At 42.0% G+C, this 144,179-nt stretch overlaps 2 protein-coding genes and 1 pseudogene across 6 annotated transcripts in view; 2 read left to right on the top strand and 1 right to left on the bottom strand.

Moving 5' to 3' along the window:
* The first annotated feature begins 36,407 nt into the window (after positions 1-36,407).
* EGFLAM (EGF like, fibronectin type III and laminin G domains) lies at positions 36,408-112,698 on the top strand. 2 transcript variants are annotated; one of them, XM_030237431.2, is made up of 23 exons: positions 36,408-36,546; positions 52,899-53,008; positions 54,946-55,029; positions 56,136-56,162; positions 60,546-60,663; positions 60,909-61,044; positions 67,417-67,583; positions 80,710-80,825; positions 81,064-81,382; positions 83,873-83,973; positions 85,198-85,298; positions 86,354-86,498; positions 88,323-88,512; positions 92,128-92,253; positions 92,996-93,239; positions 97,577-97,688; positions 99,214-99,330; positions 101,482-101,662; positions 106,099-106,177; positions 107,047-107,190; positions 109,683-109,766; positions 111,033-111,136; positions 111,617-112,698. In XM_030237431.2, exons 1-23 carry the CDS (start codon positions 36,438-36,440, stop codon positions 111,769-111,771), a joined length of 3,069 nt encoding a protein of 1,022 aa, XP_030093291.2. In that variant the 5' UTR covers positions 36,408-36,437; the 3' UTR covers positions 111,772-112,698. The 2 variants fall into 2 exon arrangements, with proteins under 2 accessions (XP_030093291.2, XP_030093290.2); XM_030237430.2 differs by having other exon boundaries at positions 36,424-36,546; positions 52,896-53,008.
* Positions 76,426-77,236, top strand: LOC108962857 (40S ribosomal protein S6-like; annotated as a pseudogene).
* A 5,254-nt stretch (positions 112,699-117,952) lies between the features above and the next one.
* The window catches only part of LIFR (LIF receptor subunit alpha), an 86,965-nt gene continuing 60,738 nt past the window's right edge, over positions 117,953-144,179 (bottom strand). For all 4 annotated transcript variants that reach the window (XM_030236778.2, XM_030236777.2, XM_030236776.2 and 1 more), the window contains 13 exons: positions 142,497-142,626; positions 140,535-140,698; positions 138,746-138,891; positions 136,286-136,451; positions 136,063-136,133; positions 135,409-135,622; positions 131,962-132,141; positions 130,268-130,369; positions 128,559-128,726; positions 127,768-127,929; positions 126,647-126,740; positions 126,028-126,106; positions 117,953-125,358 (listed from right to left, as the gene is read on the bottom strand). In XM_030236778.2, the coding sequence (XP_030092638.1) occupies positions 124,720-125,358; positions 126,028-126,106; positions 126,647-126,740; positions 127,768-127,929; positions 128,559-128,726; positions 130,268-130,369; positions 131,962-132,141; positions 135,409-135,622; positions 136,063-136,133; positions 136,286-136,451; positions 138,746-138,891; positions 140,535-140,698; positions 142,497-142,626 (2,315 nt within the window). In that variant the 3' untranslated portion in view covers positions 117,953-124,719. The remainder of the gene's footprint in view (positions 125,359-126,027; positions 126,107-126,646; positions 126,741-127,767; positions 127,930-128,558; positions 128,727-130,267; positions 130,370-131,961; positions 132,142-135,408; positions 135,623-136,062; positions 136,134-136,285; positions 136,452-138,745; positions 138,892-140,534; positions 140,699-142,496; positions 142,627-144,179) is intronic.

The raw sequence follows: 144,179 nt of genomic DNA, 5'->3' as shown, positions 1-144,179 counted from the left end.
GACAAACTTTGCCCTTTTAACTCTTGTTTTTCTTTTCAAGCTGTGTTTAAATACTTTGGGCCCATGTAGTTTTTATTACAAGGAAAACATACTTGCTCTGCGCCTCCTCGTGTCACTATTTTGACATACCAACCCCTTCTTTTCTCTCCAGGCAGTCTCTGGAGAGCCTGGATGAGTGTAACAGCTCATTGACTTGCAATGTGATTAATCCCTGGATTAGTAAAAATATGATGCAAACAGATCCTGACCCAGTGCTGAATGCTCTTCTTGCCTGTGCATGCAGTGTTAGGTACCTTACAACTGTCTCGAATTGATCAGGACATCCGGATTTTGTAACTTCATTTTATAACTGTTCCTCTCTCTCAAATTCCATCCTGTGAAGTTCTGAGGATATGTAACAAGAAGCCACCCAGTTACTATTCCTTGCAGCTATCTGCCAGTGTCACCTGCTTCTTTGGCATCATCATGCAAGCATGCACTGTCACACTCCCCACTGGAATCTCAGCTCGCGAGTTGAGATTCACACCATCATTCAGCCTGACAAGAGTGTTGACTCCTGGAGCCAGAGCTGTGCTTGGGAGCACATAAAAGCACCAGAGTCCCCTACAACTTGGCAGGACTTCAAGGACTATCCCAACGAAGAGATCTTGACAGCATAGTTGTAAACTCCACAGGCCCCAAGGGCTCAAGCACCATGATATTTATGCTGCAGACTGGATTGCCAAGATAGTATCACTGTTATGCAGACATCAGTCCCTGGGTAAGAAGTAGCATTTCTCACACCTGTTAATTGGCATTTGAAAAAATTGAAGCTGACTGGAGTGGGCAGTACAGCTGAGGAAGACAATGCATGCAAAGGCTGTGTCCAATGTTTCTTCTGTTCAAGAAGACTTCAGCTGCATGGGTACCACAAATAATTGCAAAAGCCAGTATTAACTGCAAGAATTGCATGCTGAATTATTGACATTCCTGGTATATTTAAGACAGTTGTTTTACAGCCTTTCCAGTTCTTGTTACAACTTCAGTCTCTGCAAAAATGTAAGAAGTCCAGAGCTGTTAAATCCAAAACATACTTAGGAAGCATCTAATAGTATGACCAACTACCTTAAGATTACATGCAGGCTTTCAAATAAAGCATGATCTTCATACTTTGCTCAGGTCTATCCCTGATGAAAATACTGTATCTAAAGTAGATAGATAGACAATTTCAAAAGTTTCACTTGACTGGTGTGACTGTAGAAGTATGTCCAGGCATTTTTGTATTAGTAGGTAGTAATTAGAACCTTAAAGAGGAGAGATAAAGCTGCAGACCTTTGGCAGGTAGTGTTTCTGGCACTTAAGGCAGTGTAAATGCAGAAGCCCTAAAGTAAGTTCATGAAGTCAAGTATTTACAGCAGATTTCAGACTCTACCTGTTAAAGTAAATAGGGCAGTTAATACCTTTGAAACTGGTTTTTATGTTTGTTGTGGGGGAAAAAACCTTGACAAATTCCAAATACGTAGCTGCATTACTCAGCTCTGATCCTTGGATTTTTTTTCCCTGAGAATTGCAAGACTTATATATTAGCATAATATTTAAAAAGAAATTGGACCACAAAAAGCATAATTATGTGATTCAGACAGATTGCTCAATAAGCAAAACAATGGAACAAATATTAAAAATTCTGCTAATAACTATGAACTCTATTTTTTTTAATCTAAAGACAAAGTTTCTGAACAAACTAATTTTAACTTGGAACAATTCCATTCATTTCCAAGAACTTATAATGAAAATAAGGCTCATCTCAGAAATATGAGAATCTCAATCATGGGAAGTCAAACCCCAAACCATATTGAAATTATTCAGCCTCATGTAAAATATCTGGAAAGTGCTCCCATCTAGTAGCAGCAATTAATCAGATTCTTAGGAAAAACCTCTCCTCAATGAATGTAAGAAAAATGAGAGCAAATGGTAAAATTTTTATGAGTAGCTGAAAATACGCATCCTAAAACTTAACTTAGAATCAGAGCATGGCTTGGGTTGAAAGGGATCTTAAAGGGATGGGGCACTCACAGCTTCTCTGTTCCAGTGCCTCATCGCCCTCTGAGTATCAGTTTACTCCTAATATCTAATCCAAATCTCTCCTCTTTTTCTTTGACCATTGCCCCTTGTCCTATCTGCTGTAAAAAGTCACTCCCCATCATTTTGATAATCTCCGTTTAGATACAAAAAGGCCTCCATAAGGTGTCTCTGGAACCTCGCCTGCCTCAGACTGAATATCCCCAATATCCCTCTCAGTCTGCCCTCATAGCAGAGGTCCTCCAGCCCCCTGATCAGCTTCGTGGCCTCCTCTGGATCCTCTTCAACAAGTTCATGTCTTTTTCATGCTAGAGACCCAGGAGCTGGAGGCAGCTCCCCTCCAGGTGGGGTCTCACAAGGACGGAGTAGAGGGGCAGAATCACCTCCCTTGACCTGCTTGTCTCATCCGCAAAAAGTCCATAGTAATATTCCTGCTCAGATTTTCTCCTAGTTGTTTCTCTATTTCTAACAAGAGTAGAGAAAACAACACTCTATGCCGGCTGCTGTAGTGCATTTTTCACTTCCTCCTTCTCGCCTCACCCCCCATTCTTTCCATGCCCTCGGACTTGTTGCTCTTTGCAACTGTTTTTGGTTTTTTTTCCAGGCGTCAACCTTTGTACTTTTCTCCTATTGAATCTTATTGTTTTCTTTTTAGGCTTTTTTTGGGGGGTTTTGTTTTTAAAATGGCTTTCCCACCAGTCTTCCGAAGGAACATCTCTGGCACTTGAAAGCGGAGCAAACAGATCGTCCCTGCGAGGCTGAAGCGGGCAGGCAAGGGACAAGCGCCGGGAATGAGACGAGAGAAGGGCGGAGAGAGGTCCGGCGGGGCCCAGGGTCCCCCTGGCGGCCACCAGCCCCTGGCCCCTCTGTCGCCAGGCCGGTGCCCGCCCGCCTCGCCCCGGGGCTGGTCACTCCGTGCTTTAAACCTGTTTGCCAGTCTCTTTTTACTTCTTCAAGTAGCAATTTTCAGCTGTCAAACTCATTCTCCTTTCCTTTGCTAAGTCCGGTGCTTAACCTGCATTATATAAGTGGCTTGAAAAAATGTTGGCTGTGTCAACTGCCAAAAGCTTGACATCAGAATTTAAAGTGCAAAAACGTTTACATGATGCTAGCCTACTATTTCAGCTGATGCTATTTTAAACTTACAAATCCCCATTTATTGACTGAATATTCTTGTCACAGCATACTTGTGTAGACTTTTGCAGAGAGGGGAAGCACCAAGAGAATCCCTGGCCAGAGTTGCATGCTGTGCAAATCAAATTCTGAATACTGCCATGAATTTTTTCAAATGGCAGCTTGTATCTTTAGAACTTACTGCAAGTTTTTGTAAAACTTTGGATGCTGAACACTAAAAACACTGATTTTGTCCTTCATTTTTGTTCCTGGGATGCTTTGTCTCGTGACGTTAACATGGGGGTTTCAGCTTTTTCTGACAAGTAGAACCTCTCACTTTCAACTTAAACCCACCAGCAGGAAGCCTGTTTTCCTTAGTGGTCTTCCAATGAGCTGAAAGTTTGAACTCCTGAACTTGCTGTTTGTTTGATTGAATGATCATATTATGTTGATTCTCCCCCATATCATGTATATTGTGAGTCTACAAGTTTTGATACTGTAGTACTGCATAAAATGGTTTCATTTTTCTTCCAAAGCATTGTAAGAGAGCTCTTACTTTCCTTTCTTGATTAAGCTTTATTAGTGAAAAGAGTCCTCTACCTTAGTCCAGGACCTTAGACAAGCACCTCACCATATTTATTTGAATTCATTTCAGGGCTGAACACAAAATACTAGGAGAGATTCCTTTAGCAGTGTTGAAATAGCATAAGCGAGCATATCTGATGCTGACCATGCATATGATATTCCCAGCAACTGACTGACATGCCTCCAAAAGATCAAATTCAGCCTTCCTTGCATGATGTAAGATAAAAATCTGGCCTAGGATTTAACTGTACCTGGTAATTAAGTTTAAAGAACAATAAGGCCTCACAAACCTCTCCAGGCCTACAGTAAGCATGCTGGAATCTTGGTTGCCATTTCTGCAAACTGTTTACAATTCACATACCTCTGCAAATCCAATCCTGATCTCAAATTGCTGCTCATAAACAACATAGCAGAGATTTAATGTATGAGGACATGCTCTGAATATCCCTTTGCTGGCAGTAGCATGGCTAAATTCTAGCATTAAAAATGCCTTTTATTACAAGCAATGTTCAATTAACTACCTGCATATATCTTTTAGCCAATTTTTATTTTTATGACTAGTGGCAAAAAGGCAGATACAACATGCTTTATTCTCTTCTTCTTTTGCTACCTGCCTGTAAATGAGTATTTTTCACAACTGGGGTCATGGCAGCCTCTTTAAACCACCCCAGAATTTCTGCAGCAGTCTTTTAAAGCCAGATGTTGTCACCTTCAAAGCACAATGAAAAGCTGATCTTTTAGGCAGTGTTCTTCCTTAATCTTAACACATCAGTGATTATTAGTGAACCTTGCTAGTGCAGTGATTGTGAAAAATGAGGTAAACTCTCCTGCTTCATGAACTGTATTTCATGAGGAAAGAAAGGTCTTTGCAGGATATATTGTTCCAATAAGAAAGAGAGAAATTACACACCTACATTTATTTGACTTTACAATATAAAAAAATGCAAGGGCTCTGTCTCCAATATTAGCAGTTTCATGAAGACAGGCAAGCATCCCAACATATATGTTACTCTGAGGAACTTGAAAAACTGTGCAGAAGTGAAGCTTGATCTGGTTCTAAAAGAATTGTGTTTGAAGAGAAGTTTGAGGGCAGGAGGACAGAGACAGGAGAACTGGGATATACAAGACTGAAAGGAGAATTGACCAAGGTCAGGAACAGGAGCAGCTCTCACTCAGTTTATGTTGCTCTTCTTTACCTGTGTTTAACAAGTAAAGATTATGTTTTATGAGCTCACTTAAATTAGGGAAAAATGTCACATGCTGAGCTGGGATTATTCCCAGTGGTCATTGGTATAATGGTAAACGATTTCTAAGAGAAAAAGGATGGGGATCCTAAAAGAACCAGAGACACCAAATATGCATTCAGACGCGTATACCCCCCGTCCTGGTCTCAGGATGTATAAGTTGGTTGCAACTGAGATTCTATCCTTGCAGTGTTATGGGTTTGCTCTTGCCTGGGGCAGTCAGTGGTTGTGAGGGATGATACAAAAGAGTGTGACAAAAAAGACAGCCTAGAAAAACTCACTTCAGGCTCCATGGCACCACTGCAAATTAGATTTAGTAGAGACATGAATTGACATGCCGTAGTGGAAAAGGATTGGGTGTGACTTTACAGGAAGAAAGTAGCACCTCAGGATTGTGTTGGGTCTCTTCAGTGAACCTCTTGGTTATGTGAGCATGTGCTTATCTCCAGGACACTTTCGACAATGAGTCAAAAAAGGTGTCAAAAACCCCTGCTAATCTAGAAAAGAATGAGACTAAAAGTTCCTCTGAGATTGATAACTAGTTACAGGTAGAAATGTGGAGTAGGACTAAAATTGTTTTCTCAGTCCTCTGGGGATCCTAGGACCAGTTCTATATGACATATTCATAAATGATGTAGGAAAAGGGAGAAGAAGATGGCAAATTTTGCATGCAATAATAAACCACTCAGGACAAGAAAGACAAGAAAGAGCTGTACAGGAGAATGTGCCCAGCAGAAAGAGTTCTTGCTATCGGTACGTTAGAGGATAAAATACCTGGTAAAATCCAATGCTACCAAACATGCAGAAATGCATTTGAAAAGAAAAAAAAAACAAAAACCACAGGTACTGTGAGAGATCCAGCACTAATTACTGTCTCTGAGTAAAGAGACATATTTCTGTGAAAGCGCCTGCTCACTTTGCAGTGACAGTTAAGCACACAATAGAAAGAATTACTGGGAAGGGAAAAGTAAGTAAAAAGGACATAGCACTGTACAGAAATCATGGTGTGAGTGTATCCTGGCAACTGTTTTCAGCTCAGAACTGCTGTCATTGAGAGGACATACCAGAAATAATAAAAAAAAAAGAAAAAGTTTCGAGGGGTGGCAAAGATGAACGTAGATTTGCAGCAGCATCAGTTGAGAGGTCAACAGAGCAAAGATTCTGCTACCTACAAAGAAAGGCATGTTAGAGAGAGAAAAAGAAGAGAAGTCTAAACAGAGCAACACAGAGAAGGTATTTGGAAAAAGAGTCTAATCTTCGGGGATAAATTGTCTTTTGCATTAGGACTACAGGTAGTGGGGTTTCACTACAGAGGGTCTATTTAGATTAGACACAAGCAAGAAAGGTTTTTTTTACAAGGAAGCTGTGAGGCACTGAAATAGGATATGTTGGATGTCCCACCTCTGGAAACATTCAAGATCAGGTTGGATGGGACTCTGAGCAACCTGACATAGTGGAGGATGTCTCAGCTGATTGCAGGAGGGTTGGACAAGATGACCTTTAAATGTACCCTCCAACTCAAACTGCTGAATGATTCTATGATTCTCTTTCATGATGATATAGACCGGAGAGATGTCAAGTGAAACAAGGTAGTGCCAGACTTAGCATCAAAATGAAATGTTTTATAGTGAAACATGAAAAACACTAGCAGAAGTTTGTGAATGAGAGTTTGGTTAAAAGATAGGATTTGTTCCTTGAATGTAAAAATTCTGTTTGACACAAAGAGAAAGCTCAGAATAGTTCCTGTGCCAGTAATGTCTGGAGGCAGGAAAGGTACACTGAGACCTGTGGCTCTTCAGGTTCTGTTTTGGGAGAGGAATGCTGAATTGGGTAAACCTGTGGGGTGACCCCCTACAGCTTACTGACTTACGGCTGGCAGAAATAGCAATGGGAGCCTACAGGCTCTTCAGGATTCTGGAAACTCGCTGCAGCTGCCGGCCCGTGCTGGTATCTTGGCTGCTCGACCTCCATCGCTGTTTTTACCACGTTACCACCTGCAAGATCACAGCCAGCAGGAGGGAGTGCCCTCTTGGTGTGCCTGCGCTGCCAGGCTGCCGTGGAAGAGCACAAAGCGCTCTTGCTCTGGGAGACGGGCTCAGTGTAGCGGATGTAGAGCAGCAGAGGACATTCCTCCCAGGCGATCAGTGTGCCCTTATGTTCCTCACAATTCTGCTTAGTGCTGTCGAGCTTGCAGGGTTATCTTCCTCCTTGAACGGCGTGTCTGGGAAACTGCACAGCCATGACAGTAACCTTATTTTCCCGCTAGATGTCCCACAAACCCAGCGATTGCAGTCATTCTGCTTAACTGGCCCTTCTTTCCGCCGCCAAAGTTTATAATCTCTAAAATAAAAAGGTTCTGCTAAAGATAAATTCTTTATTCATCTGTATGCTGATGCTTGAAAAATACTGGTGAAGAAGCTTAATATTCAAAACCCACATTGATTAAACTAGATTTCTGTGGGAATTAATTGTTAGAAGCTGGGCTTCATTCAAGGATTCAAGTCGAGCAAGTTGTGAAAGTCTAATTGGACCACAGGCGATAAGCCTGAACAAACCAGTTTAGGACCTGGGTTGTAATGCTATTCACAGCTCACAGACAAGGGTTCTTTACAAACCTGGTCCTAACTTGTTATTAATAATGTTTGGGACTTTTTGTTTCTTTTGTGGTACTGTCAAGAGCTGCTGCTCCTGCTTTTAGGGTGAGAACACTGGATTTGTGTGCTAAAAGGTAAAATTTGCTGCAATTATTGACTCTACATCTATCACAGTGCCCTGGAATTTAATTTCCTGTAGGCAGCTGGATTTGGGATACCCTGTTCTAAATGCTGCTGAACTACATTTACAGTGAAAAGCTATTTTTTTTTTTCCTTTTGCAATAGAAATACTACTCAAAAATGTCTTAATGGGCTGTGATTGCTTTTTTTAAATTGTATTTTATAAATGAGAAGAATTATAAGAACTTTTTTTCTGACATGCTTTTAGTACAGAGACCAGAGATACTGGCCATACAGTTGCTAATGCCAGTAATTAAAAAGGTTTCAACAGCTGAGGTGTTTGCCAAGAGTAACACAGCTTCTAGAAAGATACCTAAACTGCAAGGAAGACTGCAAAATCCACTGTGATCCCAGCTGCGTTGTTCTGGTAACTAGTTGCTCTCATTACTTAAAAGGTGTAGATTTCTCCACATGGAATTTTCCCACCTTTACTCCAGCCTTGGACCTGATTATGCCTTTCTGAATTAGGCTAAAAACTACCAGAGCCAATACTGAGGCCTCTATCTGTTCTAATTTACATTTGTTCTGATGAAACACTTTAAGACCCATCAGGGCAAGGTATGGTACCAGTTTGAAAGAGATGAAGAGTTCACAGAAACCAGATTTAGATTACTAGGAGGAATCTTAGGTCTTGACTACTACATCACTTGCAATGGTTCTCCCTTCAAGTACCTGCTCAGTTAGAGACTGAGAAAATAATATAAAAAATATTTAGTGTGGTATGTTTTAGTGGGAAGCAAAACCTTTGTGTTTCCACAGCCCTGCCTGGTAGAGCCTTTGGTAAAGTCCAAATGAAGATGGAGGGTTTTCTTCTCTAGTTAATGTTTCTTAAAAATCACAGTGTCTTTTTGGGAAGTGGGTGTCTTTGTAAACCCAGATAACCAGATAAACTAAGATAGTCAGAAATAACACGGCTTAGGACTTTCATGGCTATTTCAGTGTTAAAATAAAACAGATTAACAAAGCTTGTCTTCTTTGTTGGCAAAGAGATTTTTAGTGCTTCCTTTTCTTTTCTATTTTTTTTCTCTTCTTCTCAAGCCTATCACAAAATGGTATTCCCTTTGGAGAACGAAAATATTTTCATATTTTCAGCGTGTTCTCAGCAGTTGTTGCCAAAATCTGGGGCTCTTTGACTTCATATTTCTACTTATGACATTTCTCAGGGGAGGCTTTCTAGCAGGTCTGGGGTGAAAAAGGCACCGGAGACTCTGGCTGTACAATGCGTACTGAGGGGAAATTTGCTGTGTGGTGATAAGAGAGCAGTTGAGGAAACAGTTCAGATACTGACCTTCAAGGGTGCTCCCTTAGAAGGGAGCAAAATCCAGGGCAGCAGAAGGAAATCTAGTAATTTGAAAGAAACAAAGAGCTTGTGAAAGATGTTTGAGAAAAGAATGGAAAGAAGACTCTCTTGAAGCTGGGAAGGTTTTAAATAGACTTAAGCTTTTCAAAAGCTGGGTTCAGCAGTATTTTGGGAAGGTGAAACAATAGTGGGAATAGAGGTTCATGAGCTGTAAGTTTGGGTTTCTGTGGGACACTACCTCATCTAGTCAAACTACCTGTGGAAACATCTTTATTCTTGCCCCACGATTGGTCCTGTCAGAGGATTTACTCAGACATTTACTCATTTGATGATTACTAATGTTCCGATTCTCAGATTAAATGTGGTCCAACACAGTTTGCCATTTTTTTATGTCATAGAATCATAGGATATCCTGAGTTGGAAGGAACCCACAAGAGTCATCAAAGTCAAACTCCTGCCACTTCACAGGACAGTCCCAAGAGTCACACCATGTTCCTGAGAGCATTGCCTAAACAATTATTGAATTCTTTCAGGCTTGATGTGGTGACCAGTTTACCGAGGAGCCTGTTCCAGTGCCCAGCCACCCTCTGGGTGAAGAACCTTTCCTAATATCCAACCTGAACCTCTCCTGACACAGCTTCAGGCCATTCCCTTGGGTCCTGCCACAGAGAAGAGATCAGTGTCTGCCCCTCCTCTTCCCCTCATGGGGAAGTTGTAACTGCAATGAGGTTTCCAGACTGAACAGATAAAATTACCTCAACCACACCTCAATGACCCTTTACCTTCCTTGTGGCCCTTCTTTGGACACTCTCTAACAGTTTAATATCTCTTTTGTGTTGTGGCACCCAAAAATGCCCCCAGCACTCCAGGTGAGGCTGCCCCAGTGCAGAGCAGAGCAGGACAATCCCCTCCCTTGCCCAGCTGTTGATGCTGTGCCGGATGCCCCCAGGACAGGGTTGGCCCTCCTGGCTGCCAGGGCACTGCTGGCTCATGTTCAACTCACCACTGACCAGGAGCCCCAGGTCCCTTTCCATGGCACTGCTCTCCAGCATCTCCTTCCCCAGGCTGTCAGTACACCCAGGGTTCCCCTGGCCCAGATGCAGAATCCAGCACTTGTCTTAGTTAAATGGTTGGTGATTGCCCATCTCTGATTTGTCAAAGTCTCCCTGAAGGTGCTGTCTGCTCTTGCAGTTGTCAATAGTTCCTCTCAATTTAGTGTCTTCAGTAAACTTGCTCAGTGTCCTTTCCAGTCCTGTTTCCAAATAATTTTTAAAGATGTTGAGGAACACAGGCAGAGGATGGAGCCCTGTGGAACTCCACTGGTGACAGGTCACCAGCCTGATGTCACCCCAGTCACTGTAACCCTTTGTGCCACACCCATGAGCCAGAGGCTCACACATCACAGGATGTGTTTATCCAGCTCTGGGCTGGACATTTTGTCCAGAAAGGCACTGGAAGACACTGTGTCAAAAGATCTACCAGAATGCAAAAAAATTCCATCAATTGGATTCCTTTTATCAGCTGGGTGGGTTACCTTGCCATAAAGGAGATCAGGTTTGATAAGTAGGACTTTCTCCTCATGAAACTATGCTGGCTGTGACTGATGATTTTGTTGTTCTTCAGCTGTTTTTCAATATTTCCCAGAATAATTTTCTCTATAACTTTATCAGGAACTGAAGTGAGGCTGACAGATCTGTTGTTTCTAGGGTCCTCCTTCTCGCCTTTCTTGAAAACAAGGACAACTTCCAGTCAAATGGGACCTCTCTAGATTCCCAAGACTGCTCAAAAGTCATCAAGAGAGGCCTTGTGATGACATCAGCCAGCTCTTTGAGTACTCTTACATGAATCCCATCAGGCCCCATAGATTTTTAAGGGTTCATCTGGAGTAGCTGATCCCACACTACTTCATGGTCATCTGAGAACTGGTCACTCTCACAGCCATGTTCCTCCAGCTCAGAGCCCTGGATGTCCTCAGTCCATCATCTGTACTGAAGACAGAGGCAAAGAAAGCATTAAGCACATCTTCCTTGCCTCTGTCCTGGTCTGTGAAGTGACCATCCTCATCCTGTAACAGGCTGATGTTTTTTCTGCACTGACTTCTGCCAACACTGAATTTGAATCTCATTTTGTTTCCCCCCACATTTCTGTCCAGCTTTTACTCCAACTGAGCTTTGGCCACATGAATTTTCTCTCTGCTGTAGTATATTTCTCCCACACCACCTAACTTGCTTTCACTGGGAATACACTTTTCTTTTTGCCTTAGCTCCTTATGCCCATTCCTTATCTCAGTGCTGCCCTTTATTTTAAATACCTTTTAATTTCCCTCATTTTTACCTTTAGAATATAATAATAGAAATCATTGTCTCAGACATGATTTTTTGGAGTACTTAATCTACTCCAGTAGCATAGAATCTCTCTCTTTTTTATATTAGAAGATGTGTGTTATTTGCACATCTTATGTTTAAATCTGGTACATTCAAAAATGTTTGAAACCCATTATTGATTATCTGTGAAATCAGCATAAAATGTTTAAAAAATAAATGAGACTACATTACCGTAATTTTTTTAAGTACCTGTAAATATAATTGTTTTGCCAGATTGAAAACTGAGTCTGTCCTGAGCCTTTGTAAAAGAGATTTTGAAGCTGAAACATGTTAGTTTAAGGACAGTATTTTTAACACTTATTTTGCTCAGGTCTCTGTCTTTGCAAATATTTTGTTTGTTGTTTTTCACTTTAATTGATTGAAAACTTAAGTTTTCATATTAGAAAATATTTCCCTGATTGAAGTAATATTTCAATTAGCCAACTACCTCAGGTACTGCATTTTGCATTTCAGAAAAACATAACACTTTCCTTTTTTCACCCCACTAAGCTTATTTTGCCGCTTGAAAATACATTTTCTTCCAAGTATCTTGTGAAATGACACCCGAGTAAAAAGTGCCAGAAAGACATCAAGTTTGCAGAGTTAAAAGAGTTTTTATCTTCCTTTGGTAATTTGTTGCCATTCTTGAAAAAGTCCTTTTGGAGTTTTGTTCTTTTGATGTAGAGATCTAGATTAAAAAAAAAAAAAAAAAAGAAAGAAGAGAGAGATGTGTATTATTGGCTTAATGTGTACACTCAAGCCTGATCCAATAGACAGAGAAAGGAAAAGCCTTCCATTAGCTTTTATGGGCCCTTTAAACATCAGCATATCCTCCAGTGCAGCTGCTGATAAATTGTTGCTGATTGTGGCTTTTGAAAATTAACCATGCTGGGTTTTTTACCACTTCCAACAGGATCCCACCAGGTAATCATTATGTACAAAGCTAAGTAAGAGAAACATTTCCTCTGTAGCATATTATTTATGTTTCTCCCCTTGTCTCACAGTATCTCTTTCATTACACTCCTCTTTCCTATTTGCTATATCTGTAATCAGATTCTTTCAGTATGCCTAATTTGTTGGAATGTAGTTGGTATGAAAGGCACCATAGGAAATAAGGTTTTATTTCATAAAGAATTGTTTTCAATGTTGGGCATATTGGGCATTGATTTAGTTTTTATTGCGTTATGAAATCATAAGCCACTTGAACACTTGAACTCTTATATCCTTCACAGCAAATAAGCAATGAAGTAATGAATAATGCATTTTTTATTTATGTTGCTTCCTGCAAGTTCCATCTAAGGCTATTGGGTGAAGATTTAATTTTCATTGCTAGCTGTGTAGCTAGCTGTTGTGCATCCATAATCTATCACAAAATAAATATCTGTATTGCTGCATTTAAAAACAAAAGGAAAAACTTGGTGGGGGGGACTGTGCTCCTGTTGAATAAGGCCTTTCCTTTTGTTTTTGACACCAATTTTTACCTGGAGATCCTGCAATGGACAGGTCTGGTGAGTTTCCTGTTTATGTTTTATGTGAAGGTGGGTGAAAATAAACTGTATTTAGGAAAAGGTTGTGGATAGGCAAACTGTTAGCTTAGGTATCCAAGTTAACATTACTTTGGCAATGAGGGTTGATGTGCCTGCTTTGCAGATGACACACAAGTGTTAGAGCAGCCTCTTGATTATTCCTACCTCAGACATTAGACATATCCAACACATGGGAGCCTCAGGAATTCAAGTGTCTTGCCAACACTCAGATGGTATCTTAATGTTTGCAAAATGAAGTGTCATTCCCCAGCACCCTCCCTTTCCCATCCATCCTTCTCTTCCATGGCTCATTTCCTTCATTCTTGCTAGCAAAATGACCTGGGGTTAATCTGAGCTATTTTTGTTTTGTTTTATTTTGTTTCAACAGACAGAGTCTTATCCAGCCTTTTTTGAAAATCAGATTTGAGAGGTTATTATCAAAATAACGATACAGTCAGTTCTAAAGGAATAAGAAGGCAGGAAAAGGCACATGCATAGGATCAGTAAAACTAACCAAAGCACAGATGTCACAGTTTTTCAGGTACTGGAATCTTTCCACTAAGCTACAGGCAAATGCTTGTTTTAACCCAAATGCTTACTTTCAAACTTTCCAGTGCCTGTTTTGCCTTTATATCTCCTCTCTTAAGGATGAGGAACTCTTTGTAACACAAGAGACTATCAGAGGTGGCCTTTGTGATGATTTAAATCACTCCAGTGGCACAGATGGAACAGAAGCACCCTCCAGTCCAAGAATGACTTCAGAAATTTGGACTCCACTGAGTAGTTCTGACCCTACCAAGGCTGAGAGGCCTCCAGAAGGTCCCTTCTCCACAGCTCAGTTCCCTCACCAGCTAGGAGGGTGCAATCCCCTTCCTAGCAAAACACATTCAGGCTCACCAGTGGTGATCTAAGAGCTGGGGACTGTCAAACTGTAATGCAGCATGACAGTGTGCCCACCATACTCCAGTGACATTGCAGGTAGGCATTGAACACAATACAACAGCCCTGTGAAGATAGTCAGAGACCCTCACTAAATCACTCATGAAACTGATCTGAGGGAGTTTTCTTCTACTGCCAAATCAGAGCAAGTAGAAATGTTCTCCTAACCATAATATAATGCGTATAACAATTCCCTTTCTTTCACGGAACTGACCTTATAACTATAATCTCTGATGCTGTTAGGCAGAGCTAGGCTCTTGGTAGCCTGTTCTTGCTGGTACCCAAAGAACATTGGTGTCATCACATTGAAGTTTTCTTCCGTGATTGCCTTTAATACCCAGAAGAGTGATGCAGAAGGCACCTCTCAGTCCTGCAAGCCTGTGCTGGGGGCCCTTTTGAACTTTTTGTCCTACAACAGCATGGGTGGTTTCCCTGAGACACACAGTGGGCTGAAGTCGGACTGTCACCAAAATAAAGGGGTAGCTCTTAAGCTTCATTACCACATATTCCAGCTGCTTGTGTCAGTTATGCTCATGTTTATAAGCTTTCCTTCTAGCTGCAATGGCTAGGATCTTACTTATTTTCAATGGAAGCTGCACTACTGAATTGATCTTATGCCTCTGGAGCATGGGGCTCTCAGTATGGTATGGTAATATTTGCAACATGGGTTGAACCTCCTAAAGAAAAAAATATCAGATAAATTGTTAGTTTATCTGGGGGTAAGAACTCGCAGTGAATTCCAGATTTAGTAGTATAGATCATCCACTTGTGGTAATTTGTTGCTAAGCCTAATCCCTCTTCCAAAGGTTTCTTCTTGTACATCATTATTTTCAGTTTTAAATACCTAACCTCTACTTTGAAATAAGCTCAAAGCTCAGATCACACTTCACAGCTTCTCTATCTTTGTACTTCTTTTGGCCTCTCACTGCCTTTCTCACCCCATTGCTGTCATCAGCTGCTGTCTTTTTCTCATCTCCCACTGAAGACTGACTTCGACAGGCTCAATTAGCATTGAAGTGCATTAGGTGAGTGCTTCCTCAGCACCTGACATGATGTTCACAGAAAAGGAAATTAAAACTCCCAGTTTTTCTAAATATTCCTGTGTGTCTTCTCCTTTGAAGGGGGTGAATTTTGCATCTTGTACATCTTAATTCTGTTGCTTACCAGCTCTTGCACCATCGAGGGTTTATTGCCCAGGATCCCTCGCTGACATTCACATTTTCCTTGAATATTGTAGCAGAAGTTAGGATGCAGCTCTGCTGATTAAGCAGTGGTATTGAGCAACAATAGCTCTATACATGATCAGAAGTATTTTTCCAACCAGCAGCTTTTGGCAGCACAAAGCCCCCTCTCATCAGGCAATGCCTATGGATATGTGGAATACAAAGTCAGGCTGTGTGCAGCAGCTATTTAACAGAACAGCACCGTGCACTTTACTAGCCATAGGCAACAGTGGAAAGGGAACCAGGGCATGGAAACTCAGACCAAGAACAAAACTTAGCCCTTGGACACAGGGACCAAATCTGGTAACAGCTAAGCTTGTCATGCAAAGGCCTGTTCAGTACAGCAGTCCCCCTGAAAACATATCACTGGGAGTGTTCTGCCACAGAAAGGACATGTCTGTCCTATTCACTACATGGTAAACTGGATACAGCACAGCTTTCCCTCCTCCCACTGTAGGGAGGCCCTGTTCTGTAGGAGAAAGGGTAATCCAGGAACATTTGTGCAGAAATTTCTGAGAAATCAGCTCTGGAGTGATGGAGGTTATAGGGCTACTCAGAAGTACCTTTCACAAAGAAAAAAGATCCATGGGATGTGCCGGGTATACTGTAATGCCCATATCTAACAACAGCAAGTTTCCTCACATACACCACAGAAATATCTTTTGCCTCTACACCACTGCTATATAAATATAAGAAAGGAGATGGGAGTCTCCTTGTTCTTTTTTTTTCTTTTAATCTGAATCTGGGCATAAGTCTGAGACAGAGGACTTCAGAGTTACCTTCAGAGCAAACGCTACTAAATACCTTGTATAAATTGATGGTCACTTTCCACATAAGAATGAGTCATGCTTCATTTTCTTCTGCCAAAGCTGGATTAGGGGGCTGGGTGGGAGGCTGTGAGATGTCTCCTGATTATGGCCTCAGCACATCCAGCTGAGTGCCACAGGGTTTCTTTGAGGTTACATTGCAGCGACGAGGGGATAACCTGCCAATGTGTTCTGTTTCCTCCACAGGGAGTAAATGAGATGAGCACTCACAGGGGAATTAACATGAGATAACCAAAATACTGCAATTCCCTTGCCAGTCAGTGACCGTCCTGGCAGATAAGCCTTCTTCACACCATGATCTTAAACCAGTGCAGAGAAATGTGTGCTTTGCATTGCTTTGCTGTAAACTGTCTGCTGTCCCAGTAAATGTTTTAACTGCTGGTGTCAAATATGCCTATCCTTGGCCAAAATACCAGCATTCACAGAGAATGCTTGAGAGAATTTGCACAAGCTTGGCTGAAGAGCATCTGGGTGTGGAGAAGTCAGGGCAGCAGGACGTCTTTGGAGCCCTAGCACAGAGTGGCCGTGCAGTGTCTTTGCTCATCAGTAACAGCTGGGCTCCTCTAGGCTAAACAGAAAAAAGCCATTTTCTGTGTGCCCAAAGCCCCATCTGCACTCCTGACCTGTGACAGAAACGTCCATTTCTGTATGCAGGGTTTTACACTCAGATTTTTCTTTGCTGCTGATCATTGCAGCACAGAAACAGCTGCACACAGCAACACATTCATGATCCAGCATCTGTGTACAGAAGGACAGGAACCTTCTGCTGCAGCACAGGCATGCAGCCCCAGACCCGTGTCTGGCTTCTTTAGGAGAGCAGCAGGTAGAGAAGAGAGTGGAGACTTTTCCCCGGAGTACTGAAGCTTTTTTCCCACACATTTTCCATCAATGACATTACCTTCTAGCATAGCGTACTTAAATTACTAGAAATGTAGAGAATATTACACTGATTCACTGACAAAGACACTGACCAATGATAGGGTCAGTCAGGTGAGCCAGCACAGCTAATGCAAGAAAGTACTTTTCTCTTTTATTGCTATTGTGTGTTGTTTGTATTTGAGAGAGAGAGAGAGAGAGAGAGAGAGAGAGAGAGTCTGTGTGTGTGTGTGTGTGTTTTTATTAGCTTGGGTGTAGAATAAAAGTAACTTCATTCCCTTGACAAAAAATATTAAACATCTGACAAAAAGTGTATGTTCAGCAATTGCATTTCACATCTATTTTTTTTGCCTTTTAAATTATTTATACAGTTACAACCCCCCATAGCTTCACAGTGCTTTGCACTCAATGAAAAAGTTTCTCTGTGGAGAGGATCCACTCTTTTTTTTGTCTTACCTGCTATGAGGCAAATAGAATACAATGCAATAACAAAGAAATGGCAACAGATTACATGAAAAAAATTAGATTTTTATTACATGAATACCTCAAAGACAAAAAGAAAAGAGTTTATTTCTGCAAAGGGAAAACAGAGAACAATAATATAAATTCTGTAGCAAAACAAATAAATAGATCATATTCCTAGGCTTGCTGTTCTGATTAATTTCTAATAAAATACACAGATTTTTCTGGATTTAATTCCAGACACAACATAAGTGGCTTTTCACTGATGAAGTCACAGTCTGATGGCCTGAATTTAAGAGAATGGTGGATTCTGCATATCCAGCATCAGCTTGTGAATCAGGTTATATGCAGTGAGATGAAACACACTGGTAACATAAAATTATAGAGACAGTGAACCCAAGGCTGCACCTTGTCCTTATCAAAGCTGATGGCAAATTTCCAACTGGCTTTAGTCTGAATCTCTGCTTGTTTAAGAGGTTGGATAAATTATATTAACTTGAAGCTATGTCACAGAAATGTTAACAAGGCAAAAAGAAATAACAAGGACACAAATTTTAGCAGGAAAACTAATCATTATATATTCCATAGAAAATAATTTATGTTCTTGAACTGTAAATTATCCTAGGAGTTAACTCTTTTGCTAATTTCTCTAAAATCAAACATCAAGAAAAGATTTACAATTTCTCTCTAGGAACTTCCTTGTTGCATTAGAGAAAATAAAGTTTGACTTAAAACAGAAATTTGAAACTAAGCACTGACATTTTGAAATGTTGTTTTGAAAAGTGGAAATATTTTCTCAAAATTGGTATTTTCCCAGGGGTGGATGGGACTCTTTAAATTAGGAAATGCAGGAAACTTTTCTCCTCCACTAATTCATCTACTTGACTTTGGAATTTGAGAATGAAGCTGAGGCAGTTCTTTGAAGGAAAACTGAGTGTCTATAAAGAAGAATACACTCCAGTGTATCTCTCCATCTGCACAATATTATATCATGTCATGCATTTTCTGTATTTTGCAAAGCAGGAACAGAAACGGATTATACATCTGTGCTGTGCTTAACCTAAAAATATCCTGATTTTTGCCACAGTGCTAACAAGAACCAAAATGGATTTGTCCAGTTCATGGTAATGTTTAATAAGCCAATGAACAGAACTTCTGCATATCCTGGGGAGGTAGATTAAAACACTCACTCTACCATTGTTGTTTTTTTTTTTTTCCTAAATATTCCTCAGGAAAGTACCAGGACCTTCTGCTGCTCTTCAGCATATTTCAGGCTTCCTCAGTTGTAGCTGCGTCACTCACATGTTTCAGAGCTCTGATGCCTAACACATATCTGTGTTAAAAGCTTCTAGCTGCTTCAAGGCCATCACTTCCCTGCACTAAGTCTGATTTTCTGCAGATTTTCCTGAGGTGAAAAGAATCCATGCTCCAGACAAACTCAGTCCCCTTGTGCTGGGTACAGAGATGATGCTAATCTTGCTAAGCCCAGAAGCTCAGCTCTATGTCCAATACGGTAAGTCGGTCTCATCCTGTTCCAGTTTCATAGCTGAAGATTTGCAATTTGACCTTACATGATGGTTTTCATCCAGAGGAGCCACTTGTTTCAGCTGGGTACACTAAGGACATGCCTCAGAAGACCAAAAGCAGCCAGACAAGATTGGTGATAACTGCCAGAGATGTGCTATGCTTACACTCACTGTCCCAACCTCAGCATGGGCAGACACTCAGTGCAGACACTGAGATTGCCAGTGGGATCATTTTATTTATATATATATATATATATATATATATATATTTAAAAAGAAATGGCTAGCTAACTCTGTCCTTCACAAACTACACTGTTCTGTGTTTCACCTCTTCCTAGTTTTTCTCTAGCAAAGAGATAAAATAGCCATCAATCCTGGCTTTCCAGCCTGCTCCAGCGTCGTCCCCACCATGCTGTGCCAGGGTCTGCACCAGGCTTAGGTCACAGCACAAAGGATATGTGCTCGTGCACATTTCTCTGCTCTTTAATTCCCTGCCCCCTGAACTTGAACTTGCTGATAGAAAATCACAGTCTGTCTCCATATGTTCCACCCAGCTGTGCTTTCCACTCCACTACAGCCAAGAAGTCAGTACTGATTCTCTGGTGCACAGAAGAATCCAGATTTCCCCTGGGATGACATGTCACTTCCTTTCAGGTACTAGCTTGCAAGCTTTGCACTGTCACAGAATGAAATCACAAGCCTGGACCTTATTTTGATTTTTTATTAGCAGCTGATTGACACTGGCTGCCAAGTAGAAAATAGACTGATATCCTAGAATACAGTGAAAAGCAAATGGAGTTGACAGTTGCTGAGGATACCCCAGGTTATCTTCTCATTTCCTCACAGAATGGGAGAAGGTTCATTTTTCAGGGCTTTGCTGTCATTTGGCCATGTGAGCAAAAGCAGAGTCAGTGCAGCCACATCTGGCTGTACGGGTGCCAGACAGAGCATTCCAGCCCCAGGGCCACCTTGGCTGAGCAGCCGTAGGGCACCCTGTTTCTTCATCATTCATTCTCTTTTTTGGACTGTTTTATCTATTATTGGAGGTACAAACACCTCCTTGTGAAGACATAAGGCCCCTTGCTGTTAAGGACTAAGTTGTACTGGATAAGGGAAATCCCAACACTTGCACAACCCTTCATTTCACATTCTCCTACTTCAAAGGCATGCGAGGGAGTGTGGTTGTGTGTGTTCTGTTATAGCATCCCCTCTCCTCAAACACAAAAGGATATTCCTGAGACAACCCCAGGAATATAGGTTTGTACATGGATATCTTTGAAGAGGTTTTTTTTTCTGGACTGCCTGTAGAGATAGGAGAAGAGGTAATGTTTTTAAAGTGAAAGAGAGTCTATTCAGACTAGGTATAAGGAGGAATTTTTTTATGCTGAGGGTGGTGAAACACTGAAACAGGTGATCTAGAGTAGCTGTGGGTGCCCTATCAATGGAAACAATCAAGGTCTGGTTTGATGGGGCACTGAGCAAAATGGTCCAGTTGAAAATCTCCCTGCTTATGGAGGCTGGACTAGACAATCTTTAAAGGTCCTTTACAACCCAAAACATTCAGTTATTTGGTGATTTTTTTCAAGATAATGCTTGTAAAATATGTATTTTCTGGTTCCAGTGTAAAGCATCCTAACACCTATGTCAGGCAAGTAGTCATCACTGGGCTGTGAGGGGGTATGAAAAGGACTGGAGAGGCTACTCCTGGCTCCCCTAACTTCTGTCCTCAAAGTAGGACTGGGGAATAGGTAAGAATGTGAATGTTCAGAAATAACATTATTTGCTTTGAAATAATGTAAAATTACCCAGATGAATAAATTTACTTCCCACAGATTGCCTTTTGCCACTGGATTTTTTTAAGATTTATGCAGAACACTTCTTTTTTCCTCCAATTTAAACTACAACAACTGAGTTTTAAAATTAAATCCTTAATTCTCTATATGATCATGTAATTCCCACAGCTCAAATTGTCACCCCAACTGTTTCCTTAAAAAATTGAGGGATTTAGAGCTCCTATAGAGCTTTTCAATAGAGCTGCACTTCTGAGCTGGTTCCTTTATCTTCATCTTTGACTTGCTATCTTTAGCACTCTCCCTAGACTTATTTCATGTCTCTGATCTTACATACCCTGCACGCTTACATACTTGGCTCTAGTTTTTTTCCCCTGGAGTTTGCTCTTCACTGGTTCTTCTCTCTGGCACCCACTTTCTCTATCAAGATACATCCTCTTTTGGAGAGTACATCTCAAATCTCCCTGTTTTTTCGTTATGCTAAACACATTTCAGGCCTGTATCCATGTACTTTTATCTTTGCCTTGCAAACAAAGTAGATTTTATGTTCTCTTTTACCTGCTTTTTAATTTTCTTTTATCTTCTGTATTTGTACAGTTTATCTGTTTAGAGTCAAGGCTGTGCTAAACATTCTTGCACTCACCTCTGATGAAGAATTTTTTGACTCTGGTCAAAAAAAAAGTACCCCTTTCTTGCATGCAATCACCACTAGTAATTTCTTGGTTGTTGTTCCTTCCTTGTAGTGATTTATGTTAGGTATTCCATTACCTTGATTATGCATGGATGTCATTTACACACACAATTTAGGCAACTGGACCATATTAATCTTGCTTTGAAATGATGACTCTCACTCTTTCACAGATTACCTCATTGCAAAAAAAAAAAAATCCTGTCATTCACTTATAAGAAGTTAGGCACTTCACTTCTCCAGCAATTAGAAATACATCCATTTTACCAAAGAGTAGTTACTGAGCTACACAGACTTCCAAGGGCATTTTTGATGAGGCCAAGGGCATCTTATAGACCTAACATCCAATTAGCAAGGAAAAGTTTGCAAGAGTCTGTGTCTTGTCGAAGTTGTCATTCTCCTTTGTTCATGGAGAAAGGGAGGAACAACACAGCCACTGCTGGTATAGAGCCCTCTCTCCTTATCATTTTGTTCATTCCAAAAGGGAAAAGTTTAGCTGTCCTACCTCATCTTTGGCCATCCTTTCTCTGTCCAGTTGCATGGGAGGAAGAGCAACCATCACAAAAGTAGTTTTGTACCTCAGACTGGGCTGCTGCACTGCAGTGTGAGGCCATGAAGGACAGCTTCAGCTGTACCTACCAGATCATGTCAGGCATGGAGAATACTTATACAAATAGCAGTCAGTTGAAGGTTTCATTTCCTTTGTTTCCAAGAAGTGCTCTGGAAAAGAAATGTCCCAGTTACTTGCAGCTGTCCTTAAATTTTCTAATGATCCACTCATTTTCCCTTTTTGTTCAAGTTTTTTTCTGGAACTTATTTCACCAATGTTTTCCTTTGTAAAAGCTTTTGGATCCTGTCTAACATCTTCCAAGGTAGATCCTCACTCACAAAATCATAAAATTGCTGAAGTTGGAAAAGATCTCCAAGATCAAGGCCAATCTAGCACCACCACCATGTTCACCACTAACCCTGTCCTCAAGTGCATAGTCACATGTTTCTTGGAGACCTTCAGGGATGGTGACTCCACCACCACCCTGAGCAGCCCGTTCCAATGCTTAATACTGTTTCAGTGATTCAATTCTTCCTGATGTCTGACCTGAACATCCTCTGGCACAGCTTGAGGCCATTTCCTCTTCTCCTGTCACTGGTTGCCTGGAAGAAGAGGCTGATCCCCACCTGGCTACAACCCCCTTCCAGGCAGCTGTAGAGAGTGATAAGGTTTCCCCTTTTCTCCAGAACAAACACACTCAGCTCCCTCAGTTGCTTCTCAAAAGACTCGTGCTCCAGACCCTTCTCCAGCCCCACTGCCCTTCTCTGGACCCTCTCCAGCACTTCAACGCCTTTCTTGTACAGAGGGGCCCAGAACTGGATAGAGGACATGAGTTGTGGCCTTCACCAGTGCCCAGTACAGGAGAACAATCCCTGCCCTGCTCCTGCTGGCCACCCTGGTGCTGATGCTGGCCAGGGAGTCCTTGTCCTTCTCGCCCACCTGGCACACACTGGCTCATGTTCAGCTGCTGCTGACCAGCACTCCTGGTCCTTTTCCACCCAGCAGCTTTCCAGCCACTCTTACCCCAGCCTGCAGCACTGCCTGGGGCTGTTGTCACCCAAGGGCAGGACCTGGTTTACTGAACCTCCTACAACTGCCCTCGGGCCATGGCCCTCGCCTGCCCAGATCCCAACTGACCCACCAGGTCTTAGACAAGAGAGCAGTCCCTTAGGGCTGCACGGTGAATCTCCAGTCTAAACTGAGATGGATGAGAGGAGCAGCATCACTTTGTGTAGGGATCAAAGTGTAGACTTTATCCTTACCTCTCCCTCCCTCATTTGTTTTGGAAAAGTGATATCACTAGCCTACAGAATTGCACCACACTGTTCCCTGCTCTTTTACTGTCAGCTCCCAACAGTGGCTGGCTTCCACAAGAATGGGAGGCACAAATTTTTCTCTGTTCTACTGCTATCCTCTTCCTAGGTCACCACTTTGCTTCTTGTAGTGTGGGGAGAATGAAGGTCTTTTTATTTTCTTCACCCACTAAGTTGGAGCAGTGTCAATTTAGTTCTCAGACAGCAGGTCACCCCAGCCAGTAAACAAACCCCAATGATCCCCTACAGCTTTCACAGGCCTGCACTTTGACATTTGATTTCTGAGACTCCCATTGCAGCTGAAAAGGTCTGTTCACATTTTGTTTCTAAGAGCTCTGGATGACATTCAAACTATCTTGTGTACATACAACATGGGCGAGGAATTTAATTGTTTACAACACGGCTAGGTATTCAGAAGGGTTTAAAGTGGCCCTAGACCAAGCCCCCAGAAATGCATGGTTGCATTTCTAAGTCCTATTTGTCTTTAAAATCCTTCTTTTTCATTTGAAGAAAACTAAGCACTGTTTTTTAGCACCTAAACCAATTTTTATTTTTGTTTTTCCAGAGTTTATGAACAATGGGTTTGCAAATAGCAAGAGAAATGGTTGCAACATATGATTATAACCAGCAGCTGAGCAAGTCTGGATGGTTTGTCACAATCATTGTGACACCAACTTGTACTGCCCTCCAAGGTGACCGATAGGCCAGCAGGGTTCAGATGTCTGTGCTGTTACAGACATCTGAAGTGCTTCAAATTCAGGGGCCAACAGAACAGTTTGCTATATTTTGGTGTTGCAGAATAGTTTGTTATATTTTGGTGCTGGTTCTGGACCCTGGTAGTGAGTAGAGCTGCAGTGCAGCTGAGAGCCACAGCCTTAAGGCCAGAGCATTCTGGTGAGATCAGAGACAGAACACTGCAGACTGTCTTCCTGATGTAGCTGTGCTGAACAGAAAAAATAGTAGCTATTTAAGAAGTAAATTCTGCATAAAGTCAGCATTAGATTAGCAGTGAGAGCGAAGGTTACAGTATTGTTTTCAGCAATATGTATCTACAAAAATGAAGATATAAAACATTTTATGTTCTTAATTACATGCCACATGCACATAACACCATAGATTTGGTTAACTGAGATCTTGACAAATTTACAGGTTACAGAAGATGAAAATATATAGAGTCTATTGGTCAGAGAAAATTAAAGAATGAGCCTCTTTAATAAATGCCATTATACGGCATGTGAAGAAGACAACAGATGGATCCAAGTGGTGTTTTCTTAACAGAAAATAGCATGGCTTACCTCTGTGATTGGTGCAGTAATAGAAATAAATCAAAGAAAAATTACTCTAGGAAGATAGAGAATGGTATCCTTGAGGAAAGATGTCTAAATGTGACTCCAACAAAGCAGCATTCAATACATTTTAAATTGGCTTAATCCAAGAGACAGTGTGATGCCTCATAGATATGATACACGTGATGCAAGCTTCTATTATTTCTTTAACAAAGTGCATCTGGAAGGTCCTAAAGATCTGAGAAATTTTTATGGGCATAACTTGTTTCCTTCTTTCTTTTGAAAATATTTTTTCCTGACGGTAGACAAAGGGAGAACAAACAAACCTGTACTTTCACCATGTAAAATAAAAAGTAAAAATAGTTTGTAGTGGTAAATACAATGTTAGAATGCTTTTAATTAATAGGAAGGCTCAGTCATGGATGAGTGAGAAAAAGAAAGTCTTGATGACTTCAAAGTAGGGTTTGGAAAACACAATCTACATAAACACTGGAATCTTATTTCATGAGCAAGCTGTGCTTTCTCCCCATACTGCCATAAGGTAATGTGCTTGGGGCAGACCTTGGTCACTGTGAGAGGCAGTGGTTTTCTGAAGCTGATGGAGCAGCCTAGGAGCTGTCCTGACTCAAATCTACAAAGGACCTGACCTAGTATATTACAAAATTTAATATGGCTGATGCAAAGGGGACATACATTGACATCTTTAATAGTCATCTGTGTGTTTGGCAGATGCAAAGTGACCTCAGGAAACACGGCTGCAAAACAAAGATACAGGTGGCATTTGTTGCTATGTCAGTTTCAGACAAAAGAATGAGTTTAGAGTTACACAGCAGAAAATTACTTGGTATCTCCTCAAAAAAATCCCTGGACTTCCTGCACCCAGTATCTATGAGATTTTTCTCTTTTATATATGGAGGGTCCTTTAGTAATTAAAATAGAGAAATACAGCCTGGTTCATTCCACTTAATCTGAAGTTATGTATGTGCCCTTTATCACTGCTCTGTCTTGAGCCTGCCCTAAAAAATGGTCCTGAACTGAAAAATGGTACTATAAATCCAGAGTAGCTCCATAGATATGGGTTGAGATGGACAGATTACTCTGAATATAAGCTGTTGTATTTTCACTTTCAAATTGTGTAAAAGTCAGTATTTACGTCCTTCTACAAAGAAGGTAGTTTGTCTAATATTTGATAGAGCTCATTCCTTACTAGAATTTAAACATGAAAGAGGCACTATCTAATGTAGTTAGAGCAACCATTTTTCTGGCTATTCTTGTTCTGTCTGGAAATTTTATCTGGACAGAATGTAAGAACTTTGGCACATTTTTATGATCCCTTGGAATCAGGCCTCAGAAGACCTGATGACACTCATTAAGAATCCATATCCCACCCAGTACACATGCTCTTTATACCAGCAGAGTAGGCACTAGACCATGCACACAGAGATGTGTTTCTGAAGGCAAACCTGGTCAAAGCCACAGTAGTACCACTGAAATTATAATATTTGAGAGTACTGCAATTCAAAACAATTTTAAAAACATGTGGCATATAGTAAGGAAGTATCTCAAAAATGTGAAGTTATCAATTCTATAGAAGAATATTAAAAAAAAAACAAAAAAACAAGCCAAACAAACATTTTACTTTTCCCTTTATCTCTTTATTTTCAATATTACAGCTGTTTTAGTTCAGCCTTAGGTTTACTCTCCTTGTTACAGCATATGTGTGCAGATATTAAGATTGTTTAGAAAACCCTAATAATCTGAAGCATGTGCACCTGAAGAAATAGGGCAGTTTTTAGGGGCCTGGGTCAATGGCTTCCTCTCCTCTGTCTTGTAAGCCAAAACATAATTTGTTGCCTCTTAACTTTTTGTTAAAAAGTAAATTTGATGGGTTCTTACAGAGTCCACACCAGGTTTCTCTTCTCACTAAGAATACACGAGAGTTTTGCTCTTCCACAAGAGCAGTGCAGCTCAGAGTTTGGTACACTCACACTTCAAACTGCTTGGAAGCTGGATACAAAGTCCTACATATATGCATAAATCAGAATACAAAGTGGTGTTTCCCAACGACTGCCCTTTTTTGCCTAGAGTAGGAGCAGCATGGTTGCAGCTTCATGTATCCCCAACGTAGAGGTATTAAAAATCATGCCTGAACACCTCAACATTCATCTGACAAATGCAAAACCCACTGAAGTCACTAAATGGTTTTCAGTTGACTTTACCAGCTTTGGTTCCAGTCCAGTAAGGCAATTGCATTAATAAGTTTTCCAGAACCATGTGGTCTAAGTTACAAACAAAGTATCTTATTTGTATTAGATCCATAGTAAAAAATGCTAAATCAGACAGAGAACTCATATTAGAATTACAAGCTGAATATGCCATTCTGTTCCCCGTCTCTGAGAGAAAATAAATTGGTATGTCCATTGGCAAGGGGACAGCTGGCCAACTTAATGCATAACTTCCAGCCCAAAACCACTCACAGTGACCTTGCCTCTGCACTTGGGTTGCCATAGGTCTCAGCAGTGGGTACCAGAGAAGCAAATGGCAAAGTGGTCAGCATTGAAACTGGGGTGGTAATTTTAGGAAAACAAGCTCAAGATGGACATTGGGACAGGAACACAGTATCCTACACCTCACCCACTCTGCAGAACAACAGAAATGTTGGGTGGAGATGCATGTTAAAACTGCCTTGGCATTAAAACACTGTGCTGGAACAATCTGGCCTTGAATTTCAAATCAAAGGAAAGGGAGATGCATGAACAGGCCAGAAGGCAGCACAACTGACCCCAACTTGAGACAGTTTTACACACACTAGCATGGCTGTCACGAGTGATGTGAGTGCACAGCTGCTCTGCACAGAGACCATCAGACACCTTCAGAGTTATGTTGGAACAATGGAATAGTTCCCTCATCTCCTGCATTACAGATCAGCCCCATTTCCCTTGTACTTTGCAACCCACCAAGACACTTGGAACCTGAAATATGGATCCCCAACATAGTCATTATGAACACAAATAAGATGAATGATGACATTTCCTAGTCCATAAAATCTGTTTCATTTGGTCATGAGCTCTTGGGGAAACAAAGAATCTCCCAGATCCCTCAGTTAACAGTCTGAGCAGTTCTTGAGCTAGTGACTGCCACCAGCCAGGAGCCACAGTTGAACTTGTCCCTCTAGAACTTTGTGGAACCTAGATATTACCCTATGCAGGTTAACAAAAGAAAATTGCTGTCTTGTTTAAAACATCTTTCAACCTAAAAATAAGAATCATGATTTCAAGATGAGTACTTCAGTAACCCACTGTTTTCATATTTGAACAAGCAGGGGGCTTTTATAATGACAAGAAAGATGTAAGATCACATTGAGTTAAGCTTGTGAAATAAATAACACATCTTGTGAAATAAATAACACATCTCTTGTTTTTTATTATTATTTTCTAAGTCAAAAAATTAAAAAGTTAAAAGGTTTCACAACTTATTCACCTTCTAACCCTACCCTGGTGCCTTTGGTGTCTTTATGGTTTATTGGCTGGACCTTGTACCAGCTATTTTTATATAAACATTACTACTCTGCTAGGGCAAACAATAAAACTGGTTTTAAAGATATCTTTAAAAAATTATGGTTTTAAAAAGCCTCCTTAGAGGCTTGTCAAGCTGCAAGACAGCTGGAGTTAATCTCTGTAGTATTTTCTCTGTGTTTCAAGACAGTGAATAATGTCTTGAAGTTTTCAGTGATCTTTGGAAAGAGACAGAGGAGGAAGATCTTAGATCAATCAATGATCAAAATTAGCTAGAGATCTCTTATTTTTTATATTGATGTAAACTGAGAGACCATGTGATATCTACAAGAGGGTTTTTAATGTCAAGTTCAAGAGGTAAACTAGTAGATGATGTTATATCTATGGCAATGTGTTAGAACACTCAAGACCATGAGTGGGCTCCTACAAGGTACATGGCACTTACTCAGCAGTTTTCTCCTTGACTTAGAAAGAAAAATTCATCTTATTAAAACTTCTGCTTTCAAGTGCTTGCATTTCCCTGTGGAAGGAGGAGAAGAGAATGACTGAGTGAAAGTGAGCTAGCAGATCTTGTGGTCTTCCATTTCTTCAATGACCTTCCCAGAAATATCATTCCTTCTGCAAATTCATCTTTTAGTGCTCTCTTTGGCAAGTAAGAATAGAGGAGTGGATGAGAGCCCAGAGTGCTGCACAGCCCTTCAGAAGAGCCTCGACAGGTAGGAAAGATGGATGGATGAGAACAGTTTGAAATTCTTCGATGCCAAATGCAGGGTCCTGCACCTGGGGAGGAACAGCCCTGGGTACCAGCACAGGCTGGGCCCAACCTGCTGGGGAGCAGCTCTGTGGGCAGGACCTGGGGCTCCTGGTGGACACCAAACTGTGCATGAGCCAGCTGTGCCGTGGTCTGGGATGCCTTTGGAAGAGCACTGCCAGCAATTCAAAGGAGGTGATCCTGCCCTGCCACTCAGCTCTAGCGAGGTCTCACCTGGAGTCTGTGCTCACTGCTGGTCTCTGGAGCACAACAGAGACATGGAGCTCCTGGAGTGGGTCCAGCAGAGAGCTACAAAGGTGATCAAGGGACTGGAGCATCTCTCTTATGAGGAAAGGCTGAGAGAATTGATCCTGTTCAGCCTCAGGAAGAGACAACTGAGAGGGGCCCCCATCAGTGTCTGTCAGTGTCTGCAGGGAGGGGTCAGAGCAGGGACCGGGCTCTGCTCGCTGCTGCCGAGCAATGGGACAGGAGCAATGGGCAGTGAGGGGTGCACAGGAAATTCCATGTGAACATGAGGAGGAGCTTTTTTACTGTGCAGTGGCCAAGCACTAGAACAGGTTGCCCATAGGGGCTGTGGAGTCTCCCTCTCTGGAGATATCCCATTTTTTTGGATGCAATCCTGTGCCATGTGCTCTGGGATGGTCCTGCCTGGGCAGGGATTTGGAACAGAGGAGCCACAGTAGTCCTTCCTACCTGATCCATCCTGTGATTCTGAAATTCTCATCACAAATGTGGGAAAAATATCCTGGGAAATTATATGTTAAGCAGGAGTTATACACCAGTCTGTGAAGTTAACAGATGAGAAGGTGGGGAGATTATACATATGATATTAAACAGAAAAACAATGAAAGACAATCTTTCAAGTTACTTTTTTTTGAGCAGAAGGACTGAAACGGGAAAAAAAAGAAGATGGTACCCTGAGCTCCTCAAAGCATTGTGGATCATTCATTTTTCATTATATAGCTATAACAAACAGAAAAGATGAAACCCCATTTTTTTTCCAACACCTCCCACACTTACAAAAAATAAGTATTTAATATTCACTGTATGTAAACTTTATGAGTGTCTAACACAATATCAAGTTTGTAAAAGACCACATCTCTTCCTTCTGCTGCTTTTCATTGCATTTACCATAGGTCCAAAGAACTGACTTGGCAAGAGGAGAACTTGTTTTGCTGAATCACCAGGAATAAATCTGGGAATTATTGACTTATCTGAGATGAAAGGGTGGGAGAGATGTATAAAAATATGCTTATATTCTTAAGTGAGATTTTTTTTTGTATTTTGGTCTTTGTGTTTCTGGTTGCTTCTTTATGAGTTGAATAAAGGACACTGTAAAGAGAGAGTTCAAAACAATGCATTTCCCACCTTACCAAAACACAGCCAAGGAAGAAGAAAGGAGAAGGAAAGAAAGGTTATTAAACCAGGAACCTACAAATCCACAAACAAGTCTGACAGAAAGAATAACTAAATAGCTTTCTCATAAATAACAAGTGTCAGGTTTGGCTCTCACAAGCTACCACACATGTTGCTGGGCCCCATTTCCACATGGCTCCCTTGCTTAAGAATCTTCCAGTCTTGTAGTTAAATTTATTTAGATTGAACGGTCTTTGGAGCTTACTGTGGACATCTGTAGCATATTGAAACCCTAATCTATGACCAGAGATCTGTCATAGGCTTTGCTACAGGAGTCAGAAAAAGCAACATTTACCAAAAGAAACTACAGGATTACATTTTAGGATTAGAACACATAGACTACAACATCCATTTTGGAGTGCTGGCACAAATGAATGATTGTGCTCACTCTTAATCACATTTATTTTAAATTTTAAACAATGTAACAAAGTTGGCCCTCAAACAGAACACTGTTTATTTCCTGTAATCCTATTGTTTTAGCAGTGTAATGCATACTGGCCAGACGACTGCAGGGCTGTGACCACAGCTTTCCTGCTGCCCATCATCCTCCCATTCCCCACTTCTGTTCTCAGCACTTACTTCTGGCATGCTTGGAAGGCTGGCCCACAATGAGGCCTTTCTATGTTATGTCTTGGTCTCTGCGTGTAGAGCTACAGGTCTTGGTTGTGGTTTGTCAGTCCTGATGGAGTACAAGGGACAAAGTAACCTGTGGAATGTATTCAGTAAAACCATCCTGAAATGTCATAGGAAGTGAAAAGAGATGGAGGGACCAAAAACAGCAGGAGGAAGGGAGGTTAGGAGAAAGAGCTGACAGCACATGAATGAAGGTTGTAAAGACTCTCTTCTCTGTAGCACATTCATTGCTTGCAGATGCTCATGTGTGCTTTCTGGCAATGCTGCAGCCAGTCTATATGAGAGACAAGGGAGGACAGAAAGAATCTGAGCCCTTGGTCAGGCTAATGGTTTGAAGTCCATCAGTTTGGGTAATAAATACATGTCAAATATTTATTGATGTGACAAGAGAAGTCTGATGCTGGTTGTTTGGTCTTATTTTTTCAGCATTTAATACATGTCCATGTGTAGTATGTCTCTGATGTACAGTTGTTTCTATACTGAGATATGGGCAAATGGCAGGCAGGGATTGTCTTGGGTTCCTTCCCCTAAATGAATTAAATCAGGGCTTCATAGACTGTCTTCTGGAAAACACAGATATAGAAACAGCCTTGAAGGCTCAGTTGAGATCCAGATCTAAAATAAGTAGACAGTGTCAGAAGCTAATAACCTAACAGGATAAACTCATCCCTTCACTGTTTCAATGTAGTTTAAATTTACATAGACCTTTATGTGTTTCCTAATAATATGCTAAGGAAGAAGCTCTACCAACCCTGCAGGAAAACTAGTTTCCAAATTTCCATGACCCTTGCCCCTTGAGCTGGTTGGGCAGCCTGAACTTCCTAATGTGTTCAGATGCGCATTGGCTGAAACAGCTCTCCCCAAGACACTCTTTAGTTAAGCCTGAAAAAAACAGTTTATGCAGAAGAATTATGGCTTTAAGTGAGATATTGTCACTCTATGCACATCTATGGCATTTTGAAAGTTAGGCAATTATTTATTATAAAGTTTAGTAGAAGCAACAGATATATTAATTTATTAAACATCACTGGTTTCTAATTTATCTTAATAATAAGATACAAACTACCAATGGTTTGCTTGTTCTTGCTATAAAACAAAATGTGACTTGCTAAATTAAAGTTTGCTGGTTTTAAGTGATATGACATTTTTGAGGTTTAATTTTGAAAACTAGTAAGTAATAGTCCTTCCATTTTCCATACAGTTACCAAAGTCAACACAAAGATCTTTTCTTCTATATAATTCTATTTGACATGCATGCAGATCAGTATAACTTTAATTAGTATCTCATTGGAATAAATAACAGGATGGTAAAATATATATAGAGTGACCTTGGCATACTAAAAGGACCTTAATAGGTCAAAGTTACACTCTTCCTTTGAGAAGAGCCTGTGAAAAACTCCTGTCAAAAAATCTATGGATCATGAACAAATTGACACAATGCGACATATTTTGAATTTGTCTTTTAAAAAGTGCTGATTTTTAAAGAAGAGAGAGAGAGAGAACAACAGAACTTTTAAAGCTTTAATTAATGAGAAAACGATCCATTCTTCATAATTATGAAAATGTCCAGATTCCAAATGTCTTATTCTGCCCCCTATATTCCCACCATAAAAAGAATTATAAAGGTATAAAATATCCCATTTCAACATGAGATGCCCTCATTTGTACACTTCAATCTCAAAAGACTTTTTCACTGTTTTTATTTTAATCCTATTCTGGACTAAATATATCCACATGTTGAGCAACTCTGGAAAATGTTATAAATTTACACTCTTGTTTCAAGTGAAGACAAGCTTCAAGGCAAAGACGAGGCTCTTCTACCCCCATGAATGACAGTGAAAAAGCCTGCTAACCTCACTGCGAGATTCTTCTGCTCCCCAGCCTCTCCATCTGCTCACTTAACTGCACACAAACAAAGGTTTCCTCACTTCTACCAAATAGTTTTGGGGTAAACATCCTGTGTTAGGTCCTTCCACAGTGATTTATTGTAAAATCAGGTGTTGAAAATAAGTGTAGGGATTTATTTTTAATTAAGAATGGGTAATGGTGTAGATGCCTACTGAACACACTTTGTTCCTCAGAGAGTCTTGATGTGCCAACTTTGAAATTTGCCCAAAAAATGGAGTCTTATTACACTGAACCTCCAAAATTTGAAAGGGAGGTTATGGCCATGCTTGAAAATTTGGTGATTTATATCTATTTTTACCTTTTCAAGGAAAGGGGTGGCTCTGAATTCTGACACTTGGAAATCACAGGTTGATATAATAGGCTAATGGAGCTGCAAGCTGAATCAAGTTGATCCTTTTGGAGGTAGAGCTTTTAGAAGGGTCTGAGTACATAGAAGTAGGAGACACACTCTCTCCTGCTCTCCCAGGACATCATTCCTTGCATCCCTATTGGTGTATGCACATGCATTGCCTCTTGAGGAAAAGAGGTGAGGAGAAAATTCTCTGTGAAAAATCCTCTATGAAAAGCAAAGGGGAAAATTCCTTTGCTTCACTGAGTAAGAAACCATGTGGATTGAGTGATTCCTTCCCAGAGCTACAGAGCAAGAGAAAGAACAGAATATTCAACCTGAACACAGGGCTAGTATATCCAAATTCATGTGCTGGCTCAGTTAGCATCTTCCCTGGTGGAGGAGATAATGATGGAAAATTGCCTCCACTACCACTAGACTCCTGGGTTTAGGGACTTTTGAAAGAATATGTCTCAGTCCTTATCAACAAGTATTTACAACCACTGGAGAACCAGGCACTTGAAGGATATTTTATATATTTTCTGGAATCTCATCACTGGTACAGAGGTGGCTCTGAGGCTGAATCAAATTGCAAACCACTGACTAAAGCCAAATCCAGACAGAACAAGTTTCAGGTGAGGACAAGGAGAAGCAGCTGGAAGAATACGCTGACAAGAGGTACAATTAGTAACTGTGCTTTTCTGGTAGAACAGACTCCTCCATGATAAAGGTAATTTCTTGTCTTTAAGATGATGATCTATCTCACAGGCTGGTCTGAGACAGGCACAAAACTCAGCAACAGTCCAACCTCCCAAAACTCAGCACTGTCAAAAGTTCGTGTAACACTTTACTCATCTTGCCATCTCCCAGATCAGTGAACAGCAAGGCATACGTTTATCTTTTAAACAAAATTCTAAGCTTTAATTCTACATACTTCACCAAAATGCTTTTCCCTCTGATAGAGGTTGCATTAACAAATGTGTGCCAAGTTTTATTAATTTTAATCAGTATGCTACTGGAAGACAACAGGGACTATGCCAATGAGGAGAGTGTAAAATCTTACCAGTGAGAAAGCCACTGGGAATCATGTTGTTATTTAGAGGGAATTCACCAGGCTTGTGGCAGATTACCTTTGTTGGTGGGATTTTCAGGAAGAGCACCTCTCCATACATCCAGAGCTGAATATCCTGCTCCATCACAGCAGAAGGCAAGTTGCCAACTTGCATGGCAGCAGAGATAATCTCCTAAAACTGTAATTAAAATTACAAAATCTGTCTGAATCTTATACCTGCCTGAAACTCAGTAGTATCAACTTCAGTGTTCCAATCATTTTGGCCTCAATATGTCCAACTACAACTTAATCACAGAATACTTTGGGTAGACAGGCATGTGAGAAGACAAACTACAGTGGTTATTATGAGTACTGCCAGTAAAGGAAGTCAGAGGAAGGCAATGGGGCAGTGAAGGAAGGGAGGGAGGAAGGCAATCAAGTAAGAAGAAAAGCAGCAATGGTAATGAATTTGATGACAGCACACTGTACAAACCACAATTACTTGGAGTGTATAGGAAGGACAGGCTTTGCTTTCCTCCACCCTCGGCTGTGACCTGCTTGCCATTGCCAAGGAGAGAGCAGTCCATGAGCCTTTTGGGCAAATACAGAGTCCAGAGCTCATTCTCTGCCCTGTGAACTGCAGTTTCTTAGCACACCAGAGTTACTGACCCTGCCAGGAATTCCTGCCATGAGTCCTGCATCTCTCCCACATGCACTGCAATTCCTCTGTCTCTGCAAAGACAGGCTGATAAGAGTGTGAGACAGACATACCACTGGCATCCCAATCATGCTAACAAAACTACTCCTCATCTTTAATTCCTGTAGCCTCGAGCATATTCTCCTGGCAGTGATCACTCTGAAACTTGGATGATGCCCTTTCTGAGGGGACCAGGTTTCTGTCTCCTCTCCTTTCCTGAAGCAGGCAAGGGCTGTCCTCTCCACTGTCTTCTGTAAAGGTTTTGATTACTGCCTCCAACTTCTTCATGAGGTACTTGCAGTACTTTTACAGGGTACAGGATCAAAATCCCTTCCTCTGATCTTCTGTCCAAAAGGACTTCATCACCATTTCCTTTTCTCCTCTCATACCCTAAAGAGGTACAGGCCTCCTTATTTTCCTATATCAGCATTGCTCCCACAGAGAGACAGTTTTTCTTCTAATCTCTTCCTGGTTTTTCTCCACATTTCGTAAAGTTACAGCATGGAACTCATTGAACAGAGTACCAGTTTTACAGATTCACAAAGAGACTGTATAAACATACATAATTTATATGGACATCAAACCCACTGAAAGTTATCAAAGTAAACAGCAAAATAAAGAAATGAAGCAAATTTCCAAACCAAAGCCCACACAAACCCTCAAGACATAACAGCTCTGGTGTTTCAGAGCTTATACTGATCTCTAACTAACCAAGCTTAGGATGAGACCTGGAGCAGAGGACAGATAATCTCATGTCTGCTAATACAAAATTCCTGCACTTCCTTCTGTCTTTTAAATTTCAAAGATGGGATACTGAACCAAATGGATTTGGTCCTTCATCCCACCAATGTTTCATTGCTCTGAAGAGATGCCTTGGATTTCTTGTTTATCTCAGCTTTTTTTCTGGTATGGTCAAACTCCAGCATTTCCCTTTGCCTTCCTCCCCCTGCCCTCCCCATCCCTTCTAATCTCCACGGGGGTTTCTATATTAGTCTGAGTGGCTGGATAGGTCTCAGCCTCCATCTGGGGGGGGGGGATTAAACTTAATTTATCCTCTTAATTCAGCAACAATTTCCTCACCAAATCCTCTTCCTAGCTTCGCCTTCGCCCAGCAGTTGGCCAGCATTTCAGCCCCGTACCTTCGGGGGAAAAAAAAAAGGAGGAAACCCTTGTCAAACGCCGATGCTCCCTGGGGAGAGCAGCACTGGGGTCCCGCAGGGCGGAACGGGGCGGAGGGCTGAACGGGGAGGGCAGGGGTCCCCGCTGAGGAAGGGGTGACACACTGCCCCACGGTGCCCAGGGGTGGCTCCTGAGCGCCCTCCCCGCGGGCAGAGCCGGGCTGCCGAGCGGCACCCCCGCACGGGGGTCTCCCGGCAGGGGACGCCGCGACCCCTCCGGCGGGGCTGGGTCGGGCGAGCCGGGGCGGCGGCGCCCCGGGGGGAGGTGCCGAGCCGTGCCCCGCGCCGAGCGGCCGTAATCCCATCAAAGGGCCGGACCCAGCCTCCTCCCTCCTTCCCTCCGTCCCTCCCCGTCCCTGCCCGGCGCTCGTCCCGGCCCCGCTGTCCGCTCCCTGCCGCCCCGGCTCCGCTCCGCACCCGGCAGGGCGCCGGCGCCCCTCGCCTGCGGCCAGCGGCCCCAGCTCCGCGCTCGCTCGGGCGGGGGGACTCGGCGCACATGGAGGTGCCGGGCGGCTGTCACGGCCGCTGCATCGCCTTGGTGCTGCTCCTGGCTTCGTGCATCGGGTGTGCGGCCACGCCGCGCAGGAACATCCCCCGCCGGCAAGGTAGGACGGGCGGCAGCGCCAGACGAGGGGTGCCCGCCCCGCGACACGCTGGCACCGGCGAAGTTCCGCGTCCCTTTGACTCTGGGGCTGCCCCGGGTCGGGCACGGGCGACAGCGGGGCCGGGCGGCAGCCCCGGGGTGGGCGGGCAGCGGGGCAGCGCCGCAGGTCGGGCCGCCGCGCCCCCGGTCAGGGAGCTCGCCCGGCGGGGCGTCCGCCGCTCCTCGCCCTTCGCTGCGAGCCCCTGCCGCCCTCTCACGGGGGAGAGAGGATGCCCAGGCAGTGGCAGGGACCCCTGAAGTTGCCGGGTCGGTGTATGACTCGTGTCCTCCGATATCTTGCACCCAGTGCCGGTGGGCGCGCTCGAGTTACAAACCAGAACCAGGCTGCAGCTACTGCGGAAGAAATTGGCGGAAATTTTATCCGGTTTTTCCTGGATGCCGTTACCTTCGGTGCGGCGTGAGCAGAGTTCGAAGCCCGGTGAACCTCTAAGCCAGTCAGGGGTGACCTGTCGGGAAGGCTGCTCCGTGGCTGTGACATTGGTATGTGTGGCAGCGAGTAACCTAAGACACAGAGTAGTAAACGTGAAAGAAAAATTACGGGAGAAGCATGATTTTGTCCCAAAAGTGTAGCTATCGTGTATCAAGCATGATGTGGAGTGCCTCCTGGTCCTGCTCCTGGCTGAGCGCTGCCCGTGTCCTGTGGGAGAGTTCCCACGGCTGTCGACGGGAGGTTTGTGCGCTGATCAAGGAGGTCCTGCACAGTCCTTAGAGGCTGAAAGTTAAAACCCCGAGTCTGTTAAAACCCTTTTACAGTCCCCAGCATATGAAACAGTAAGGTAAAATGTAAACAATAAGATGAGACATAGTGCATGGTGAAGTTTGACATTCTGTATACTTTACAAATTGCGGTGCTAAGAGAAGATAATGCCTGGGACTGTCTCAAACGCTGGGACTGTCCTGGGGTCTCTGTGACCAACACTGGCTCTTGTCATTGAGTTCACTGAGATCAGTTCAGCTGAAAATACAAAAAGTTTAGTAAGTTCTGCGTCATCTCACAAAGTGTTTGTAGCTTTAGATCGTTTTTGTATCCATCCCACAGTACTGAAAGATTTTTATTGCTGGTTTTTAGAATCACTATTGTGCCCTTTCTTGCTCATAACAGAAGAAAACAAATGACTGTACAATTGGAAACTTAATACTTAAATACAGCCTGAGCTTAAAACCCTTACTGGACAGATGGCTAATTTTACTGGTCTGACCTTGTCTCTTAGGGATCTAGTCTCTTAGGGATCTAGTCCCGTGATCCTTGGTTGTCATAATAGCCACCATTAAGTACTTGAGGAAATTAGGCAGACAGGCGTTGTGAATGAGATGATTAGTAGTTTGCATTAAAAATACTGGATATGTGAAGTTGGGGAGGCAGATGTGTAAATATTTTAAGATGTTCTTTGACTCTAACGTACTGTTGTATGTGCTAGTCACAGGAGAATGGCAGACCTGGGGAAAATGTATTTCTGTGCATTAAATTAAAACAGCTTGAAGCTTGCAAATTCAACTGTAGCGTTGTGAAGGAAATGAATTAATATGTTTACTTTTCTTAGCACACGTTTTTATGTTAATTTTTTTATAACTTGCTTCAGATTCACCAACTGATTCAATCATTCATTTCTTGCTTCTTTTACTGTATAAGAAGTAATGAGTTTTATTGGGCAAATTTTTTTCAAAATCTGTGCAAACATTTGAAAATCCACTTGTAGCAAGATTTGAAGAGGGGAGATCCCCCACAGAGATTGTGTGCAGTGTATATATATGATTTAAATCCCATCTGTATTTTGTGGGGACCATTGGAATTGAGGGCTCCAAAGCATGGCATGACCTTACTATGAAATGTTGCTCTCAAAACAGGTGTAGTTTCAAGCAGCTGGAACATATTTGCCTTGTTTTGCAGCACATCATATGCTGGGTGGTTAAGAGTGGAAAAGAACTATCGTTTACTCACACATCCAAAATTACACATTCAGTGAGTAAAGAAGAGATAAGGCAGTAAAAAGTTCTTCAGGATTTTTTTTTCTTTCATTTTGCCCTTTTATTAGTGATAGAAGTGAAACTTGTACAGGAATTTTAACTGAGGTGAAAGCAAGAGGTTATATCAAGAGAGAAGTCATAAAACCAGTTGATCTTCAATACCAGAAGCTGAATTCGAGGTCCTGTGGATCAAAAGAAAAAAAGGTAGTAGAATGGATCTCCATTTTTCCCAGGTTTCAGTTCAGGGTTTAGCTTACAGAGATCAGTTCTGTAATCCCAAGAAAGCAGCAAAATGAGAAATCTATTTGTGAAGTTAAAAATATGTAGTAAAATGGCCACAAATGCAGCTTCTTAAATTAATCTTCAGGGAAGAGGGCTGTTGTACTCTAATACAAGAGATTCTGATGACTGCTAAAATCATTTGAACATTTATTTACAGTTACATAATACGTTTTCTGGAGACAAGAAAACGGGATGACAGACTCTCCGGGGAGGGCTTAAAACAAATCCTTAGGCACTGTGTGGTGAATAGTATAGCTGGGAGCAGATTAGCCTGGGATTCTCTATATCTTGTACTCCCAGAAGCTGGCACTCATACTGCTGCTTTCACATTGCTTTCTTGCTTTTGCCTTCTGCAAAGGCTCAGGTTTTTGCCATCTCTGTTTCAAGTTTCAACTGGTTGAAGAAAAAGGGGATCTGAAGATAGCTCCCAATGTGTTACTCTGCTGCTAATATAAACACAGTATTTAATTTTAATGGCTGTGTGATTTTAGAGAATTTTAGGGGAAAGAGGTGACCAGTCCTGTGGGTGTTCATGGCATAAGGTTGTTGCACTGTGTTGCATTGATGCTTCTTTAGTAACACAGTGTAAAATTCCAACGCCCTGTAGAATAATAAAAGGGGTCAGTCGGTCTGCATGGAGAATAAAAATAATCATATCTGATGCTTAGGAATGCTTCTCCTTTTATAAATATATTATGCTTGCCAGCTAATATAAATAAAGAATTTGGCTTGTATCTCTTTCCCAGATGTCCGCAGCAGTAGATATCACCAGCTTTCTATGTAAATGCTGGAAGAATCAGACCAGTTAAAGTCTGAAGACTTTACAAGAGAGTAGCACTCAATACCAGGGCTGGAGTTTCAAGAGTGTACAGATCCTTGGTCAAGACTACAGTAAATTACTTTTTTTTCGGAAGGATTTGGCACTGGGATACTTGAATTCTTTAGAAAATCTGACTATAATAAGAGCTGCTACATAAAGAACACTTTTGAAAGTCTAGCCGTATTTATGTATCAAAATAGGTCAAACTGCCTTGAAATCAGGTCTACAGATATGAAAAATGCAAGAGTCTTTGGGAAAGAAGGTGCTTATTTTAGTTTTTAAATATTACAGTTTTTTGGAGCAACAATAGGATGAATTCTTTTTCAGTGTCATAATAAATCCCACACGTAAAGCATGCAAGGGTAAGGTTGATTTGCTGCTGGACGTGAAGTGTCTGAGAAGAGGAATGACTTGGAAGCTGAATGATTCCTAATGTGAGGGATGTAGAGCTGTCAGAGACAGTGCATATCTGTGAGCTAGAACTAATAAAGAAGATGTGAATAATTTATTTGAGGGAAGATTAGTATCATCCTCTTAGAGTTTCAAAAATGCCTGATTTATTCAACACCAATAAAGTCAAGCACTCATTATATATGTATTTGTTGTTTGTTACCTTCAGGTGTAAGTTGCATCACAACATTATGTGACATTCTCATTTTGATTGGACTTCCTCTTGTACCTCTGGGGTCCATGGTCTGGTAAATTCTGAAAACTGATCAATCACATCACCACCTCACGCAGATAGGAGCATTCTGATAATACTTTCCAGGGCAGCAAGAGAAATGCGGTGAATTAGTCCACTTGGGCATGTTACTGTGTGTGTCACTGTTACTCATTTTGAAGTATGTTTTCTGGCTTTAGTTAGTCTCACTTGCAGCAAAATGCATTGTGCCCTTTCCATCATGAAATTGCAATCTTCCTCTGTACAAGGAAACTTTCAGTAAATGTTTTTCATTGGCACCATTTTGCCAGTGCCAATGTCTGAAATGACTGTTCAGACCTCCACAAGTGTTCAGAAAGGTAAAATTAGCCAAGGAATTCTACACCAGATACTGGGATTCACAGTGATGCTTTGGAGAGTAGGGGCTGTTTTGGAGTTAGGGCAGTAAAGTGATCCTTGGGAAATCTTTCTGCCTTGAGGCTGTCACAGACTGTCTTTGATGGCTTGCCAGTCCTTCACAGGCCATATTTTTATTTTAAAAAATGGGAATGGAGTGGTTTTTTTATCCTTTTCCAGCCATGTAACTTTAGACAGTGAAAATACTCCTATAGGGTGCTCATCACAACTGTACCCCAATTTTAGTCAATGCTTCTAGGCTTTAAGTGAGTGATAATGTGTGGGTGATTGTCACAGTGTCTTCTGGTGTGCCTTGCAGAAAAATACTCTTTTTCTCTCAGTGGCACTGGGCTAGACAGGACACAGCACTGTGTACTGTTTGCAGCTTATTAGAAGTGAACACATCCAACAGTGATACTCAGCTTAAACTTAATGGCAGGGATTCTGAGTGTCAGTCACCCAAAAGACATCCTGAGGAACAGAAAAATACCTTGTTTTCTTAAACTGGAAAATTTCAGTGCATGAGTTCTCTTCAGTGCCCCTTAAATCTCATTGATTAGCTGAGAGAATACTTGGAAGTTTGTAACTCTTCAGGTCATGCTTAAATTGGGACTCACATTTTTGCATATTTCTATTTTTTCTCTTTTAATATGTGTTTGTGCTCTTTTTATGCTATTTTAAAAATTGAAAATAAAATTAATTTTAAAAAGATGACTGTTATTGCTTTATGTCCTCAAAACAGGACTGATAGGACCTCTTCACAACTTTTCCATTACAAGGAAATGAAACTCTAAAATGCCTATAGAAAGTTTTTCATATTAAAAAGTCATTAAAGGATATTAAAGGCACCTGTAATCTAAGCAAACAGCCATAAATAGGTTTTTGCAGAACTTATTATTTCATTATTGAGTGTACAGTTGCGTGCCATATTTATCTATGAATGTGTGATGGTGGCCTATGATCACATAACAAAAGACTTCCTAAATCACAGGGACACAGGAGATTATGTTAGATGTGTGATCTTGAATAAAATTTCTTAATTGATTTCTGTGCAAACAAATTATCTATATAAGAAAAATCCCATAAATCAAACAAATTCCCTGTTCTTCATAACTAATTCCAGCTGAAAGGAAATACTTTTTGGGTAAGGCTAAGCAAGATCTTATTTTCTTTTATTTTTTACTTTTAGTGAAGATGCTTACACATGACAACCAGCTTAGTTATTTCAGATAATGTCAGCATCCAAACCACAGCAAAATATCAACATTACTTTTTCAGACTTCTCAGAGCCACTGAGCTGAGAACAAGCACACCAGAATTCATTTTCAAAGTAACTGCTTCAGGAGGGCATAAGCCACTGGAAATTGAAGGCTTAGGGGGAAAGCTTTCGCACAACCAGGTGCCTAACTCAAACCTAGATAATGATGCGCTGTGTGATGATCCATAAAACTCTGCAGGTGGGAGGTGTATAGTGTGAAATGCACCAAGTTCATGCCAGCTCCTCCACTGAACATAGGGGAGCTACACTCAGAGCTACACTCAGTAAAGACTACTGTTGAGGAAAGTCCCTCAGGATATTGGCCTCTAGTGAAAAAGGAGTCCACACAATATTGATAAAGGGAGCCATTTGTTCAAAAGGGATAGGACAGCTATGTGGTGTGGGAGAAACCCTTTCTTCTCCTGGGTTGGATCCCTGTAGGTGGATAGCCAAAATGCATTGGTTTTCTTTTCTTAAAAAGATGTCTCACTCCAGCATTGCCAAAGTTATCCTGGATAATTTTTAAAATAGGAAATAGAAACCATATGCAGGTGCTAAGAGCTGAACATGGCTTTCTGAGTGTATCCCCAAGCAGTGATAGGGTGTCTTCCCCCTTATATATGTTAACCTTACAGTTAATAAACACATTTTATATAACAGTGCAGATAGCAATCATGTCAAGAACAGTTCTTCTGAGAAGTGGACAGAGTGGTTCTGAGTTTCCCCACATCCTCAGAGGATAGTCAATCCAGTGTTATTTGCACAGAAAGATTTCTGAAGCTGGAAGAATCCCAAAACAGATTACTCTTCACACTTCTCTCAATTTTAAAAGTAGGTTAAAATTGCTAGCATCTATGAAAACAGTGGTATATATCATACCTACGTACATTTGGAACTTGCAAAATTGTCTTTCTAAAATGATGGGAAATGAACATCCTGTGAAAGCTGATCATACTACAGGAATCATTCTGATCTTTCTGCTGTACCAGAGGTGTTGTGGCACATACAGAGTTTTAAATCAAAACTGGCTTTGTGCTTATGCACTCAAAAATCTTCTGATAAAAAATCCTAAGGGCAAAAATTATACAGTATTTCACTCAAGTTTTATTGCTTTTATGCATTAAAAATTTCAACTAGTGTGTCATTTTAGGAAAAAAGAAGCCAAACTGTGAACAAAATCTGTCAAACTGTAGATGATGGAAAGTACATGTCTAGGACCAAAATTTTTGTGGTTTAATTAGAGATTGCAGAAGCCAAAATCTGTTCCTTGGAACTGAAATGTGAGGTCTCTTTCATATTCTGCTTTCTAAACAATTACAGGAGAAGGTAACATGTTTCCAAAAATAAGCAGGCATTTTATGAAGATGATTGTTTTCAGAGATGTTGGCATTGCAGCTGATACTCCAGCCACGCATGGAGATTGGTGTCCTGCTGGCATTTTCAGTTCCCGTTCCCATTTCATGATGTTCTTGTTCCCATGTGAACCTGTGGTGTGCAGGTTGCTAATGTTCCCATTTTTACTGTTCAGTCACAATGGCAGAGTTGAACTTTGCAGTGAAGAACTGTTTCTCTGTCCATGTGTGTGCCAGAAGACTCCCTCAGCAGGGTGAGATGAGGCCCTTCCAGCCATTTACCCCTGCAGAGCCAGAGGGTCATAGGATGGAAGAAGAAACCTGCAGAATATGAGCAATTCTTTCAAGGACTTCTGGACAAAGAACAAGACAGCACCTAAAAGGGCCTTTAAAGGGGAAAAAAAATGAGATGTTTGGACCCGCTGATGCCAAGTAAAGGACATGTCTTGCATGAGGTAACCCTGGTAGAGGTTTGGGATGAAGGGTTGGACTCCACAGGCTGCAGGAGACAGTGAGCAGGGGATGCTTTGAGGCGATTAGGGAGCATTAGATACCAGCTGTGTGGACATCATAGCTGTGCCTGGGTCGTGTGCTATTTTCTGCCCTATGTATTTGTTGCTTATGCTGGGATATATTTCCGTGTCTCATTGTCTCTTGCACCAAAGAGGGTTTTGTCCTTCCCCGTCGGTCTCTTAGCTCTCACATCCTGCTGCTTGTTACTGGTTCTTTGAATGCACAGGCCGTGTCCCACCCTAAATCAGTGCAGGGATTCAGGTTTAAAAACCACAGCTATTTCAGTCACTTAGTACAGACAAAGAATTTCCTCTGGTTTTACTGATAGTGTTAGTGAATGGAGAGACTTGCTGACTGCAGAAGGTATTGAAATGATCCCATTTCTTATGGAGGAACTGAGCTGGGGAAGAATTTCCTGCTCCTTGAGAAGATTTTCTTGAGATGTAAAATACTTGTGGGAATCATAAAAGTGTATATGAATTATGAGGGAGTAATGAAGATGGAGCTAGGCTTTTCTTAGTGGTGCCCTGTGACAGGGCTGGAGGCAGTGGACACAAAGGGAAAGCAGGAAATTACCTTTAGCATGAGCAAATACTTTATTACTGTGAGCATGACTGAGAATTTAGCCTGAGAGGTCGTGGAGCTTCTGTCCTTGGAGATACTCAAACGTCTTTATGCAAAGTCTTGGGCAACCTGGTGCAGCCTAGCCTGCTCTGATCAGGGGTTTGGACTAGGACATCTCTAAATGTGCCTTCCAGCCTCACTCCCTCTGTGATTTTGCAGAGTGTCACGAGGATCTCCTGGAAACATCTGTTTCACCTTGCAAGTTTATCTTCCTTTGAGCTCTCCTCCACCCAGTCTCCCAGTAATGGACTGAAAACATCAGCTGGACCAACTTCTCTGCTTTCTACAGAGAAATGAGTGTGTTCTGGTGTTGTGATCAGTATAAAGTGTTTGGTGGGAGGTTGCTACACTTTGTGTTGTGTACCTCTATGAGGCCTGTGCCAGAACCTCAGGGATAATAAATTCACACACTGATTTTTGTGATACTTCCTGGGGCAGGATGATATCATTTGTGTTCATGAGCTTCAAAACAGTCACTCAGGACTTGGAAATATTGTGGGAACCCAAATGCTGCATGTCATGTCCTCCCCCTGCACATTTGTTGCCTGTCACATGGTCAGCTTTGTCCTCTTTACACTTTAATCTTTTTGCATGTGTGTATGTAATGCGTGTGTGATTGTCTGACTGTAATTTTTTTCTATCTGATCACTATTCAGGAAGCTCCCCTTTAATTATTTTCTAGTACCAAGTAAGATGTTTCTTCAATAACTGTTTTGTTCTGGGTTTCAGCAAAAAAGAAATGTGTAGTAGATAAAGGGAACAATTAAGGTACATCAAGGAGAATACTTTTCAACTATTTTGAACAATTTTTGTGATGGGTTCCATTGAGTTAGGAAGATTTGGACAGCAAACACCTGAAAAATAAGTGGTATTAATTGATGGGATAATAAATTTTCAAGTTATTTATTTGGCATTTTTTATGATTCCACTGGCCTTTTTACTTTTTGAAGTGTTGTGGTTTCTGAAGCTCCTCCCCAGTGCTTCCTAGCACCTGGGATGCATAACCCATGAGACAAAAGAGGTGGGAGGAGGTGCCGAATGCAAAGTCTATTACACAGACAGGGTGATGTACTGTTGCTTGATTTCAGCTGCCTCGTGGCACTTAAGTTAAATCTCTCAGACATGTTTTTTCGAAGTTATTTGAAAACTGCTGAAGCAGCTGATGAGAAGGCAGGCAGTGGCAGGGCAGGCACAGGGCTGGCTGCAGCCTGCCAGTCCCTGGACACATCCCCAGGGACAAGGCAGGTTGGAGCCCAGACAGGAAATCCCAAGCCAGGAAAAGTGTTGAGCTTTGCATTCAAGGAGCTTGTAGGCTGGAGAAGGGAGAATTGACCCTCAGTCCCATCCTGTCCCTTCTCCAAGATCAGGAAGCTGGTCACCAATTTCCTCTGCCAGGCTAGGGTGCTGCAGAGGTATCAGGAACTAGGACAGCCATGCCCCAGCACTGGGGCTTCAATGGGCAAAGCACAAGCCTGGTTTTAGAGGAGTATGTGTTAGACTTTGACTCAGATTTCCAGAAATACACTAATAATTATGCAAGTAGAGAGTCTTGGTGGGGGTTTTTGCAGGCACCTATACTCCATTTCCTCTGGAAGTGGAAAATGCTTCCATTAGGAAAGCATAACTTCCCCCAGGTTATCCAGGTGCAGGTACAAGGCATGAACATATGCACTTGTGTGAATCAAACTAGCAGTAATTATTAAAAACACAAGCCTGTAAGAGTTGCCTAGAGATTGCCTGATGTGCTCATTTTGACAAGGGCAAGACAGCTACAAACTAGACCTTTGCTCAGAGAAATGATGTCCCCTGTTTTTATAACCTTCAGCACCAGGAATTCTTCAAAAGTGTGTCCAGGGCATAACTATCCATAGCCAGAAACTTAAACTTTTATATATAGCTCTCCAAAAGTGGTGTTTTTTTTTTTTTTTTGGTTTTTTTTTTTTGTTTTGTTTTGTTTTGTTTTGGTTTTTTTTTTTTTTTTTGGGGGGGGGTTGTTTTTTTGTTTTTTTTTTTTTTTAAAGTAGTTACTGCTTTTCCTTTTCAGTCCTGGAAATCACTGTTGCTGTTGCACTGTGCAGAGCTCACCTTCTCTCTCCTTCCCTTTGCTGCAGCTGGAGCCTTCCTGGGAGCAGAGCCTTGCTCCAGCAAGGAGTGTAAGGAGAGAACTTCCCCTTGCTGCCTTTCTGTTCAGTGATCTGCAGGGCCAAGGTACAGCAGGAAAAGCCACGACAAAGCCACCAGGGACATTGTTCCTGTTTGCTCTTAATTGGATTCGTGGTGTTGCACTGTAGCTTAAGTTCTGAGCTTTGTATCCTTCATTCCCCTTCACTGGGCTATAAAAATCCCAGTGACTGTCACCTCGGTTGTCCCTGGGGCAGATAACAGATGCTATATAAGCATCAGCAAAACATCACATGAGTCCAAGCCTGTTGTTTATTAAAATGTGGAGAGATTTTTTTCATTGTGGTTTCTTTTGCAGTATTTTTAAGGACTAATGAAGGCCATCCTAGTCTCTCCAAAGATTTGTGCACTGTGGTTTGAATCCAAAACCATGGTGCCTCTCTAGGGCCGTGTTACCTGGAATCTCTGCTGCAGGATCTAGTGCAGCAGTAGGTGATTCATTCAGAGAAATGAGTGTCAAGATTTTCAGTGTGTGGATGTGGCTGCTCTGGGTGCAGAACCAGGACAGGCTGGCTGAGATTCTCCAGTTTCGAGTCCTTGTCCTTTGTAGTTGTTGTGGCTGTGAAATTCTTGCTCTCTTACGCACTGCTGCTGGGCAGTGGGAGCTGGAAAAGGCTTCAAAGAAATTTAAAGATGGCATATTTTTTTCATTTAGAATTTCCTGACCTTTTCAGTTTGTTGTGTTGTCTTCCTTCCACTGTGGTGTTTGCATAACTTTCGGTCTGTAAAATAAGGGAAGCAAAAGACCTTATTTATCACTGTAATTGTTTAATAAATAAGAATTTCACCAATATTTCACTGAGAGAGTGAGTGGACTGTTCTACACTTTGTTTCACCTCTTGGAGTGGACAAGCTTTTTTCCTTCAGAAACAGCTATTACAATGATAAAATGCTACTTTAATAAAATTCATAGGCAGTTTTTTTTTTTTGGTGAATTGGTGAACACAATGTTTCAAACAAGCAATTCAGAGGTATTTCTGGAAAGTGTTTTTTTTTCAGAAAACTTCATTTTAGAATTAGTTTGATTTGTTTTTCTTGAGCTTTTTTTACTCCTCTTTTCTTACATTGTGACACTTTAGTAGTGGCAGCTGGCATTTCATCAACAAGTTTCATTTGTTTCATGGGACACAAATGGGAGACACATCAACCTGGAAAATAAGGAGCCCTTCAGTCAGTACCTCTCTTAGGCTGTTACCCACAGAGATTTAGGAGTAAAATAGTGAAATGTTTATCTCCTTTTATTGCCTTATGCTCTCTCGTTAAGAGTGCAGAAAATGTAGTATAAATAGTTTGATTTTCCAAACTACAAACTCGTAAAGATAAAATTAACCAGCTGTTTTCCCTTAAATGTATTACTGTATTATTGCATGTGGATTGTATCAGTGAACTTGCATGTTGTTTCAGGATCTGCAAGTAACTGTGACTACCTGCATGCTTTGATACAGCAACAACATCTAAAAAGAAAGATTTAAATTCATAATATGATTAAAATTCTAAAAGAAATGTTTCTAACACAAATCCTTTCAGATATTCCATTCATCAGTGTTTAGGATTAAAACTGTATTCAATCACTAATATTTTAATCCAATTTAAAATTTGAATCAGTTTTGAAATTTGCTCTAAAATAGTAGTACTAGTAGTATATACTAGTAGGGATGAGCTTTATCCAATTCATCCAAAGTGCTTCAAGTGTGAAGCTTATGAACATTTGAAATGTATTTGGCTTGAAGCTGAGGTTTTTTTTGTCACAACTGTTCATCACTGTAGTAAGATTTTTGTTTCAGCCCATGACTAGAAGGAAGGAAGGAAGGCACGGAAGGAAGGCGTGGAAGGAAGGCGCGGAAGGAAGGCGCGGAAGGAAGGCGCGGAAGGAAGGCGTGGAAGGAAGGAAGGCGCGGAAGGAAGGAAGGCGCGGGAGGAAGGAAGGCGCGGGAGGAAGGAAGGCACGGAAGGAAGGCAGGAAGGAAGGAAGGAAGGAAGGAAGGAAGGAAGGCGGGGAAGGAAGGGGGCGGCGGAAGGAAGGCGCGGAAGGAAGGCGCGGAAGGAAGGAAGGCGCGGAAGGAAGGCGCGGAAGGAAGGCGCGGAAGGCGCGGAAGGCAGGAAGGAAGGAAGGCAGGAAGGAAGGCAGGCAGGAAGGAAGGCAGGAAGGCAGGAAGGCAGGAAGGCAGGAGGAAGGCAGGAAGGAAGGAAGGAAGGAAGGCAGGAAGGAAGGAAGCAAGGAAGGAAGGGAAGGAAGGAAGGAAGGAAGGAAGGAAAGGAGGATAGGAAGGAAGGAAAGGAAGGAAGGAAGGAAGGAAGGAAAGGCAAGGAAGGAAGGAAGGAAGGAGGAAGGCAAGGAGGCAGAAGGAAAGGAAGGAAGTGCCAACTAGGAAGGAGAAAGGAAGGAAGGAAGGAAGGACTTAGGGAAGGAAGGAAGGACAGGGAAGGAAGGAAGGAAGGAAGGAAAGCGCGAAGGAAGGAGGAAGGAAAGAAGGAAGGAAGGAAGGAAGGAAGGAAGGAAGGAAGGAAGGAAGGAAGGAAGGAAGGAAGGAAGGAGAGGAAGGAAAGGAAGAAGGAAGGAAGGAAGGAAAATGAAAAGGAAGGAAGGAAGGAAGGAAGGAAGGAAGGAAGGAAGGAAGGAAGGAAGAGAGGAAGGAGGAAGGAAGGAAGGAAGGAAGGAAGGAAGGAAGGAAGGAAGGAAGGAAGGAAGGAAGGAAGGAAGGAAGAGCTCCCTGCATGAGCAGTTTTTTTGCAGTAGCTGGAGGAAAGGATCTGGATGAGGTGTCTGCTCCTGAGCCCTGCACAAGGCCAGCGTGGTTGGCCTGGCAGCAGAGGGTGGATTCACTGGAAGTGTTTCGACTCAAGGTAACTGCACAAAATCGCATGGGCAGACATGGAAGTGACATTTCTGCTGGTGGATTCAGTGATGGCAAGGAGCATCCAGAGGCACTGGTACATAGAATCACAGAGTGGTAAAATGCTCAGGGGTTGAAGGGCCCTTCCAGACCCTCTAATCCCAATCCCCTTGTCATAGGGACACCTCCTGCTAGACTGGGTTGCTCAATGCCTGATCTGACCTGGCCGTGAACAATGCCAAGACTGTGGCATCCACTGCGTCTTTGTGCAACCTGTGACACTGCCTCACCACCCTCACAGCCAAGAATTTCATCTCCTCATGGCAGTAAAGGATACCAGCACTGATGGGCCCAGGCTGGGGACCATTCCCAGGAGGCATTCACTTAGCCTGTGGCCACCTGATGGTAGCCCATGAGGGTTTAATGTATGGGCAGAGGCTGTTGTATGTGGCAGTGAGAGCCACAATGGAAGTGACATTTGTACTGATGGCATAAGCATTTTCACCATTTTTAATTTGAGTTGCTTTTGTGAAGCAAAAATTTAAATAATGGTCATTATCTTGAAATGGCAAAATTTTCTCCATCTCAGGGAGACTTCTCATGTATTCTTCAGCTTACTTGGAGAGCTTCTTTGGTGACTCTTTTACTGGTTTAATGTTTTTTGCATATTCTTAGAAGTACAGAACCAAAGATGTATAAACGGGAAGGAAGGTAGCTGTAAGCAGAAAGGAAAACGCAACATTGTCAGCTCAACATTGTTTATCTAATGAGGCTAAATCCTCATCAAGTTTTTGTGTTTGATATAATTTCACAATGTACAGTCATAATATGTGTGATGGTGCTCCCCCTTGATTAATGGCTTCTTTGCATGGCACCGGAGTCATTGCTCCCATTACCATAAAAACATTTTGGACAGTATTGAACTTTCTGTGCCTGATGGGCCAGAAAGGAGAATGACTGTGTTTGTACAAAACATGTTTAATTTTGTTGTTTATATAAATTGGCTCCTTGTTCTTTGTGATCAGAGCAAATCTCCATGCCTTCTTAGGTATTCACTGACCCAGCTGCAGAGGGCACTGGCAGGGGGATCATCACTCAGGCAGATCTTCAGATGATGTACAACTAGTGGATATGTCTCACTCCCTTTGTCTGCAGATTCCCAATCCACAGGGTGGAGAGGGGAGGAGGCTCCGTTGTGGTTTTGCACTGCTCCTGGTCCTACCAGATTAACAGAAGTTTCATGCTGAGTTTTGAGAAGAGGTATTTCTGACCCCAATTGTAGGAGAAACTACAAACACCCCAAGAGTTCTACCCTTGAAAACTCTTTATTAGTTTTAATAGTCTAAACATGACGTCTGACATAAAGACATAAATGTTTAGACCAGCTTCAATATCTGTGTTAAGTGTGCCTAGTACATGATGCTCTGTAAAATCATGCAAAATACATTAAGCTCAGGTTTATCTCAAAATGGCGTGTCAGTAGTGCAGTGACATGTGCTGCAGCAGTTGTGGTCAGCTGACAAACCTCTTTGATACGGTTGTTCAAAAGCCATGACATCTCCTGCAGCTCTGTGCCACAAACAATGCTTGTGTCAGATCCTGCCGTCACCTTGCCGTGGCTGAGAAGGGAAAGTTCAGTCCAGAAATGGACATTTTTTACTTTCTGCCAGGTTGTGAGAAATTCTGACAACCAGAAGTGACTCTGAATCCCCAGATGCACATCACTGAGCTGTCAGGCCAGGAGTGGTGACAGCAGCAGACTCTGGGGCTGCCGTGCTGCATGAGACACTCCTCTCTGCCTTGCCCTCTAGCCTGCCCAGGGAATAACTCTGTGCATGGGTCACAGCTGCCACTGGATTTCGTTTTGCTCCTGGCTCCTGGTCCGAGCAGGCAGCAGGTGCCCAGTGCCATGTGCCTGCCTGTCACAGGGCTTTGTCACCCCCAGGGCAGCCTGCAGTGTGTGGTGAGCCATGGCCATCACCTGAGGCTGCTTGCAAAGACACTGCTAGGGCTGATGGTGCTTGTGCCTGGTTCCTGAGCAAGCATCCAGCCATATCCTGTTGTGTTAGGGGAATTCCCTAACTTCTAGGGAGAACTAAAGAGGGAGGATAAAAATATGGGCCTCCCTGGCTCCTTGCTCTGGTTTTCCCTGGCATAGTCCAGGGCCTTGCATTTACTCCACAGTGACAATTTATAGGCCAGTGTAACTGAGGTCACTGTTTGGCTCTCTGTGTCTCTTTCATCATCTGCAACCTGGAGATTGTAGTGTTTTCTAGGGCTGAGTGAATAATTCATTGTGTGGCTCCTTATTAAACAGATGTTGTCGCTCTGTTTGCAGATAGTCTACAAATGGATTGCATTTTGTTCAAATTTATTTGTTGTCCCAAATTATTCACCAAATACTTTCAGTAAATAATGTTATTGGCCTATAGTGCATTCAGAATATGAATTTGAAACTTGCCTTACATGACTGTTTGTCATTGCTGGTTAAAATTCATTATTTCAGCAACTATGCCTTCCAGCAAGTTTGTCTCATAGAGCTTCCCCAGAAGTAACACAAGGATGCAATGAATATGTTAAGAGTGAATGTTTAGGGGGTGTTCTTTCTTCCTTATGACTAATGCAGCTGAAATGCTAATCTGCCTCATTGGGTGTTGTGAAGATTGGAAAGCTGTTTTCTGAATGTGAAATGCTTCTTAAGTGGACCCTGATACACCATCCCTGGCTGCTTGTCCCTGCCCCTCCTCCAGGCGGCAGGTGGTGTGTGGTTCCAGCTACTGCTGAGTGCAGGGCAGAAGGTGAGCATAGGAGGTAGCACATGCTGTGTTCAGAGCCACTGGACCAAGCAGGAATCCATGGGGCTAAGTCCGTGCTAGTGAAGAAAATGGGTGAGGGCCCAGGGGACATGGCGTGGTTTGGCTCTCTCCCACGTGGTTGGATTTTCCTTCCCCAGAGATGTCCATACTGACTTACACATGTGGTGTGTGAGAGGTGCTGTCTTCCAGGCCATTCCTGGGAGAGCTTCCCAGCAGTCTGAATCTGTGCCACAGCTGTACTGTACAAGCAGTACGAGTGTGTGCATCTCCCTGTCTTTGGGTAGTATCCAGCATCTCACAAACATATTTAAAAGCCTGTGAGTTGGCTCCTAAGCTAAGCAACAGCTTGCCCACTAAGGAGAGGAGATGTCTCCCTTTGCACCCGCTCTCCTGGTGTTCCACTGCTACCTTGGAAGTCAGAAGTGGAGAGGGGAAAGAGGCACCCAGGTCAAATCTGAGTAGTGGTATGTGTTTGCCAGTTTGGAGTGAGGGCAGCACAGGCCTGTTCTTCACAGACATACGTGCCAGGCAGCTAAAGGAGAGGGGTTTTGTCCTGTGGCTCCTCACACAATGCCATTTTGTTTTCAGCAGATAGGCTGGGGCCTCCTCTGGACATCCTGCTGGATTCCCTGAACTGCACGGCGTTCAGCGTGCAATGGAAGATGCCGAAGCAGCACGCCAGCACCGTCACAGGGTACACGGTGAGTGATGCTTTGTGCTGCTGCCTGGCCTCAGGCTGCACACACCAGAGCCAGCAGGACAGCCCCTGCTCCTCACAAACAGTGCCACTGCCCAGGAAGCAGCCAGGGGACAGCGGGCTTGAGCGGACTGAGCTGTCACCTTAAAACACATGCAGCTCATGTTCTAGAAACACGCTGTGATGGGCATTTGGGGTGGATGCCAAGGGTCTGCAGTGGATATAGACTGCTTTTCTGTTGTGGTTTTCCTGCAAGGCTCTCAGTGCTCTCTGATAAAACAGTAAAGTAGAGCAGAGCAGGTCAATATTCACTGTGCAAGTGAGGGCCATGCAGATCCTTTGACTTGTACTTCCAGCCTGAGGATTACTTTAGCAGGAATATGTTTTCAAAATAAGCCTCTAAAACTTCCGAGACTTGCAGCAGGTACAAGGGAAGGACTGTTTCATGGAATCTCTTCCTAGATAGATATGGTACTGTGCTGCACAGAATCCCTGGGAACCCACCTGCAGCCATAAATATCAAAAGGGCTTTTGTTTTATTCCCTCCTACCTCAGAAGTCAGTTTCTGTTAAAGAAGCTGAATGATTTTCCTGTTGTACTCAGCAATTTTTTTGGGAAGTCTCTGACCCCCATCAAGCCTCTGCCATGTTACCTTCTGCCTATAGGACAAAACAGAAGGGCTAGGTTAAACTTTAGTGTATTTTAGTGTGCAAGAAGAAAAACAATGAGCACTAACATGCCATTCATTCATTTTTGTAAGGTATTGTTTTAACAGGTATTCCATGGCAATGAAACTCAGTCCCAAAATAGAAGTGAGTCAGTGGGAAATTAGCACCAAAGGTGCAAGATGCTGATGAATGTGTTGCTTTCCCCTTCAACAACAACAAAAAAACTGAATAGCAGTTTTTCTTATTAGCATTTTCTGTGGAGATATTTGAAATTTCCAGCAATAAAATGCCCAAAATTCAGTGTTATATAAAAAGATGGGAAGCAGAATACTACTGAGTACCTTATTATTAATGAACACTAAGAGAAAGATCCCTGCAATAGGTATTTCTGGTACACATGCTCCTTTATCCCACAGTCTTGTGAATGACACCAGTGCAGCCAGGCTGCAGAGTTCATTTTATTGTTATGTAAAGTGCTATGAACTAGCAAATAGTAGTCTAAAACTCCAAAAAGCACTTGCTGTGTCCAGGAGCTGCCTCAGGTGGGCTCTGGGTGTAGCTGGGTCCTTCTTCTCTGTGAAAACAGAGGTGCAGGGAGTAAGTGGCCTAAGTCATACCCAGTGGTCGCTCTCCATGCATGCAGATCAAGCATTTGAGCTCCACCTCTTTTTTTAAGCCTTGAGCTGGTGTGTGGCATGATCATAAAACCAATGACAAGCAGCATCAGTAGTGCTCTACCCAAAACGTCTTCACTCTAGTGTCTTGACCCTCTGGCATCTCTGGGTCTGTGTGCACAGGAAAGCAGATTGTCTGTCTCATTAGTCTCCAGTACATGGCAACAGACATGGAGACATTTTATGATAGAACAATTCTTATAATATCATAATCATGAAATGTCAACATCTTTCTTGCATGAAGTACGGGGTCTGTGTAGTGCGGAGTAGTCCCACAACTCTTCGGCTGTCCGTGTTAACACAGACAGGTGATGCACAGTGGAACAGCTCAGGCCTGTGCTACAAGCACCACACCTGTGTTCCACATTAGGTAAGTGCATGCCCTGCGTGGTGGTGTCCTTTGGTCACACTGACAACTTCTAGCAAATATGTAAGGACTATTAAAGGACTTCAGCTTTTCCTGCATTTGAGAAGGCAGGGGATCACGGGCTCAGATTCTGTCCTCAGTGTGAGAATGATGCACTGGTGCACTCATTCTTAAGTTATTCTGAAACACTGACTTATTGATGTAACTGGTTTGACTGTATCTTCTTCCCAAGGTCTTTTACTCAGAAGTTGAAGGTGACAAAGCAGTTAAACAGCTCTCACACGATGTTCCCCTGAGTCTGGATATGATTAGCATGGTGAGTATTTCTTTTCATCAACAATCAGAACACTGGAGCAGAACATGCAAGTTGAAACTTGCAACTGTCACCCTGTAGTTTTGTGAAATATGGTGAGGATCCAAGTCCCAAATCTGCTCTGGATATTGAGCAAAAGGAAATCACAAGGTTTTTGTGTTTAAGTGACGCCCTTTTTCTCCTTCTTGTCTTGCCATTTTATCGTGTAAAACTTTTGGGACTTGCTCTCAGCTTCCTAGAACTGACCTTTATCAGGAAATCTACTAAAATAGAACTTTTAATCTTAAATGCATGCATTTTCACACATGGAAGGAGTGGAATTGCACAAGTCTATGAGAGAGAGCTGCATTATCACTGTTTGTGTATTGCAGTGTCTGACACAGCTGTGTGAGTTAACTCACAGAGTGTTTCTGCTTCTGTGTGAGACTGTGGCCTCCTGAAATATGGCCATTTAGTTGGAGTTCTGCAAGTTCATATTCTAGAAGATTCCCCCAGCTGCTGATGTTTATTTTGTTTTTGAAAGGAATACTTTTTCTCATTGCTCTCCATTGTTTTTAAAGTTATGGTTCTTTGGTTTTTGTTTTGTTTTAAATTTTATTTTATTTTTCCCTTCTCATTCCTCCTTCACTTTTTCTGCTCCACTTCCTCACTAGAAGCATGAGTGAGGGGGATGCTCAGATTTCCTGCAGGTTTCCATCCCTCTGGTTGTCAGTTCTGACTTTTGCAGGATTCTGGGATCACAGTGAATAAAACAATATTGTTGTCATGATATATCATTTCTTTATTCATGCATTATCTTCTCCCTTCTTATCTTTATCTCTGTATTCCTTTCTCACCTCTTTTGTTTCTTAAAAACTAGTTTTGTTAGTAGTGCTGAGGAAGATCAAACAACACTGGTTTTTATTATCTTAATCCTAACAGCAGTACTTCTTAATCACTGGGAGAGGAAAGTCTGTATCTCAGAACTCATGCAGATGATTAACAGCCACACAGACTGCCATAGACTGCAGCATTGGTCTTGTTTTAATTCCCTGACCCATTATTTATGTGATTTTGCCATCACTTTTTATTATTTTAGTTCTTAACAAGTCCTGTTTGCTTTTTCCTAGGGTCAACTTGAAGGACAAGCAATTTTTGTAAGTATTGCTTCACATGAAACTTGGTCACAGATGTGATTAAAAATAAAATTGAATGTTTCTGACTCAGTCTCTCCACAGACACACACAAAAGTTGATCTCAGATGTTGATTCTATGTAGCACTTATACATGATCTTTTGTGGTCAAAATAGTAGTCTCAAAAAGCTCAAAATCCACAGGTGGACAAGGTAGATACGTGTAGGCAAAGTAGCTCCCTTTTTAGTGATGAATAAACCTTTTTGTCAGTCACCATAGATATTTATGGATGTCTTGTTTTGATGGAGGAAATTTGTGTAAAAGATGAGCTGTATCCAGGCAGTGAGGATTTAGAGATTATGGGGACAGTCAAGTAGTCAGACAGACAGTAGAAGGGAAGAACCAAGTCTGGCAGTTGGAGAGGAGATGAAGAGGGAAAAACCGGAGCCAGTCCAGAGAGAGCCAAGGAGGAGGAGGAGCACAGGAAGAGGCCAGCCTTGCAACGCCCAGGAGGAAGGAGTGGGAGACTAGCTACTAGTATAAAACAGTTTGAAAGAAATACCAACTCTCCTAATGGCTTTGCAGCTGGTGAATTAATCAGATTGATTATTTCCAGTCCTGCACTCAGTCCAGTCTGCTTCCTGTGAGCAGTAAACAGGTTGGGTTTATTGTGAGCACAAAGCGAGCAGGAGGTGCTGGGGTTTGGATGGGAGAAGGACAGCAATTTCAGTGTGTAACTGAAATCCCTAGTATCAACAGCCTTTGCAAACTTTTGTTTTCTGAGAGCTATTTTAGGAATAGAGAAGTCTCACATGGTTGGTGGAGCTCACAGAGCTTCTGTGGTCTGAAATAAGGGGAGTTTTTTTGGACCACAGGAGGCTGAGTCCTCTGGATGTACTTGAACCAGGACTATCTGGTTCAATCCTAGCTGAGCTGAGTCTGGATTATGGCATTTCAGAACTGAAGTTCCATGCTGGGCATTTTTTTTCTGCTTGATAAAAATAACACTTCTGAGGGGTACTTGTGGAGAAGTATGAATGGCTGGGATTAATCAGCTCCCAGCTGTCATTAATCCTCCAGGAAGTGGTGTTCTCGATGAAATGCTTTCTGTTGTATTCATACCAAACTCAACAGAAATCTGCAATAGTTTTGTGGTTAAGTCTGCATAGTTAATGTTTCCATCACTCCTTTCCTGGTGCTGGGTATGACCCTGCTGCTTTCTTGGAGGCTTCTCTGGGCCATGTGGGACTGCTGTAGCAGCAAGAGCTGATTTGCACTGCCTGTTTCTGTTTATGTGCCTGTGTGTTAGCAAAGTGGATAATGTATTACTGTGTATTATATCATCATAAAGTAGAGAATATGTAAGTGACAGCAGCCAGGGGAAGTGCAGATGCAGTACTATTTAATATAGGCGGTTGTTCTAATGGGGCATAATGTGCAGGAACACCAGTACACATAAAAAAACAAGAAAACTCAATAAAAATTAGTAGGCTTTAAAAATTGGAGGTTTTAGGCTGGGCACAGAGCCCTGGAGAGCAACACTGCTCCCTGTCAAATCACTAAACATACCAGTACAAAATGGGAAGTGACCAGCTGAGACCAGTAGTTCAGGGAAGGAACTGTCGCCAGGGGAGAGAGTGTCATTAAAACCAGCTCAGTTCCTGCAGCTGTACTGTAATCCAGAGTTTGATGGTTTTTTGGATTAAAACAAAACAGAAAACAGACATTCCTCTGGAAAACAATTTGTAATCCTGGTTTCTGTGAGGCAGCTTACTGAACCTCACAAACAGTTTCAACACACTTGTAGGGAAGGCGAGCTGTGTGGCAGAGCAGGGAGGGATATATGGGATAATCTGTGTGAAACTGGCTCCCCTACCACAGAAAAGGCATCACATTGCCTCACCCCATTTGACAGTGTGAGATTGCAATGAGAATACCAAATGTCATTTGTCAGGATTTTAGCAAAAGAGTCATGCAAGGCAAGAAAGTGAGGTTGGTGACTATTGAAGCATCATCAGCATTTGAGTGTTGAGTTTGGGGCATCAGGCTTCAAAATATAGAGCTGATCTGAGTGGAGGGGGCACTACAAAAATGATGGAGATAACTCTTCCACATGCTACCTATATTTTTATAGGTATAAAAATATTTAAACTAATATTTTGAAATATTTTTAAAAAATTTTTATAGGTATAACCCTATATTTTGGGTTTGAGACCTGTCTTCTATATACAAGCAAAAAATTAAATATGTACTCCAAGGCTACTGGACAGTGGGGCACAAGGAACTGTGTTTCTTTTCCAGGATCTGCTCTGAAAGTGTTCCTGCTGTGAGGAGGGTATTCCCTGACATTGCCACAGGTCAGGGTAGCTTGATGGTGTCCTGAAGTTTTGCTTATTCACTGATATTCTGATCCTTGAAGATTAGATGTTTGGTTTCAGAGATACTCACTCTGTGTTTCAGGGCTGTGTTCATGGAGAGGCCACTGCCAGAAGAAGTCAGGTAGCCATGTGTGTAAGACATGAGAACACCTTGCTGAGGTTTTGAGGGCACACACATTGAACTTGCTGAATACCTTAGCAGATATCAGGGCTTTGATCTTGACTGGCCAGGCACTTAAAGAAATTCTCTCAGTTCAGTTTATTGTAGAGTTGATTCTGGAGGTAATAATATGAGGCACATACATGAATATCTAACTCTCTCCAAGGGCCAAGTTCCTGAATAGTGTGAAAACAATAAGACAGACAATGAAGGATTTTTCCTCATAAGCATGAGTGTAATAAAAAGGAATACTGGCAGGAAAAAAAATGCACATAGTTTAAGGGCAGACAGACAGTATGTTTGGCATGGAGGATTGAAAGGCAGGAGCAGGGGCATCAGGTCTGTTACCAGGAGGAGGTACAAGGTTTTCAGCATCTGGCTTCTCAGATCACATTGTAAAAGACCTCAGTCCCTTCAGCTATGAGACTGAAAGACCCAGATTAATCTTTCAGAGTGAGTGTTCTTGCTGCCTCTCTCTGGACAGTTACCATTCCAGCATTGTTATCATCCCAGTTTCATCTCAGACCTGTCCAGATCATTCGAGCAGATCAAGGGTAAATGATGAAAAAACAATATAGTGGTCAGGTGATCCACATTAATAGGAAATCAGTGTTGGAGCTCCAAAACCACGTCCACAGAATGACAGATGGCAGGGTGGTGCTGAACAATAATAATAATAATGAGTAATAATGTAAGTTCCCCAAAGAGTAGAGAGGAAGTGTTTTTTTCCAAAAGACCATCAAAAAGAAATTTAGCAGTTAATAAAATTTTGGGATTGTTTACTATTTTAATGCAACTGGAAGTGCAGATTTAAAGTTTGTTCCAATATGAAGAAGAAGGAGAACTCTGCATTTTCAAATGTACTGTGACTAACGTGTTTAACATCAGAGAATGAAAACCAGAAGAACAATAGCTGTAAAACAGGTTTTTTGTAAGTGCTTATTTTTCACACCGTAACAGTCTGTGGTCTAGAACCTGATATTTCTCTTTTCTTGTATATGCTGTCAAAATTCATAAATCAGGGATTAACATAGACATTCCAGGTAGGCTGCAGGTAAAGAATACTGAATTTCTTTTCACATGTTGCATTCTCCATTAAAGATCAGATCTGAGTGTCTGAGGCTGATCCATGCTATGTGAAGCAGCCAGTGATGAAATGTAATGTTTTGGTGATGTTTTCTATTTTTTTTTTTTGAGCAGGCTCCTCTAAAGAGTATTCATCAGCCCAAGCTCTTCACATGGGGCTGAGCATTGCCTCCTTTGCAGTAGTTGTCTGTGGGTTAATCTTTCTGTGTTTATGGCAGAAGGACAAATAAGGGAAATGCTCGCTTCAGGTCAAGGCTGTTAGCTGAGCTCATAAAATTGTGAGAGATGATGGGATAGGACTCTGCTCCATGAGAAATTAAGGATCATCGTTTCACACTGCATCAAATTGCTTCACTCTCAGGAGGTTTTATGGCCTCTGAATTTAAAAGAGAAATAAAAACAAACAAGAAAAAAAAAGGGGGAAAACACACCAGACTGATACCAAATACTAGCAGTTGGCTCAAAAGAGGGAATAATATGTGTCTTTGACTTCACCAGTGAAAAAGCTGGATAAAAAATGCAAATATCTGCAACCTTATGAGTTATGCTGAGAAATGGGTCCAGATCAACCTAGTGGATTCCCCTGGGGCAAAGCTGCAGCTTGAGAGGAAACATGATTCTGTTTGTGTTTGTTGTTTCTGAGCTGTACCGGGGAGGGGACAATCTTCCAAGGAGCGTAGAGGGAGAACACCATGTAAGATCCCTGAGTCCCAGCTCACAGCACCCTCCCTAGTCCCACAGAACTGCTGTCACAACGTGCTTGTCTGCTCTTGGCTTGGCAGGATGTTGTTATTGGCGACCTGAAGCCAGGCACCGCGCACCGCGTTAGCGTTGGAGCGTACAGCTGGGCAGGGAAAGGACGGCCCAGCATGCCCAGGGAGGTGACAACTTTATCCCAAGGTAACTCTGCCTGCAGGGCTCTCTTGCAAAACTGGCAGGGCAGATGTCGTAGCACGCACACCTAACCTCTGTCACGTGCAGTATCACGGTATTTCACTGGTACTTTTCCACGGATGTAGGGTTTTAGAGGGGCAATAGCATGCGGGGAGAAGCCTACGAATTTGATTCCTAAATCAAATTGGTTGTGTGTTGTGTGTAGCAACCCAGCTGCTTCTCTAATGCTGCTCCTTTGCACTTCTTTCTAGATAAGTGCATGCCTCCTGCGCCACCCTATCAGCCCCAGATCGTGGTGGTTTCTGATTCAGAAGTTGCATTGTCCTGGAAGCCTGGAGTGAGTGAAGGGAGTTCTCCCATCCAGTACTACACGGTGGAGTTTATCAGGCAAGTTTGCTAGTGGAGTCTGAATTTCAGTGTTTGCACACTGTAGTGTTTTAGGGCTTTTTTAACCTCAACTGCACTATTCAACTGCATATAGATATGATTTATTTACTTACTGTGTATTGTATGCTTAGTTTTCCTCTCAGTGTGTGTTGAATTACCATGGAAATTTAAGAACAAAACCAGAAAGTACCCAGTTTGTTCTAAAATCACCAATAAGTTATACTTTCTGATAGAAAAAAAAAAAAAAATAAGGTCTGATTTGATCTTTTTCCTCTAACAGCAGCCTGGTTTAATGAAGTTTTTAGTTTCTCGTGTCATCAAATGCTGTCAAACTGAGAAAAGGATGCTGAGAAAAGGATGTTTGTCAGAGTGGTTTCCCTGGGCTTCTTTAGAAAATAATCTGAGGACTGAAAATTCAGTGTGTTTGACAGTTTTACCTGGCAAAAGTTACAGTATCATAGAAATACCAGTTTTGGAAGAGACCTTCAAGATCATCCAGCCCAATCATCAACCCAACCCTGTAGCCCCTAAATGACTACATCACATAACCCAGACCCAGACACCTCTTGAACTTAAAGTCATTTTGGTCTTGTGCTTGCAGAATTTAGACTTGCTTTGTTATGCTAATCAAGTTTACATGAAATGTTGATCTCTCTGTTTAGATGTGGGGGGAAAGGTGGGGTGTTGGTGGGGTGCTTTTTTTTGTTCTTTTATGATGAACTCTTAAAATTCGCAACAGTAGAACTGAACTGTCAGAAGTTTCCAGTCAAATTGCTTTTATAAGCTGCATAAAAAGGGCCAGGAGGAGGTGAATGTATCTGCAAGCATAAACAAGTGTCTGTACTTGACTGTTCATATGCTTGTGGGAGCTAATATCTGCATACAAATCTATTTATTTTTATTTGTCTCAATGTTTACCCTTACAGTGAGTATAAAATTCACCCTTTTAATCCTTTGAGCAAATACTTGATTCCAGATTTTAGTTGAGGTTCCTGGAAAAGAAGAGAGAATTGATTCTTAAACTACTCTGATGTGTAAAAGGTAAAAAAAATTTGTTCTTAGGGAAAACATAGTAATTTTGAAAAAAAAATCGTTGTTAGAACACACAGGAAGAATGTTATTTTCAAAGTATGGGTGCAATCTAGAAGATACTGATATAGCAAAAAGATATTGATATAGCAAAAAGAATACCCAGACTGAAAACCTACTTGGTAACTGAGTCACTTTGTATTTGGGCTCAAAGCCCACATATTGAGTTGGAGGCCATCCAATATTCAGTGCACTGCGAGGCAGGACATGAGGGCTGAAGATACTTATCTCCTTTGTCTAATGTCTGCTGTAGACCTAAAGAGAAATTTCTTCAATATCTATTTTTTTGAAGACAATTTTTATCTGAGCTTTTTGCTCTCTCTCCATCTCTTCCCTCTCATTTGCTCAGTTGATGGGGAGAGGATTTTTTTGTGTTCTGCTTGACTGCACAGTGGAACCTGGAGGCTTATGTAAACTTCTTCAGAGCAGCAGGAGCCTGCTAATGGAAGAAGTGGGCACCATCATCTCCATCTGACACACTGAAAGTGCACCCTTGAATGTTTTTGTTCAGCCAGGGAGTGGAAAGCTGCTGTTTAGGTCAAAAGATGCAACTGATTGAAATTTCAGTGTTTCATTGGCTTTAGACTTTGGGAAAGAATTTGCTAACAGCAAAATGTTTTGATTACATTGTTTAGTTTGAGGTTTAAAGCTAAGTTGAAAGTGCCTTTGTTAATCTTGGGATTATGCTCTCTTAGACTTGGAAGCTTGGTTGTATATTTGGAGTAAGTTCAATGAGCCATAAGCCCTAATGGCAGCTAAAAGTAAACATTTAACTTCAAGCTTCCTTGTCTTTTGCTGCATATAGTTTTAATTACTATAAAATGTATTATCATGAGTTAAAGCTAGTAAATTAAACCAATGTAAGACTAAACCAAATCAGTTCAAGTAAATGAGAACTGGGTCCTCTTATGTCAAAGAAATACACCACTATCCTGTGATTTTGCAAAATTAATAACTTTCTAATGCAAATCTGTGATTTTGCTTGGGCACAGCACTAATGTCTAAAAACTATGACATTGTTTTAAGTCATTTCCATCTCCTTAGAATTAACTTTATGATTTTAACTATAAGAAAAACATGCTGGGACAAAACACTCCTCTCAGTTGCTCAGCTGTGATACTGGGTAAATTCATTGCGTTCATCAAAACTCAGTATTTCAATTGTTTTGAGATACCAGAATCTAATCAGAGCCAGAGCTAGCCTGCATCCTGTGCCTACTCAGGGTCTAAATTTGGTGCTTTATTTAAACACTTGCCCAAGGGATTTCCCTTGGGACCAAAGGAAGTAGTTGGTTCACTACAGGCAGTGGAGGATAGCAGGCAGGTTCAGATACAAGATGAGCTTATTCAGGCTCTGCTGTGCTGCTGACTAACAGAGGATGCTAAGGAGATCACAATCCCACTTGGGTAAATGCTGAAAGTCTGGAGGGAGACTGATGGACTCACTTTTCACTGGATAGTTCTAAGGGAATGTGCAATAAAACCAAAATATATATGTCTGTGCACCTTTGTAGGCTCAGTGTAAATATTCTATTGGTTAATGGTGAGAAATAGTTAATGAAAAATTACATTTTTATGAAAGTCTCTAAAGTGAGACCCCAGACTTAAGCATACAAGCTTCGGTGTTTTTCCTAAAGATACTATGCAAAGTTAATTCTTAAAAATGTCTTGGATATTTTCACTCAAATACTCCAAATACTCAGATTTTTAATCTGTTGAGTACCTACATGATCTTTTAAACTGGGTGATTAACTTATCTGAATTTTTATAGCCACATAGCAGCTACAGAACCACAAGTGTTTAGCAGCACATGCCCTAAAACAATCAGGTCACTTTCTTTTCATCTCATTGGTATGTAGATGAAATCAAAAGCTTTTAATATTAATCTTGGCATGCAAAGGAAATTTTTCAGTATCTTGGTAGTGACATGAAACTGCTGCAGTGAACTCCAGGCAGGTTCTGCTGATAAAACTGGGAGATTTATTAGTATACAGATGTTAGGGTGGTGCAGATTCAGCATAGCGTTGTGCACAGATTTCTTGATTAGTTTGAAGCCTTCCCTCTCCCTCGCAGAAAAATCTGTCCCTGAATCCATTCCCTGCTGAACTGTCTCTGGCACTGCACTGAATCAGACTGTCATTGTTTGCTTTTGTTTGCAAAGAACCTGAAACAATAGATCTGACCAGGGAGACACCTCCCAGTGTCTAGGAAAAAATACTTTTAATACTGTTTCCCTGATTATTGCATGAAACAGGCATATTTGACTCAGTATTTAGCTCACTGCTTGTGAGATTAACTCCTTGAAAGAAGAAGTAACTGATGAAGAAGGAGGAGTGAAAGATATTAGGGAAGAAGTGCTTAACAACATTAGATTGTATCAGAAGAATATTTAACAAGAGAATAAGTTACCAAAATTGTTCACTTTTCTTTTCCTCACAGATGGCCTGGCATATCAGTTGATCTATTTTGCACTAAGTGTCACAAAAATGTAAAATAATAATAGTTACTAAAAATAATATGTTATAGTGCAGTATATTAGACAAGAGATTTTTCCATTGCAAATGATGATGTATGTACTTGTCATCATATTTATTATTTGTTGGAATACTTTTAAAAACCATTATAAGATGAATTTTCCCCTTGAGATGAGTACAAATACAGCACGGAAGAACAATCAGAAATGTTGGGGGATGCTTCACACTTAAATAATTTCCAGGTGATTTTAAAAGGAAGTTCAAGTGGCTATAAAATTGCTGTTCTCTGCATCAGAGAGAATTCCCTTCTTGAATTGAATCAGTTTCCAAGTTACAACATAAAGTAATAATCCAAAATTTTGGGTACATTTGGCATGGAATTCTGCCCTTGGTTTATACCGTCCAGTCCTATTGGCTTTAGCCATATATTTATTATCTTAAAACCACTATGGCTTGTGTTAGATTCTTTCTGTATAGCATTTATGTGTCGGAGTGGCACAGCTGCATCAAGAGCAGGCAGTGTCCATGGAAATTGTCTGATTTCCCCAGTCACAGATAGAGGGCTTGGAGCTGCCCTGCAAGGTGCTGGGGAACGTATTACTGCAGAAAAACGGGAAAAGTGGCATCACAATGAGCCCATCCAGTGTAAAAGTTGGCAACACATTGAAATACAACATAAAAAAAAGGACCAGGAAGACAGTTTTCAACAAAATGTTCTCATCTCAGGGAACATGGGAGCTGGCTTGCCCTGGATGCACTCACCAGCTGAATTTGTGTTCCTTTCCCCATCTGTTTGCCATGTTTTCATCTCATACTGTTTTGTTCACACAGGGAGCATTCTGGAGAAGTAGCAAAGGTCAAGTGATAAATCTCCCTCTTTCCCTCTCCTTCAGCTGCAGATCCTTACATGTTTCCAGGCATTTCCTTTATTATAAACTTCTGCAGAAGGAAATGTTGGGAGGGACAGTCAGTGTATTTGAAGCCTAGCCTGCTGTTTGTGTTATCTCCTAGATCTTTTCAGGGTGCAATGCCTCCTTTGGGACCCTTCATCAAAGGTGTGTTGTTTCCACTTGGGTGGACACACAGGCAAGGTCTGTTGCAAAGAGGCAGCCCTTGAGCTAGCAGGAATTCCTTGGATGGGAATTAGAACCAAAAAAGGATGTGTACAGGAAAATTGAAAACACTACTAAGCGAGCCTTTGGAAGGAGGCAGTGTTAACAGCTTTCTTTTGGAAAACACTATATATTTTCATTTTGGCCCAGGCATCAAAAGCTCAGAGGAGGGAAACAATGGAAGAGTAGCCAAAATAAATGCTCTTCTGTCTACCAGGAAATAGTGGTGAAGGGTGACTTAAGATGGTCTGTTTAGCTATCATTACATCTTGTGAGTTTGTCTGATTTTGTTTTTATTTTTAGCATGACAATGAAATACTCATGTCCTGTGTGCCACTGTGTGCTTGAGACAGGCAGCTGGGAACCACTGCTCTGCCACTGCATTTGCCATGCTGGCACAAAGCAATGGACTTCAGTGATCAATAAATCTTGTATTGACCACTAAAAGAAAACATACATTAACTTTGGCATTTCCTTCCAGCTGAAAATAAATAAATACAAAATGCCTGCCTTGTGCTATAATTTTTAATTTGAAGACTGTTGGAGACGTTTGCAGCTAGTCCTGTGTAAACACTGGTAGATTCAGGGTGGACTTGAAGGTTATTTCCTGTAATAAATATTGCAAGAACACTTGAATAATTTTCTTTGAAAGTTACTTCTGTCCTTATTTTACTTCCATAAACTTTAATTTAATATTTTGGGTGGCCTAGAGTGAATGTTTATATTATTGTGTTGTTTGTATTTGTTTAGCCTCTTATTTTGTTCTCTCTTTGATAAGAAGAGGCCGCTTTTGGAGGGAGTGGAAATGGTGTGAAAGCATCAGAATACTCTCTCAGAGTAATTGCAGTTCAAGTGCAATGTGCCTGTATGCATGAACTTCAAACACTTGATAACAAACTGCCATGTGAATGGTTATACTGGTTTCACTTGAAGTATAATGGCACCTAGAGAAGTGATTATTGGCAGTCAGCTTCCAGTGTGAATTGGGAGTTAACCAGGCATTGTCCAAAAGCAGCTGTAGGAATGTTGCTACAAAATCCAGGTACACAGGCCATGTTCTGTGCATTATTGTTCTGCGGGTTTTGTGGGTTGTCTGTGTGGGTTTTTTTGGTGGTTTTGTTCGAGATTTTTTGGTTTGGGTTGGTTTTTTTTTGTCTGTTTTTCTGAAGAGAAGACTTTGGATCTGTATGTTCATATGTAAGTGGATTAACTTGACTACCTGGGAGATCAAATGCTGGGTTCTCATCATGCTAATGCTTGTATATGTTTGAAGGGACTTACTGGCATTAGAACACAAACTCTTCAGAAATAAATCAAGACCTTTCCCTTTATGCAAAGTATTGCTTTATACAGCCACATAGGGAGGTGGGAGCTGTGGGTAATTGACCCCCACTTGAAAACTATGAATCCAAAATCCTCAAAACAGATAAACTTAACTGAATTTGTCAATGGTTCCTTTATTTTGTGAGCAAAATCTGAGTAATTTGTTTGTATGATTATACAGTTTTACAATCACAGGCTTCACAGCTTGGTAATGGTGGTTTGCACAGTCTGATCCTTTAAGAGCGAAGGGTTTCAGTGATGAGTTAGCAGACTTCTGTCTCATTTATTAGTGTATTCCCTAGAAAAGTATAAATGCAGCTAATTTATACAGCCAGCTTTAATTATTCAAGATCTGGTCTTTGTTTGATCCTCAAGGCCAGACCTTGACAGCAACTGGACGGTAATAAGAGAGCAGATCCAGATGGAGTCCATGGTTCTCAAAGGACTTCTCCCAAACACAAAGTATCAGTTTGCCATCCGAGCAGCAAACTCCTTTGGATCCAGCCCTGCCAGTGCACCGAGCGACGTCATCCGCACCTTCAGTGAGTACAGACACCTTTTTGTTACTAAAGCTGAACAAAAATGAAGTGTATCTGTGAATAAAGTGTATCTGGGATAGCTGTGGAGACCTGCTGGTGGAAAGAGTTGCTCTCCAGGCAGTCACCTCCATTCTGACTCCTCTCAGTCCTGTCTGAGGAGCTTGCAGCAAGCACCCTGTAAAAGTCCAGCCAGGAGCAAAGATCTGGAAAGACCCAGGCAGCATCACTCTCATGCCATTTCTTTTCTCTGGAGGTCACTGACAACTATTTTTGGATGACTACTTTCTGAATTTTGTGCTGGCTTCATGCAATACTGATAAATTAATATCATGGGGAAAAATGAGAGAGATGAGTCTATTGTTCATTTTTTCTGTTCTTTGAAGCTGAACCCTTTATATTACATTTATAATTTCAGCAACTCAGAAAGACCAAATCAAATTGTACAGTTTTCTGAGGAGTAAGACTCTTAACTATTAAGCACAGTCATGAAAATAATGATATAAGGAAGTAGGCACCCCTTTTTGATCAGAAGCTGTGTAGCAAAAGTATTAGGTGAACCTGCCAACATCCCAACTTGTTAGCTATTGTATTTACATTTGTGTGGCAATATAGACCGTGCCCACTGCAGGAAGTGTTGGTCCAGTTGCTGCTGGGCTTCCTGAGGATGCAATCCTCTGCCAGTACCAGTGTCTCTGGAGGCTGACTTTAGGGGGCTGTTGCTCCTCACCACACCCACGTTCACAGCTTGTATGTGAGAATCCCAACCAAGCCAACAGAGAGCATATTGGGAATTGCACAAATCAAATCTTCTAACAGCAAAAAACCCTATGTCACAGAGAGAAACAATGGAAGAAACAGAGCCAAAGCCAGCAAGGTATGGGGACTAACTGAGCTATATCATTAATGTTCCAAACATTTTGTATAAAAATGTGTATCAGTACTTTTAAGTGCCTTTTTTTTCTTTTCTCACTCTCTCAATTGCAAACCATCTCTAATTAACTAGGGAAAATAAGCAGCAATTATTCAGGTAGGAGTGTGAGCTCTGCAAGAAGAGTTTGCATGCTGCATAAAACATAAACAACATGCTTAGTGATCCACCAATTTAACCTGATAAAGATTTATTTCCTAACTCCCTCTCTGTTTTGGAATCCCTTTTCTCATTGACTCTAATATGGCAGTTTCCATTCCTTTTGTCCCTCTGTCATAAATTCAGTCACTTGAAAGGTTTGCATGTAGTTTGCTATGGCTGCTGAGCTCATAAGTTTAACTTCTGAAGTAAATGTTTGTGAAAACCTTGTGCAGTGTACTCTGGAGTTCCTCAGCCCATGGATCCTCCAGGGCCAACTCCTGCTGCCTCAGGCACACGTGTGCTCCTTGGTATCTTGTTTATCTTTGGATGTTAGCAGCTGCATCCTTTGGTCAGAAAAGATAAAGTGTTTAGCTCTGTTAATAAGGGTGGAATCATCCTCATGCTGTGCCTATTACTGCAGTACTCCAGGGAAGGCGCTTTGCCTTGGAAACTGCTTGTTCTGCAGAGGCCTGCCAAGATGTCTCTAGAACATGGGTTTCTGTCATTAGAGCTTGGAATCAAATTCACATCTGGTGTGCATAAACATTGATTTCTACTGAGGTTCATACGGGACATTAGCTTGGTTCTATATGCCTGGACCACATCTGAAAATTCAGTATATTAAGCATTTTGCACTGTTCTTTGATTGGGCTTAAAAAGTCTGTGCTGGCCCAGAGTGGGCACATTGGTGCTGCAGTGGCTGAGAAGTTGGCTTCCCTGCTCCAAGGGCCTGGCAGTGCTTGGCAGAGACCCTCATGAGCAGGCAGAGCTCCTGCAGCCCAGGGCCATGTCATGTCCATGATGTGCTCCAGCTCTGCTCCAGGCCACTTGTACTTGGGGCTATTTTGGTGCTCTGGACCCTTTGGCAAATGCAAATGTTGTTCTTTTGTCAGTGTACTATTTGAAAATAGGCTTAAAAACTACATATAGCCACTACCCATGGAAACCTGCATTATCTTCTGGATACCTGTGATCACAACAACCAGATTTGTGCAGAGCAAGGAGTGTTGCTCAAAAGTGTCAGGGATGCATGCCTGTGGAAATAAACTACTTGATTTTCTAAAGGGAGGAGTGTAGCTGAGATGATCGTGTAGCTGACTTGATAGTCTAGCTGATAGCAGTTCTCACTTGTCTTTTCTTGTGGTGCTGTGTAGGAGACTGACTTGATGCTAGCCAGATACACAAGTACTCTGTGTGTTAGTAGAAAAGCTAAACTTTTGTCGGGAGAAAATTTTTCTTCATTAAAGCTGTGCATAGCCTGAACATTTATTTTTCCCCAAAACATTAAAAACATCTGAAGAATGATTTAATGGATGAGTTTCAGAAAAAAAAAAAATCAGTAACATAAAAAACCCGCAAACTACACACTGTGCTCAAGGGCATCCAATTAAAACTCACTGCTAATACACATTTTGTATCTGAGGGTACCCTCCTGCTTATAGCAGCCAGAAAGCCCAGAATTTTGGTTCAGTTAATCACTCATTTCAGTTGCTCAGGTGTTCAGCAGGTTTGAGGTCCTCAAAGTTTTGTGGTTTTCATCAGTGACTGCAGGAGGGCATGTGCCATTCACAGACACCTGATAGTCCCCTGGGGCTGGCTCAGGTGGCACCAGTTCCTTGGCTGTCTCAAAGTGCCACCAGTGACCTCTTAGTCACCTGTGTTTTTGAAAAGGTGCCAGACAGCTGGTATCTCTGAAACTGAAGCACCTTTTTTTTCCAGAATGCACATCATAAGAATTACCACCTTCATTATTACCGTGGTTCCTCCTTGTACCTAGGCAGTGAAACATGCCACGTGCCACAGATTCTTGATGCTATCATCTGCCTGCCTATATATTCTTCAGAAATTCCTGAAATATCTTGGAAAGCTGGCAGAAGTTATGTCTGACTCCTTTGCATTACATTTAGCCCACATGGTGCTGGCACTAAGGTCCTTAGTATGTTTGGATTTTAAAAATTTGCTGTTTTATTCTTGTATATGCCGGATTTTTTATGCATGACTTGACATAAGTAGTGTTTTTCTGATGTTTATTTTAATTTGTTAACAAATTCCCAACATTACCTCAAACGCAGAGGACCTTCAGGGTCCATGATGTCTTGCACAGGTTCTCTTGCAGCTCTTGCAGGCAGGCTGGGGCAGAGATGAGTCCATGCTGCTTGGGGATGTTTGCTGTTGTGGTTTATCTCATCCTCACAGGTAGTTCACTCCCTTTGTGTTTAACATGGGGGTGGATTTGCAGTACTCTTGACTGCATTGTTTCAGGTCAGCATAGGAAAACACCATCTTGGTTTGCTCCACTAAAGGGATGCTGACATTTTCACCTAATGTGACAGACCTCCCAAGGTCCTTGAAAATAGAACATGTGGCCTTGATTATAAGCAGTAACCCCCTTACCTACTAAAAAATGCATGCTTCGTTAATTGCTCCGTTTTCAGGGAGTAAAGAGAGGGCAAGTTTCCCCAAGGGTTCTCATTTATTTGTGATTTGGTTTCATTAATTTTTTTCTAGAGGGAAATGGTGCAATAAATCAATTTTTTGTTGCCTTTCTTAATTAGAGTTGCACATTGTGGGTATTCACCTACATGGTTGTTGAGATTTTGTTTTATAAAATCTTTCAAAATGTCATGGACGATTCACTGGAAAATAAATGACTGCACATACTCAGTTTAGAAACAACAAAATAAAACAAACAAAAAAAAAGTCATCACCTGCATTGCTTGAATACCCTTCATCTCCTCGGGAAACAGATGGAGTTTGCACTGTGCCTGCAAGGTCACCAGCCTTGGGCTTTACCAGACCAGCAGAGGAAGTGTCTTCTGTTAAAAATACCCTCCTGCTTGCCTCCACAACAAACGTGACAGAAGTGACTGCTAAAGCAGGGCACATCCTTTCCTCTGTTCCTGGCTGTCACTGCCAGGATCACACAGAGCAGGGCATTGCCACATTGCTTATATATTCTGCATGGAGCTTGAATGTGTCAGCTGAGGCTCAGGCACAAAAAAAGGGCAGTCTCTGGGGCCCAGACCTTGATTTTAATGGTGGTGATGTGTCCCAGAGACAGTAAATGGAGAAGGCCAGAGACAGTAAATGGAGAAGGTTTTCCACAGAACTGTTTCCCACACACGTCCAGAGAATTTACAAAAGCAGTGTTGGTAATCGTAGGGACAGTGACAAAAAGCAAGAGACGGGTCAAGTGACATGCAGGGTCACACTGTGAGTCACTGGAAGGCACAAAACGTGTTTTAAAATGTTCCTGATGTATTTTGGATTAAGACCTGTGGGGGGTTCTGGATGGAGCCAGTCTGTAAAAACTTCTGCTCAATCTGTCTGTGTTACAGTGCCCCCTGTTCTACCTCCTGCATTCTCTCATGTCTCTTCATCAGTATGAGGATGGCAACCTAATTAGCAAAACAAAAGTTTTTGTGGCTTTATATTTGTTTTGAGAGGGATTTCTTTAGTATAACTTAATCCCTAATTATTTGGAAAGAAGCTGTCTAAAGTTCATGACCCCCACAAGTTCTTCAATTATTTGTAAAACAGGATTATAGGACTTGGTAAAAGGTCTTACTCAGACTTCATCTCCTTATACACTGGAACACTGATTTAATTAAATATAGCCTGCTTATAGTCTCTGCAGTCATTGTTTTGGTATTTGCAGAGTACCACTTTGCTTAATTGTCCCTGATTTACCACCCATTACGAGATGAGCTCTCCAGGAAAGCAACACAGTGCACTTAAGAGATGGGCTGGTGTCGTGGTTTATGGAGAAAAAGCCCTGTTAATTTCTCTGCCTCCTGTTTTGTAGTTACATTGCATCACATCACATGTGGCTGTCATGTTATGTCCAGTGAGCAAAGGCTAAATGCAGGGAAGAACAAGCAGGCTGAGAAGCCCTTGGTCTGATACCTCATCAGTCCTGTGTGTACCCGCCTGTGAAAGTTCAGACATGGTCAGGGGTGAGTCCATCCAGCAGCTGCATTGCTACCAAGTGCATTACATGTTACCAAAACTGCTCACAGATCAGCAGGAAGAGCAATGTAGCATGTGCTGGCTGAAATGCAGATAGCTAGAGTCAGGAAGGGGAAGAACAGGAGAGCTGGGGACCTGTGGATATTAGGACATCTTTTGAAGTCACACTTACTCTGGTGACACCAAACTTAGATGGTGAATGTCTGTGAAGAAGGGCCTCAAAGCAGTCTTTCTACCAGGTACAATAAGCCATACCTTCTTTCTTCTCTCCTGGCTCTAAATGTTGTGCCAGTTCAATAACGTGAAAGGAACCATTGTCCAGTCTAAAATAGTGGGTACATTTGGTCTCCCGAGGTCTTCTGTTGGAAAAGCATGGAACATTTTGATCTGCTGGATGAAAGAGGCACACCTGCTGTTTGGAGAACTGCCAGTGTCTCCTAAGCTACCGCATCTCATTGCATGCTGGTGGTTATTGATGTATTTTAGTGATAACCACTCAAGTCAGGAGAGTTACATTTCTGTGAAACTGGCATGACATTAAAATCATACCCATACATGCAGGTGTGTTTAGCTGAATATTAGTTCCAGACCTAACGTTTTCCTGTGTATGAATATACAGATACTTCATTTTCTGCATTGCTTCATTCCTGCCATCCTTATCAAACTTACATCCCAAGAGAACTTTTGATTTGGAAGGAAAAGAAAATATGACAGCATTTTGACCATAACAGATGTTTATTTTGTAGCTTATGACTTCTAAGTCAGAAAATGAGTTTGTGTATTACAGTTTGTTTGGATACAGATTAGATTGTTTCCCTTGACCCTTCATTGAGAGTTTTCCCTGCTTTATTCCAAATTATCTTTATGTCTTCCATTGCTCTTAGGCAAATTATACTTTCATACATTGAAAGAACAAAATTAGCTCAGAAATACTTTCAGATATAATATAAAGGCAATAAGTAATAGTGCTGGAACTGATACAACTTCTAAAATGTTTAACTAACTTCAGTCAGGGGTTTTGTGTGTCTCCACCATGGGGAGAAAGGAATGGAAGTTTTTTTTTAAGGGACTTCCCTGGGCAATGCCTGATGAGCTTGATGTCTCAATGGACTGGGAGCTGCCAGAGGATGCACAAAGAATTAACATTAACCATTAACAAACATCAATGCCTGATCATCCTCCCTGGTGTGTCAGAGCCACCTGGTCTGGGAAAAGATCAATAAGAGAAAAGATCAAGAAGAGAACCAAGAATGAAGACTTAATTAGCATCAAAGGCAAAGGGATCAGTAACCAGTAGAAAACCAAATACTAAGAACTGTGTAACTTAGGACCAATGAACCAATGGATTTCTCCGGGTTTTGACAGTGTAAGTATGTGGAAAATCTAGTAAAGAGCCATGTGTGATGGAATGATTTTCTCTGCACAACCCAGGCAATGTGTGGATGAAATTATTTCTGTTACACATCCTGGCTAGAATAAAGTAATGCCTTAACTCTCTAATACTTAAAAAATTTTGTTGGAGAGCTTTTGTTTTTCCTGTGGTTTTGGTGACAGTTGCATGGACCTGATTTAAAAGCAACAGTGTTCAGGGAGCTGAAAATTGCTGCAAATGGTGGGGGCTGAGTTGGTGCTGTCCCTTCCCATGGCATCCAGGGGTGAGCAGGATGAAGCTGAACATCTCTTTGCCAGCCACTGGCTGCCAGAAGCCATTGAAGTGGATGATGGGTGGGAGCTAAGAACATTTTATGAGAAACAAACGGCCACAGAAGTCTCGGGTGATTCCCTCAGTGAGGAGTGGAAGGGATGTTGACTTTAGGCAAAAAGCTGTTTTGTGTGGACATAACTGCTAGCTGCAGCATAAGGAGAGAAAGGTTTTGGTTAAAACTGATTTTCTCCAGCAGTAAGGTCAGGGGCATACCTGGATTGCTCTCCAAGTGAAGTTGTTGTACACTTGTAAATAAGTGGCAAAAACTGCAGATAGCACCTGAGAGTTCTGAGACTGCAGGTAGCACCTGAGAGGAACTTTTGCAAAGAGGGAAAAGAAATCTCCTGGCCAGGTAGCATGTGGTCAGTCTAAGATGGCTGTCCCAAAACAGATAAAAAACATAACGGAGTCTTAAATGGCTACCCAAAAAGAGAAGCACATTTGTGCCAAGGAGCTGGTAAAGGTGCCAATTGCCTTTGGCACCTTTATCAGCTGAAGGTGAAACAGCAACTTGTTCTCAGGGCTGAGGCAGAGCTGATGGCCCAAAAGCAACTAGCCCAGAACCCCAGAAACCTATTTGTGCAGAGCTGAAGGGCTTTAGAATGCAAATTAACATCTCTGGGGGAAGCATGGATGCCAGTCTGGACTAGTGCTGGGCCACCCTGAACATGACCTCAGCCCCAGGGAGGAGTTTGCACCGAAGCCAGACTGCTCCCACAACACCGAACTGTTCCTACCTGTAAAAGATGAGGAGGCAGAGAGGCAGGCAGGGCTCCCTGACCATGTCACTGGTGTCACCTCCCTTCACACCGTGGAGGAGAGGGATAACTGCCTGGAGCCACTGTGATAATCACCCCCAGGCATTAGCATTTGATGGAGCAGAGCTGATGGTGATGATACCACACCCTGCAAGAGAATTAACTAAGTTACAAAGGACAGAGACTCTTCTGAAAATTTTACTAATTTTGGAAAGTTCAAAAAAGCTTTCTGAAGAAAAAGCACATGGCAAAGAGCTGTGTCTTTTAATCAGAATGCATATGGTTGCATGAGAAGTTTGGACTTGTTGGGAAGGGGGAAGCTGATCCCTCTACCCACTCCAACATATGATAAAAATATTATTTTTAATTTTTAATATTATTTTTATCACATGTGGGGAGTGTGGGGAAAATGGTGATCTTCCAAACTCTGCCTGAGAGGGAGCTGATACCCCATTGGCTTTTTCCCAGATTATTGTTACTCATCCCAAAAGTTAAAGATCAGTACTGAGCCAAAAAAACTCTCAGAACCACCCTGAGAAGGTGAGCTGGGAATGGGGGCCAAATTAGAATATCCCAAAAAGCTTACTAAAAATGCATGGAAATTTAGTTTCCCTGTATTTTAAGTGAAACTTTGCGAAGAGAGTTCAGTGTGCCCAGGTGGCCAAGCAGGCCAGTGGCATCCTGGCCAGTCTCAGGAGCAGTGTGGCCAGTGGGAGCAGGGCAGTGATTGTCCCCCAGTACACGGTACAGGTGAGGCCACACCTTGAGTGCTGTGTCCTGGTCTGGGTCCTTAGGAAGGACGTTCAGACACTCGAATGCATCCAGAGGAGGGCAACAAGGCCTGGAACACAAGCCCCGTGAAGAATGGCTGAGTGAGCTGGGTTGTTTAGCCTGGAAAAAAAGGGGGCTCAGTGGACCTTGTCACTCAAACCTCATCACTCTCTACAGCCACCTGAGAGGAGGTTTTGGTCAGCAGTGGGTCAGTGTCTTCTCCGACCACTGACAGAACAAGTGGTCAGCATCTTATGCTGCACCAGGGAAAGTTTAGGCTAGACATTAGGAAGAAATTCTTCACTTTGAGAGTGACTGGGCACTAGAATCATCTGCTCAGGGAGGTGGTGGAGTCACCATCCCTGGACATGTTTAAAAACGACTGTATGTGGCACACGGCCATGGTTTTGTTGATAAAGTGGTGTTAGGTCATAGGTGGGACTTGATGATCTCAGAGGTCTTTTCCAACCTAGTTAATTCTGTCTTGCTGTGATTCAGTGAGCTGAAAATTGCTGTGAATGCTGGGAGCTGAGTTAGTGCTGCCCCTTCCAGCAGGGTCAAGGTGTGAGTATGATGAAGCTGAACATCTGTTTCCCAGCCACTGGCTGCCAACTGCTCACTGAAGGGGACAATGGGTGCAAGCTAAGAACATTTTATGAGAAATGAATGGCCACGGAGACATTCTCATTCCCTTGGTGAGGAGTGGGAGGGATATGTCATCTGCATCAGTGGTGGCAATGACAAAGGTTTCTCTATGAAGAAAGGTGTCCTGCCTCATTGATGTGTCTGCCTTCTGCTCAGCAAGGAGCATTCCTCCTATCACCATAGAGGATCTGGAGAGAGAAAGTGCAAATCCATTCCTGATTGCAGTGCTGGTGCAAAGTTGAGTCTCCTGAACTCTGTCATAGTGAAAAAGGGTGAAAAGGGCATTCTGTGGCTGGCTGACACAAGCATGTCCAAAAGGACCAGCAGAGTCCCCAGGCTGTTCAGCCTGAGAAGGATGACGTTTGCCAGTATGTTGTGAGGAGGCTTCTGAACAAGGGGGGGCAAGAAACCCAGAACTGGGGCTTCTAAAATCCAGTGACTCAAGTGCTGCAGCACAGGTGCAGGCATATTGCTCTGAGGAAGCAGGGCACTCAAAAGAACAAAGAGGAAGCAGTGGAATACAAAGCTCTTGGCCAAGAGAATGAAGGAAGGCAATGAGAAATGCTGGGGGCAAATTGTGAACTGGAGCTGGCTTTCTTCATTGAGAGCTTCTACATCAAATCAAGGCAGAAGTAAGGACATTGTACGTGATACTAAAAAGATATTGTACATGGTATTACCAATAAATCCCTTTTGTGCTGAACTTAAAAAAAAGCCTCCAACATTAAATCTCAAATAAAATCATCACAACACAGAACAAAAATTAACAACTTGCACAAAATTCACTCCTTGATCCTTCACAATTACAAGAAAAGTTCCCCATGATCATTCTGCTCTATAACACTTAATGCTTGTCAGTACTTGTTTTGCCCATTACTTTTCCCAGTTACTGTCCTTATCTGAAAATCTTCATGACTGCCCCCATTCTCCAGGGAGAGGACTGTGTTAACCTGGGCCAGATGCCAGGTGCCAGCCACTGTCTCTCTCCTCTCCACAGCTGGACAGAGGAGAAAAAATTTAATGAAGGGTTCATTTGTTGAGGTAAGGACCTGTAGAGATCACTCATCAAATATCGCCATGGGCAAAACAGGCTCAACTTAGAGATATGAAGTGAATTTTTACTAAGAAAATCAGAGCAGGATATGAGAAGTAAAACCCTTTAGAAGCACCTTTCCCATCCCATTCCCTCCCTCCCAGCTCTAGGTCCTACCCCAGCAGTGCAAGGAGACCGGGAGTGGGGGTTGTGGTCAGTTCATCACCCGAGGCTTCTCTCACTGCTGAGGGAGAGGAGTCATTCCCCTGCTGCACCGTGGGGTCCCTCCTGGGGGAGGCAGTTCTCCATGAACTTCTCCAGCATGGCTCCATCTCATGGACAGCAGCTCCCTGCAACTTTCTGCAGGGTGAGGGGCAGCAGCACCCTCAAACACTGCAGCACTGGGTCACTCTTCTGCGGGGTGCAGTCCTTCAGGGACAGGCTGCTCCAGCCTGGGAGCAGGGCCCTCTTCCCACAGGTCTCCCACAGCCTCCTTCAGGCACACCCACCTGCTCTGGTGTGGCTGCTCCAGGGGCTGCAGGTGATCCCTGCATTCCTGTGCACCTCCCTGTGCTGCAGGGGCACAGCTGCCTCACCAAGGGCTGCACCAGGGGCTGAGGGGAATCTCGGCTCTGGTGCCTGGAGCAGCTCCTGCCCCTCCTCCTTCACTGACTTTGGTGTCTACATGTTGTTCTCATATATTCTCACCTCCTACTCTTCCCTGTCAGGGATTAAAACTGCACCACAAACTTTGTTTTAATTCCTTTTTAAATGTGTTATCACGGAGGCGGTACCATCATTTCTAATTGGCCCAGCATGTCCATCTTTGGAACCACCAGGGACTGGCTTTGCTGGATATGGAAGGCGCTTCTAGCAGCTTCTTAGAGAAGCCATCCTTGTAACCCCACCTGCTACAAAAACCAGGCAATGCAAAACCAATCCAAATCATATTTGTAATGCATATATTTGTGGTTTTACATGCTGGAACTCTTTTGTAGAAATACATGTCTTACAGAATCAGTGTTAGCCAAAGAAGAGGATTCTGATGCAATGATGGGTAGAAGATGCAGCTTGACTAGATGATCGTTGTAGGTTCCTTCCAACAGAATAATTTTCTACTCTACTCTGCTTTGCTGTGCAGTACTCTACTCTACTCTACTCTACTCTACTCTACTCTACTCTACTCTACTCTACTCTACTCCACTCAACTCTGCTCTACTCTACTCTACTCTACTCTACTCTACTCTACTCTACTCTACTCTACTCTACTCCACTCAACTCTGCTCTACTCTCTTCTTCTCTTCTCTGCTTTAGTCTGCCTAGATTCCTACCTGGGTGAAATTGTTCTGGATGGTGATTAACCTGAATGACTATAAAAGTGACTATTAGGAGTAGGAGTTTTTTTGCATTTTGATTTCAGCATGATGAAATTCATTCCAGTTTTTGTAGGACAGGGACCAGTTCATAAATGTGCAGTCTGATTCCCTAACACTTAATCCTTTGCCTGTGCATTCACAATCAGAATAGCAGAAATAATCTGGATGTAGCTTGTCCTGTGTGCCTCATCTTGTTCCTAGTCAGAGAGGGGAGTTCTCTGCTTAGCTCATTTGTTTGAACTCAGTGCTGAATACTTCTATTTAATGTACAGATAAAATGTATTCTTTACAGATGACTGGGTATACATGTGAAAGTAGAAAGACTTACACATATTCTGTCTCACTCCAGCATGCTTTCTAGGTTGCAAGAATGTATGCCTCATCATCTCTACTCGTTTGTTTCTAATTTTTCTGCATGCTGATGTGATGTGCAAAGCCTATTGATAAGTAACCCCTGCAGAGCATACAGAGTGTGGCCAGTTAGTCAGCCAGGGCACACATTCATCTCTGGTGCACATATGCTGGATTTCATAACTGCCTGCCAGGACTTCTGGGTTGCAATCACAGCAAAGGAGGAGAGAGTACAAAAAGATTTAGGTAACTACACTCTGCTCAGTAGAGAGACTTTGTAAACTGAAGGTTGCTTATGCTGTTTTTAAGTGATGGAAAAATATTGTATGGAGAAGGTAGGTTGCTTTAATGATTTAAAGACACCTGTTCTCAGCCTCACTGAAATGACAAGGAACTGTAATGATTTGGTTACTTACTGTATTTCTTCATGACCTGGTGAATTTTAATAGCTGAAAAGCACAAACCATTGTTTAGACAGAATTTGCTATGTGAAGTGCAGAAAAGTACAGACACCTTCTGTGAAATAGAAATGAGGATCCCCCTCACTGTTCAAACTGACCATTCCCAGACCAGAGTCCTCCAAAGCACAGTTCAGCACTCTGGGAAGTGGCAGAAGTAGATTATGTACTTGAAAAACACATGATCACAGAATCATTGAATATCCCGAGTTGGAAGGAACCAACAAGGATCATAGAGTCCAACTCCTGGCCCTGCACAGGACGGCCCTGATAATCCCACCACGTGCCTGAGAGAATTGGCCAAGTGCTTCTTGAGCTCTGTGAGTTTTAGTGCCCTCACCACTTCCCTGGGGAGCCTGTTTCAGTGCCCAGCAGCCCTCTGGGTGAAGGTGTTTGTGCATGTTTCTTGTTTCAAGGTGTTGAATTGTATTTTAAAAAATAGTCTAAGAATACAGACAGGACACTAATTTCAGGAGTTTTGGAGTCCGTGGAGGTAGATTAAGTCCTAAATAGAGTGTATTTTACCTGTACACATCTCTTTTGCTGTTGCTATTTATTATCTCTTTTGCTGTTCCACTAAGGCACGTACAAGATTGTATTTCAAAAAGGGAAATGATTCACTTAAAAAAACTTGGTCATTGAAATGTTGTCCATGCCAAAAGAGTCTGAAAGCTTTGTCCTGGAACAGTGATTAAAATACAAGTCAGTTTGCAGAGGGAGAACTGAGCTTTGCCTGCTTTATTTGTGTAATCACCTTTAAGTGACTAAATAAAGTTCTTCACTTTTTTTTAAGTTGTGTGTATATCACTTGGACAGCATCTGCCTTCTCCAGACTGACACTTTCATTGTCTGTACAGCATGAACACTACTCTACTCTAATCTGGCATCAGTTCAGATTTAAGTGTTGTGAATCGGGGTAGTGGTAAGATCTGAATTGATGTGTGCAAGGAGAAACAAACTATAAGAACTGAATGTGCCAGTTATGTCTTTTCAGGCTCTGAGGAGTTGGGAAGTGGAAGCTATGGGCATCGGTACATCACAGACACAGTGACTGGTGATGGTGACGGATTTGATATCGATGATTCAGACTATGACATTTACATAGAAGAGGTAAATGTCAAGATTTGTCTTTGGCACTTCTGTTTTCTTTATAGTCTGGATACATTAAAGTGTCTGCTCCTGTCAAGAAGTTTAATATCTGATATTAAGTGCTTAGATATAGTGATGTGGTAACTTCTTTTTCTTCATTGAGGATGAGTTTGTTGCCTCAGATCTGTATCTTAAAATGTGTTAATTTTGTTTCCCCACAGAATTTTAATTTTACTGAATTGGTGTTTCTTCCTTTCAGCTCAGACCACTTCCTGCTATTAAAGGAGGCAACAGAAAGTTTCTGGTCGAAACTAAGGTCACTCCAGGCTCTAGTTCCAGGCTCCTGTCACGGGTCCTAACGACCACTTCCGAGCCCACTGCTTCCAGTGCTGCCCCCGGCGGGGCGAGCAGCGTGCGGGCAGCGCGGCGGGGCAGCGCGTCCCCAGCCTGGCGCCTCTCCGAGCTGTCCTGCGACGAGGCTGTGTGCTCCGCTGACAGCTTCTGCATCAACGACTACGACCGCGGCGGCTCGCGCTGCCACTGCAACCTGGGCAAGGCAGGGGAGACCTGTGAGGAGGGTGGGTTTCTGTGTGCCCACGGCTGCTGGCTCGTCTTTGTCTGGGTCAAGGAGTGGCTTTGCAAAGAGCCCAGCGATGTGCGCTTTGGGAATGGCCAGCTGAGCTTGGTGGATCCCTGCGGGTGCCAAATTGCAGTTCAGGCATCACCCCATTTGCTTTTTTTCTCAGTGAGGTGGGAAAAAGTCATTCCTTAATAAAGCTGAATGCAGAACCTGTGTAAAGATGCACAGAGGCAGTTAATCATCCTTCCCCTACCTAAGAGTCAGGGGATGGTGGAGCAGGTATGTTGTTAATCACCCAGGTGTGATAGGATCCAATCATGGCACCCTCAGATGGAAGCTGACACTTGTATTTTGGCAGCAGCTGAAGCCCTGAGCCCCCCCATTATCTGTGTTGTCCAGATGGTGCTGGTCCTACCGCAGGGATGTGAGAACACTCCCATTGTAAAAATACCTGCAGAGGAGGCTTTCCCCATGGTCTGCTAGTCTGCACTGCAGCACTCATGTCAGGCAAACTGGGCAAGGGAGGAACAAAATCTCTTACCCAGTTCAAAAAGCATATCCTGAAGGCTGGGTCAATGTGAGGATGTGTTTTGCCTTAGTCAGGACTTGCCACCCATCCTGTTGCCTCCTTTCAGGGCAGCTGAGCCATGGCAAGAACTTGCTGTGCTGAAGGAAGCTGTCCTACTTCTTCTTCCCTTGCTGCCTTCTTGTTCTTTCCAGAGACCTAAACCCACCCTTTCACAAGGTTAACACTGAGCAGATGGCCTGGTGAGCCAGTCCAGCTCCCTCACCAGGCCATAAGCAAGTCACCTTTTCCCTCTGAAGTAATTTTTCTTCTGGTTTGGTGACCAAGGGGTCAGATGAATGCCAGGGCTCATGAAAAGAAAATGTCCCATTGGCTGTGGTGGTGCTGTTCCTCCCGCTAAGAAGGAGCTGATCCTCCCATCCCTCTGCATGCTGATCTGATCTGCCAAGACTGTGCAGTACAGCAGAGCATCAGGGACCCATGTTTCTTCTACAGGCTCATGTTAGACTTTGGTGCTGCACAGCGTCATGCATCAGGGATACAGACACTGAGGGTGTTTCATCTTCTTCAACTGCAGTGCTGGAGCAAAGAGCGCTCCTTCTGAAAACAATTTGATGTGACTCAGCAACATGGAACAGCTGCAGATATGATTTTAGGCCTTGATCAAGTATGGAGAGTTGAGGATTTATTTGAACTGACAAGGCCATATACAACTTGTAAAGCAGTCTATTAACACCAGTCCAAACCCTCTGTTTTTCACAGGGGACGGTGTTACTCCAAAGTAAACATCATGTTCCAGTACTCCTTTGTACCGAGTTTGTCTTCAGCAAACTTATTGTTGTTAAATAATTTATTATTCTGAATGGAAACAGACTTTTCTTCACATTCAACAGCTGCCTGGCACTCTGATCCAGTCAGTTCTGCTTGTGATCAGGAGATGAGATAATTGTTCTCTGCTGAGGTTGCATTCAGGTTTATAGCACCAATTCCCTTCAACTCAGCCTAAAATGTGTGCCTTGCAAGCAAAAACGTGGAGAGAACTCTACCCAGATTCAAAATCTGAGTGAGAAAAACTCAGTATTTAAGTAGCAAAGAGGAATAGGAATTCTCATCCTTCCTTCCTCATTAGACTTAAATTCACTGTCAATATAAAAACTGAGGCCTGAAACTGTGTCTGTCCTGAGTGCTTCTTAGAAAAATAGGCTGCAATGGTAATTTTACAGCGGACAGTGGCTAGCAGTAAGACATCTCTAATTTTCATTTTCTCTCAGGGTCAGGGTCTAATACAAGACAGCAAAGGGTGTGGGTTGATAATGCCATTTGACAAGAGCAATTAAAAGAGCCACTGTTGCAGCCAGGGATGGAAAGATGCCTACAAGGACTCTTTTCTCCTCATCACTCCTTTTGGCTTCTGCCCTGAGCTGACTTGAAAGAAGTGCTGGGAGCTGCTGGGCTGTTATGAGACATCCAGTGATTCTCCAGATGCTGGATGCAGTGGCCACAGAGTAGCAGTGACTAATGCTGCCTAGAGTCTGGCCATATTTCCCATGTGTGTTTTTGTCATCCTTCAGAACAGAAAATTACTTTGTCCTCTCTTTCTTAAACCAGTTCTTAAAAGAAGATAAATACAAAGTTGATGTGGTCTTTCTTCTGTAACAAGGATGAAAACCTGCCGAAATTTCCTCTGAATTCTCTGATTAAACTATTGAGCATTACTTGGCCCTCAGTATCCTGTTTCATTCCAAGTTTACCAGGTCCTTGGGAATAAAGGAATTAGCTGTAAGAAGTGGTGGGAGGACAAGGCAATAGGTTAACTGGTTGTTGGCTGCTACTGCCTAATGGTTATCTCTGGAGGAACTCTGCCTTTCATTGCCACCTGATGTTATCTAGTACTAAATGTGTATATTGATTTTTATTCAGAAGAAAACTGCTAAATAACATGCTTCCCTCTTTTCTTTTCAGATATTAGTATCCAGTATCCTCAGTTCTCTGGCTACTCATATATCACCTTTGAACCACTGAAAAAGTCCTATCAGACATTTCAAATTACCCTTGAATTCAGGGTAAGTTGAAGCAGTTCTCACACTTCTCTGGTGTTTTAACTTTTATTTACTTACTCTGATGTGGTGGACAATAGAGCAGTAACTTAGCTTCAGTATAGCTTCAGTGTAATTGTGGTGAACCTGTGTGAAACCTTCATCTGCAGAGATCTGGCTCGACCCTCAGTGAATATAAATTAAGTTTGGAAGCAGCTGAAGGGTTTTCATTGATTGTTGGTAGGCACTGCATGAGGGAGTCCCTGGGACTAGTAGCTGTGGACTAGCAGCCATGTACATTGGCGAGGTAACAGTCACGTGGATGAGCTGCAGGCTGAAGAACACACACAATTTTTGTGACTTAGAGTTTGAAAGTGGTATGCAGTATCTTTGTGGACAAGAGATGATGATCCTGTCATACTAAGCAAAACAGTGCCCTATGTATAGCATTCCTTTCCCACCCTGCAGGATTTTAGTGGACATTATTTTCCCCCTCTGAAGTTTGGGACACGGGCTACTAATACATTCAGGATACCCTATTACTTAAAATGCAGGACTAAAGTGGGGATACATCCCACGCTGGCTTGTGTTAGTGCTGTCTGTTCATTGTGGACAGAACATGTAGGGCTGCCTCTAGGGAGGGTGGTCAAGCTCTTGGGTGCGTCCCCACCCCCACATAAAGCAGACTCCCCAGCCTCACAATCTGGGAAGGAGACTGTTACTGAAGCAGCAGCAATCAGTTCCCTCAGTGGTGATCTTACACTTCTCTGGCAATTTGCCATTTTAAAATGCAGGATGGCTGTGTCAGCTGCTATGAGCATATGGAGAAGTGCTGCCAGCACAGCCTGTTTGGCTCGAGGAGTGTCAGTCTCATGGAACATGTGAAGCAGGGTGTATGTGTTCATACACAATGAGTCTGATGTGTCTACACTTACCAGGCTCGCTAGGACATTCTTGCTAGACTTTTTTACTCAGGACTCTTGTATAGGATATGTCTGGCAGTCTTTAATACTTCCAGGCTTTTTTTCAGGTCTGATAGTATCATACTTTAAGAGATGGCCTTAAATTGTTTAACCATTAAGGCAGTGATTTTCTAGGCTTTTCAAATGCAGGATTCAGAACTGATCAAAGAGTTTCTGATTCAGCAAGTTAAAAATGATGACCCTTTTCTGGAGAAAAGTCCCCCACTGCTGCTTGCTTTTATCTGTAATTGTGAGGCTTTGATTTTTCATGTTGGCTCAATGATTGCAGGCTGAATCTGAAGATGGTTTGCTGCTGTACTGTGGAGAAAATGAACATGGTCGTGGTGATTTTATGTCACTGGCAATTATCCGACGCAGCCTCCAGTTCAGGTAAAACCTCCATCTGAGATCTAATGTGAAGAGAAAGGGCTATTGCTGCCTCCTGGGAATGGGATGAATATCTCGTGTCTTTGACTTCTGCCCCATAGAGTGCACCAAATGGACAGTATAATTTCATTTAAGAGTACTTCAATACATTTTTCTCTCATCTTTCTTTACTGTGTGAACATGTACCCTGTTGAGCTCTTTTATTCAGACCTTAGTGTAAAGGAAAAATGATCCGTTTTCTTCAAGACATTTGTCTGGGGCTCATAGCTGTGTTACCAGAAATGCCAGCGAGCCACTGGATTTGCAAAGCTGATGGTATATTGATGGTATTGAGTCAGTGCTTTTGCTTCACAGAAAATGTCTTGCAGAAAATGTAGCAAAACAAAGGATGTAGTGCCAGCAAGGGGCCAGGAACTGCATCTTATATGCTTTGTTTAGATGATAGCTTGGTTAGGTTTCTTAAATGAAGATGGAGAGTGTTTCTTGCAGTCTGATAGATATGAAGCAAGTGAAAGAGTATTTCCAGGATCTCCTAAATTGGGCGGGTGAGTCCTTTGAAAGTGGGGAATAACAAAGTGGGTGGTGTGCCTCAGTTGTGTTGCTGTTCACCTGCACTGCATGACAGTCAGGGAAAATGGGACATTTTGTGCACATTCAGCTCTCCTGGAGGTCTTCCTGTCAATGGCACTGAGTTTCACATAGACTAGCAGAGTTATTAATTTACCACTTCCTTTCACCAGGGCGCTAGAAAAATTCCCAGGAGAAATTACAGTGATAGCAGGAGCTCAGCTTGTAATACCCTTCATCTTGAAACAGTTTCAGCTGTTGGCAAGCTTCACAATGCACTTGGTACAGACAGAGAATGCAAAATCTTCTCCACGTTGAAATAGATAATAATTTGAAATACAGAACAGATCTTATGTAGTCTTGCTGTCCGAACTTCCTGTCTAAGCGTGGAACAGAGAGATTCCCAAGTGCAAAAAGAATGTTTGGAGGCTAAAACCAACTTCTGGTCAATGTAAGATTATCACCTTACCCTTTCTGTCTCATGATCCCAGGTTCAACTGTGGCACGGGAGTTGGAGTCATAACGAGTGAAAACAAAATCAAGCTGGGGAACTGGCACAGTGTCACTTTGTTCAGAGATGGGGTGAATGGCTGGCTCAGGATGGACAACAATGCTCCAGTGACAGGAAAATCTCAGGTTGGTAATCCTGCTATTGTGGCTCAATCTTGGCGTCTCTCAAGGTTGTGGTGATGTTTCTTTTCTTGCCACCAGAAGCCTGATCAGATTTAAAAGGTGCAGTTTTATTTATTGGTGTCAGGACATTTAGTGAACTAGGATCAGAGTACAGATTACTCTTCCAAATATATAATCTAGAAATCACAGGGATAAATATCCCAGGGCTGAATCCCATCTCAGTTTCCCTCTTGTGCTCCATGTTTGCTCTGCTACCCTTCAGCTATCCTGTCTCAAATACAGGCCATTAGAAGTTTACTAGATTGCACAGCTGCTGTCCCTGATTGCTTTCTTTTTCAAGCCTCAGAGAACTGCTCTGCTTCCTCAGACATAAAAATTAGATGCATATGTGTGTATGAGTATATATTTATATGCATATTCCCAAATGAGATTTGTATACAGAGGTATAATCACATGCATATTCTGGGCAATGATTTAAGCCTAGTAATGGAGATAGACATTCTGCCCTGACTTATGTTAACACCAGCAAGTTCATACAAGGCTGACAAGATAAAATATAATAGAGGAAGATGCTTTGACTTGCTCATCTGTTGCTGGGCCAGAAAACAAAATTAAGGCCCTGGAAGAAAAGGCAATTTCAAATTGTTTCAGATGTCTTTCCTTTGATAGCCACAATTAACATGCCATCCCTAGCCCTGAAAGAAAGCAGCTTCAGATGTCTTATTACTTTCCACTTTTATGTGCAGGCACTGAAGAGAAAAAATTGCAGTGTATTGAGTTCTCATCAGCTGGAAATGACAGAGGAAAGAATTTCAGTGTGTCATGTGTTGCTGTTACCGATGCTATGAGGCCATGCAGAGGGCAGATGTGAATCAGGAGAGATATGTACAGCTTCTGCAGTGCAAGTGAACACCTGCAGACTCAATAACCTCAGCTTATTTAGCCTGACCAAATATGGCTATGGTGATAGAATATATTGTTATAAATGCTGTGGGGGCCGGGCAGGGTGGAAAATCCTGAAGGATTTTAGTTTAGAGGTCAGTGCTGTCAAAAGCCCAGGTTGGTAAAACCTGGCCCTGAATAACTGAGATTTTGAATATTTTCTTCTAAAGGTCCATGGGGTTTTGAAAGAGCTGTTGAGTAGGAGGCAAAAGTCATATTTTGATCAGTCTGTGGAAGGAATTTTGACTCATTTGGCCACTGTAGCATGGGGTTTGGGTCAGTGGTCCAAAAAGGTTCTGTTGGTTTTGATGGTTTTTGTTCTTTCACTGCAGCAATTTTAGTAAACTTGTATATGTAGGTTTCTATAGGTTTGTTAAAGAGATGGGCTGTACATTTTGCAATGGCAAAGTGAGCAGAACCCTGATGAAGCTGTGACCTTTACTAGCTTTTGCCTTTTCTTTGTTTTTTACCTTTTTTTATTTCATAACTATTCAATACCGAACAGTTGCTGGGTTCTGTCCAAAAGACAATACCTCATTGGTCTGTCCCTCAAGGCTTACAGTTTAGAAGACAAACAATTTTTTGGCAGAAAGAAAGGAAGGAATTGCAGCAAAAGAGGGACCGTGCTTTCTCCTCAAAACAGCGATTCCTCGTCTTTTTTATTGTGCTTTTAGTAGTTATCGTGATGTGATGCAGGTGAAAAAGGTTGATTTCAAATGGTGGAGTGATTTAGGGAATGACTAAAGGGAAGGAATTACCAATGAACAACATTTCCTGACACAGTTCTCCATGGAGGAAAAAAGCTGATTGTAAAGCACTGTGGCCTAATGATTTCTCCTGTGTTATATCTGTTACACAGCATGCTGTGCTCTGCTCTCCCTTCAGGGCCAGTACAGCAAAATCACGTTCCAGACTCCCTTCTACGTTGGCGGCGCTCCCAGCGTGTACTGGCTGGTCCGGGCCACCGGCACCAACCGCGGCTTCCAGGGCTGCGTCCAGGCACTCAGCATCAATGGCAAGAGGATTGACATGAGACCCTGGCCACTAGGGAAAGCTCTCAGCGGTGCTGACGTCGGTGAGTGCAGCGTGTGGGGTCTTCAATCAGTGACCAACCCAGGGTTACTTTTTATCCTGTTGGGGCAAATTGAGCGATGGTCCAGGTTTGAGAGGGGGAAGGCACAGTCTCTAATTTTGGCCTGGTATTCCTCTGTTCCTTTGCACATTGCTCATGCTGGGTCTGTAGTGGGACAGTTCATCGCACTGTACAAGCAAGCCCTTTGTGGGCACACTGTGCACAGTAAATAGTAAACCCATTTTCATGAGCCAACAGTAAGATCTGTGTTGCAGATATCATTACAACTGCGCCGGCATTTCTGCCAGCAGCTCTCAGGGCACCTCTTCGTGCCCCTGACTGACACAGTCATGTCCTCAGAAATCAATAGTTGGTATGCTGAGCTTGCCTTTGAAACAGTATGGACCCAACAAAATGCATTTTGCCTAAAGACATCTTTGCACTTGTCCAAAGTAACACATGGATCTCTCAGGCCCACAGCAGCCCTGTGAATGTTACAGAGGGCTTTCTGTGTTACACCCAACCACTGCTGAAGCATATAGGCTTCCCTTTGTACCGTCCTATGTTTCATCCATGGTATGATTTAAAAATAGCTTGGAATAAATACTTCCAGCAGCTTTATGAAGTGTGATTATAAAATTATTTTTCATTCACAAAGATGGAGAAGTAGGGAAGCTAATTAACTAGTCCTGTCTTATTTATTCATCTATTTCATCCCTTTAATGGGCACTTGAAAAAAGGCAGGGCAACAAAATTCTTGCTTTAATGATCTCCCAGTCTAATCAGTATAAGTGTAAACCCAAGACAGAAGGCAAGTGCTAGTGGCGAGACATAGATTCCATAACACTGAACTCTCCCTGCCATGCTTCACCCACAAAGTCATCTTTCTTCTTTTCTGTAGCTGTGCATTTGACACCCCAAGAAGGAAATGATTTATGAGAAACTTCTTAACAATTGCTCTGTATTCTCTAGATAACATGGCCAAACTTCTGTGCACTATAGGGGTAGAATAGACTGGCCAAAGAAGCAGTTGCTGAAAAGAGTAAGATTTTGGAATCAGAGTGTAATTTCATGATAGACTGAGAATCTATGGAATTTAGACAGATGAAAGCCCTGCTGAACTTTTCTAGCCCTACTGTCTATTGCCTTTTGGGATGGGAGCTTCATTCCCATCCATGAATGCTCCACATACTACTGCATTAACAATCAGCATCAATGAAAATAAACGCTGTGCTCTGCCATGTGTGACTCGAAAATGACTGATAAAGCCTTGCTGTCCTTGTGTGACTGCACACATTTATATGAAACTGTACCAGAAGAGACTTGCAAACAACAGGTCATGTAAGTATAACTTAAAATAAAAAAAAATTGCAAGCAAGCTCTGCTAGGGTTTAGGAATGACTTTTGCGAGTCAGTCACTTGGAGATTTTTTTCTGTTGGCACAGTATATAAATCAGGAGTGCTGTGCTACATGGATCACAGAACTGGGGGTGGCGAGGAGGGGGGTCCATCCATCTCTTTGCCCTCCCTTCTGGCTACAACAGAGGTCCCACTGTGAGCTGAGGGACCAACAGAGGATGGTCCAGCCACTGGGCATAATTTGGAGAGGGCATGGCAGGACCTGGGACTCCTGCTGCAGCTTCTCTCCTTCTTCATCTGTCATTGGAGCCAAGCAAATGCAGCCACCACACTTGTGGTTTGCCTCTTCAGCACAGTCACCTTTGCTGGCCCAAAGGCTGTGAAAAGCCACTGGGGCACTGGGAGAGCAGCCTGTCCTTAAATATCAAGACTACTCCAGTTCAAGCTATCTCTCAAATCAGGGATCCCATGACTGGTCCTGTTGCTGCGTCTTCCTTGTTCTTTTCTGTTTCTCAAAGACTTTGTTTAACTCTGATCTCTTTGAACATACTGTCAGCATTAACACTGGAGCAGATGCAGCAAAGATGAGCCCTGATGCATAGAGGTCCCTGTTGACACATGTATTGGCTCTGTTTCCTTGCCTGTAAAACAGAGCTAGTGCTGTTCTGTCAGTGTCATGATAATGGTGAGTGCATGAGGGATCTGAAGGACAAGATACCTGTCCTGCCTTGGCTCACTTGTGCAGGCCAGAAGGGGCAAAGACACCTCAGTGAGCATAGCCATCACCCCTCATCCCATGGCTGGGCATGGGGCAGAAGTAACTGTCCCCTTCCATGGAAAAGGAGCATTTTTTCCCTGCTGGGAGAGTTGTATGTTTTGTCTGTGCTCCTCAGGTCAGCCCTGGAGTCCTGTGTCATGGCTGCTGTACTCAGACCTTCCCTCCATACTGTGAAAAGTGGTCCTGGTAGGAGATCTGTAGATGAGCAGTAGGGGACAAGTCTGGTCTATCAGGGAGTGGTACCAGATGACCTGTGAGTTGTTTCTGCTTCTGCCCTGAGTTAGTTAGAAAAGGTTGTTTTCCACTGGGGAGAGCAGAGTGAGCACATCAGCCATTTATATCTGCATTTTTGTTTGTGGTTTTCTTTCTGGCTTTGGGATGGGAATCCAAACTGTAGAGCTGGTGCTGTACACGTACCAGTGCCTTACTGAAGATGTGTAGAGACCTGCTCTCAAAACTGTCCTTGCAATCAGAGTGCTGTGTTTAAACAAAAAAAGTAAAAGGGCATATTCTCTTCTTGCAGTAGTTTTTCAAGACTTCTCCTAATCACCTCAAGTTGCAAAACTGTTCCCCAGTGTTTATTGCCAGAACTGCCTCATGAAACCTTTGTCATCTCAGAGATGATACTTCAATGTCCCTCAAAATAGATGTGTAATTCTTAGTTTGCTATAAGACACTAAGCCACTCCAAATGGTGTGCTTACCATTGTACACACAGCTTGGTCTCTCTTAATGTATACAGATGATGTAATTAGTTTGTTACTACTGATGAGAGCAGAGTTATTTGATCAGAAACTAAAGGAGAAAATAAATTCAACAAGAACTTCAATCAGGTGTACATTTGACAAGTTTGACAGTTTTACAGTTATCAGTTTTAAGAAGCAAATGAGAATTTTTTGTTCTACAACAATTTCAGATAAAATCCGGCAAGAAGAAATAACCTCCTTGTTATTTAAGTTGATGTGGCAGCACAGTAGACATGCTTCTTAAAAAATCTGTATGTTGATGATATGGATTCCTTTTAGTGTGGACGGGAGGGTCAACAACCTCATTTTGGCTAATAAGATTAGTTGATAATGATTAACACATGGCATGAATTTATAGTGAGCAAAGAAGCACTTAAGATAATTAAAATTAAGCTAGGCTTGGTGCATGTAAACAATTTAGAGAAATTTTTATCTTATGAGAAAATAGGAAAAAGAGCAGACAACAAGTAATCCAAGGAATGATTGAAAGTTACATCTATTATGGTTTGCTTGTAAGAGCTACTTTTTCTATTTATAAGGTCTCTTGCTGGTTTGATATTAAAAAAATAACAACTAGTAAGCAAGTTCCCTTTCTAAATTGCTCACCATTTGACAAATTGGGAAGGAATCTCGGCATAAGAGCAAATTGTGTTGGTTAGTAGCAGCGATCAACAGCCAAAGAAATCTTCTTTGACAAACTTCTCTGATAAATTGATGTTCTGCCTCCTGTGTTCAGGTGAATGTAGCAGTGGCATCTGTGATGAGGCAGCCTGCATCAACAGTGGCACCTGTACTGCAAGCAAAGCAGACTCTTACATTTGCCTCTGTCCTCTTGGATTTAAAGGTCATCATTGCGAGGAAGGTGAGTGGATACTGGGATGCCTCTTTGTGTGTGTTATTTAGTGTTTGATGTGTTTTCCACTTAGAGACACCCAAGGAGGCCTCATATTGTTACACTGACAAAAGAGAATACTTTTCACTTTATCTTTTTAAAGTCAGGTACTGAAAACCTTCCCTTATTGCTTTGGAGCTACATACAGCTCCTACATAATCTGTTATTCTGGAACCTCTTTGCTTATTTAAGCTAACTGTACTTAAGCATCTTGAAATTCCTATTCACAAGTTAAAATAATGTACTACTCCACAGCTGCACATTAATCCCAAGAAATACCCACCTTTCTCCTAAAACCATATCAGTTGTGTATTTTGAAATGTAAAGGACATAATGTCAGTTGCCTGCTAATATCAGAGATACAAGTAGTAAAATACATCTGGTCTTATTTTTTATGCTGTAGAAATTTCCATGCTACCACCCACTGTGTGCATGCTTGCTACTTTGAAAGGCACTATTATGAATCACTAAAGAAAGGGTACAAAATGCTTTACAGTACGAATACATCCCTGGAAAAGGAATGGATTAACTAGTATTGGGTAGGATTATAAAATATTTTTAATTTAGATGAGAAAAAAAATCAGGTTGTTTTGCTAATTATTAGCTTAAATACTTAACACAAATATTAAATACTTAACAGACACTGGTTGGTAAGAGTCAATCCTTTATGTCTGAGCCTCAAGTGACCTGCTTGTGATTTCTGCATTTCCAGCACTCTCCTTGGCCATACCTCAGTTCAACGAATCCTTAAGATCATTTGCTAGCACGCCCTGGCCCTTGGAACCACAGAATTACCTTTCCTTCATGGAGTTTGAGCTGACATTTTGTCCAGATTTAGAGACCGGTGTCCTTTTGTACAGCTATGACACAGACAGCAAGGACTTCCTCTCCATTACCATGGTGGCTGGCTACGTGGAGTTCAGGTTCGACTGCGGCTCAGGAACAGCTGTTATCAGGTAAATGCTGTGAACAGCTGTTATCAGGTAAATGCTGTTATCAGCTGTTATCAGGTAAAACAGCAACATGTTGGTGTTTGCTTCCCAACGTGCCATGCTGCTGATCCACGAGAGGAGCGGACTGGGAAGGGTCACAGCCTGTGATGAGATGTGCGAGCCCCTTGGTCTCTTGTGCCTGCTTCTGAGGAAGCACAGAAGCACTATAAAGCAAAATAATTTTGGTCAAGGGGACAGGATTTTTTTCCTACATCAGTGTATTTCAAAGCTTTATGCTTTGTCTTACTGCAGATGTTAAATTTGTGTCTGTATGGCATTGCAGTAATTCCCTTCTTGCCCCATGACGCTGTTAGGGGATCTATAAATATTTTATGCATACACTTTCTAGCCACAGGGTTTCACAATATTGGAACTTATGTGAGCATCCTCCTTCCTGGTTTCCAGTTCCAAGCAGAGGTACCAGGCTGGAGGTGGCACAAGAAAATACACCTCCAGGTCCCTCCACTTCCTCATAGTGCTGTTTTTTGAGGGACCTGAGGCTAGTATCCAATTTATATAACGTAAGCTGTCTGAAACTCAAATTTGTGGTTTAACCTGGTCACTAAGGTTCCCAGACAGACCTCCTGTGAGTGACTTATTGCATCCTAAAATTAATGTCTAGGAGGATAGAAGCAATGAAATGCCTCAAAACCACTGCTCTCTCCCCCTGTGTAACTGAGTGCCCACTTGCTGGGCAGCTGTTCCTGGGCTTTCTGAAAAGGCACTGGGCTGAAGGGAGGCATTGAGTATCTTGGATATGGCCCAGGAGGCTGCCAGTTTGACCAGGCTGACCTGATATTTAGAAATTATCTATATAAAGCTTATGCAAAATGTGTACACTGTCTGCAAGTCTTGCATGTCAATGATTCCTGTGGACATCAGGAATTTTGACTATACTGTGATTAGGGAAAATGTACTGATTTTACAATGAATGAGGACTCAAGCAAACAAACTCACTCAGTTTTGCAGACAAAATTAGATATGAAATATAAAGGGAGCAAATGCAAAATAATGCACAAGCCTAACAATGCACAGCTGTGAAAAACAGTGTTGTCAGACAGAGAAGCATCCTGCAGTCGTCGTGCATAGCTCCGTGGAAGCAACAGCAAACTGTTTAGAGACAAATAGAGAAACCTAAGTACAACACAGGAAATTATTAGGAATGGAATAGGGAAGAATGTCTCTGCTGAAGCTCACAGTGCACCCTGCCTTGAAAACTTGCTGTTTTTCTGGTCACATAGTTTCAAAAGAAATTAGCAAAATTAAAAAGAAAGAGTAGCATTGACATCCAGGAGAGGGAATGAAACATGTTCCAGAAAACTCCTGTGCAGCAGGACCTTTCAGCCTGGAAAGGAAAGAGTTTGGTGGAAGTATGATAGAGCTTTTAAAATAATGAATGGCATGGAGATTAATGAGTATTCTGAATCTTTTCAGTATGCAAAGAAAATAAGGAACCAAAGAAAATAAGACTTTTTTTTCTTTGGGTTTGGGGTTTGTTTTTTTTTTTTTTCAGAGGAGTACATAAATAAGTTGTGGAAACTAATCGTCACAGCAAGTTACAGATGCCAAAACTATAAATAGGTTAAAAAAATGGGACAAATTTGAAGAAAGCTCCATTGAGGGAGATCAAACACAGTTGTACGGATGCAGCCTCTGACTCAGGAAATTACTAAATGACAAGTTGCCAGAAGCTGAGAGGATATATCAAGGGAAGAATCACTTCATACTTGCCCTATTCTATTCTATTGCTGAAAAGTGGCAGAAATAGCTAATTTTGGAGACCTTTTCTCCAACTCAGAATAGCCCTCCTTACAACAGCCTTCAATCTTTACTGATTGCAGCCTTCTAATTCCTGTTACAGGCAACCATAAAATATTAAAGTAGATTTTTTTTTTCTTCCAAGAATATTGTAGCGCTTCAAAACACCTTGTACTAAAGTTTAACTGATATGCAGGGTTCTGAAGGGTAGAGAGAGCCACAAGCATATGCCTGAGAGTAGAAACTGCCCCTTTGTGCTGGAAAGCAGAACAGCAAGCTGGATGGCAGCTACTGCCTGAGCTACATGCACTGGAGGAAAAGAGTGTGGTGAGGTGGCTGAGGAATGGGTGAGACTTAGGAGACCATCAGGATTCAGTGAAAGTTATCAGGCTGTCTTGTTAGCTCTTTCTCTAGATAAAATGTGCAACTGGCATCAGCTCTGTCAGTGATTAAATAAGACAAATAGAGTCCCTGTTTTTCATGCCTGCCTGGTCAATGTCTGCTTGAAAGTCCATCTTTATCATACTATGTCATGCCTACACTGAGTCTTTAACAGGGGTATAGCTCAGGTCGTCCTGATACCTCTGCCATAGGACCACCAGGCTGTTACATTTTATATTATAATCAGAACACAGCCATAATACTTTATAATTTGGATGAGGCAAGCTTATTTGTGTACATCAGCAGCAGCAGCAGTAGGAGAGCTGATGCTGATGAAGGTTGTGATTTCCTGATGTATCCCAGGATGGAAGCGGCACAGTGTGCTCTGGGGGCTCCACAGAGGGCAGAAGGGATGCAGAGTGGGTGGCCAGATGCAGAACCTGAGCAGTGGAATGTCTTAGAGGAAAAGCTGGTGGGATTTCCCTTGGCCAAGCAGGATCAAGATCTTCATGATCTGGTATATTTTTTAGGCTTTGGTTTGGGGTTACTTTGGGAAAAAGTAACCCCACAGCACGTGAAGAGCCAGGAGTGTTCAAACATCAGAAGAAAGTGTTACCAAACTCATGTTGGTTTCAAAAAGCCCATGATTCCAGGAAAGAGCTTGCAGCTCTGAAGTGATGACTCTGCAAGGCTTAATCATCCCTGATTGTAATTAAATCTAGCAAAGCAGGAGGGTTAGCATGATGATAACCTAACCAGCAGAGCAGATAATGTTTGTGTTGCCACTTGCTATGTAGCCAAACATATTGACTTCTTCAAGGTGATTAGATTTCCTTAGCTATTGATTTATCCAAGACAGTTAAACCCTAAATGGCACTACACAAGAATGAGGACAAGTGACTGGCATTGCTTGATAATATTTTTAGTGGCTTTTTTGTGAACCATGTGTCATTCAGAAATGTCAGGTAATACTGCCAACATCATTAAAATAGATAAAAATGAGCTTTAAGAAAACTTGAAGGATCAAAAAAAAAAACCAAACAAAAAACCCATGACAGAAAGGTTTCAAAACTGATGTTGATTGTTAAGAAAAAAAAAAAGAAAATATTATTTTCACATTTTCAAAATTATATAAATTTTTTTAATCAGCATTTGAATCACTATTGACTCACTATTTCAGATTACAATTTTTTTCCTTTTTTTATTTCAGAATATGGGAGGGGTTTTTTTGTTTTGTTTTTAAATGCAAGTATTCTGAAAATACAAACATTATTTCATCTCCAGAAATTATGTATTTTTTCACTGAAGCTAGAAAGTCTTAGGGGTCCTAGATAACACAGTTCTGATTTTTCCAGCTTGGCCAGTAAATCATACACAAGTTTCCAGTCCTCCTGGAGGAAAGGCTGCTACATCTCATTTAGACATAAAATTCTTTAACCAGTGTAGTAAAATGACATTTGAAAACAAGATACAAAGATCTATAGAACTTTTGAAGGGGAATGTGGTTTTGCCCTTCATAGAGGCTGCTATTCATATTAGTGCTATGCCAGTAAAGATTGTAAGAACTGTTTAAAAATGCTTCCTTTGAGACTGGTGAATACTTTGCACAACTGGAGATTATTGTTCCTAGCCAAGGTCTCATCGCATCATTAGGATAATTTTTTAATTACTTCCTTTCTATGTACAGCATCCGGGCTGCCCATGTGTGTGTGTGTAGATGTCAGTGTAACAGGTTGCATAAATAGAGCTGATAAGCCAGCACAAAGTAGTTCTGTTTGAAAAGAGGATGAAGAATGTGGGGCTAGACCAACCATTAAGTGGGAAGCTTTTTGTGAATTGAGAATGTACAGCTGAGACAAAAACTCATTTTTATGTGTTATAAATGACTGAGCAGAAAAAGTAGCACAGAGGTAGCTAAAGTGTGTGCTGGTGATAGTGTTTCACTTATAAATAAAACTAGAGTGCTTGTTATTTGCTCTAGAAATATGGTCTTTGCTGATGGGGCTCAGAAGATTGTTTCTTCCTTATAAGGGTAGAATTGCAGTGGCTGATATTTATTTTTTATTTAGAAAATCATCCCAGAAGACTTGACTTTTTGACATTGCAGAGTATCAGAAAGGCACTATGTTACATGCCTGAAAATTTTCTTGCCCTTACAACAGGAGTGAAGAGCCTGTCAGCCTGGGTCAGTGGCACGAACTGCGAGTGTCTCGCACGGCCAAGAACGGCATCCTGCAGGTGGACAAACAGAAGCCGGTGGAAGGGATGGCAGAGGTGAGCTTGTGGCAGCCTTGTCATGAAGGCAGCTGTAAATGATTGCATGGTAGACTGCACAACCTGCTCTCAAACCTCTTACTAGCTTAAAACAGTATACACATTAGGGCAACTTTCTCTTAAGCCCAGAGTTGGGAATTTGTGCATGAGGTCTTCCCTCTGAGGACAAAGACACCCATAAAGGCAGGGATCCCACTGGAATCTGACTGTGCCTGCTCCTGAACTGGACTCACATTTTTGTTCTGGCTCATATATCTTCCTGAGGTTCTTTTGTTAGTTCTTGTTGTGGCTAAGTCTGTTGAGCAGCATGTGCACTGTGAGAGGTGTAATTTGGGGAGGTATCATGCTGAAAAGTATGTGCCCAGTCTTCTTTTACCTCTTGCTGAATATTGTCCTGGAAAGGTAGACCTGAAGAGAATTGTTTCTTTGTCTTCTTCTTGCTAAAGTGATTTGCAGGCCAGAGTAAGCACTGGAACAATTAGACAGTTGATGACTTGCTTTTTGTTCTTCACGCACCAAGTGATCCTTGTGAGTCAAATTTATAATAAAGTGAAACTGTTCTTGCACCAAGCAGGGTATTCACTCTAAGCACATAAATGCCTGCCCAGAGATACATTTTCTATCTTGATAAAAGCCAAGGTGAGACCTGCTTGGGGAATGTCTTTTACCTAGAGGAGAGTGCAGACAGAAAACCAGACTCCGGATCCCATGGCAAAAAATCCCATGGCAGAAAAGTCCCATAGCAGGCTTTTCAGAAAACTGGGAAACTTTTATCAAAACTTTGACTTTTCTTCAAAAATTTAAATAAATTGAAATTCCAGTTGTCTGTCAGGAAACAAATTGAACGAGAAACAGTTGACTGAAGCACTCAAGACTTCTTTAGATAGATGGGTTAAGGTGAACCTTCCCATTTTTTTCCTCTTAAGTGCTGCACTGCAGTGCTCCAAGAGGAGGGTGGCTGGGAACCATGAAAGCACAGAAGCTTCTGCAGGACTGGAGTGACACAGTTATTCTGTCTTTAGCTGTTAAATGTCTTTCACTCAACTCCAGGACTCCGAATATTCCCATCAGGTATCCTGAGCAACTGCTTCTGGTAATTGATGCAAACTCAGTGTTTCTTTCATTTAGCCCCATATCTTCCAGTAGGTTATCTCTTAGATGTTGGAAATACGGAATGAGTCTCTGTTGCATGAACTTTGCTCTGATTTTAGTTTTATGAGCCTAATTCTGGTTATAGATTTACATCAGTATTCCTCAAATCTTTGCAAATGAAGCTAGATGTGCAGTCAGAAAACACAATGTGTCAGTTTCCTTTCTTTCTTCCTTCAGTATTGCCATTTTGAAATAATTGAGATTTTTCAGCTGCTTCTGACAGGGATAGTGTAAAGTCAGTCAGGAGTGTCCTACAATGGCTTTCTTGATTGTACAAAGAAGAGGCATTGAAATAGGCTGTATGACAATTAATCTGAAGATAGAAGCATGGCTCCAGCTACTCTAATAAAATGTTTTTTTGTGTTTCTTGCAGGGGGCTTTTACACAGATTAAATGCAGCTCTGAAATATTTATTGGTGGAGTCCCTAATTATGATGAAGTGAAGAAGAACTCTGGGATCCTCAGACCCTTCACTGGGAGCATCCAGAAGGTGTGTGCCCAGAGAAACACACTGTGGGCATTTATTTCCACTGTATCCATGCACGCTTTTTGTGCCGTTATTCGACTGGCAATATTCAGAATAATCAAGGATTTCACCTCAGGAGCCCACCACGAGGGGTTAAATGATTATTTCACAGTTAAAAGTCCTCCTAGTGCGTTCTTATACCACCATGGAGATGTGCACCATACTGCTTTCCCCTCTTTCAATTTTCTGTGGGACACATGAATGGAGGAGATGTTTTCCATTGTTAGCCGACATTAGGGATGATGTTCCCATGAGGTCAGCTGAACATGAGTGCAGTTTGTATCAGGCCTAGTAAATAATCAAATGAAAGTGCAAACTGAACTTACATTTTCCTTGGATAAAGTTGAAAGATTGGCCCTTAATCCTCACAGTTTTCAAGGAGTGAATTGCATCAGATGAGTGCAAAGAAATACCAAATAAAACCAAATTTTTAATAATAGTTTTTATTAAAAAAATAAATAAAGCTCTGCAGTTGCTCCAGGACAGAAAAGTAATTGTAATTCAGTGTAAATGGTTTAATCACTCTGTCTGACACTTTTTACTGTCTTTGTCAGCTGCCCAGCAGAAAGCATGAGGTTCAGGAAAACTGGGGGAGTGAGTAATACTGATAGGAGTAGGTCAGACATGTGAACATCATTGGGAAGGTAGGCTTGACTAAACACAATGTATTTTGGGATGCAAGATAGAGAGCCTAGGAGCAATTAACACAGGTTGCAATTACAAGGTGAGGGGTCATACAATAGAGTAAAGGCACTGATAAGGATTGGGAAATGCAGAGTGTGAGCCTTTACCTCTATGATGTACTTAGTAAGGTGGATTTGTATTCTCAGAGGCATGAATGGGATATCAGGGAAAAGTACTGCCTGCCTTTTGGGCACTGGGAACGTTTGGTTGCCTTCTTTACACATGGTAGGATTTTGGAGAACTATACAGAAACAGAGCTGCAAACATCACCAAGTACTGGAGAATATGCAGTGCATAGAAGGACCCAAGATCACAATATATTTAGTTTAGTTAGATAAGGCTGAGAAGTGCCTTTATTGTCGTCTTCTAATCCCTAGATAAGGATGAGATTTCTTTGGATACACGCTGCTGGAATTGTGCAGAAAAAGACATGATGAGAAACAAGGGCTGGAAACTGAAGAGAAAACAAAATACATATTTTTATGAGTGGAGGCTTGTTAACCTCTGGAACAAAATTTGGAAGGAAGCTGAAAACGTAATGGAGTCTTCCCCAGTTCATTACATGACAGGACTGGATGTTTTTTCTGCTTTTAGAGTTGTGTAGTGCTTTATGTAACATCTTCTCTGGATGTTGGATCCCCTAAGGTGCATTGTCCAAGTTTTGCAGGAGCCAGAGCAACTATTACCTTTCTCAGTTCTGGCCTTAAAATCTATTGTTTGTTAAGATGTTCTTATTTTGATGTAGCTGAGATCAGATGCTGTGCCTGCATGCAATCTCTCTAGCTGAGATGTCAGCTGAGATTATACAAATGTTGGTTTATTTTGGAGAACATATGCTGTTGACATATTGGAAAAATCCCAGCATTTAGCAGTTCTCTTCCATTTATATACAAACAGTTTTGTGAAGTCATTATTTACGTTTTTCATTCATCTTAACTCTAGCCTCTTTCAGGCAAGATGAGATACTAGAAGGCAATAGAAAATGTGAAAAACAAGCTGTTCTGCTTAGTATTTCTGTTGTCAACACTCATCTCCTGGGGGGTTTTCTGATCTCAGAAATGCTTTTCTTCAGCAGCACTCATCTAATTTTACCATCCCAGCTCACAGTTCAGCTACAACCAGTGTTGCACCAGTGTTCAGGAAAGGGTCTGGTAAATTCCACACAGCTTCACCCCTTATAGGGGTTGCCTAAGGCTGTTTCACAAGACAAAAAAGAGTTTAATCTCCAAGGGATCAGGAGGGGCAAAAGTATGAGTTGGACCTCTGTAACCGGAAAAGACACAAGAATAGGGTTTGGGCCAAGTTTTGAGAGTTACATTTCTCTGAAGTCTTTCAGAGGAATCTTCTAACTAGCAGCAGGATACTCTGGATTTGGAAGTTTTAACATTGTCTCTTCATGCCTTTTTTTTTTCCTTTTTTTTTAACATATAGATTATCTTGAATGACCGGACAATTGATGTGAAACAGGATTTCAGTTTTGGAATCAACCTGGCAAATGCTGCCCACCCCTGTGTGACCTCACCATGTGCAAATGGAGGCACCTGCATTCCCAAGAAGGACAGCTATGAGTGTGACTGTCCCCTGGGCTTCGATGGGCAGCATTGCCAAAAAGGTAACAATGGCTGGATATCAACCCAGGGGGCAGGAGCTGGTCACAAAAATAAGGAAGATTTAGCACCTACAACTGCTGCTGTACGCAGGCCTTTAAATAGAAACCCTGGAGGCCAGAGTACCCCTTTCATCTGTGTACTTTCCATGTGTCTAGGGAAGAATTTGTTGTGTTATTTAGGAATGTGGTAACTGTTATCCCAGCACGGGGCTAGGATCCATAGATAGCAGCCTGGTATCTGGTTGCTTGTGGTGAACAGCAGTGAACACTAACACTTCATACAGGTCCCTAATTGTGCAGTGCTGTGCAAAGGGGGAATTCCTGCCAGGATCCTCCAGCCAGCAGTTGTGTTACGTCCTGAAGCGTGAGCATGGATAACCCTGGTAATTTTATCCAGCATCCAGCTGACAGCAAATGCTGTTCTCACACACAGAAAGGCCTGCTCCTGTTTTAGGCATTGACTGCTCTGATGGAAATTGAACCATCTGCACAGATCCTGCCTTGGTGGGGCCAAGGAGACCACCAAGGAGGCAAACTCATGCACGTGCACATTACTCTCTTTTCTTCAGAGCCACTGTAATAGTTTGAACCTTAGATTCAGGAAAGGGATAAGATTGCAACAAAAGCGTTTAAAAACTGTGCTTTGTGTTATTCCACTAGATGGAGTCATTTCACTTCTGTCAAGCTTGATCTTAAAAAATTCCTGAGGGGAGGTTTTGTAATGTAACAGTAAACTCGGTTCAAAAGAGCTGGCTGACATTATTGTCTTCACCCACTGCTTCATTTCTCACAGTCATAAACTTCAAAGTTAAATGTAGTGGTTTTGGTTAAATTGCAATGAATATATTGGCCTTTTTTTCAAAACAGACAATGTCTTAGAACAAAAGCATTATAATAACATGCAATGCAAGGAACCCTTTTGCTTACGTTGTTGTGGTCTAACTAAGAGCTGAAACAACGTCATTTACCCTGGCTTTTTTGTAGGGAGGCAGGAGAATTGGGATTTTGACTTTCTAGGTATGTGCAGGGTGCTAAATTCCTGACTTCAAGATGGTATCTGCAGCAGTACCAGGACATGTCCACAGGCAGTCAGTCAAGGGAATGCTTTGCAGCTGGGTGTGTGACTGCCTGCCCATTTGGTGTGCAGGGCTGGGGCTGCAGCTTCTCACCTCTGCTCAGCTCCCTGTGCTGAGCCCAGGGAGCAGAGTCTGGGCTCATGGCACCAGCAGTGGTGCCCCTTGGCTGGCATGTCCTCCCTTGTTGTCACCTCAGAGGATGTCCAGGCTTTCAGAGACAGTCTGAAGCACCTTTTCCCTATGACTTAGCCAGATCCTGGGTGCTGCTGCCTATGTGAATCCAATCTTTACCCATTTTTAAGGGTGTTCAAAAGCATGAACCACTTGGTTTCTCTTCCTGATATCTGTGGCTCCTATTCGGGTGCAGCTCAACCTCCCTGCATTTGTGCAGCCTCAGCTGCCACCAAAAATTGAAAGGTTTTCTGATAGATGTGCATAGAGCATGGAGTTGTTCCTGAACCTCAGTTCATGACAGCCTTGATGAGAACCACCTGAAACAGATTCCTCAAAATAATCCTTACCTGTGTCTCTGCTGGGGTGTAGACATTCTTAAGGTGAGATGCACATCTCTGTGCACTTTTGTTTCACAACAGAGTTTTGGTTAATGCATTCAGAAGGTATGTGAGGTGAAGATGCTGTCTCCATCCTTCTTGGTGGTAGGCTGCTGTAAAAAACCCTAAAAAACAAAGTGCTTTGGAGGGAGCTCACCTTATTCTTCAAAATGACACACACCACTTAAAAACTCAAGTAATGCTGGTATGAGGTATATGAGATGCTGATTCATATTGTAATGGATCAGCTGAAGATTCAGTCGAGTTTTTGCTGGCATTGCTAGGTTTTACACCTTCTGTCCAAGCTTGGGAAGTGCTAAAGGTGTTTTTATACTTTAGCTGTAAGATAGAATAGAACAGCAAACTCTTTGTTTTCCCTTGGCTAGAGCTGATCCCTGCATAAAGCCTCATGAGTCACTGAGATTTGAGAAGCAGGAATAGCAGAAGGATTTGCTGCAGGTCCCACCTGTCTGTCCCTTTGTGTGTTTTGAGCAGACAAATATAGGTACTTGGAAGAAACCAGTTATGAACACAGTGCTTCTTTCACAGGTGATTGTAGTCACTTATGCGAATGGTAGGTGGGAGATTAGACATATGTAGAAAGGTGGGTATGAAATTGGACTAAAGGAGATTTTTATGCTTTAGAATAATAAACCCAGAATGTTCTTGTTTTGTTTTGTGCTGACTCACTGCAGAGTGTGGAAGTTACTGCCTGAACAGTAAGTACTGCAAATCATGTGAAAACTGCTCTGTCATTGTGTGTTTGTCTGGATGCTGGGTTTCCATTAAGCCTGACAAGTTTCTGTCATTAAGCCAAAATATTTTCTAAGGTTATATAGTACTTCCTTAATCATTGTGCTGTTGATATTTCAAACTGCATCCAAAGCATTTGCCAAGCTCAGAACAGTGGCTATAGAGTTGTGTCTGTATTTGCAGAGCAGAGGGCCAAGGTAGCTGGCTTAGGGTTTTGTGGTGTGACTTGAGGCTGCCCTGCAGTCCAGAGCTCACTCCTGCTTGGCATGAGAGCTTTGGTGCTTGTCTGCTGAGTCATGATGAGCAAAGAATGAAGGTGTGTAGTCCTAGATCTCCTTACTGCCTCTGCTCCCTTCCAGCTGCAAAGATCCTGGCTGCATCAAGGGAATGCTAAAATTTGCTTGTTTTTCTGCACTCAGATTCAGTGAAACAAATGAAGAGCAAGCAGAGGTAAATGCCCATTGAGCTCTCTAGAGGAAAATTGGAGTACTCTGGCACGAGCTGCATGACATGGGCACCTTCCCCTGCTGAAGGCAAGAGCAGTGGGGCTCTAGTGCAGGATGTGGTGGGGAAACAAGGGCTCCTTTCATGCTCTGCTGCCATCAGAGGCTGTCCAGTGCAGGAAGTGTCAGACCTGGTGAGGAATGTTTGGCCAGTGTAACACAACTTTTTGCAATCTTCCAACGACATTGGCAGACTGCAGGCTGGACATGGCCTGTGGTGGTTTCTTTAGACACATTAGGCAGCTTTCCTGATTTCATTATGGATGAGAACAGTCATTCATCACTATCTGAAATTCTCAGTCTTGGCACCTAGAGCTAAATTTCATATTGTTGTTGCTGGCTGCCAGACTACACCACTTGTTGCATATCTGTGTCACAGTGAGCTCTAAAAGCCCAGCCAGACCCTGTGTTGCATAAAGAAAGCAAGCATCCTTGCCCTGGAAAGCTTGAAATTTATATAGATGGGATTAGCTGTGGGTTGAAGGGATTATTCCTCAGTAAGAAAATAGGATGAAGGCATCTATTTTAAGTAATTTATACGACTGGCTTATATTAATGCAGCAGTTATGGGAGATCACCAACAAACTGTAGGATGTTCACTCAACAAAAAAATCTGTTTGGGCTGTTGCTCACAGACTGGCGAAGGGCTCTGTATCAGGGGTGTTCCGTGGGTTATGTCACACAGCTGAGTTATTTTGCCAAAGTCTTCTCTGTGGGTGGCAGTGCACCAACTCCAGTTCTGGCAGCAATGTTTGCCACTGTCCCAGCCACACACCATAGGGGCACCTGGGGCTGTCCCCAGAGAAATGCTGTATGGGGGACACAGAAAAAGACCCCCAAGGCTGCACTGCAGTGTTGAATGCACCAAAGGGCTCTGCAGCCTCTCCCCTGCAGCCTTTGGTATAGTCCCAGTTGTTTTCAGTGGACCAAAGTGATCTGGACTCTGTAAGTCCTCCCTGAGATACCTGCCCCCAAACTGCACCCCAGGGGTGAGCCCTGAGCAGGCAGCAGCCGCTCTGTGCATCACATGCACGGAAAGAGAAAGCAGAGGCTGTGTGTGCTGCCTCCCTTGGCAGGGTGAGAGGCCCCTAATGTGCTCTGCTTATGGTGCTCTGTTAGCAGCTGGGGAGGAGTTTCTTAGTCTGTGCACAGAGGTGGTTAATGCACAGTCTTTGGCAGGAGGGAGTGTTGAACCACATAGAGAATCAAGGAATGTGGAAATGGGGGTAAAGAGAAAATTTGCAATGTTTTCCCAATGCTTCGTAATTTTCTGCGCTAACATTTATAGTGGAGCAATACCTTGGGCTCCTGGCATGGAGGCTGTAAGCAAAGGGACTGTCAGTCATTTAAACACCCTTAACTGCTGCCCCAACATTTAGGTAAAATCTGGCAGTGCCTGTTTGCAAAGCAGTGTGGGCTCAGCTCAGTTCTGTGTCACTGGTAGGTGCCTGCCACTGCAGAAGTGAATCAATAAGAGGGTCTTGTCTCTTTTTTTCCTTCCATTTCCAAGTCAGCTCTCTGACAGTCATCTTCATTTTTTTGTATTTACTTCTCAGCCATTACAGAAGCAATTGAAATCCCACAATTTATTGGTCGCAGTTACCTCACATATGATAATCCAGACATCCTGAAAAGGTAATGTGTCTCCTGTGGACCTAAGTCTTCTGTTTCTTAAATGTTATAATGTTGGGAGCCTTATGTGAGAGAGTGTAGTATATGCACATGTTTTAAGCTGTATTTATAATATTCCTAACTGTACTTCTGCCATATTTTTCAATTTCAGGGAAAAATACATTTCAAGTGCATATCCTTGTGGCTTAGTTTATTATTCTTGTGCATCTTGCAGCCTGTCAAGAAATAGCACACCTCTGTCTGGCACAGGGAGGGACTGGTTTTTCCCTGAGGGCAAAGAACAGACATACAGAGCTTGTGTCTCAAAAGGGACTAAGGACCTTAACTCCTTTTTAACTCCTGCTTTAGCCTAACATTTAGATCCTCAAAGTTACTTTTTTGTCTGCTTTGTATCCTAGAACATACCCACATTTCAGCAAATGTTGGCTTGTTTCAACAAGTTCCTCCATCTACCTTTATTTCAGCCACTGAACAGAGAAGGGTTCACCAGTGTCCTCACCTACCATTTGGTACCTCCCACCCTATGCTCCTTCCACTGGCTTCTGAGGGCTCACATCTTCTGGGCATTCTCAAAATCTGCTTTTTGGGCTGGATTTCACACTAGGCTAGAGGAATAAAAGGATTTTCTATGAATTATATGGAATAACCTAGCAGCTATTATGTGGAGAGATGAGTTAAATTCTTCCACTCTGAAATGATGGAAATGAGGATGTGAGCCAGAGTCCTTCACAGATCAACATGTAAATGAGTTGCAGGAAAGTAACCCACCAGACCAGCAGAGACTAAATACTGCATCGTCTTTCCTGGTTTTTTGAAAGAAGACTGGCACAATTTAGTATTTTACTATTATTTCCTTCTTCTACATTAAACAGGGTGTCAGGAACAAGAACGAACGTGTTCATGAGGTTTAAAACCACAATGAAGGAAGGCCTTTTGATGTGGAGGGGAAACAGTCCCATGCGACCTAACAGTGATTTCATCTCTCTAGGCCTTCAGGAGGGAGCATTAATATTCAGGTAAACTTTCTTTCCCTTGTTTGTGTAACACACAGGGCCCAGAGGAGTTGCTACAACACACAGAGTGCACTTGTCCCTTGGCACAGTGTGAGACACTCTCATCCTCAAAGTTTTGTTCAATGATGGATCCCATTTTCTGTCTGGGAGAGGATGTAAATTGAAGAGGTAATGTGCTGCAAGATTTGCATCACTCCTTCTCCTTCTCAGTTTTTCAGATATCAGGGCTTTATTGTGATTTTCTGAAAGATTTCTTATGAGGGGATGAATACTCTTGGTAAGCCCCCCACATACCTGTCACATCTGTCTCAGGCAGAGCAGGGTAGGGCTGGCAGGGCTCAGGGACAAACTTTGGTGGTGCCACTGCTCGCTGTGGGCTCACTCTTTGCCAGACAGTGCACACAGGAGCAGGGCTTCCACCACCTCAAACCCCCAGATATCCTGCCCCGTGACACGCACACACAGCTGTCACCACACCTGGTTTCTGCCACCATCCACAGAATCATTAATTAAGCAGTAATACTGCTGTCAAAATGGGGAAACTGGGAAGTATTGGGAAATGCTGGGGTCTTGCTCCAGCATCTCTTTCTCCCTTGCAGATGCTCAGGCACACCCTGTGCAAGTTTTTGCATGGTGCTTTTTTGAGACTCCTGTGTTTTGAAAGCCTTGTGTTTCCTCATGCTGCTCCTTTAGGTTGTGTAAGGCAATACTGAATCAGCAAACCACAGATGCCATCACTATAGTGGATTGTTGTGAGACACTATTGATCATGTGGCAGAGAGCTTATTATTTAAGCTAATTTTTTTTTTCACTTTACTTAACTGGCTGTTCTTTGTTACCATGAATGTATAGATAAGTTGCATGTTTCTATTTGAATTAATTTCTTTTGAGCTTTTTTTTAAAATGTGATTTAACAACTTGGCAAAAACTCTTAGTTTCCTCATTGATTTATAAACAAGGAACTGACTCTGCAGAAGTGGTGCATTGTTTAAATGTCTTTGGAAGGGACTGTCTTTCTAACATGCACAGTAGTAAGTGGCCACTCTGTTCTGTTTCCAAAACACAGTGCAATTTTTATTAGGTTTCTGCTCTTCCTCAGAGATAAAGACAGTCAAAAGCTTTTGACCAAACCAGTTGAATTTTACTGAAATATTTGTACCTTCCACATTCACTTAGGAAGGTGAAAAATAAGACTTCCAAAATAAAACCCTCATAAGCAATAACTGCTTACTGAAGGGGAACATCAAAGAAGATGGTGAAAGTACAAATGCAGAAAAAAAAATCCTGAAAGGTTGATCCTCATGCTAGATTTTCATCTTTTGAGAGGTGCAGTCAAGAGGCTATCAGGGCTGTGAATTTGTCTGAAGAATTTTTCTGCAGCTCAAGTTCAGATGTCTGAGTTCATTTTCTATGGCCTTATTCCCTGAACAGTGTACTTGCTGCTAGAAATTATTTCTGTTGCTCCTTGCTTCTGTCAAAGGTTATTTCACTAGTAGGGGGATAGCTGTTGTAGAGGGATTCATAAGCGATATGAATCTCATTTCTGTTATCAAAGGTCTGACATTTTGATGCAATCCTGAACACTCAAATCCCCTTGTTGTTTTTGACCTAGACTGGTGTCAGCGTGCTGGGTAAAAGGGGATGCTTGCATGAGACTCACTTAAACCCCTGGAGACAAAACAAATTTAGGGTAACCAGTTTGCACTGGGCATCTCAGTTTAAAGTGCTGCTCTTCAGGGCCTCACCCTGGCCATGAGTTCATTCCATGTTCAGTATTTTTTGGAGAGATAATGACGTTGGCTTTAATCCCTCCTGCTTCGTAGAGGCTGAAGTCCAGCAGCAGCTAGTTCATCCAGAGCACTCAATAGCTCACTGTGCTGTAGCAGCTACTTCTCTTTTGTTAAGGTTGGCCCAAGCTTCAGGGACCCAGAAATTAAGATGCCTGAAGTGTAAACACGATGGGGACATTATATCTGCTGAGTTATTTTAGTAGAAGCAAGCACAAAGAAATAATTAGAGTGGCAGCTGAAGCAGTTGCATTTATTAGACTTCATCTTTTCTAATATCACAGGTCTCAACCTTCCCTATATTTCAGATGGTTTGTAGATTTTTATAGGTTGCATGCTTATTTGCTCTTGTAAAAATTTATTTATTAACCATATTTGCAAATTCCAGCTGTGGTCTCCCACTAGGCCAAGGGTCTCTAGATCACTGACTTTCACAGTCCCCTGCTTGGGGAAGAATGGCCATGCAGAGGCTCTCTTCCTGCTCCCATGGGAAGGTGGGGATGGTACCCACTCTGACTCAGGGAGTTTTGCCTGCCTGTCCATGAGACTGACTTTACAAAATAGCAGCACTGCTGCTGGGACTCCAAAGGACTCCACTGATAGCCCCAAAATCCGAGCCAAAAGGGAGTCAAGGATGCCTGAGCAGCTTGGCAGGCAACCAGTCCTTTCAAGGAAGGCAGTAACATTTTCAATTTTTTTTAACTGTAGCTACAACTTGGGCAGCGGCATTGCCTCCATCACGGTGAATGGCTCTTTCAGCGACGGCCGGTGGCACAGAGTCAAAGCTGTTCGGTGAGTGGGCAGCTCCATCTGGGAGCACCTGGGTGGCACAGAGCCAGAGCTATTGGGTGAGTGGGCAGGCTCCATCTGGGGGCAGCTGGGTGGCACAGAGCCAGAGCTATTGGGTGAGTGGGCAGGCTCCATCTGGGAGCATCTGGGTGGCACAGAGCCAGAGATGTTCTGTGAGTGGGCAGGCTCCATCTGGGGGCACCTGGGTGGCACAGAGCCAGAGATGTTGGGTGAGTGGGCAACTCCAGCCACCCTGCCATTAAAGATGCTGGCTGGCATGTCTGGGGGCTGGTGGGGTGTGAATCACTGCAGCTCCACACTCACACCTTGCTTAGGAGTGGAACTGTTAGCAGCTTGGCTGTTTCAGGATGATGTGCACAAGGATTGCTGTATTTGAGGTGACAGTGCCAACTTGGCACAGCCCAAGGCAGGCTGCCAAAGTCGTGCAGGGCTATTCTGGGCTGTGACAGACATTCTATTAAACCCGTACCATTTCAGTTAAGAGTATTTTTCTTTAATGTCTGCATTTTAAAATTCCCTGGTGAGCATTTTGTGGGTTGGCACAAGCATTGGAGCACAGACAGTGTAAACCTAGTTTTTCTATTTGGAGGAGGTGCAGACATCTTGCAGTGTATATATAACTCATATTTATAACTCATTACCTCATGGGAGGCAGCTGTGTCCAGCAGGGAAAGCATACATCCCTATCTTCATGAGAGGCTGATTCCCTGGAAATCACAGTCTGACATTTAGCTCAACTTGTTACCAAATTAAGTGAGGATAGGACCCATCATGTAGCTTTCCTGTTAATACTGTTATTGACCATGTGTAAAATGGCTGTAGTGAGTTACAAAACTGCCTAAAAGTAAGTTTTAGCATAGCTTGCCCATTTTTTTCCCTGCTGTTTAAGCTTCTGCTGTTAACTTCTAACACTACATTTGATTTTTAACAGCAGGTCAGAATGTGCCCATCCCCTCTGTCCCCCACCTGTCCAATTTGATTCTTTTCCAGCACTTTCTGCTCTGAAAATGTGTCCTGCGCACTTTGCAGGTCTTTTACGTCTTTAAAAAAAATCCTAAAACCTGAAAAGTCTGGATGGCCTTAGTGCACTGTGTCTGTGGGGCTTCCCACAGACAGTTCCGAGATTTCACCATGAACCCAGCTAAGCTCTGAGTTGCTCTGGTCTCCTGGCGAGTGGAAAACGCCACTGCTCCTCCTCCCCTCTGATTGTAGGCTGGCTGAATGAGAGTGGTTTGCTTTTTGTTTCAGGGATGGACAGTCTGGCAAAGTAACCGTGGACGATTATGGTGCCAGGACCGGTAAATCCCCTGGGAAGATGAGGCAGTTAAATATCAATGGAGATCTCTATGTAGGTGGGTGCTAATCGTTCACATTCTGGACACAGATGCAAGGTCAGCTGCAAGGCAGGGCTTTCCAGCTCTGTCCAGCTCCTGGTGGAGGTGTCCTCTAGTCTGCCACAGCCTGTTTTTTGTGAGGAGGCCTCTCTGAGTGGGATGGGGGAATGGCTGTAAGGGGGGATGAGCACAATAGGAAACCCTATGGGACTCCTGGCATGTACATGGAGAAACAGCAAGAGGCAACTTAGAAACCCCCACACCTGGGCACAGCTCAGGTGCTGATGCTACAATTTCTGGAATAAATAATTAGTGTCCTAATTCATTGCCTCCTGCTTATCCCCTCTGTTTCAAGTGCTTAAAATCATTACTTTAAACAACATAGAGAAACCTATAAATTAAAATTCACTAGGAATGGCATTGCTGGGTGTGCAGCCTGCCAAGCAGGAGCAGGTGCTGGTGCTGGTGAGGAGTTTCTGACAGCTGCCTTTCCCGCAGGGGGCATGAAGGAAATTGCCCTGCACACCAACCGGCAGTACCTGCGGGGGCTGGTGGGCTGCATCTCCCACCTCACACTCTCAACTGACTACCACATCTCGCTGGTGGAGGATGCTGCCAACGGGAAGAACATCAACACGTGTGGGACCAAGTGACAAGAGAGGAATCCCAGTGCTGAGGACCCGTCGTGTGCATGTGTGTGTGGCTGAGCGAGAGCTGGCTGACGCAGTCCTCTACAGCCGGACCAAGCTGGCCATCTGGGAAAGTGACAAAGCCAAAGGGAAACCCAAAAACAAGGAAAAAAAAAGAACATTTTTCCCCTCTCATTCCCTCTCCTTTCTCCTCCTTTCCTGTCCAAATGAAACCGAGCATTTTGTGTCTGAACTGTGCCCTCTACCCCTTAAATGTTTAGTGAATGCTAAAGGTTGTGCATCAGTGCAAACAGCAAAGTGTGATGTTACGAGTAGCTCAGTGACTGTGTTTTGTGGTCCTTAGGTTATCTTTTGTAGTATCAGAGAAAGCAATCTTGAAACAACTACAATCATCCCACCCTGCAGTGATACAGTGACTGGGCTGTTCAACAAATATACCATCGGGCAGCATATTTCTGCACTCACATGCAGGTCCTGGAACAAGCAGTTCTCCTTACCACTCTCTGATTTAGCTGTGTTTCATCCTCTGTAGCAGGATAACAGTTACAATGACTGGTTTCAAAATATTGTTGTTTGTTGAGGCGGAAAGTTCTTACAAGTCTACTTTTTTATTACAAGCAACAAAAAAATGTACCAATTTTGTAGAGGTAATTTTATACTTGTCTATTTTTTATAGCAGCAGCAGACCTGCTTACTTGGCATCACTTTTAACATCTACATGTACTATACAATTAGCTCTTTGCACACTTTCCTAAAAATAGAAAAGTGACCTGTGGCTTAATGTCTGTATTATACAGTTTTAATGGGGATATTTGTGAGTTATGACCAGTTTTACATTTGACTCTTTTTGTTCTGTAAATTTTGATAGTTAAAAATTGTACATTATGAAGCTTTCCTGTCTTAAACAGATTAAAAGATTAGGAAAAAAAAAGAGCAAATACTTGCTACTGCGGTATTTTTTTTTTTTTTTTTTAAGAAAAATGAGAAAAGCTATTGCAAGAGACCTTGGTAGGTCACAGTCCTCTTAAAATGTTATGTTTTCTAGGCACCGGACCAACACTTATGCAACCTTGATTGCCAAAGTATAATTTAATCAGGCAAACAGAGTGCTGTTGAGACACTGAAAGAGTGGTCCAGAATTTCATAACTGGGAGATTTTTCTTCCTTAATTCTCTGTTCAGAGTGGATGAGTGAGCCTGTGAAGGGGCTGGGGGGAGAAGAGAGACCAACCATGCAGTGGGGCACTCCACAGCCTGCCATGTGCCTGTGGCAGAGGAGCCACAAACTTCCTTGGGGACACAGGCTCATCTGATTGCCTGTGAGCTGAAAGGACCTGATGTGGTGAAAGCAATGGCCGTGAGAAGGTTTCTGCTGCATTGTTGCTGTACTCAGAGTGCTCCTGGCCCCCTGAGAACTCACACACATTCCCTAGATTCATCCCACCTACAGCAAATCGAGAGAATGGTACAGACAAATTCCTGTCTGGACACCCCAGCTCCTGTCCTGCGTGCTAAAGGGACACCCTGATCTGGTCCTTGTAGATAAGGTAGCAGAGGTCAAAACCAAATGCAGGCACTTACTGGAAACATAAAGTAAAAGGAAAGTACATGGTGCTGTGATGTGCACCTGTGCTCTGCTCCCTGTTCAAGTGATACTTTGTGAAAAAAGTCTGTAACGTCACAGGCAGTTTGCAGAGGAACTGGAGACACTCATGGCTCTCCTCCCAGGAGAAGCAAAGTTTTGTTTGGCTTGGGAGCCCCATGGGGAAGGAGAAACCCTCTGCAGCTGGGAAAAAGCAGAATAAAGTATACCTGACCAAGATGTGCCTTTGAAACCAAAGTAAATGGAAGTGAATGCCTTGGGATGTAAAGGGAAAATGTGTAGAGTCTGAAAAAGAGTGAAAGCCAAAATTTCCTGAGGCTGAAGATTTTTCTGTTTACTCAGTGTAGCCCTGTGGGAGTGGCCTGACACAGCCTTGGGTCACATTTGAGCTGCTGGCTGCCTGAGAGGGAAAATTCACATCTTATGAGCTTGAGGGGTTTTCCAGATGCTAATGACTTGTCCTGACCTGGCACAGAGTAGGAAGATTTGACTGGCTGCACCCCTAATCCTCTGGACATGCTTGGGCTGGTGGTGGTGGGGCTCTACCACGGTCCATGAACAGCATCATCCTCTGCTCTGTCTTACGTGCCTCGCCTTTCCCATCCTTTCATTTCTGTCACAGGGTTTGGAGACCAGTTCCAAGACAAACATCTGGTGGGAGAGGTCTCTATTTTAAGATAATTTACTGCAGAATACCGGGTGCTTTGGTACGAGGCGGTGCTTCTCCAAAACAAAAGCAGCTCTTCTGAAATGTCGAGTAGGGAGGGGCGTGGGTAGGAAATACCTCTGTTGTTGTTGTGGGAAAAGAAGAGCAGCTCCCCAGATGCCTGTTTCCAACTCTGCTTATCCCCACGCGGGAGCTCGGGGCTGGCGACATCACCCTGCAGCGGTGCCGGCTGAGCAGGAGCAGCTCCGCGGTGCCGGCCGGGCGGGGGCGCGAATAGCAAGGATGCTGAGTGGTTTAAATCGCTAAAAAAAGGATCCTTTCTGCATCCTTTTAAAGACAATCTGAGAAATATCCCTCATCTACATCTCCACTCTTCCTGGTAAAGCTCCATGGGTTTCCACTTCAGGGGCTGAACAGGAGACAGGTACCAGAAAATCAGGAACATCTGACCACGTCTGGAGGCTCTGCCCCTCCTGCCCTCTGCCACCCTCCCCACTGATGCTGGGTCAGGGAAGGAGAAAGGAAAGGTGGACTGTGAATGACAGAGTGATTAGTCATTTTCCCAGGAACTGGCCTGCATATGCTGCTTGCTGTCTCCAGGAATGTTTATTAGTCACATTACTCATTGCTTGGGCTGACTCAGATGCAAGACATGACCCCAGTGCTGAACAGGGTAAGTTCCTGCCAGTTGGAGCCCCGTCCCTTTTGCTGCAGTTACCTGAGGAAACCTGCAGAGAAGGCAGCAGCCACAAGAGATTATGCCTCTCTTTGCAATTAAATCTCCTTCCTTAAACCGCAGCTATTATTTTTCTTACTAGTTTTGCACATTATTCCCAAAACACGTAGTGTTCCACTTAGTAGGGCTGAACACCTGCCTTGATGCCAGCTTTGGTGTGCTGAGTCAGGCTTTGTGCTGAGCACTGGCTGCTGGCCAGAGCTGCTTCGTGGTTGCCCCTCACTCTGCTCAGGACAAAGTGTGTCTTGCTGCTCTCCATTACTCCTCCATCTCCATGGGAAGCAGCTACTAGGAGTCAGCAGCTAGGTTTAGTCTGCTTCATCCTAAAGGAAAATAAAGATAAAAGAAAAAGAAAGCAAGTTGAGTGGTTCTAAAGCCAGATGAGACTCAGCAATGCTCCTTATGGCTGGAAAATCCTTGCTGCACTGGTTTGTCCTAGGTAGCTGGAGCTCATTTCCATCCCAGGAAATGAGCTCCAGGGAGTGCAAGAGTGAAGAGGAAGAGGAGGAGGAGGAAGAGGGTTGGGAAGTTCCCTGAATGGAGTATTACCCTGCAGTATCTCCTGGTAAAAGTTGCTATTTTGTCAGCCAGGCTTTCCTTTAGAGGGGAAGTTTTCATTCTGTTTGCACAGCAAAGTAAGCTGGGTGGAAAATGTATTGTTCCAGCTCTGCATGTTCAGCTGCCTCCACGACAGCATCACCCCTCGAGGGGTAAATCTCCTCATTTTAAAGGAGTAGATAAGGTACAGTCGTGATTTACTCAGGGAGAGGAGCAGCCACATCCCATCAGACAGATATACCTTTTATCACCATTTAATTTCTCGGGTGGTGGTGGTGGGGGGGGGTGTTCCCCTTCCCCAACTCTCTCCCACTGAATTTTTCATTGGTTTGAGTCATTGTGGGCACTGTGATGTCGTGCCCTTGATTCTGCCCTTAGGCGTTTCACTCATGAATAACAGCCTGGAGCCAGCACCTGTGGTCACTGCAGCTCTGCAAGGTCCTGCCTTTCTGTCCCTGTGGACAGGACTCGCTCATCTGTGAGTGCCCTCTTGTCAAGCCCCTTGTGATGGAGACTGCCTGGCAGTGCTGTGACCGACTGCCCTGATTTCTTTTGAATACCCATTCACTGTCACAGCATTTTTCTTTGTTCATTGTGCTCTAAGACAAAGATGACATTGTTCCTCTTCCCCTGCTCTTTCTTTTTAAATCTTCCCTCTTTCTTTCTAGGAAAACACCCATGCCAGTTCTTTCAACACCATTCCCACAGGCTATGTTTTCTAGCACTTTTTGTTACTGAGATATATGGAGAAGCGCTGCAGAGCACAGACACCCCATGTTCTGTCTCACAAAACAGCAGCTTTCCAACCTAATTTTTTATTTTGCAGACTTTTAAATAGTTCCTATTGGCAGTAGTGGCAGCCTACATCATCACTTTTTGTGAACATGGCAGAATTTTCCTAAATTTTTATGTCTTTTGAAAACACGGGAGGAGCCATATCTAATATTTTCATTACCATTTCACTTGCTTCCATTTTTTTTTCTCTCTACAGTTTTTAGTTTTGGTGTCAGCAAAGCAGAATTCAAAAAAGGAATCACACATTTATTATCATGTTTAGGCAGCTTTCATTTGGACTGATTGTTCTTACCAAAACACAGATTTCTTTTAATAGGTAGCAAATGTTTTTCATACAGAGGGACTTTAAGCTTTATTTATGTATTGAGAGAAGCTTTCTGTGGTTGCAGATCCAGGGGAGTGCATGCTTTGATGCTACAGCCAGTGCCACATTGGGAGCAGTCAGCACTGGCAGCACAGGAGAGTGAAACAGAAGAAAAGGTTGTGTGCTGGAACCAGCCAGAAAACATGGATGATCTGACTCCCTCTCTCCACTCTCATTGTGATGGTGACATAAGGGACAGTTCATGGTCCCTGCAAAAAAACCTCCTGTGCTGATGGTACTCTGCTGCTGCTGTTGTGTGTCTCCATGATGATCGGATCTATCTACCCAGGAGCTGTATTAAATATACAGCCCAGCTGGATTAACCTGCTTTTGCCAAGCATTGAATTAGCTATATCTGATCACATGCAATATCTTCAGAAGATATTGCAAAGCCAGCATCCTGTTAATTCTTTGAGACCTGAGACACAGATGATGGAGCAAGACCTGTCTGGAGCTCTTGCCTGGTGCCTCTGCTCTGACCAGAGCAGTAGTAGGGTTGGAGAGGGCAGCTGTGGGTTTCCCTTTTGAAACAATTAAGCCTTCCCTCATTCCCACAGCTTTAAGTGTCTTTTTAGAGCAGCACTCTTCAGTATCACTACAAGGCCTAAATCCCACATCTCCCCAGTGCTCAGAGGAGCTCCCACACCCTGCTCAGTTGCTGTCACGTCAAGCTGCACCAGTCTGCTTTTGTGAGGAAAGGAATTGACTCTGCCTTTCAAAGATGCCTCCAAAGAGATGGAGAGAGCACAATGCCACCATGCCACAATGGTTTTGTGTTAGGTGCTATGGTGTAGCACTTGTCATTACACACATTGCTAAGCTCAGATGTCATTCCCAAGTAAAGGTGCTGTGGGTTAGATGAGCCAAAAAATTCTTTGGCTGTCACTAAGACAACAAATGACAAGACATTAATGGCCTCAAACATAAGGCCACGACCATTCCTTGGTCATCTCAGTTCTACTAAAGCATGCTGAGGAAGTGTCCCACACCACCCAAACCACCCCTACAGTGCACAGCCTGGGCCCCTTCATCCTGCCCACATGCCCTTCATCCCAGCACAGGGATGTCCCCCATGCGGAGTCTGCAGGGGCTGATGCCTGCACACCCTCAGCCCTGGCGTGCAGAGGGATCACTTATCAAACCCCAGCTGTGTTACAGCCACAAGCCAAGGAGGACACAGGTAAGTGACCTGGACTTTTTCCAATCCCTGCATTGTACACCAAGACCAGGAGGGCTTCAGTGGGCCTTGGAAATGGTGGGGTCTGTTGTGCTGAGGAGAAGCCGCGTGGGGAGTATTTGTTACTATCCACGCTGCCTATCAGGAAGGCAAGGCTGAGCTTGCTAGATCCTGTGGATATTTACTCTGGCACAAAATTCAAATAACTCTGTTTGTACTGGGGCATGAGCAGAATTTAACTCTTAATTAAAAAATAAATGGGAAAGCAAAGAATATGAAGACATATAAGAGTGTAAGAAAATATATTTATTAAATTTCATGGCAATACTATGGCAAAATTGTTAAACACATGCTTACTTTTAGACACCCAAGCAATACAACAGGAGTTACATCAAGCAAGCAAACTAGGTTTAAAATGTATGCAAAGTTTTATCTTAGTGTTAGGTTAGTCTTAAATGTCAACTGCCACACTGAAATATTATATCCCCAACATGATCCCATGCTTCCTTTTTTAAGCATGCATTGTTTAACTGCTTAGCTGATAAATTTTCATATTGATACACTTTGTTGAATCAGTATTTTACTTGGCATGCTACAGCTTCATTAAAGTGCCTTGTGATGATTTTGCTAAAATTGTGAAAGAAGTTATTTTTCAATAGCAGATTTGGAAGCTGGAAAATTTCAGTATCATTCAGCAACAAAAATATGCTGAACGACTTATTAGATTTAGTGTGTTATGAAGACTATTTTTTCAGCTCAATCTACTGATTTATTCTCAGAATTAATTTCCATAGATGACTATGTCAAATTGGCGAACAATATTTTCACTAGTATTAAACAAAAGTCCATTAAAATCTTCATAAAAACAGAACATAAAAAACATCTCTAAGCAAATTATTTATGCTGTAAAAAATATGGTATAAAAAGAGCTAAAAAAAACATTGAACCTATTCACAGTATATGTTTAAAGTTACAGCATTATAGTACAATGTTGTGTGGTTTTTTCAGGTGACCTGTATGATTCCACCAGTTCTGATGTTTTGTGTGCCACAACAGGCCCAAAGTTCAAATTGCTGTTACCTTCAAATAGGATTTCAGATAGATATGATTCAGTTTTCTTCTCTTTTTGTTATCCCCAGCTTTACAAACTTTTGACATGCTATCAAAACGTAAAATGTTTCCAAAGCCATTCTTGAAGCACATTTAGAAAACATTGACAGAGTGATGTTCAAGGATTCTTTTTTGACTGAATTACTACTAAAGGGTGTGACGTTTCTATTTTACTTTGCCCTGCTTGAGCTATTTATTTTTAAATTTTTTGTAATCCAAGTAATGAAAAAGTGAAAATTTCACTTTTTTCTTTGTTCCTGGGTTAGTTTTGCTCACTACCTTTCGCACAACATGACACCAAGTGAGCTGCAAAGGTATTGAGCCTTCAAGTGGAAGTTGTCCATAAATCTCCACTGAAGCTTGCTTCAGTCAAAATGCAGATTTGGGACTGTCCTAGAGATTTTGTTAGGTATCACACTGAAAACCAAGGGTGTCATCTACTCTGGTGTATCACAAAGTCACCTGGACAGTGCTGTCACAAGAAGAGAGTGAGACTGGAGAGGGATTAACCCCATCCTCTCATGAAACACCCTGCCATTAGACCAGCTCACCTGCGTGGGGATGCTGAGCCTCTGCCCTCCAAAACCCAGAAGTCATCTGGAGTTGTTTTTTTTTTTTTTTCAATTGTAAAAGCAGAAGGAATTAATAGATGGTTTTGTGGGGGAGAAGTATTGTCATGCACACTGGGACAACTTATAAAGTTACAGAAAGCCTGCCAATATCATCTGAGGTTTGTTTGTATAACATGCTAAAAGGAAACAAACACTGGGCTATCTTAGAAACACTGTGGAAAATCCAGAGTTATATAAATGGGGGAGGGGAAAGAAAATTGTGGTGGAAGAAACTATTTTACAGCTCCTAATGAGATATCTAAGACAGTCTTAAACATAAGGGAACTGAACACTCAAACACTTCTGAATCCTTGTCTAGCATTTGGGGTCTGGGACTGTGTTTCCAGGCTGACTAAAGAAAAGACGAGGGAAAAAACCAACAAATACTGCCAACAGCCAACAGCATCTTTGAGCATCATCCACAGAGGGCACCATTTAATGCACAGCACCATAAGTGTTGCAAAGTGTGTTGGGAGGAGCACAAGACGGCAGGTGCTTCCTCTAGACAAAACTGTCTCAGAAGGTATATAGTCATGTACAGGACTTCAAAAAAATCACTTTGGCAATTGTAAGCCGACTTCCTCTGCCATATGCACCTAGGCACATGATGATGCAAGCACATGTGTGCATAAAGGGTTAGGACTTAGTGTTATAAATATTAAATGTCATTCGCACTGAAGTCTTCATCAAAGTCTGTGGCAGAACATAAGATGCTATTTACATGGGAAGTTCTTCAAAGATTTATGGTACACAGAGCCTTGTTAGCAATCTCATTCTCTAAATGTTACATTTTTTTAATATCTGTCAAATTATTTTACTATATTTCTATCTAGTTGTAGGGATACAAGTATTCTATTTACAAAGCAGTATTTATTTAAAAACAGAGCACACAATTTATCATTGCCTTTTCAGAGTGATGTCTAACCACCTTCTCTCTCCAGTGCACCCAGTCGCTTTCCTTTTTGCTCCTATTCATGTTCAACTGAGTGTCCTCATGATCACAGGAAACACCACAGCACTAAGCTTTACCCAGATGAACCTATCAACAACAACATAAAAAGGTGACTTGAAAATGCCTCTTCAGAGCAGCCTAAAGCTTGAGGTCAGCAGAAGCGTGCTGCTGCCACGTCCCTAGCAAAGTAAAGTTCTGGTCCCCCACATAAACCAAAAATGAAGAAATGCGGCGCATCTGCCAATTGTGCCATGACAAACTGCACAGCGACTGGCTCCCTTTGGAAATGGTTTACCCATGAAAGCAGCAACTAGAGATAATAAAGACAGCAAATGTAGTTATCGGGTTCTAGGTCTGCCTACACAGCCACTGCATAGCAGAGGAGGTAATTCACTGCCTGCCTGTAATATTAGCTTACTATTTTGTTGATATATTAACTAGTAGTTCTGTGAGGTATATCACATTCAGAGCTACCATCCGAAAAATCTAACACAAGCTTGAGATCCTAGACCTCGGCCATGTCAAAAAACCAAAAATAATGAATGTGTCAAATAAGAGAGTGCACAATGATACATCAAATGTGACTGATGTTCCACACATACAGTGAACAGTACAGAAACCCATTACAAAACTTAAACTGTCACATATGACAGGCATGGCTCAAAAATAAAAAGCAGCAGAACCAACGACTTACTTCAGAAAGCAACTGCTTGGCATTAATTCCCTACATCTCTGAACACTGACTCTGGAGGACTGAAGTTAGGCATGACACAATCCATTCTGGTCATATCCCTTCTGGAAGTTGTTGGGTTTTGCTTTTTGTTTGGTTCTTTTTAATTTATTTTTTAAAGCTGCACTTTCTACTCTTCTAAAAAATGAAGTAAAAAGGCAAAAGAACTAAAAATAAATGTTCAATAAATGGTAAGATTTTTTCACAAACGGATGGTAAGGAAATGCTGTTTAAACTTTAGGATTTCTAAGATATTTTTCAGAAAAAAACTTGTCCGAAAAGGCTCATCAGGAAGCTAGAAGGCACTAATACAAAGAATCTGATCCCCTCTGAAACTTACAACTGTTATCAAAGCATTTACAGGCTATGAGAGAGCACCATGCTTTGAAAGAATATTTGGTTCAAAGACATTCCTAAAGATGCTTCACTGGTTTATCATGGCACTTGGGCTCAGAAAGCAAGTCTGTTCCCTGACTGTCCTTGTCATTCATCCCTACTGCTCCATGTACCTACGGGTGGCTGATCCCATTAGCAGACCATCTCTCCCTATGCATCTGAATTCACTGCTGAAGATCTGAGACAGGCATTTGAAAGACAGACATGAAGAGGCTCTCAAAGGAAACCACAGAGGTGAAGCAGTTGAGCTTTCAAGTGCTGGAATGACAACTGCTTACTGGCTCATCAGCATTAAGCAACAATGACCCTACAGATGCTGCACAAGCTTTTGTCTCTCCAACATCTGCCCCACTCTTCTTACTGAAGCCAATGCCGTTAAAGGACCTTTCTGACCTGCATCCGGAAAGTCAGAAGACCAGGTATAGAGTCAAAAATTTTAAAAAAAAGGAAAAAAAAAGGAGATGAATAACTAGGTCAGACAGAGTTTATAAGACCCACATTGAGGCAGAACATGCATTTGGAGCTTTTCCTTACCTAATCACTAAGAAATTAAGCAATTTTAAATGTTGTTGTCTTTACTGAATAGGAGGAGCAGCACACTGGGAAACCTGAGTATGTGATGCTTATGTATAAGTGATTCACCACGTGAACACTGAGAATGGTTCTAAACGGCTTTCTGTTACAGATCTGTGTGTTCTCTGCAGCTGCCTTGATTTCCAGTCTCCAATTAAAAATTACTAGTTCTCTCAAACGGCAGTTTGATTTTGTTTCTTGCAATACACAGCCATATGAAATGTACAGTTATTCTTCATGGTCAGCTGTTCTGCTACAGAGGTTTTTTTTTTTCAGTTGGATCACCATACAATATTGACTGCTCCTCTGTACTGAGAATCTGCTCTATATATAAAAAAAACCCCCTAACCACTACCCATACACGCTGTCCATGACATCATCTGCTTTCAATTAAAAGCATATAGCAGCAAAAGCTAAAATTCATCTTAGGAGATGGACACATTAAGCCAAATCTACACTAGTGAAAAGAAATACTCTAATAAACAATAATTATGAAAAACAGTTGTTACTATTAGGATTTAGCCTCCTCCCAGCTATCAATCACCAAGGGCTTAACCGCTTCCTTTCATGTGTTAGTTTAATGTTCTATGTAATATGCTATGACACTTGTGCTGATGCTTGGGCACAAATGGACACCAGCTCTTTGCACTGCCTGTCTTTCCACGTGCAGCCGTGCTAACTCAAAGACTCAACAGATGAATCCTATGTCCACTTTCTGTCCTTTCAGAGACACCTTGCACTCTGCCAGACCTGCAGATTAATCTGTTGTTCACTCTTCTGGGAGGCACACACAGGAAGGTGTTACCTATTATGATAACTATTTAGTGCTTTGCCTTTTCGTCAGTTTTGAAACACCTCTACACTTTCATCCTATGGAGATGCCAGAGACAGGCCAGCCTTTGAAACTGAACCACCCATTGCTGTGATTAGGTTTAACCGTATGCTTGGTTTTATTTTGATGGCCAGATCATGTGGTTTGGAGACCAAATGTCTGTCAAGTCATCCTCCTGGTCTACTCTCACACCTTTACAACTAGCAGCCCAGCCAATTCAGTCTCCTTATGTATTTTCTTTAGAAAACCATTCCCATGTCTTATTTATTTAAAAAAAAAACAAACCACAAAACAAAACCCAAAACCAAACAACAATCCAAACCCTATACAAAACACAGTAGCTAAGGAAATGGAGATGGAAAAAAAAAGTTGGTTAGAACTTTATGGAGACCCTTTTTGATCAAGCTCTTTTAACATCTGATGCCTCCCCACAGTTTTACAGCAAGAAACAGGTAAATTTTTCAAAAGTTTCTCCTGTAAGCTAGTGAAATTCATGTATGCCACAGACTGAAATTTACACAGTGAAATGTTACAGTTGTCTAGAGATGCACATGGGAAAACAAGTATTTTAAAAGATGATTGTTCTAAACACTCCTTTAAGCACACAAATGTACATAATTTAAGCTTTCTTTGCATCACATATCTGGTAAAGGAGAGGTAGAATTAGAGGCACTAAGACCTCCATGGGTTTCTCCCTGCCACTAGAGAAATCCTACTTGTACTCCAAGGTAGGATTTGTATAGCAGGTCCTGTTGGGTTGACAGGTAAGATCAAAGATCAGCCAGGCAGCAGGTAATACAAAGCTAATACAATAAAGACCATCCAAAAAGCAATTTCTCCTCAAGGACCTAGTCCTACTACCTCTAATTTCATGTGCCAAACTGCTTCAGCTGCTAAGGTGAGTAGACAGAGATTTCCCCATGGCTTACATTACTGCATAGTGCAAAGACTGCTGAACACTGAGGGTGAATGGACTACTGTACCACTTCAAAGCAGGAGATCTGGAGCAGAAGCTATGAAATACAAAATGTATTAGTGCAATACATAAGGCAAGATTAACTCTTTAACCAAAAAATAGAAAAAATATTGAGCATTCTAAGTTTTTTTTTAAAAAAAGGAAGTTTTAAACTTTGTTGAGGTTTCAATCAGTGTTACACTTCTTTTCCCCAAGTTTGTACCCCTGAGTCAAACATTTAATAAACATTGTACAGTAGGTACAGAAATTAGTGTCTAGTCAAAAAGCAACAGATTTGAATGGCCATTGCTTTGTAAGTGTTAAACAGTGACAATAACCTTCCATACAGGAGAAGAAAAAAAATAGCACTCTCATTTGTTCATTGTTCATAACTAGGTAAAAGATCTCAACAGTTTCCAACCACATAGTTTCTGAGTCTTAGGCTGAGATTTGCTATAAATTAAACCTTCAGTAAGGAAATCTGTTGGTGCTGCATTTGAGTCTGCACAGTTGAGAACAACTACAACAAAGCAAAGCAATCTTTCCAAGTTATAAGTTGCATGAGACCATGTTTATCTTGGAGCACTGTGTGAAGGTAGGCAGAGTTCTTTGACTATAATTATCAGGGGCTGTAAATTCAAAACCCCTTAAACCCAATAAATTTTACTAGAGTAATAACTAAATTGCTATAATTTTGGCCTCTCAGCCCCTATTACAATGGAATATTAACACTTTGACTAACTTAAACATGGTAACATTCAGCTTAGTAGAACTTCTGCTGACTGTCTCCAAGAATAATTCATGCCTTTTGCACTTTTCTTCTTCCTTTCTTTACAATATCAGGAATAAAAGCTTATTCGGAAGGCAGGTTCACGTGCAATGAGGACTCACTGTTAATCATTTGGTTTGTTCTGAAAAAAGTGTGTGAAGGACCACCCTGTGTTAATGGGTTTAGGAGAGTCTTCATCATCTTTTGGGGGCAGCAGAAACTGTCGGGAATTAATTGAACATGGGCTCCCAAAAGATGCATTTTCATTGTTGCTTTCAACTGATCCAGGAGAGTCTGGAGTGCCCATGTTCCACGTGTTTGTGTTTGCTTGAGGTCTGTAACCTGCAGTTTTATCCAATTCTTCCTCCACAGGTGAATGACCCTCTATTTTCAGAGCATTGATAGAGAGCTGCATTTGTGGCTTGTAGCCTGCTGTAGTCACTAAGTCTATTTCTGGCTCCTCCTCTGGTTTAATTTGAGGCTGATACATTGACTGGATGTCAATGTAAACCACCTGAGATGACCCCCCAGGTTCATCTGTAGGGGGATTTGAGATCTCCTCTTCAATGATAGGGGGGCAGTAGGAGACAACAACGTGATTTTCCATTTCTGAGTCAGAGCCATCTTCAGGCACAATGGTCTCTGCTGCTGGGGACATCATCTCTGTGTCTTCAATCTTAGGAGCTGTAGACTGTGTTTCCACCACTTCAACACTGTTGGGGGTGCACGGGTTCATTTCCAGTGTTTTAAGTGTCTTATTCCCCTGAAATGAGAAAAAGGAGAAGGGGGAGACACTAAGCTAAAAAGATCTGGAAAACCTGAAAGCAACAAGTTCCCAAAATTACAGCAACTTTGGTGGCTTGTGAATTGTACTTATCCCATGGCCACGAGTACAATACATTAAAAAGAAAAAGGAGTTTATCATTTCTGGCTCACATTCCTGTTAATGTTAGAAGTATTTTATGCAAATTAAAGAGACTTGAGATCTTGCAGTATATGTTTAAGAACTTTCTCCAAATCTTGTCTTTGTACAACCCATTCCTGAAGGCTGTTTAAATATTCTTCCCATCTCCAACAAATGTATCTACCAGGATAATGGGATACGGCAGATCTCCATACTTCCTGCTTCTTCTAATACTTCAACAAAGATGGGCGAGTTACTCCCATATTCTTATCAGGTACTGACACTTCTCATTAGCTGAAAGAAGAGAAATGCAACAGTCCTTTCCTAGTTCAAACACTGTTAACTACATTAACAACAACAAAGCTCTAGATAGCACCTGACAGAAGTTACTCAGTAAATTGGCTTGTTTCCCCCTGCCACAGAGTTTTTTTCTACAATTGGAACAGATGAGTCAAAGTTTGCAAAAGAATTCTGTAACTGGTTTTATCTTTTAGAAGCTTAAAATAATAGATTTAAAATAAAGGTTACCTCACAGATGTTCCTCTGAAACTGCAGTGCCTTACTGTTCTCAGGATTTGGGATTTCTGGATAAAATGTTTCTTTAATCCTTCAAAGTGGAAAGAATAAACTATTATAAAGATAGCAAGGCCTGAAACAGATTCTTAATACAGAAAAGAAGTCAGGACACTTCCCTTTAACTCAGAATACTGAAGACATCTGGTGCAAAGATTTAGTGTGTTAAACTTTCACTGAGTATAATGGAAAAAACAGCAACCTTTTTTTTTTTAAGTTGGGAATTTAATATGGCACATTTACTAAAAGTTGAAGATGGTATGTCTATCTTTGTTTGCAGAGGGCACACAAATTACAGTATGTCACCAGTTATTTCCATTTAGGAACTGTTTATAAATGGTGCTCACTGGAAGACAGGCTCCTGCAAAAACTTTTTGCATTCCTCCCTCTGACCTCCCTCCAGCTCAGTTTCTCCCTCACCTTCCACATGGTGTTTTTGCCACCCACCTTTGAACAAAGTCCACTAACATCTTTGGGTATATAGAGAAAACAGGGAGTAACTAAAATCATGGAAAACCCTAGCACTGAAGCAAACACTTCCAGGAATAGATGAGAACCCGACGCAGGCATTTACCATTCCCTCTTTCGGTAGCAGAAGATGCTGGCCAACACTCCAAGCAGCACCACCACTGCAACGGGGATGAGAATTGCAATGATTAATCCTACAGCTGGGGCATAAGAAAAAGGGAAGACAGTAAATATATATGCAATGTTACCAGTAAGTTTTATGCCTTTTATAATATTCCCCCCAGTTAAAGATCATTCCATTAAACTCAGCTAATGCAGTGGTCTGCAAACAGCGACCTACACCATCACCCTTCCCCTTTGCTGGAATTCACAGATTCAGTGATAACTACAGGAATCAGCAGATATTTCTCTCTGATTGTTTAATTACAGAAGGATTCATGTGTTGCACAAGACTCGTTGGTATGGTGATTCTGTTCTCACTAAGCACTGGCACTGCACTTTCATGCTACCTGAGCTGGCCCAGTTTCTGGTAATGGCTCTTCTAGGCCAACAACTAATTGCATAAACAGCATTGTCTTTTATATGTTTTACAATGCTTCCAATCCCTGAGCTTTAGCTTCAACAGAGCTCCACTGCCTTCTTCCATTGATATTAAATGCCTCAAGCTTGATTTTCACGTATTTTAGTTGCACCCCAGTGTTTAGTCCTTCATAGGAAACACTTCTTTTCTCTTATTCAAGTCAATCTATTTTTTGTAATTGTCTTTCTCTGTTTTCTTCTGTCAAGGGATCAGTAAAACTGAATTCAAAGCAGAGAAGGATCTGTTTACAACTCTGAAACCGATAAATATTTCTACAGTGTCTTTCTTCCCACCATGTATTAGCAGATATTCATCATGGGAAACCTGACAAAAACAACTGTCTGTTTGAGACAACTAAGCTCAGACTCCACTATATTTAGTAACAGGTTAGAAGTTATTTTTTGTGCATAGATTACCATGAACTACAAAGTAGCCGTAACAGAAAAGGATCTTTCCCTCACTCTGAACTGTATTTTTGTATTCATAAATAACCAACTAAATAAAGGTAAAAATTAGACTGCAGGCCCAAACCACCTACAGGACCAGAGAAAAACCCATAAACCAACAAAATAAACTCAGCTTTATAAACATTGTACAGCCCCTGTGCTAAAGACAGGGATATGTCTGAACAGGGATAATCAACTTACAGTCTTCCTTTGTCACCACATAGAGGCTGTTTGGAGGGCTCAACCCCCCGGCAGTGTAGGCTTGTAGTTCCAGCTGGTAACTCGTTTTGCCTTGAAGATCAAGTATTTTCATAGACTTCTTTGTTAAGTCAGTGATATTGTTAACTTTAAGTTCTGGATTCCCTGTTTGTTTGGAAACAGTAAGAAAAGCATAACTTCCTAAGAAAGGATTCAAGAAGACAACCCCAGCTTTAGTAAAACTGTCTTGAAGTGAGCAGATGAAATCAGAAGCACAGTCTGTGTAAAGAAAAACTGAAATAAAGAAGCCTCGCAATGCTGCTCGCTTACACAGCACCAAGCAGCACAGAAGTGTGGTGCTGCTGCTGCAGACTGACTTCATTTCATTGCTCTCCTGCGTGTCCTCATGAATGTCAGTCGGGCTTCAGTCCTGACAGGACAGGCACTGGAAGAATATACCCTATTAAATACGGCCATGTAACCTCCCCACCTCATCTACCCACGGTATCTGAGCACAGGACAGCATGACACATTGCCACTTAATCACTGCATTACTTCATGGCCTCAGTGAGACAGGGTTTTCTCCAACTTTTGCTTTATATTACAAAACAACTGGGCTAATCACACAAAGGCATTTTAAATGCCTTTGTCACATATCAGAAGCAAATTATAACAGTGAGTAATGCAACTGAATTATCATTAAAGCATCTTTTTTATTTAGGTGAAATAAAATTATTTAAAAATAAAAAGGAAAGATGTAAGCAAGGAAGTTGCAATACACACAATTAACTTACCTGATTCTGAAAGTCTAGGCTTTAAAGCATCTTTTTCACCTTTTGCAAAGGAAAGAAGATATCCTTTTAGAAATCCTCGGCATTCTTCAATAGGAATGTCTTCCCATTTTACCAATATAGAATCTGAAGAAGTTTCTTCAACAATAAAATTTGGTGCAGTTTTTGGAGCTGTAGGGAGAATTATGAAGGAAGAAACCAGTAAGAAATTACCTTATCATAAAATGCTGAAACATTTTAAGTATTCAACCAGTTTTATTTTGTATCTAGCATTTTCCAGCCTTTTCGTCACTCTAAAGTATGTGTGAAAGACTTAGCAGGGGTCTAGAAAAATACAGCTATGTTGGACTAATTGTTAATAATTACTACAGTATTAGCTACTAAGAAGTGCTAGAAGAAAAATTTCTCTTTTGTCAACTCTCTTACAGACCCATACATGTAAATACCCTTCTTCCTGCAACAAACCCCAAAAGATTGTTTAAACACTCAGAGGATACATATTAGCTTTTACAGAGCTTAACTCAGAGCCTGTCTTAAAACTAAAAAACTACACAATTTTACCATCTCATCTTAAAAAACTACTCTTTGCAGTTTACACAAGTCCTTATTCCAATACCTGAAGCCTACTTAAAGTGTTACAGCAGACAGTGCATATGGCCATGTATAATGTCAGGACTTAGCCTGACATTTGGCTTTGATCCAGCATGGCTGAACTCATGTTTAAGAATGCATCCATTTTTCTCTTGACGGTTATCTGTCCAAAGGCAAATCTGAAGTTTTAGAATGAATCTATGCTCTTGTGCATTTTTCAGTTCCTAATAAGTTTCTTCTGCACATTCAATGCATTTTTAGTCCCTCAAAGTCTTTGTATCTTGAAAACTTGTGTCTGATCTGCTCATAACACACATGGAAAACTTTTCTGGGAAACCTTTAGGAATTTTTGCAGAAATACAAATGACTGAAAATTGAGTTTCTGGTAAAATTGCCTTAACCTCACCTTCAACCTTAGCAATGAAATAAACAACACCATTTCCAAGGACTCAGATTATGTTAGCAGTTCAGTTTTCTAGGCAAACTATTTTAGCAGAAAACACGTTAAACTTCAAAGTGAAATGGGTGCTGTAGTTACAATTCAATACAATACAATACAATACAGCTGTGGTGTTAAAGGGCAAAGTCATGTCCAGGCACCTGGGAACAGAAAACATTCAGACACTAATGCATCTTCAGGCCAGCAAAGCTCAGCACTGGGTCAAAACCCAGTTACCCAGAGAGGGTTGGTGTAGGACAGATACAACTGGGATTCTCAAAGTGGTTGTGCTCTGGATCTAAGAAGTGCTTTCAAACAGAAATGTTATGGATACTTTTTATATTTGCTGAGCTGTAACAAATGTTCTTTCAAGTTTACTGGGACCTGATGAATCAAAAAAGTTGCCTCCTCTTGTGTAGAAGGGACCACAGCCATGTGGTTCAAATTATGGCTGTGAATTGCTGTGACACTCTGTACCACCGCACAAGCTGGAGAACACAGGGTTATTGCATATGCTTGGAACTGCAAGTGGCTGGAGAAATGTGTTACAGTTATACACAGAGAACAAACAGAAGTCAGTAGTACTGCATAGAGATTCTGCTCTCAGTCTTCTGCCAACATTGAGCTAAAAAAATAGACACAAACTAAGTTCAGAGATCCTGAACGATAAAAGTGAACTCACGCAGCTCTTTCATATACCCAGTTATGTTTTTCAACAACTGATATCCCATGGATTTGCAGCCATACAGAGAAAAGTTGTATCTCACGCCAGGTTTGAACAGAGCTGCAAGAGAAAATTGCTGTAAGAATATTTCACTTCAGAAGAATGATGCTTTTAGATTTCATATGATGCAGATATATAAATACATATTAAAAAATTACAAAGTATACTGGTATAAATGCCATTCCTACTTGTAATTTCTCCAAAAGCTCTGCCATCAGATGTGGTTTAGAAGCAGTAACCAAACCTAGCTCCCAGAGAAAGTTTAGTACTAAACAAAGAGGATTCAAAACAAGCTACTCAAATTGCATAAATTGCCCTTTCCATGGGGAAACACAAATTGAAGTTACCAGAAATAATCCCTTTCCTTTCCTCCCACAGCAGCCATGTAGATCCTGCCTCCTCAAATGCATTTTGAAATAACCAGGCTTACTGGAGCAATAGTACAAAAGATAGGCAGAAAACTCTCAGAAGTGACAGTGAAACAACTTAGCAATGAACTTCAGTCCAGAACTGACTTCAAAAGACAGATAGTCATCACATTTATGCTTCCCATGTCTTTGGTGGAAACACAGATATTTGATGCTATAATGTGTAAATAATTTACCACTTTCTGGGATTTTCTCAAGTCAGGGCTGTACACTGCTTTCAAGACTTTTTCTAAACAAGATACCACTGTGGAACTACACAGAAGTCAACTTGGTTTTGCAAGAGTTCAGGTCGAGCCTGAGGGATTCTCTTAGCAGGACTAAGAGCAGAGGTGGATTTGCCAGCTTGAGCCCAGCCCTAGCAGCTGGATAAGTCATAAAAGAGTCACATGCTGCAAGAACCATCCCAGCGAAGAGCTCAGGAGTAAAGCAGGGCATCATTGGACAGACACACTATTGTCTGCTTAAAAAAAAGAAATCTCTAGCTAGCACAAACAGAAACAACATGGACACAGTGTTGTAATTACAGACAGAAAAACATATTGCCCCCATTCTTCCAGGTCTCACTCCCCCTCAACTTTCCTATGTACACAGCTCCAAGTTGTTTCCTTGAATGGAGACTTTAAATTCCTCTAAAAGGCAAATATATACGCTTATAGAAAGCAGAGAAAAAAATCCCACATCTTTAATGGGTTTACTCTTTCCTCTTCTGCTGCTACTAGTCCCACCACAGCTGAATTTCATTTCCCTGATCTGCCCACCAGCATCTAGAGACCTGGAATGTGCCCTGTTCCAGGAAATTTCAATAGTTGTCAGCAAGCCAGCAGATGGAGGTCACACTTAAAAAAATCTATCTCATGTAAAAACAACGGATTAGTCTTCTCCCATCCTGAGCAGCACTGTTTATGCTTAGAATCCAAATAAAACCCCTAACTCTAGATTAACCAGTATGCATTAGGCTGAGTTAGGAAATTGTGGTGTACAGCTAGAAGAGGTAATTTCAAAACAGTTAATAAACACAGGATGATAAAAGTTAAGTCAAGACTGGTATTTGGATTTGGCAAGACTGTGTAAGAAATTAAAATAAACACAGTACCAAGAAATTCATTTATTTACAGAAGTACACAGGAGTCAAACAATCTGCAACCTATAGCTTCAACTGCTCTCATTCCACTTGCTGCTCAGGATTTCAATCAGAAAGACTCACAAGAAAGTATTCTGACTTACCAGATTTTATCACTGCATTTGTTGTATTTGAAGGAAACTTCTGCCAGTCCACACTACAGGGTTCAGACCCAGATGAATGACACCATTTTACTATGTAGCCACATGTCATGTTGGGGTAAGAATCCCAAGAAATATTAATTCCATTCCCCATTGCCACGGCCTGATCTGTTGTGACATTGTCTGCAACAAAGATGACAAAAAAATCCATCAAAGAGCAGACACTTTTCTCAAGCCCAAGATGAAAGAAAGCCTTGCAGCCACAGCACAATGGCTTTATAAATGGCAGTCATTTCTAGGGGCAGTCATTTCTAGGAATGAGAGGCACGAGTGAACTGAGAATTTGAAGCAGTGCACTCAGCTGAGCTTTCTGGAGTGCTCAGAATCAGACATAGCCTGCAGCAAATCCCTCAGCTGGCCTTAAGTACGATGAAGAGAAATGCAGCATCTCAGTACTGGCTTAAAAAGCACTTTTTCAAGGTAAGGATTTACAGCAGATGTCAGGTTTAAATATGAATTGACACCAATCTGGCAGGAGCCTCCAGCTGTAAATTCCTGCTGTCATTTCATCAAATGGTTTGCTTTGTGTTTCTTTCAAAGTGTCTTGCTGTCACTCGCCCAACCACAGACAACCATTTTTCATGAAGAATCAACAGCAATAATCATGTCCCTGGTGAACCTTATGGAGGCTTCAGTCTACCAAGGGTAAATTATACAAGAAAGAAAAAAAAAAAAAGCTTTGCCTTTAGTCTATTTTTCTTGTTTCTGATTATCAAAGGTCTAGCTGTCCTTGTGAAGTGATCAGATCTGGGAACAGCTTCTAATTCCTGCAGCTGCCTTCCATGGCTGTCCGTCACATGGGACCCTGCAGAGCTAAGGGATGGTTTCCAAAAGCCACCACAAAAGGGGTGGCCCCAAGACAGATCTGCAAAAACAATCTCAGGGTTTCAGTTTTCCTTTTTCAGTGTTCTCATTTATGCTCCCCATTGAGTCTATTATTTCATTTTATTAAAGCCATAAACTAGAGAAGGCTGAAGGGCAAGGACAGTTTTTAAGAATTAGTGCTGTGAAAACTTTACTCTCACAGATGTGCTGCAAATGTCAAAGGACTGTCTATTTCTAAATAATCTTAGCATACAGTTATGTGTACAATTGTTTTGTAGCTTGCTCCTGGCAAGAAAAAGACACACAAATAATAAAAGCAAATCAACTCCACAAGGGCCTTGATACTTTCCCCAGAAAAACTACTATGCATCCAGTGAAACTACATTTATGTGATGCTGGAAAAGATCATATTTCTAATAAGGAGACTTTAATTTTTCTATTTACAGAAAAGAGTTATTTCCTGACAGTAATCACATACTGTCTAAAAACCACTTAAATACACCACACTCCACCTTATTTTCTGAGCTAGATGACTAGAAATTCACATGGGCAGTACAGCTCATTTTGGTGTATTTATAGCTGCAACCTAGACTAGAAGAGCAAATAACTACTAGCACTAGAACACTACTGTGGTAGGGGAGCCTGGATCAGCCAGATTATATGCCTGAACTCTCTACAGAGCACTGTTCAAAGAAAGTGACAAATTAATTATGGCAGTGTTATCCTTTGTTTGTGTTTTCAGTTTTCATAAACTCCAGCTTCAGACCCTCTGCTCTCTTATTGACATTAAAAGCACTTACAGACTGCACACAGGAAGAAGCCAGAAAAGATGTCTGGGCAAAAATGTCATCCTGTTCTTTGAATGAGTCATCTTGTATGACTCCAGTCAGTGACTCAATTCCTATACCAACTTGGGAGCAAATCTTTAATGAGTACAAGTTGGGTAACACCAAAGGGAACCTCAGACATCTAAGAGAAATCTATAAATGAATGCAAAGCTCTAGCTGCCATCAGCTCTCCCACACCACAAACCTCTTACAGAGACCTCTTTGACGTCCAGAGCCTGACTCTTTCTCTGCTGAAGGAGAACTATAAAAGCACTTCAAATCAACTGCCCCATATAGTTACTTTTCCCTCCAATGGGCAGACTAAGAATATACTACCAGGTATTAGCATCAATGAGCTGTGCTCAGTTCTGGGCTCCTCAGGACAACAGAGTCATGGAGTTCCTGGCATGGGTCCAGCGGAGGGCAACAAAGATGCTTAAGGCACTGGAGCATCTCTCTTATGAGGACAGGCTGAGGGAGCTGGGCCTGTTCAGCCTCTACAAGAGCCAACTGAGAGGAGAACTCATCAGTGTCTGTCAAAGCCTGCAGGGAGGGGACAGAGGAGGGAACAGGCTCTGTTTCATAGTGCCAAGCAATAGGACAGAAACCGATGCACAGGAACATGAACATGAGGAAGAACTTTCCTGTGCAGTGACCAGGCACTGGGACAGGTTGCCCAGAGAGGTTGTGGAGTCTGCCTTACTGGAGATACCCAAGCACCATCGGGATACAATCCTGTGCTGTGCTCTGGGATGGCCCTGCTTGGATGAGGAGGTTGGACTGTGGGCCCTTCCAACCTGTTCTGTGATTCTTTGTTTTGGAGGAGCACAAGAAACATAGTATTTCACATAGTTTTCCTTTACACAGAAACAAACTTGTTTTTTCATCTCTCTGTGAATCTCAGCCAGAACACATTTCTTCCTATGAGAGATGGCCATGTCTTACCAGAACCTGAGCTGCCAGACAACCAACTGTGACACCTGCTCTCCAGGTACGCAAGGAGAAGCAGACCCATGAATGCTCCTGGCAAACAAGTGGAGACAGGACTTGCTGTGTGAATCTGTCCTCCCTGCAGAGTATCAGCAAGATATGGAGCTAAAGGTTTGGTGCTCAGGGAAGCATGGACTCTCAATAACTACTTTGCAATATTATCTACTCTGCAAGCTCAGTGTTAAGAGCAGAAAATCATTATCTGGCTCAGCTATTTCCCTTTACAAAGCCCTCAGCAAGAGTAGCAGTGTTTTAATTGGGAAGCTAAAGCCCTACCTCCTTTTCAAATACTGGCTCCCTAGCACAAGAATGCCAGCACTTTACTAACCAGTCCAATTAATATTCTCCTACAGAGCTCACAGGCACTGAACGGACAGTTCTCGCCTTAAAAAGCCACACAACACCTCCAAAACTTCTGAATCTCTTTGGCATGTAACACTTCTCAGTGTCTCAACAAGAACACACAGAAATACACTGAGCTCCCTAAATATCAGGGATCCACACCAGTGCTTTTGAAAAGCACAAACAGCTGTAAAGACTGCACATTATCATCTTTATTTTATGTAAAGAACACAATTAACTGGTGAGACACTACTCCAAAAGCAAAGCAGCATTTGTCCCCCCCCACCCAGGAGATTTGCGTGGGGAAATAAACACAAACAAACAAAGCATTATTTTTCAATAAACAAACTCTCCTAGATATTCCCCAAGCTTTGAAGGTGTTTAACTCTCAGCTGGGAGCACTCACCACTTGGAAGTTCCACGCTTGTTATCCTGGAAGGGGGAGATGAGCCCGCATGGTTTCTGGCTACAACGCTAATTACACAGTCACTTTTTCCAAGTTTTATCTCAGTACTGTTTGAGGGTTCAGAGACTACTTTACGCTCCAGTAGTCTCTCTAGCATGTAGCAGGACACTTCATGAGACACTATTTTTCCATGGGTTTCAGAAAGGGATAAGGGCTATGAACAGATGAAGAGTGCATTAGAACCAACATGCGATATAAAGAAGACGACACAGGATAAGATGAATTTAGTGTTCCTGATCTAGTCTGATGATGGTGTAAGATTATAAGGCAAAAAAAGGTAACTCAATGTGACTTTGAGAATTAACATGTAAATTCCTAAGTTTTTAATTTTCAACTCAGATGTATAAAACATTTATTTCTTCATGTGAAATGCTTCTCAAAGTGATGTTTAAATTATAAAACTTTAATAACATTCTTATTTGGGGAAAAATATTTGTCTCAATAGACGGTTCTATAAAAAGTCAAGAAAAGCAGTCTGGTTTATTGACTATAAACTTTACTAATTTATAAATGTTTATATATGTTTATAAATGTATAAAAGTAAATAGTTTTTTGTACAATTACATTACATAATATTTTACATGTTCTATCTACCTTCCAGAAGACTATTAGGCTTTCACCAGAAGGACTTCTCTCTCTCCAGATATCCGGTCCTCTTGCAGGAGCTAAATAAAAAAATAAGAGTGATAGTATTTTGCCCCAGTAGCACAGTAGACAGTTTACCATCTATTGAAAAGTTACGATTTTTTAGATGACTAATTTTAAAATATGTATCTCTACAAGTTCAGTATTTTATCATTAAGTTAGATGAACTTACGGGCTTCTGATGTTGTCTGCTCCACCCCCCTACTCCAGTCACTCCACCTCCAGAAGTGGTCAGCAGACGAGCAGCGCACCCTGAGCTGGTATTTGGTGTCAGGGTGCAATGCATTCAGCTGAGCTGTGTAAGTTGAAGATTTCCGCCCAGGTATGGAGACATTGTGCTGTTCAAAATTTACAGAAATTGACATGATATGTGTATTTTTTCCTCCAAAATTACACTGCTAGTCAACACCTAAAAAAGTGAGGGTTTTTTGTCCCCCAAAAATACTGACACTGTCAAAGCTGCAGTCAACCCCTATGAAAAAATAGTGGGAAAAAAATGTCCCATGCAGTCGCCCTAAATAAAAACTTCAGAGATCCACCAAAATAAAGTTCTATAAAGACAGAAATTGAAGCATACAGTAACGTGCAAAAAGGAGCAGCAACATGGATTATTCTTCTACAGGGTGAGCTCTGCACACAACAGCAGGTGATTGTTTCCCATCTATCCCATTCAGTCCATCTCTCTCCCATATGCATCAAAACTGCTCACATGGGGCGGTCCAGAATTCTGGTGTTCAGAACCCACACTCCCACTGAACACATGCACATCAGACTGTGGGGACAAAGGTCTTTTTCCTATGAGACATGTACAGAAGTTCACTAAAGACAGTCTGCTTGAGCAGGATGTTTATCATGCAGTCTGCTGCCTTCATTTTTCCTTCAGAAGACATTATCCAGGTCCTACCCAGGTGATCTCAGTTCACAGCTTTTATGACAGGTCTAGTCTTTCCTATTATTCTTAAAGTGGTGTGAGTCTAGAGAGCATTTCAATTTCCCAATTCTTTAAAGAAATCCCAAGCCCAGGAATATTTTTTACTGAATCTAATTATCCCACATGTGCATCACAGCTGCCAAAAACTGGACTCCAAGTGACTTTAAGATGCAACTAATTGTGCATTTCTAAAGCCAAATGACAATTTGAAAAATAATAGAAAAGCCAAATAACAACTTGAAATATACTAGAAAAGCCAACAATCTCTCATGCGGATGGAAATGCTTCTGAAAACATCCTCAAAATGCCATGTAAAACCCCATTGCAATTTCACAGCTACTTTTGTGACAAGGAACTTCTGGAGTTTTTTTATTAAGTAACCAGCAACCATAAAACAAAGCTATAAAAGCTTCTGCCAAGCTGTTTGCTGCATACAAAATATCTGTGGGTGAGGACTCTGATACAGGTAAAGGGAATTAAACTGCTGTGGAAGTGTAAGTCCTGATCCTTTTCCACTATCCCAGATGATTGATGCAGCAGCAGAGTTCACAAATGAGTCCATGCCTCAGGTTTTGAGCTGCAAATTCCAAAAATATCTGAGTTCCTTTTGCAGTACCTAATCTCTGGTATTACTTAACACATGTTATTACACAAAAAATATAAAAGCTTAAGGCTTCTGCATCTATTAAGTGCTCTGAAAGTATTTTAAAAATATACTTAGAGAGCATGCACCCTCTTATTTTGGAGGCATGCACATAATGATTATCTTCAGTCTTAGCTGCATCATTTCTGTGGTTTGATTTACGATATTCAAGGCTGTGGTCAACAGCTGCGCCCAGCTAGCATCTAAGTGCAGAGGCTAAGAGAATATTGCTAAAAATCAAACAAGCATTGCAAAAAGAAGCCTCCGAGGTTAATGTGCTCACATTAAAAATTCAGGCTCTGTGCACCAAGACCTATTTGAGAATTCACTATGTGCCTACTTGAAATGATCAGACATATGTGCACACAAAGAAACTGGGGGTAAACCTCAGGCCAGCTGAAAACACACTTCTCATTAGGCTTCTCCAATGAGACAGGTCCCCCACACTAACTTCATGCTGCAGAAATTATTCCAGGTAAACTGGAGTTTAGCTACTGCTACATCCCATGAGAGAATCTTTCCCTAACCTGCCTATGCATCACTGACATACGAGCATGTTTAGCAGCTGCTGATAGCAAACAAATGAACTGTTCTCTGAGGGGAAAAAAATAAAGGGAGAAATTCAACTGCAGACTTCAAGACCTGAAACAGCCGGTGTGGAAGTCTGCAGGGCAGCAATGCATCCTGGAACAAGAGTGTGTTAATAGACCTTGCACCAGGAAGGACAAAGCACATGGACTGTTACCTAAAAGATCAGCATAAAGCACTTTTCAGGTACCAAGTAATGTGGTGCATAATTTGGCGTTTCTCTAGTGTTCAAAACAAAAAAAAACCCAACCAATCAACCAAAACAGGCAATAGCAGAGATGAGCAGGAATTTTTCTTACTTTAGTAAATCAACTTCTACTCATTACTACATTAATGATTTAATAAGACCATCAGAATGAAGCTCTTAGTGAGAAATAAATTTGAAATGTGATTAGTTCAGTGAAAAAGTTTAGCATTTGATCAAAAGCAAAAAAGCATTTGTTTAGCATTTGTTTAAAAGCAATTCTTACCAGTTTTCTCTCAGAGTGACTACTGCTAATTTCAATTTGACACAGAAGCCTGGTCTCAGCAAAGCTGCCATTTATAAACCAACGCAGTTGGATGCTTGTAGAGTTGCTCCCAGTAACAGTCAACTTTTCTGGGGCTTTTGGATGAACTTAAAATATAAAGAAAAAACCTTCAGTAACAAGAAAAAATCCCATTTACTATAGTTTAGAAAAATCTTATTTCAGAAGATCAGAGAGACTCAGAAGGATAAGTGTTTCAGTCAGCAACTGGGAAAACTGGTGCTGTGAAAGCACCTGCAAGCACTCTCATTCCTGACTATCTTCTCAGCTATCAAATATGGAAGCAGATTTACTTAAGACCGATTGTATTGCACAGATAATAGGGAGTTGAGACACAGAAAAACATTTTTCCTCCTAACTGATTTTATCAAAAGAGTGAAACACCAGCTATTTCACGTGACTACAGGTGATGGATGAAGTTTACTGAACTTTGCTCAACTTCTATGAACTTTTTAAATTAGTACTTAAAATCTGCAGACCAGGACAAAGGAGGATTCCTAAATGACCCCACCCCAAAATTCCCTTAATAAAGTTTTTCAGCAATATTCAGCACTAACATTCACAGCTATCAGAGAAAAAAAAATATCTACTGTTGGATTTGGTCCAAATACCATAAGGAAATATGTACTGTGCTTTGGGAATTAACTGGACAGTGCAGGAAAGAAAGAAAAGGAAACAAATAGGAAACAGCAGCATATCACCTGGGTGTGAAACAGCCCAGGTAATGATTAACATAAACAAATTATGCTTTTCTCAACTCTGTCAATTCACTCTGACAATTCTAATCTCAGGCTAGTTGAACTGGGATCTGGACAAAAAAATGTACTATTCTCATATTTAATTCAGTTTCTTGGAGAACAACAGAATACTGTAACCAGTAGGAATCCCTGAAATCTCAGCTGTGCCTGTGGAGGAGAAAAGGGTGGTGAAGGCAGCACTACAGAGGTGGTCATCTTCCTTTCCTTTTTTAAACTAAAGGTCTAAATGAGAGAAGTTACTTCTTTCTCCAAACCCTGACGACAGATGATCAAGGCTATTACCAATAGGACACAATAGTCCTGATATTTCCTTCTTTCTTTTCATGTTATTTTTTATTTTATGCTCCAAATCCTGCTGCTGTAAAACTGTGTAATATTTTGTCGTATAAGCAGACACTGAAATACAGGGCAATTTACATACAGGTTTATAAACTGACAGCTAAATTTCAATTGTTGATGTGTAATAGAATATGAAACAAAACATAAACTTGCTCAGAGAAGCCATGGATGCTCCATCCCTGGAAGTGCTCAAGGCAAGGCTGGATAGGGCAACCTGAGCAACCTGATCCAGTGTGTGGCATCCCTGTCCATGGCAGGAAGTGGGGCATGGGGAGTTTGTGTGCTGTGCTGGAACTAAATGATTCTTAAGGTCCCTTCCAACCCCAGCCACTCTGGGATTCCATGATAAACAGCAGCTGTCCAATTATTAGATCACATATTAGAATTTATCATACAGCAGTCTGTCCAACTGGGCAGCACTGCTGTTGGCATCTCCCTGTACAGCTCATCTTTGCCTCATGACATGCCCTGAGTTGTTTTCAAATTATTCAAGTTCAAATTATTGAATATGGTAATAATCTAGTGACAATTAAGGAAAATAATGAAAAGTGTACCATGACAGAGCTCTTCATACCCAAAATTAACAAACAGCATGTAGGAAATATATTTTTCCCTTTGTAAGCCATAAGTCTTACCTCTTTGAGTTATATCAACCAAAAGAGATGACTGTGCTTGTCCGATAGGATTGGAGACACCTAATATGAAATCATAGGTTTTTTGATCAGGCAGTACTGGAAAGCCACAAACATGGTCTCTGCTCACTTCATTGACTTCGCATGAAACATTTTTACCAGATGTTCTGTAAAGTAAAGAGAGGAGGGAAAAGCTTAGTTTTTGAGTAAGTTAATTCCTGGTAACAATCACAAGTGTAGACTGAAAACATGGTACAGAATGATGGGTTCAGTTCACACGGCTTACAGAATGATTTGATTGCAGAGGCATATCTAACACCACAACGCAGGTTAAAGTGGCGTCAGTCATGACTTGCCCTGTTCTCATGTGAAACTCTCCTCTTCCACTAGCATAACATTTCCATTCTCTCACTTCTCAAAAGCCTGGAAAACAGGTAGGTCCTGTAAAACCACCTTACAAGTCACAGCTAAGATTCCAATTTAATGTATCTTTGTTCAGATCAGCATACATTTGCATTTAAAGAATTTTCTTAATTGCTTTGTGAACTAGTGAGATGCTACACACATTGTCTTTCTATAAGCCCTGTCAAATATGAACTCAGGTTTGTTACCTGGAATACATCCACTAGTCCCGGCTGTCTTTTAATTAAAAGCAGGAGAGGCAGTCTGATAACAAGAACAGTGGTGCATCTTTAGCATTAAAAACCTAAATTGTGTATCTGTACATATGTACATGTATCTGTTTTAATTACAATTTGTGTAAGCCTCTCATTCAGTAGCACAAATTTAACTAACTTATTCTTTCAGGCATTTTTACTGTGTTCTAGCTGAGCTCTGAGCTCCCTCCATACTGCACTCTATAGTTCAGCATGGGCTGACAACAAGGATCAGGGTATTTATCCTGAAATGCATCATATTAATCTCACAAATTTTGGCTGAGCAAAACAAGACTGGACAACGTTATTACTTATAAGATGAATATGGGCAATGACTGCAGCTCCTTTCCTGTGAATATCTGCCCTGTTTTGACCACCTCTTTGCACCCTGCCCAGTGGCTTTTTTAGCACTGGCACTCTAGATGACATCTCTGACTGTAACTCAAACTTCATTGCCTCCAGGGTACTTCTGAGCCACCATGAGACTCCATTTCTCATCATTTTGTGTGACTCAGGCCTGTCGTGGCTTCTTTCCCTGACTGCTCTTTTGGAATGACACAAGAGCCTCCTCTCACCATGGGAGTTTTGCTAACTCCTCACTAACTTCTAATCACAACCACCAAGGAAGTGGTAGCACTTTGCAAGTACTATTTCAATATTTCTTCTTTTTTAAGGCTTTGCATGGCTTGGCCTCAAAGACTATGTAGTAGGACACTAGTTGACTGCTTCCCGTGGGTGAAACCAGTGTTATGGTTTCACAACCACCAGTTTGTCCTTTTCAATGTTTTAACATTTACTCTGCTTGGTCTAATTCTTAACGGCAGGAGGCTAACTGCTATTTTCCCCAGTGGCATTTGGGAAATGCCCCACGACCTGTCTTGCAATTATTTCTCAGTGAACTTCTGTCATCCCGCTTAGCAGAAGCTCAGTAAATGTCTGAAATGACCTGACCCAGGTTTCAAATAAAAAAATTAAAACTTAGTGACTGCCTCCTACTATCTCCCAGTATTTTCTTACTGGTCTTGTTCTACATGTTGGTAGCAGCCTGATACACTAAGCCCTTTATCTGATTGTGGATTCATAGTGGTATAAACCTTAGGGAAAGTTATCCTTAATTCCCACTGGAATTTTGCATGGCTAGACCCGGGTTTTCCAAATTTAGTTTAGGTACAGCTTGCTGAATCTCTTGGAAAATACTTTAGGCTCTAAGCAATCACATTTAAATAAGTATGGTGCAGTAAGTCCCAGGCAGCAATGGAGGTATTCCAATTGTATCCTTTTTACTCCTTGTAGTGCTGATAAATTTTACCTTTCAAATAAACTGTACTTTGTTCTTCGTTCTCCATAAAGTCCACTGGGCCTGCCTGGTTCCCAGGTGCATTTTATTATCAAAAAGTTGGGTGTTTCACAGCTGAGGTTTTGGGGAATATCAGGAGCATCTGCAGCATGAAAGGAAACCAAAACCATTAGCTGACATTTTGCCATCCTAGTGTGACATTTGGGTTACTGGCTTCCTGAAAGCATTGCTCTTTTGTTTTGCTGGGTCTAGATTGCATGCTTCAAAAATACATGGCAATGGCTACACTCCAACCACAGAAGTAATATGCTTAAAAAAATGACAATAAAATAGATGGATAATTATCAGCCCCATCTGACTAACACTTGACTCTAGAATTCTAAGTGGGTGGGTAATCTGGCAAATCTCATGCAAACATGTTCACAAGCTCCAGGCTTTGACCTGGAAGTGTTTCACTGAAACTCTGCCAAGAGTTTTCTGAAATTCTGAGCATCAGTTCAGCTGCTGAGCAATGCAGGAATGCTGTTGGCTGTGCGTCACATTTTCTAACACGCCAGCCCCACCACTGCTTTGAATTCTCCAAGCAAGTCGTGTCAAGAAAATAAGTCCCTTTAGCGTGAATTCCAAACTGAATTTGAAAATTAAAGCAAGCTCTGAATGGCTCATCCTCCTCACCACAGCTTTGGAAGTGTCCATCTTTTCCTTTTAAGTCTTGTTCTTTGTGTCCATACTAGAGCAGCACGGAGTGCCTTGTTGGAAAAGATGGGCAGTACTCCCAACAGAGAGGGTAACCATGCAAATGTGAGACTAGGCAGAGCACTTATTTCAGGTCTTGTACACTTGAGATGTATGAAACGGAAAAAGTGTATGCTAAAGGTAGAGCAACAATATCCACATAGAGATATATCCCCTTCTCTGTGCCCTAGAGAAGGGGAGTTAACACACAAGGCAACAGCGGCAGACTTAGCTCAGATTATGAGCAGTGAGCCAGAAAAGAACATCTGTTTTGCTAGACCTTGGCTTAACCAAAACGTTGAGTATACGTATTTACTTCCTTCACCTTTTCTTCCCCTCACCAGCAAGAGGACCATAACAAGACCTCTCCCAGCTAAGCAGGTACTACAAAAAGAAACACCAATAAGAAAAAGACTTGGTATCCCAACTAAAAAAAACAAAAAGTTAAGGAAATCCTATGGGATTGTCACAGCTTTCATTCTTGATCTATACCTGGAAGATTTTCCCACAAAAGCAAATTCACACAAATAGCGTAAAAATGGTATATCACTGAGAAGTAATAAAAGGCTAATTCTGTTTTGCATTTCCTAGTGAACCCTTAACAGACCAAGTCAATGACAGGATGCACAGGCTGGTGATTGGAACACATTTTCAAAATGATTCTGTTTTCCCCTGTCCTTTTCCTCAACCCAAGGACCTTAAGTTCAAAGGCAGGCATTTGTAATAGGGAATGAGATTCTAATGAGCAGCTATTGGAAGATAACTCTCAAATTCCATGTGAGGAAAAAACATAAAAAGCTTTAAAGTGATCAATTATGGGGAAGAAGAATCAGGTACATTAAGTCATTTGTTTTAATAGGTATCTGTTTCTGAACATATGTCTGAGCCTTGCATGGCTACACAGAGAAGATACACAGTGAGTCAGGATCTTTAAAGAAAACACTAAAAGGATGTTTTAGA

This window comes from Serinus canaria, chromosome Z, assembly GCF_022539315.1.
Source record: "Serinus canaria isolate serCan28SL12 chromosome Z, serCan2020, whole genome shotgun sequence".
Lineage (NCBI taxonomy): Eukaryota > Metazoa > Chordata > Aves > Passeriformes > Fringillidae > Serinus > Serinus canaria.
The sequence above is the reverse complement of the archived record's forward strand: the minus strand, read 5'-3'. Positions and strand labels throughout refer to the sequence as shown.

Coding starts and splice junctions, on each gene's coding strand:
- EGFLAM (XM_030237430.2), top strand. CDS start 36,438: ATGGAGGTGCCGGGCGGCTGTCACGGCCGCTGCATCGCCTTGGTGCTG. Junction 55,030..56,135: donor GTCTGGATATGATTAGCATG/GTGAGTATTTCT, acceptor GCTTTTTCCTAG/GGTCAACTTGAAGGACAAGC. Junction 81,383..83,872: donor AGGGGAGACCTGTGAGGAGG/GTGGGTTTCTGT, acceptor TTTTCTTTTCAG/ATATTAGTATCCAGTATCCT.